This window comes from Trachurus trachurus, assembly GCF_905171665.1.
Source record: "Trachurus trachurus genome assembly, chromosome: 23".
NCBI classification, from domain to species: domain Eukaryota; kingdom Metazoa; phylum Chordata; class Actinopteri; order Carangiformes; family Carangidae; genus Trachurus; species Trachurus trachurus.
This window is the reverse complement of record NC_139912.1, coordinates 6,849,695-6,972,917: the sequence shown is the minus strand read 5'-3', so window position 1 is coordinate 6,972,917 and position 123,223 is coordinate 6,849,695. Positions and strand designations below refer to the sequence as shown.

The following is a 123,223-nucleotide window of genomic DNA, read 5'->3' as shown; positions in this document are numbered from 1 at the left end:
GGTGATGGGTGGGGGTGGGGGGGGAATTCCCAGGGCGTCACACAGCACCGGGCTCTGAGGCCCCCGAGGTGCCGCCGGCTGCCAGGGAGCCTGCAGGCCCACCTTAGCAACCGGAGAGGCCTTGTTTTTGTTTCTGATCAACAGCACTGGCAAGACAACACCCCCCCTTCACACGCACACACACAGAGGAAAACAACAAACAAACAAAACGCCTCATGCCGCAGCTATAGGCTACGTCCTGTAACGTAGAGGTGACGACCTGACTGTGTGCTTTAGGAGGAAAACACTTATTTCTGTGTAACTGCACTAGTACAACTTTAAAATAGTTGTACTTTACTTAGTATTTTCATAGGCTACTTTTATACTCATGTTGTGTTTTTGAGGCTTTATTTTAGTGACACTTTATATTGGAGATAATATTTGGGCACTTTTTGGTTAAGATGTTTGAATGTGGTTCCCTCACTTCACTACCTCACTAAATATATTATATATGTAGCTATAATATATATACGTATATTTTATTTATTTTTTATTTGAATGTTTATTTAACAGGGACGATACATACAACATTGCCACAAAAAAATGGGAAAAGCGATGCATACAAGACGTCTAGCTTCAGCTAATTTGCAGTCGACCCTGTCCCTGGTCAGGCTTTAGAATAGGATAAAATATACTGAATACAATAAATGCAAAATATAGTGGATAATACAGTGAATAGGTACCATGAATAAATAAACACAGCTGCAAATTTCAGATTAAAACACAAACTAAATTTAGCATTAAACATTAGTAAGTGCTGTATTGACAATGACTTGAGAGAAGTTAATGTTCACATTTCTGCTGCTGCTTAACACTAAACCTCTTTAGTTCTGTTTGGGATTACATTTTTGATGGTAACTATATACTGTATACATACAGTATATATATATGTATGTTGTTTACTTAAACAATCTGTATGCTTCAGTTATCCCACCGTGCTGAGTCATTATGTTGAGCTACAGAAGTGTACTTAACGATAACATGTTGGTCCTATCACCAGGATACGATCGTAATCAGAGGTAATGAAATGATAATAAACCTGTCAATCATAATTTGCACAACCTGAACATCAGCCAAAGGAAACCAAATCAAAGACAGACCGCAGCAGCATTCAGAGTAAATATAGAACAAATCATAAATCGTGAGTATGAAAGTGATATTTCATGTGACACGGTGTCTCTCTTATAGACTCATCTGTTGATTATTTTATCCTGAAAAACGACACTGTATCGGGGTCTCCAGGTCCCACTGGAACAGACGGTCTGAACCAGACTGAATAACAAAATTAATGAGACAGCCTCTTGATGTGCTGAGTCAGCACGTGGCCATGCGAACCAACGGCAACCAACCGAACGGCCTGAATAGACAAAACTACTGCGTTATTGACAAGAGTGAAACTTCAATCAATGGAGAGCGAGGGATCGTTAATGAGACGCCACATTAATTCAGCTAACTCCCTCTCAGTGGCCTGACGCTGAGGCTGCTCTTTACTAACGACACATTCCTGCAGAGCACAAATCACACACACACACACACACACACACACAACACACTTCTGACTGAAGACGACACACAACACAGTCCATGTTGTCTACGTATCGACTATACAATCGATCAATATGCAGACGATTCAACTGAGCTTGTATCTTCTTTTAGTTTATTCCATTAAAGATTATAACAGTAATTATTGTAATTATACTACTACTACTACTGATTCTAATACTGCTACTGCTACTACTTTTATAATAATATATAATAATAATACATTTTGACATGGTTGACAAACTGCTTTGACATAATGACATAATTTTGGACTGTAAGCTGAAATAAAACAGTGATTGCTGTCTGACCAACAATCAGACGAAAACAAAAGATATTCAATTACTATAATTTAATATCTAGAAAAGCAGCAAAATTCTCACGTTTCAGAATCTAAAACTATCATGTGTGTGGCAATTTGGCTTAAAAACGAATTAAAGTACTTCAGCATTGTATTCCCATAAAGAAAGGGAGCTCATTTTAAATAGATAAAACAAGAATGAACCAGCAGAAATGTAAGAACACTCAATTCTTTCCAGAGAATACTAGATCTTACTTTCAATCTCTCTCATTCTCCTTTATATATAAAATCAGTACTTTATTTGCCAAGAAAGTTACAGATTACTTTTATTTTGAAATTGATCACATCAATTGTTTCCAGTGAACTGTTGCAAATAACCTGAATCACCCCTAAGACAGAGGGAGGCGGATGGAAAGTTGCCCACACAACACGGCGAATTGATTTCGGCTATAGACTCACCTCAGCTGAATAAATTAGAGCTGGAGTGGACGACACCGAAACTAGAGACTGAAGCAAGAGAAAAAATGTCTGCAGTGTGCTCCTGTCAGGTCAGCTGTCTTTGTTGCAATTATAGGATCTATTTAGTGTACACACACACACACCCACACACACACATCAATCAGAAGATGCACCAGAGGGAATAGACACACAAACAAGCTTTTGTGCATATTATAAAAGTGTAAGTAACTGGATACAGGAGGATGCAAAGCTCTTTCAATTACCGTTTTATTAACGTAGGGTTTAAAAGACGATATTGAAACAACAGCTGGGAGGACCCGGAGATGAGGAGGAGGGGGGGATTTCTCTGGCATGACATCAGCATCGCTGGCATACAGACGGGCAACAATAATAATACTTGACGGTCCAACAACTGTGAATGTACAGACAATACAGCTCCCACTTAAAGAGACGGGATTATAGTTTCAAGCAGTTATTATTGGTAGTTAATTATGATTATTTATAAATATGTTTACACTGACAAATGGTTTTATATGATGAAACAAGTCTAAAAGCAGTGGCCTCCAACTTTCTGAAGGTGCATTTGAAGAAAGATTGCATCACAGTGGTGCAACGGAGAAATTCGTCCTCCAACAGGTGGATCCCTCAAAACCCAACCTAAGATTCATTGAACTGTTTATATCAACACGTAACAACAGTGCTTTGGGCTAAATGTTAGCATCAGTATGCTAACATGTCAGTAATTACAATACTAACATCCTGATGTTTAAGGTTATGATTTAGTTTCTCATTTTAGCATGCTAATATTCAATAAAGGGATACTTCACCCAAAGTCGACAGTTCACCAATTTTCTACTCACCGTCATACCAAGGAAGGGTTTGGAGAACTTTCGGAGTCATCAAAATGCTTTTGGAGTTCTAGGGGGGGTCCGGGTGGCAACGGATTTTCATAATGGCGGCGGATAGAGTTCACTTTTGAATTGTCCAAAACACACAATATGAAACATCCAGATACCTCCATACTGCTCGTCTGTACTGACCCAAGTGTCCTGAAGCCGCCACATGAAAAGGTTGTTCGGAAAAAATTCATTTGATCGTCTGTCCGTCCTGGGTGAGGGATCCCTCCTCTGTTGCTCACCCTGAGGTTTCTCAGATTTTTCCCTGTTAAAAGGGTTTTCCATGGAGTTTTTCCTCAGTCGATGTGAGGGTCTAAGGACAGAGGATGTTGTTACGATGCCATGTAAAGCCCTTTGAGACAAACTGTTTGTAAAAACAGGCTATACAAATAAAATTGCCTTGCCTTGCCTGTTTTTAGCCTTGTTGTAGTAGTAGCTCCCAGTGGCTCTCGCAGCATGCGCGAGATTTGCTGAGAGATGTTCTTCCGTGTTTACATCAAACATCCAATGGTTTACAACAACGAACAAACATCTCGCAGCAAATCTGGCGCATGCGCACAAACATCATCAGAGCCACTGGGAGCTACTACTACAACAAGGCTAAAAACAGAGATCACATTATTTTTTTCTAAACAACTTTTTCATGTCGCGGCTTCAGGACACTTGGGTCAGTACGGACGAGCAGTATGGAGGTATTTGGATGTTTCATAGTGTGTGTTTTGGACGATTCAAAAGTGAACTCTATCCGCCGCCATTATATGAAAATCCGTTGCCAGCCGGACCCCCCTGGAACTCTAAAAGTGTTTTGATAACTCCGAAAGTTCTCCAAACCCTTCCTTGGCATGACGGTGCATAGAAAATTGGTGAATTATCGATTTTGGGTGAAGTATCCCTTTAAATTTATGATTTAGTTTAGCATTTTAGCATGCTAATATTCATTAATCAGCACTAAACACAAAGCACAGCAGAGACTGATGGTAATGTCAATAGTTTTGCAGGAATCATAAAACTGAAGACAGGGTCAAACTATTTATCAAACTGATTGAAAGAATAATTGATAATTCATTGAAAAAAATGAAGCAGCAGATTAATTGATGATGGTGCTATATGAAAAGTCAGAAGTTCACCTGCATCGGTTTGATTCATCCTGGGCGGAGCCTGAACACCTGCAGACATCATTGCAATCAATCCAACAGTTTCAGACAGAAAACCTCATGTTGGTGGCAAAAGTTGTGGGATCAATAAAGTTGTTTAGCTTTATCCTCTGGAAAGAAAAACTTTATGCCAATCCTTGTGTTAGATATCGTGGTATTTCACACAAAGAGTGAAACATCAAACTTGTTGGTGCAGCTACAAAGAAGGTCAGAGGTTCACCAAGGTCTGGAGAGTTCACCCTCTAGGGACCATGAATCTTTGGAACCAAATTCCACGGCAAAACATCGGATAGTTGAGATATTTCAAGTGCAAATACTGGAGCCACTTGTCAACAAACTGACCCTGACATTCACAGAGTCATGCATCCATCCAACACTTGCATGGCCGGAGATATCACTTCATGTTACATGTGGCTGTGCAAATCAATAACATTTCACAAACAAGCCTCGAAACACATTCATGTCCAGCTCTGAGCCAATCAACAGAGTTGAGATCATTTTCTAAGGTGAGGAACGGGGCAAAAAACTGTGATTGACTGAGAACAATTGGATTTCAATCGAAGGGGGCAGGGGCTTGTAAACTGGTAGCGGTACCACCCTGAAAAGCAGCCTGGGGTGCAGATTTTTGCTGAGGTAGCTGATGTATAATTCAACAGCCAAAAACTGCACTGGGTTATGCCTTTTTCTTCCTCTGCTGCTCTGTAAATGCGTGACACAGGGAAAAAAAAGCAGCAAATCCACTGGGAATCTGACACGAACTGACTCACGCTGATAGTAAAAACACACGCGATGCCCGAACTATCTGAGGAATCGGCTTCATTTTTATTTTGTCAAGCTTCGAGGTGCGCTGGGAGGACAAAGCACAGTCTGTCAGAAGGGAGTGTTCCCAGTAAAAATATCTTTTCAAGGGTACAGCTTGTGCACCTTGCAGAGAAAGATGTGTCTGCTGCTAAATTGGGCGTAGAGTGACTAAGGGGAAAAGAAGCAAGGCAGAGGTGACTTTTACGCTGGTTACAAATCACAACCAGTGACACAGCAATTTTTATGTACATGTCAGGAAGATGTATATCCAAACACATAAAAACCCACCTGTCATCATATTGTTTGAATGACAATAGGTGAACACCAACAGTGAGACAAAAGGTGTAGCTACTCTCAATTATACACAATAAGACACAAAAAACGTATAACCCAGTGACCCAGTAGGCTCTGGGTTATAATAAACACAATATTCACACATTTACATTCATTGTATTGCATCATTACAGACACAGATGTCACATAATACAAGGTTTTTAGGACTTGTTGGCCTCAAAGTTGATGTTTTGAAACTTAATTCTTTGCTTAAAACACTCTGAAAACCAGAAACTCGAACATCTGCAGTCCCGTGACATCTTGGCAAATGTCATCTGCTGATGGAAATCATGCAATATGATTAAAAAGGTCCATAAAAGCAACTAATAGAGCATGTGGTGAAATTGTTCAGCCAATAATAACTATTCAATCTTGATAAAGCACAAAGGCAACCTTTCTAATATCCTGTTCTTGTGCTAAACCAGACTTTATCACTAAATACTATGCAAATAAGAAGGCCAAAGTCATATCTGATGTCATGCGAGACTGCCAATGTCAAACCAGTGTTATTTGACTACATAAATCGCTTCAAACGAGAGCCGTGCACCTACTTTTCATTATTCAAATCACACAATGATTGCAGAACGACACGGGATGGACTCTCGCAGTGGAACGAGTGGTAAAAGCCACAGATGACTTTGCACTCTGAAGTATTTTGCCTCCCATCACGGCCATCGATCTCCCTTTAAGCTCAGGGATCACACTCTCATCCCGTGAGAGCTGAAAGATGCGTAGACGTCGGTTTAACAAGATGTGATCAAACAGTTTTCTGAACATTAGTCTACAGAGTGTGAGCTCAGCAGGACTGTCGATTCACAAAAACCCTGAGCGCAAGGCGCTACAAACTGACCGTGTGTGCTTTTCTAAGATTTACTGCACAGTTAATTGCATTTCTCTTTATCTATCATCCCAACACAGGGACTGGATTTCAGGCCTTCAATGTAATAACACCTGCCAACAAGCCTGATCAAACAGATCTGTGTGCAAATAGAACAAAAACCAATGAGATGTTATCACTTTAAGGGAACTGTCCTCCTGCAGACCCCCAGGGAATCATTTATCTTCCATATGTTCCAAATAAATGAGCGGATTGGTCTTGTTTTTCCTTCTGCTACAAGACACAAGACTGTGGCTGAGGTTTGGTCAGTGCCACGTCTTCACCATAACCATCTGCTCCTTCGAGGCAAGATCTGGCAGACTGACTTGAGGCCACGAGGAAAGCTCTGTTTACGCGGCTGCTATGCTGAAAAGTCAGACAGTTTGGTTTATGGCTGTAGGAAGAGATAGAGATCAGAGGAGGTGTCAGCTGCTGAGTCGGCAGCCGACTCCCCCCTGGCTCCTCTTCCCTCTCTCCCAGGAACCCAACACCGAGCCAGGCCACCAGGACCGAGCAGGAGAATGCGAGGAATTCTCTCAACACATTTGCTCGCTGCTTTGCACGTTCCCACTCCTGCGGGATGTAAAGAGCGCCGCCGGCCCCCCGAGGATGCGACCACCTTGCTCCGCGAGCGAGGGAGCGCGAGGGGCGGGCGAGAGGCGGCAATGAGAGGAGGATCAAGGCAATTTGGCTGATGGGTAGAGGAGAGCGTCAGGAATGGCTCACCGCTGAGAGAGTGAGTCATCCTGGACAGAGCTGCTGTCCTGCTGCCAGCACAACAAAGATCAGATCATTTATTTTTGTCACGGCCCCCGCTGGATGAAATCTAAACCCTCAAGGAGTTGATCAAAGGTTTTGGCCCGTTGCCTGTCCTGGAGAGCAACTAATAATGATATTCAAGAATGATCTAGAAGAATCAGCGTCCAGTCTGGTGTACCCAGGCGTCAACAAACAAACTCTAGGGAAGTGACTCAAAAGGTGCAGATAGCATCGTCTATGATTACGTTAGACCCAACTGTAGTATATCTATAGTACTATTAGTATCATTGAGGGAAACAGGAGAGCACCTCCTGCAGTGAACTTCAGAAGGGTGCTGTGTGTTTGTTTCAGTTTTATTTTCACCTAATGGACTGATGAAGGCTTCATGGAGGCCACCCAAATGCATCAGCAGTTTTGTCAGCACATTATTCTGGCTACACCCTTAGATGATTTCAGGCCTGATTTTTGGGGTGTGGTGCGATTCAAGGCTTTTCGCAAATGAACATTGTCCAACTAATCCTCTTGTTGTCAAGTTAGGGCTTTCGCGATCTCGATCGGGACTTCAGATCGAGCTGCCTTTCACGGAAACACTCCCAACGGCCTGGGAAGCCTCACCAAAATTGGAAAAGAGGACTAGCTAGTGGAATAAAAGCGACAACCAATACCTTTATAATGTCTCATGCAACACAGACCTAATATAGCCAACAAGAAAAAAGGCGTGCGGATTAGATCATTACTTTAAATTTACCCTCGAACAACCACCTTGTATTGGGGAAACCAATCTATATCAATGTCCATACAGATCTAGTGTTGCAGAGCTGGTTGCAAGTGGCAGAACAAGTGTCTTTACTAGGTCAAAAGTCGAGCAGGCCGCGGTCTTCACAGGTAAGAGCTGTCAAACGGTAAAGGTTGAAACACCACGGATGACCTGGCAGAGAGCGGCGGCTACCTGATTGAGAAAAAGCAGCAGCTGTGTGATGAGCTGAGCTGGGAAACTCAGTACTGGTGGCTGGTGGGCATGTGAGGAATGACAGGGGAGGCCAGTGTACCGAGAGCCATGAGAACATAAATAATTACGTTAGCATATATTGGCAGATTAGAGGATTTTAGGAATTCATTGCATCTCAAAGGCCTATTATTAGGATTTGGGGCACGGGGGAGGAGGGGTTACCGGATCTGATGGGGCATTGATTTATTTATATACTTAGTTTCACAGGTTGTATTTCACATATTATTATACCGACCATTTACTTTAATTAGAAATATTTGGCAGTGGCTGGGCAAAAACTTCTATCACACAACGGCATCACAACAAAACTAAACTATGATCGTACCCGGAGAACAATGCAAGGTACGGTAGCTCTGTATCTGTATTGTCCTTACACAACAGGAGACGGACAGTTCTGGAGACTTCAAATTCATGGATTAGACAATCGAATTAGATTGATGATTAGTTTAAAGCCTGTCTGATCATGCTCTCCGACGTCAGTGCCATGATGAATGCGTAGCAGCAGCAGCAGCAGCAGCTTCACTGTAATCAGGGGGGTTGAGCTCAGCATTGTACCATGAAATGATGACGACTCAACCGGTAAAGGTCCGGCTGGAACTGGGAATTTAATTTTTAAAGCCGCACTTTTAACAGCACCCCATCCCTCTTGCTCTGACATGTGGACGTCGCCCTCTGCTGTCAAAAAGCTGGAAAGACACCCAGCGCCTCTCTGAAGGGGGATGATAACTCACACTGCATTGCAGCATTGGGACAACGGCATGGGACGTGGTTTGACTGGGATCAATGTCACTTTACTTTGAATGCAACTTATGAGAAGTAGATTTTTTAGGAGGGGGACTCTCGGCATAGCGTGGGGGGCTTACATATTTAGTGACTAAGCATTTTTTGCAAAGGCACATGCAGGGCTTCATCAGATGCGTAACGTTCTGTCCACGTGCTCGGCTAAACATAGTAAAGAAAACTGTGTCATCCCCTGCATTGCAGATGGTGTCTCTCAGTGGAATATCATAATAAAATACAATAACCTCCAACCATTATTTGATGACTAATGGCGCGCTGAGCCACTACAATAGATTACAGTGAGTTCCCTCAGTAGTTCAGCTTGGCTCATACACAAATCTCTTCCTGGTGGTTTTAATGTGGAAGTATTTTCTTTAACTTATTTAGACCAACATGACTCTGCTCCAGTGAGTGTGTGAGACACTTATCGGTTGTTATAGATGGCTGTGTGTGTTTTGTGCAGCTCGGGGGAGCAGTGTACTTAATGGAAAATGCACAACAGAGAATCTGATCCAGCCGATCTATCAACAAAAGAGGCAGCAGTGAGTGCAGCGTATCCCAGGCATGAGGAGACCTAAGTCAGCGTGGGTCTCATGTGCTTGTGTCCGTTTTGCCTGTGACCTCTCTGGTAAAAGGTCACCCTAATGAGACTGCTCCCCGGGTGCCCTTCAAGTGCCACGCTGGAGTGCAGGAAACAATGCTGCCTTACAGATGCTATTTTGAATGGTGTCACAGTGTAAAAGTGGCAGCACTGAATTATTGCCCGTCCTTTGATGCTGTTTATATCCCTGCTGTCTTGTCAACACATATAATCATACTGCAGATTCCTAATCCGGGACCTGATATTGCCAATTACACCGCAAGCAACGTCTAGTCATGATGATTCAGCACATAGTTATTTGTAAAAAAAAAAGAAGCCTTAATGTTTTTTTCTTATTTGGCTTTTGTGCAACTCTTTGTGCAGGAAATGTGAGTTCTGCTGCAGCACAGTGCCTCCTAAACTGGGACCAAGAGTACTCCACTGATTCAGAACAGACAGATAGACCCCAGATTTAATGGGTAACTCCTATCTTGATGCCATAAGATGTGAATGCAGCACAAACTGTGATCAAAGAGGTCATATTTTGCCTCATTTTGAGGGGTCACAAGCCAAAACCTCCTGCTCTCACCTGCAAGATGCCAAACAAGAAAAAACAAAAGTCATATTCACAAGTTAAATCATTTTTCCGTGTCTTCCTGAAAAGCATATGTGCAGTCGCAAGCCCACACTTCCCTAAAACCTCTTTGTGATTGCTCCTCTCCGGCCTTACAATTAGCTTCGTGGCCGCCGCGTTTTGTACTCCCAACAAAAAAAACGTCCACGAAAGCATGCACTTAAGAAGACGAGGTCTCAGAAAACAAACTCCGGAAGCCACTGATTGACAGATCTGTCTGCCCACTCTGGTTCGCCGGCTGAAGCCGCGGCTGCTGTGGCTGTGCTGTGGTTGCCACTGGTCCATGTCTGAAGGCTTCTGACGCAAGGCCATTTCTAGGTTACAATAACAACGCCACACTGACACAACTGCAACGCCGGATATCCGAAAAACTTAGGAGCTCATCAAGCTGTATTTAGTTTGAGGCTTGTAAATAACTGCTGCCACCTACCAGTGATTTTTTTTTTGACACTGACAGAGCATTTTGTCTCTACAAGGAGCTAAAAATACCTCCAGTCTGCAGCTTAAAAACACAGTTTATGAACAGCAAGATGGGACAAATAAACTTTTATTACATCACCAGGAGTCTTGCATGCTCATTCGTACAAAACATGAAAATTATTTTGTATCTTTCCTAAAATATCTCAAAGAAGGAAATCTATTTTTCCCTCCTCCTATGTGGAATGTAAATAACAACACAGCAGTCTCCGCCTGCGGAACAACCATACAAGGCGACCGGCGCTGGACCGAGCGAGCCCCACACAAACTACCACTCTGAGATGCTGTACACGACATAATGATGGCATTCACATCAGTGGTTGAGGGTGAAAGCTGCCTCCTGACCACTTCCAACTAACAAGCTCAAATTAAGACCAATGATGACCTCTCCACTGCCAACTAGCACATCCAGCTGCATGTCTAATTCCAAAATAGTCTGGTAATACTGAAGTCACAGTTATGGGTTTTTCAGCCTGTTATCCAGTACACTTATATAATTTGTTCAAATAACATGTGTTAACAAAAGTTGTACATTTTGTTTATGTCATTTTAAAAACAAGCATTTTCAGTTATGTTTCCTTGCATAATATTATATAGATATATGTGTTTCATGCAAGGCAGCAAAAAAGGGCACAAAAGACACACTGCAAAAACTCAAAATCTAGAATATTTGACTTATTTTTAGTCACAATGAAATTTGTAGTCAAAACAAATCTCATTACTCATCACTCATAGACTCATCACATAAAAAGTAGCTTGTTTTTAGACACCTTTTTACTTTTTTCAAGCATATTTTCACTTGAATTAAGTAGAAAAATCTGATAGTGGAGCAAGTTTTTCTTTCTTATTACAAGCACAAAAAACCTGCTCTCACTGGCAGATTCTTCTACTTATTTCAAGTGAAAATTAGTTTGAAACAAGTAAAAACTGTCTAAAAACAAGTTAATTTTTAGACGATGAGTCTTATTTTAAATAGAAAGAGATTAGTTTTGACTAGAAATGAGACAAATATTCTTGGATAGATTTTGAGTTTTTGCAGTGCAAGTGTGTGATTTGTGTGACGTTCAGTTGCATTCCCATCAGCTATAGAAACAGATAGATAAAATGAGAAAGTTTTTTTGTTTCTGTATATTATGAGATGCTTTTTTTTTTTCAGTAAAATGTCCTTGATTTCTACAGAGTTACATGATTTAGTGTTATGTTTTAAGGAGGGATCCTTTGTTTGAGAGGAGACAGTTCTTTGTTTGCAGTGTTAAATGGTACCTGTTGCTAATTTTTTCTTGATGCATGCATATGCATTGTTCTGTGTATGTTAACTGCATTAATTGTGGATTTGGTGTGTCTGATGTCCATGTGGCCTGGGAATTTCTATGTGCATTACACAGTAATTAATATAACTATGTCACAAACTCAAACTAGTTATTAAATTACAGATAAAGGTATGTTTAAATGGCATTCATTTTCTTATTATATTCTTATGATGATAAATTCAGGATTGCTTATTTAAAGCAGAAGTAAGAAGCACAATATTTTTGTGTTAATATAAGTCTTTAATAGTTATATCTTCCGACAGCAATCACTTACATAGAGTGTTTGGACCGAAACACGGGTCTCTCAGTCACTCTACTCTGCTCTGAGCCGAGGAGAAAACTTTTCTCGTATCCTACAAGTTTTATCCAATGAGGAGAGAGAACGGCATGAAGGGGCGGTCCTCTCTGTGTGTGCAGCGAAGGGATGCGCGTGAATGTGGTGACGTAGGGACGAGGACCAATAGATCCATGACGAGGGAGGGGCTGCTAACTCCATCGGCTGACAAGACGTTATGGTGCGTTCAAGGCAACCCGTAACTCGTGTTTTTCCGACCTGTGAAGTCGTACCAGTTCGATCTGGTACGAGTTCACGGGTCGGACGTTACGAGTGGCCGTTATAGTGACTTTCACAGGTAAAACAGGTCGGAAAAACATGAGTGGGTTGCCTGGAACGCTACAAAGTCGTAAGTCGTGACTTGAAGCTGTAATTTACAGTTTCAAAAGCCTGCCTGGAACGCAGCATTACCCAAAACGACCGGATCGCTTACTTCTGCTTTAATTTTGACCATTTATTTAGAAATGCAGGCACATTTAACATCTTATATATCTAAATGTCCTGAGCACAGAACTTTCTGTACAGGACATCGACAAGAGTCATAATCTATGAGGGTATTTCTACTTTTAGTCCTTTGCACTACATTCTGTTCTCCACCAGTGGTCACGAGACTTTGTTTGGGAACATATAGCATAGGAGCGGAGGTGGTGCAATTTTCACTCCAGCAACAAAAGTCTAAGTCACTTCCTGCAGTTAAAATGAAATGTATATATGGAAAGAGCCGGATAAATGAGCCTGCTACCTCATGATTACCGTAAACATAGTGTAGGTAGGTTTGTGATTGATCAGGTGGTTTAAAAGTCACCTGCTATTACCACAGCTCCTGCAATATCGTCAGGGGACATGATATAAACATCTGTATGTGTGAATGAAAAGCGTGATGTTGTGACCGCAGTGTTTGCATGACTGGATCTGATATTTTGGTCATGGCTGTAGGCAGCGCTGGAGGAGTTTAGGAATGTGTGACCACAGAGCCGTTTGGCCCCACAGCTGCATGTCTTCCTCCCTTGTCTGGGTACAAGGACACCGACCATCTCACATCCATGAACGTCTCCTCCAGGTCCAATGTGTGACAAACCGCAGCCGACTGCCACCCACTCACAAACTGGAAAATGACAACCCTCGAGATGGCTGTTGCTCTCTTAGAAGTGCAGTAAAAACGGAGCGATTTCCCCTTTCACTGCACTTCAGAGGGAGCTGTGATTGCCTCCGCCCTGAGTGTGGGCGTCTGGGCGGCTGAGGACATGTCAGGTTCATGTCAATCAGCAGGTCAGACTCTCGTACCTCTCTAATCTGAGGCCCCGGAGCTTCAGACTCCTGCTGCCATCTGCTGGACTGCCGGGCTGCAAGACTGAGCTCACATAGTGACACCACAGTGGCCTGCAAATTGAAGAACAGAAATGTTTTAAAAACTTTTCCATCATCTTAAATGTTAATAAGATAATGTTTATATGGTATATGGTACCCAGAGTAGAACTCATACGTGATCAAATGTTTTTTTGCTGGAGGATACATTTTGAAAATGAGGTGCATCATGTAGAGTGAGTTTACTGCATCCTTGCAAACATAAATGTGTCAGAGATGCAAGAAATATGTTTATTTCCACATGCAGAGGCAGAAAATTGGAAATACAGAAATAACTGAACAAATAAGTAATAAAGAGAAAAATCTACATATTTTACATAGGCATATTGGACATAGGCTAAATATCTTCATATATTCAGAGATGTATTTGATTATAATATATCTCCTTACAGAATTGTGGATGGATAATAGATAGATAGATAGATAGATAGATAGATAGATAGATAGATAGATAGATAGATAGATAGATAGATAGATAGAAGTTCCCTAACTCAAAGTTAAAGTTACTCAAAACTAAAATGTACTTACTTTACAATAAAATTCAAAATTGCCCCTTTGTTAGCACTAATATTTATATTAAAATTCACAGTATCTGTATTATCAGATCATTGAGGCTACTCACCTCTGGGTCCTGATTCCCGTTAGGTTTGCTTTGGGCCTCAAAACATGTTGAGCCGGCCCTGGTTGACCTATTCACAGCCACAATACAGCAACATTAATGTTGATAAGGATAACATTATGAACAAAAAATAAATATACAGACCCAATATACACATAAATACGGCTTTCTGGACATTTTAGCTAACGACATTTAAGCCGTTTATTCATTAAGCTAAACCTCAGTCTCATATGGTCTAACTTACAGTCTGTCTTTAGCTAACGCCCCGCAGATTCGACACAAATGTTCAGGCCAGTTTTAAAGTTTCGCACTTCAAATGTTTATTGTGATATTCATTAACATTTTTAAAGGACTAAAAAACATATATAATTTAATTTAATTTAATTATTACGGATTATTACATACCGTATGTAACGACTTCATCTTTTGAAGCGAATGTGCTGCCCGTGTTCGTCAAACTCGTCAACAAAGCGTCACTTCCGCTCGGTTCAGGCGGGCTGATTGAAAGCACCGGGGGTGGGAAGTGTCTCTGTTGACTGTTGTGTAACCAAAGGAACGATAAGTTTATTAACAGTTTAACGTATTAGTTCGTTAAACTATATATTTAACTCGCCGAAAAGTCGGGCACGTATACGTTTTTATAACTATGGACAACTGCAGCTAGGTTAGCATCTGCGGCTATCAACCAAAACACAGCAGCCGTAAGTTACAGTAGCTACGTGTTGATGTGGCAGCTGAGGTAACGTTAACGTGTGAGTGTGTTTTTACCTGGATAAAACAAGTGATATCGCCTCTTCAATTCAGAAAACTATGGACCGACCCCCGAGGTTTGTAAACCTTTTGTTTCTGCCTTAATTCATGGTACCAGATAGTGTACTCGCTGTTGTCCGTGTGTGGTGAATGCTAACACGTTGTTTTCGTTGTGGACACACAGGAAGACGAAAACTGTGAATTACCGTGAGCCCAAGGACTTTGATGATGATGATGGTGAGTTAAGCCTCTTTATATTTGTCCTATGGTCTTGTTTTGATCTGTAAAGTCTTTTTAACTTTCTTTTTTCTTTCTGACAAGGTTATGTAAACTCATCCTAGCCATGGTTACACACATAAACAGACCCTGTCTTCTCTCATCACTAATATACATGTTCTGTCTGCATGTTGTGGCAGATGATGACTTTGCCTCTGTGAAGGCTCCGCCAAGCAAAAAGCCCAGGGAGGATGTGAAACGACAGGAGCCCAAGAAACCATCAAGCAAGTCCTCCAGTCAAGACACCAACTCACAGTCCACAGTGAGCCAGAAGAACAGGTGAATGAATGAGCAGACTGTGTTGTATATGATAAAGTGACTTAAAGGCAAAGGCAAGTTTATTTGTATAGCACATTTCCGCAACAAGACAACTCAAGGTGCTTTACATATTAGCAAAAATGAGAACATAAAAAGCAAACATTATTTAAAAACAGACAAGAGAAAGAATTAAAACAGGTATAAAAAGAAGTGAAACAGTAAGGGAGATAGAACAACTAAAACATAGTAAAAAAAGATATAAAATAACAGAATAATGTTACAGTGCAGTTAATGAAAGGCGTCAGCAAACATGACTTAAGATGATAATGATCTGTATCAGGTCAGAATAACAGGGGGAAACAAAAGTTTACACAGTAAACATGCTGAAGGCCAGGAGTAATGTTACAACAACTCCCTTAACTCTTCAAAGGAAGTGTGACACTTTTATTTTCAGCAAATAAATACAACCAGTTAATATTTCACATCACACAGGCACTTGAATGTGTAAACAGTATAATAATGTAGCCAGTCCGTAATATGAGATTCGAGTCTTTTGACTGTTGTGTACTTGGTATATAATTACTGTTTAACATTTCATTTCGATTCTTTATTGAACATGTCATAGGCTAATAAAAACAAAAACAAACCAAATAACAAAAATAAAAAAAAATCAGATAAGTGCATATTGGCAATCATCATCTCTAAAAGAAAATTGCCTGCCATGTCCAAAAGGACTATTATTTACTACTATTTATATACTGTTAATCAAAATAATAATGACAATAATAAGTTGTACATATACATATACATACATATACACACTCACATGCACACATACACATACACACATATATATACACATACACATACGCACACATACATAAACACATATATATGCATAAAACAATCATAGTAATATATGTATTCAGGATAATTAGTCCCGTCCCTAAAATAGAAAAACATTTAACATCCTGGTCTCATGAAGAATCATATGACAAGGTGGGAGTTTGCTGGTACTGGTAAAGGATGCAAATGGAAATTGAAGAGGACCTAACATGCTCACAACACAGTTTAACATCAATCTAATCTTCATTGATTTATTTTCTTCTTCTTCCTCTTCTTCTCCTTTCCTGTAGACGACCATTGGATGAGAAGCTGTTAGAACGAGATCTAGAGGCAGCCATTACGCTTTCCTTACTCAATAAAGCAGACGGGATAAACAACCAGTCGCCCACCAGTAGGGGTACGCTGCTGAGTGTGTGTGTGTGTGTGTTTTTTTTAAAATGCCAAAGTAATTGTGTACGTTTTTGTTTTCAACATTTCTTTTAAATTATTTTTTCTAGGAGATGTGGTGATTCTTCTTCCCACAGATGAAAACACAGATCCGTCTTCGCTGCACATCTCGAACTGCAGTGTGGACGGAGCAGTTCTCGGTACATTTCTTTTTTCTTTTCTTTTTTTTTGTCATGCTACACAGTTTGGGTTGCACACTATGAGAAGTTTCTGAAGCTGTTACAATTTGTCTTGTTTTGTTTTGGGTCAGGTCTGGAGGATATCACCTCAGAGAAACCGTCACCTGCTCCATCCAGACAGAAAAAAGCTGCAGCTAACACCTCCGAGGAGCAGAGGAATAAGCTGAAGGAAGAAGATGATGACTATCGACCCAAACTAACACCAGGTTATCACCTTCTTTTTAATCCCTTCTTAAAAATAGTTTCTGTTTCTTTACTATTTTGTTATTTATGCACCGTTAAAATAACAACAATGTCATCCCAGATTCTGAGAGCGACGAAGATTTTAGTGAACCGGACGAGAGTGAAGACGAGGAATTCACCGTGAAGAACGTCAGCAAAACCAAAGTTTTGTTTAAGAAAGTCGCCAAGACTGAGAAAACCAAATCACCTCCGGCCCCAAAGAAACAAAAGCCACCGGCAAAGACGTCACAGTCCAAATCGCAGGCAGCAGGTGTGTCCTCGTGAATCGTCTAAGACAAACTGGGCTGTGCTCACAGACAGATCGGATGAGTTATCGTGACATCTGTTTTGTTTCGCAGCAGTTTCCACACCGGTGCGAAGTCCACCGCCGGCTAAAGCTGCAGCCAAGAGACCAGTGTCCTCCTGCACACCTCCTGCATCTAAACCTGCAGTATCCATCAGTCCAGCAGGGGGCAGAATACCCAAGTGGAACCCACCAGGTGCAGTAGAGGAGCGAACACACACACACACACACACAACTGTACTGCAGTATCAACCTGTATGTGTCAGTAAACTCTTTTTTATAATTCAAAGTTTTTATTATATTTTCATTATTGCAACAGACAAACGAACATCAAACAAAACAGACAGAATGGAGGTCAAAAATAGTAATAGTAGTAAAAAAAAAAGTTAGCAGTCCCCGCCCTCTTCCCTACGTCACCACATTCACGCGCATCCCTTGGCTGCACACACAGAGAGGGCCGCCCCTTTATGCCGTTCTCTCTCCTCATTGGATAAAGGTTGTAGGATACAAGGAAAGTTTTCTCCTCGGCTTACAGCAGAGCAGAGTGACTGACAGACCCGTGTTTCAGACCAAACACTCTATATAAGTGATTGCTGTCTGAAGATATAACTATTTAAGACTTATATTAACACAAATATTCCGCTTACTTCTGCTTTAACTAAAAATAAGACAGGCAGGTAAGTAAGTAGTAGGCAAGGCAGGCAAATTAACACATCTGTCTACCAAAACTATCCCATTTTCTTTTATCATATCATTTTCACAATTTAATCTCCCCAACATCTTCTCGCATGCCACAGTCCCCATCATCTGTGTTTTCCACATACTCAGTGTGGGAGCTTGTGGTTCCTTCCAACACCTCAGAATAGTCCGTGCACATGTTATTAGGCAAGTTTTTAATATTCTGAAACTGTATAGTAAACTTATACCTTTTTTCTCTCCCAGGTCTCATCGGTAAAAGTCCGACCTCCAGTTCAGCCGTGAAGTCTCCAGGTCAGGGTCTGAGACTCGGACTGTCTCGACGTGTCCGAGTCAAACCTCTTCACCCCAGTGTGGCGAGTCATTAACTTCCTGTTCTCAACCTTTTAGCTTCCTCATCTTTTTAAAACGTTTCTTCTTCTTATTCTAATTTCCTTGATTTCTAGTCCGCAAATACCAAGTGATCCCCAGCACGGTGTTGTGTCATGTGACCCTGTCAGCTTTGGTCACAAATCTATCATTTCATATCAGTACAGGTCAGAGAACAGTGATAGACAACCAGTGTTTTCTTTAGACACTAACGACATAAACCATCAGTTAATATATTCATTTTTGCAGCACAGGAATTGTGTGAAGATTTTCAAATTGTGCCATTTTTCATATCATATGTCTTATTTAACTCGTCTTCTTTGTCATCCTGAACTTTTCCACCATTTTTCCAATAGTCTGCAAATTGTATATTGTGTACATATATATGAATGTAAAATAAAATTTGAAGACAGTTTTAATTTTCTATGCTGTGTCTCCTCAACAGGAGGTTTTATATACATTTGATATGGGTATGAACTTAGATGTCATTATCATAGACTGGTGAATAGAATTGGCCACTAAAGTTGTTTAACTTTTAAGTTTTCAAAATAAAAGCCCCCTGTAAATTTGAAAAATGATGATTTCAAAATTGTGCTTTTAATTTTTTTTTTTTTATCATTAAACAAATTGGATATTATGTGCTTATTACCTGAGAATGAGACAGATCTTCTCATCAAACTCTTGTCAAGAAAGTCAACAGTTGTCAAACAGTTCATTTAATGGACCCTTTGTCTCTCTGCTGAATGTGAGAGCAGTAAAAAGTGAAAGATTTTAATATCCCGTGTGATAACTACAGCTGCTGAAACCATGATTGATTCATCTCCTGAAGTTTTATGGGCTGCTTTCGAAATCTAAATATATGAAATATTCCCATCACTAAATCTTATCTGGAAAGACAAACTTTGTGCTCTGCTGCGCCAGATAAGATCTGATTGATCTGTAGTGGTGAAGTTATCATAGGACAGACATGTGGTGTATGATGCGCCAGATAGGATGCAGGATCCTGTTTGTCGTATGGGTGTAAAGTGGAGGATGTCAAAATATTAATTCACTTATGACCAGTCCCAACTTTTTGTATTATACTTCTTATTGATTGATGAAGTAATGGAAAACATGGAAAGAAGGGAAACCCAAAATAATGTCTGGTCATACAAGAAATACAGACATAATTAAAAATCAACAACATTAATTAAACTGGAGCTTGACATAGGATAAAAATTCAAAGTTAATATAACTAATTTCCATAGGGGCATCACAGAGTAAAGGAAGATGCAGATTTAGCTTTAGTTAATAATAATTCTTGCACAAAAAGCACTTTTTTTTAAAACTAAAATGCTAAAAACATAGCCATATCGTCTTTGAATTCAAGTTTAAAAAAGAAATGGATCTGCTGGTTTTCATATCTACACGTATTAAAGTTCAGTTCCAACTGACAGTCATTTTTATTAATGATTAAATCAGTTATTTTCCTGATTTGTTTAGTTCATTTTCCATCATGTCAACACATAATTAATAATGTCAGTCTCAATTCTGCAGATCCCAATGACAGATAATTAGATTTTGTCTTTTCTGGAAACTGAAAGTCCAAAAACATATTCAACAATGACGTGACGTTTGGTTTTTGCAGCTTTTGTAATAAACTTTAAACAAATGTCAAGAGACAAAAGCCGAAGGACAGCAGTAAAAAACGTGGGTTATTCATAATCTATAAAAGGACAAAAGGATTATGTAAACTCCCCACACGGTCACACAAGGACGAGGCGTCGTCTTCTTCAATCTTCCTCCTCCTCATCGTCTGGTGGTTTCCAGAACATTCACCAAACCATCTGCCAAACTCAACTCATGACCAATTAATTGTTCTGTTTGAAGAAATCTGAAAAAAAAGCAGCACATGACCACACTGATGGACGACCAAAAATAGCTGCTGTTTATCAATATTATTATAGTTTAACTCATTGTTAATTTTAGACGCAAAAAAATGGCACCAACGTTTGACTACGGTTTTGGGACACTGGACGGGAACGTGTGAGGTTCAATGGACTATGGGAAAAACACCTTTGCTCTTTGTTTCACAGGTATGAGTCTGATGAGCAGTTTGTGTAATGATGATAAACTGTGTGTTTGGTTCACAAATAGTTGATGTTATAGATCATTTATCTACGAAACAAAGATCTTAATGAGATGCAACGTATGCAAATGAAAACCTGATGCACCTATGCTTCTATGTACTCTATTAAATCATAAAGAATTAGAAAATTAATTAATTGCATTGGCACACATTATAACTATGGCTCACTCACTTCACAGCTGTTTAATTATTCTGTAAACTTTATTTAAACTTAACGAAACAACCAATAAAATGTAATTTTATTATACATTTATTGGACATTTGTTTAAAACTTCTGTCAAATCCTGTTTATCAAAGTGTAAAGCCAATATTTGACTGAAATTCCCTGAAAAAAAGAAAAAAGATCAGATTAATGAAATCAAATTAATTGACATCTAATGATATCATTAATCGGCTTTTGAAGAGGATCATTTGAATGTAATTTACATTGAAGTTCACCAAAGATTACTGCAATTACTGCTTTAAAACAATTCAATAAGACACTTTTGAAGTTATATCTGAATTATTATGTAGATGTTTACTTTTTTTTTTTTTAACTTCCTAGAGATGGTTAATGGTTTGAATTTATATTTGCATATATCCAGGAATCATAAGCAAATATGATTAATCACATCCACGTCCACTTGATCAAAATTGCACTCCAGGTGTTCATTAATCAAACATGCACAGGTGAGCTCCTGTGAACCAGATGTGATAGTTCACATATTAAGTAATTAACAACCAAATATAACACTTATTCCCTGTCAAGTTTACTGACCGTTTTGTATAACTTTTGATAAGTTTGCTCCCAGTGGTGATCCACGCCAGGACGTTTGGCGACAGTTGAATCTACAGTTTAGAGGGAGAGTCGTCTTTTTTATTCAGCTGGATTTGTGAGCCAAATTTCCAGGTCAGGTTGACTTCAGTGGGGTGTGGCCTTCCAGCCACTGGGCCATTTTTATGTTTCCAGCTCCTTCACTAAATCCCTGTATAAATAGGCATGCATACGTGTCATGCTGCGTGTTGGCAGGGTGGCTCAATATCTCCTATCCCTCCTGTTCCTGTTCCTGTTACCTGCAGCACTTCTGTGTTCTTTTCATTTTTTTGGGACCAAATGTTTTCTATTTGAACAGGAACACAAGGTTACAACCAAAAAACAATATAGAGACAGTACAAAAATTTACAGTAACAACTAAATAATCATACTCATAACCCGGCACTAAACAAAACACACCTTTCCCAGAATGAGGGAATAAATTAGCTCCATAAAATGCTTCTTTATAAAAGACATATTTAATTGTACATCTTATCTATAGGACACAAACAAAAGCAAAAGCAAAAGGAGAGAAGAGAAGAGAAGAGAAACGACACATCTCCCCCAGGTGTTGATGACAAACATGTGGGTCCCCAAGTGAAATGTGATGGGGAGAAATGAAAGTGAACTCAGCCGGTTCCTAACTGTGTGTAGCTACAGGTGTGTGTGTGTGTGAGTGTGTTTGTTTATGTAAGTGTGTGAGGGGGAGAGTGGATGGAAAGAGAGAGAGCGAGAGAGCACCTGAGCTAAAAGGTAGTGGGCACCTCCTCCTCCTCCTCCTCCTCTTTGCTCTGTCAAAGCGTGAGTTCAGACTCGGACCGCTGACATGAAGAGGTGCTCCAGGATGAGGTCCGGCTGGGTCAGAGGATCACTCCTGGTCGTGGTCGTGGCCTCGGCCCTCTTGTACCTGGGCTCCATTAAGAGGGAGGTCCACACCCACGCAGAGAGGCTCCAGAGGGCCCACCACAACGACTCCCTCAGGGGGCTGGGGATGATCAAGAGGATGGAGAAGATGGAGGCCGACATGAACCGTCTGCGTGAGTCCAAGAGTTTTTATTTATTTTTAAATACAGGGTTAACCCTATCTGATTAAAATGGGGAGTTCTTCAATTATATTATTAATGAATAATATAAATAATGTGTTGATTGATTTATGATGATTTACTGGTTAAAGAAAAGGCTGAAACTGTGATAAATATGTTTGAAAAGCAACATTTTTTTCTTTTTTAAAAGAGAATTAGTTTTTTTTTAAAGTTTCTTATACGTCAACAAATAATTGACATTTAGATTCATACACGTTTAAAGCTGCAGTTTAACTTTCAATCAGTCTTTCTGATTATTTTCCAATTATTTTTTTATGAAAACCATTTATCAATAGTTGCATTTTCTGCTGAAAAAACCCTCTTTTTTGTATCAAATTTCAACTCTTTTTAAAATATTTGGTAACACTTTATTTTAAGGGGTCCTTGTTCCTGTAATTAATTACAGTGTAATTACCTATGTAACTGTATGTAATAACATGTACTTACATTGTAAATACATAGTGTATTTTGGTGTACTTACAGGTCCTTGTTACACTTGTAATAAGAAATGCCAAAGTGGCCTCTCTCTTTGCACAAGCATTTCTTATTACAAGTGTAACAAGGACCTGTAAGTACACCAAAATACACTATGTATTTACAATGTAAGTACATGTTATTACATACGGTTACATAGGTAGTTACACTGTAATTAATTAGGTAGATACACAGGAACAAGGACCCCTTAAAATAAAGTGTTACCAATTTTTTTTTTTTTTTTTACAGGTTTTAAAAGCAAATCACAAACCTATTGTTAGCACAGCAAGTGAAGTCATTTTAAAGGCATCAGCTCTTTCACCGCTCTGTACTCTGGGCTGTTCAAACAAATGTTGATTTAGTCTTGTGCACGACTGACCACGACAAAACCTGGCAAATATTTGCTGTTATCAAATTACAGGAGCGAGACAGTTGGTTCACCTCTCGTTTCATTTGCATGAAGCATAAATCAAACTGTGTCTTGTGTCTTGTTAGTCAATCTGATGAATAGGATAGAGCAGAAGGAGCCGGTTGTGGTGGCAGCGGCGGTGGCTCAGCAGAACCCAGAGGTGAAGAAGGAGAGGAAAGTGGTGAGGAAACTGTTCCCCAACTCGTATTTGTTCAAGACGTGGGGGGGCGAGCTGTCAGAGGAGGAGCAGAAGGAGGCGGAGGAGTTGTTCCAGAGATACGGATACAACGCCTTCCTCAGCGACAGACTCCCCCTCAACAGGGAGATCCCCGACACCAGACCCCCCAGGTAATAACCTGACCTGACCTGGGCCAGAACCAAACACCAGTCGTAACAAAGGAACAAATTCAAAGTATGAATATATCTGCTGCTTTAACTGAGCCACATAAAAGGAAAGAATGTGACTCACAGACAGTGCTTTAATAGAAACACACACACTGATAAAAGAAAAAAAAAAGGGCGTCAATGAAAGTGAACAGGGAAGATAAAGATAAAAAAAAATAGGATAGGAGTGTGATGGAGAAGTTCAAATGGTGCAAAGAAACAATGAAAGTCATCTATCTATCTATCTATCTATCTATCTATCTATCTATCTATCTATCTATCTATCTATCTATCTATCTATCTATCTATCTATCTATCTATCTATCTATCTATCTATCTATCTATCTATCTATCTATCTATCTATCTATCTATCTATCTATCAAGTTCTGCTTTAAATCTTCAGCTACATTCAGCGTTTTTCATTACTGTAATTTTCTTCAGCTGTTAGTTTCTAATTTCTTGCAGCTTTTCAAACTCCTAAACATTTAAACATGCAGGTTTTTCAACTTTTACCTCTACCTTTTTAACATTTCTTCTATTTTTAGACCTTTTACAGTAAAGTCATTCATCGTTCAGCTTACATGTTCTACCTTTCAGCTTTTTCAGCACTGCTTCAGTGATTTCTTCAGCTAGCGTGGTTTTCTTATACTGTATATCGGACAGGGGACAGGTGGTTGAGGTATGAAAAAAACAACCTCTCCTTTGTCTGATTGACAAGCAAATGAATTAAATCAAGTTAATTTCTTCAACTGTTTCATAACTTACGATCTTTCTCTTGTTGCTTCATACGTATCACTTACGTAAATGGAAAGGACATGTTAGACTTTCATTAAACATTTTCCCATTGTAAAAACCAAAGTTTCCTCCTCACAGGTGTGCTGAGAAGAAGTACCCAGACGATCTGCCATCCATCAGCGTCGTGTTGATCTACCTGAACGAAGCTCTCTCCATCATCAAACGGGCCATTCGCAGCATCATAGACAAGACGCCGGCCCGACTGCTGAAGGAAATCATCCTGGTGGACGATCACAGCAGCAACGGTGGGTCGAAGTTCACCTGTCATATCTTTGTGCACCTGTGGCAGTATCTCACATATCAGGATTGGGTTTTCTGATATAATATAATGATTGAATGATCTCTTAAATACATAATCAATAATAGTCCCTGTAATTACAGTGTGGGAACTGATCCTGATGATACTGTTTGGTATTAAAGCCTCTTTACAGTCCACCCTGGATTTTTCCCCACATTTTATTAGTTTATTAAAATAATTAAAGTGGGAGGGCTTTGATGCACAAAAGAAAAAGTGAAATGGAAACACTACATTGTGTTTAATTGGAATTACGTTGCAAGAGTAAAAAAAACTAAACTTTATTTATGTAATATAATCAGATAATAATACCTCATCTATCTTATACAGCACCTTGATAAGTGCTATGATAAAAAACAAAAACACACGAAAATAAACTTCAAAACCAGGAGGAACACAGAAAGATGTACAATGATGTATACAATTAAAGGACATAGGAATAATATAAAGAGGCGTAAGCACAGACTGAGATAAAGAGAATAAAAACAAATAGAGGTAAAAGCTGTAAGAAACAGATAAGAACAGCTGAATAACCTAGTGCAATAAAATGAAGCCGGAAAAGCAATAAAACATAATAAAGTCATAGAAACAGATAATCGCAACAATAAAAGGAAATATAAGCAAATAGAGGAGTGCAAATCTGTAGTGATGATGACGGAGGTTTTAAAGCTGCACTTCATATGACGTCATCACTGACGTCTTGTCTCTTTGCAGAGGATCTGAAGGAGAAACTGGACGAGTACATCTCTCTGATCAACGAGGAGCGGCCCGGCCTGGTGAAGAAGGTGCAGCACTCTGAGCAGCTCGGCCTCACGCAGGCCCGACTGTCGGGGTGGAAGGTCGCCGTCGGGGACGTGGTGGCCATCTTGGACGCTCACATCGAGGTCCACGTGCAGTGGTGCGTTCAGGTGCTTCTGAGTTGTTGTTTTGTTTTTCCATGAGTTGAACCATCTCATCTGTGTGTGTGTATGTGCATGCAGGGCAGAGCCGCTCTTGGCTCGTATCAAAGAGGATCGCACCGTGATACTCACGCCGGTGTTCGATAAGGTCAACTTCGACGACCTGACGCTGACTCCCTACATCACGGCGGCCCACGCCTTCGACTGGGCGCTGTGGTGCATGTACGAGTCCTTCAGACCCGAGTGGTACGAGTTAAAGGACGAGTCTCAACCCGGCAAGTGAGTCCAAGTGTTAAGAGTCGGTCACTTCTGTCAAACCATCTCTAACAACCTCAGCAAACAAAACAAAAAGCGTATGTGCTCGGATTAGGGCCACTGTAGAGAAAAAAGTGAGTTCTGACTTCAATCTCAGAATTCTGAGTTTTTTTTATTTACTTTTTGAGAAAAAAATCTAAACTTTTTAATTTTTGTAAAAAAAAAAAAAAAGTCACATCCTGTGAGTTCAAGTGAGGTTCAGAGGTCAACATGGAGCTTATGTAAAAATGAGAGTTTTCAAAACTGTGTCACCAGGACTCCGTCCATCATGGGGATCCTTGTGGCTGACCGCAAGTTCTTCGGAGAGATCGGCAGCCTCGACGGCGGGATGAAAATATATGGCGGTGAAAATGTGGAGCTCGGCATCCGGGTAAAAAATCTTTTTACTTACTTAACAGTCAGGGCTTTATCTAGTCTAGATAACAGAGAGCTGCTCTCTGGCCTTTGGTTTCCAGGCCTAGGTGTATTTGTTTGTTCTTCTTGTGTTTGCACAAGGTTTATTTTTCAACCAACTAAAATATGAATGACAGGTACCGGTATTTAAAATCACCTCATCTAGGATGTTAACATTCCCTGTATCTCATGTTTCCTGGGGAAGCCTCAGGACAAAGAATGGAAAATATAATATGTTAGTTACTGGCCAGTCTCTACAGTACACTAACCGGTCGACGTCTGTGCTGCAGGTCTGGCTCTGTGGAGGCAGCATCGAGGTCATACCTTGCGCTAAAATTGCCCATATCGAGCGAGCAATGAAGCCCTACCTGCCGGACTACAGTGTGATGGTGCAGCGTAATGCACTGAGGGTGGCGGAGGTGTGGATGGACGAATACAAATACAACGTCAACATCAACTGGAACCTTCCACTGGAGGTGAGGGCGAGATTGGGGGCGAATCCTTATGACGCAGAAGAAACTCCAACTTGGTCAATGACAGACGTGTGTAAACGAACGCATGTGCACTTCCTCTCCCACAGAATCATGGGATAGACATCGGGGATGTGTCGGAGAGGAAGAAGCTGAGGGAGAAGTTAAAGTGTAAGCCCTTCCAATGGTACCTGGACAACGTGTACCCAATGTTGGACCCACTGCACGACCTGCTCGGCTACGGAGCTGTGAGTCGCCGTCACACATTATTAAACACCAAAACCAGTTTACTTTAAAACCATATCCATGATATGCTTTGTGCATCGTTTTACCGTGAAACGTATCTAAACCACATCCTTATAGTGTAGCCTCAGTTGTTTTTAGCCCAGGTGAGTATAGTCCACACTGGCTGGTAAACAAGGTTTGGCACGTACACACATGGTTGAGTTGTGAGCCAAGACATGACACATATTCAGTGGCTTGTTCAGGGAGTGGCCTTGGGTAGGTCTAGTTTTTCTTGCAGTGTTAGTAATTTAAGTAGGCCTAGATATGGGTTTTGCAGACAAAATTGGGTTATGGCCAAAACCTGTGTGGGTGCGTGTTTGCATGTGCACATAAACGTATTCAATCACTGTTGTCTCTCAAAATGATCAAAAATGTGTGTGAAAAAGGAATAATTTAGAGACGTGTGGATAAAATATAATGTTTCTTTCAGTTGTTTTCCAGCTCCTGACTGTATGGATGACTGTAAATAACAGGGTTGTTGTTGGTGAACAGGAGCCTCCAGTGTTATGCTGTAACGAGCAGGAGGGCCGTTGTGGTGAGCTGGGAAGAGCTAGGGTGTTAGTGGCGGATGCTAACCGCTACCACTAGCAGTAGTTAGCATCGAGCTAGCTCACCACAACGGCCCTCTTACTTGTTACTAATCAAGGCTTTAGTTGTTGGTGCCGTCCGGGTGTCCGTCCGTGGCTCCAGCGCTTCACTCTTCAAACTGTATTTACACGATTGTTCTTCTGTTCGGCCATTTTCTTCCGCCTTTTTACGGTCTTCTTCTAGTCCTTCATACTTTGTACTATTTCAACAATTCATATATCATAACGTGCAGCTTTTTTTGAACTTTATCGGCATTACTTTTCTCTTTTTAACTATTTATACTTTTTAAAATATTTAACTTTTTCTGCAAATTAAACTCTAGACAAATTATTTTCTCCAGTTTTGTAGCCACACTTGTCTTCTGGCTAAAATTCTGGTCAAAAATGCAAAGAGACTTAGGGCGTTTTCACACCTGCAGTTGTTCCGATTCAGCAACTAAACCGATACAACTGTTGCGTTCTTTTTTCTGGGCCGTTTGTGTTCACATTGCATGATTCTAAAGCAGTACAGCGCTTTGCGCTGTGGAACAGCGCCGTAGCAACGGCCCTAACAACACCCCATCAGCTGATCAGCAACAATGGCAACAATGAACCGCGGGCTGACTTGCAGTAGTGAGGAGGTTCAATTTCGTATTAATATTTGGGCAGACGAGTAGCCTATTTAGTTGAAGTTCAATTAAAAAAATGCCCAAGCTGACTGGTTTATGGCTGGGGCGAGACCTTGAAGTATGAGTAGCCTATGCCTATAATGTGCTATAGCTACAAATGTAGTCTAATAGGCTACATTATTATTTATTATTATTATTATTATTATTATTAGCTAGTGACCAAGCGTGCTGTCCGCTGTCTCAGTGCTGACACGTGAATGAATGACAGAGCGTGTCACTGCCCGTGAGAGAGAGAGAGACAGAGAGAGAGAGAGAGAGACAGGGAGAGGGGTGGTCAGGTTGTGTTGGTCAAGCTGTGTTTTCAGTTTCAGGTGTCATAGTTATGTCAGATGAATTGTCCTCTAACACAGCCATTCTCAACCTTGGGGTCCCTCCCGACCCCAGTTGATGTGGCTGGAGGGGACGAATGAACGACATGTTTCTTGGCATGCATTGCTGACCTGGGCATTGTTTCTTAATAAATTAGAAAAACTTGTCTTGTCATTCCCCTTTTCCGTGCATGGTTGAAGGAGATTGGCTTGCATCCACGCTCCACTCGCTCCTGCGCCGACAGGTCCCCGCATGTCACATAAACCAGCCCGGGTGTGTGGACACCGCATCAACTCGCCACCCGCATCTATTTAAACTCCGTCACTTTGTTTTGTTCTTTTGCCCTGATGAAAACCTCCAGGTCGGAATATTGGCCATGGAGACAAAACTACAGCAGCCAATTATTTTTTTCAGTGCAGGGATCAAGAACTAAAAAGGCAAAAAAAAAAACCCACCGCGGACAGCGCTGCGCTTTATCCATCATGCGTTCACACCGGCGTGTGTATGTTTGTGTGTTGGGGCGGGGGGTCGCGGACAGCAGTGCATGTGAAATTGGGGGTCGCGACTCAAAAAGGTTGAGAACCACTGCTCTAACACACCCTACAGTTTGACTCTTTTTTTCTTCTAGTAAACGGGCACCGTAGCATGACTAGTTATAGGGGTTGTTTGCGGAGCTCTGCCCGGTGCTGATCGCCGCGGGTCAGCTTGGAAAGGCTGGTGGACTCATGGCTTGAGTTTGCGTCTTTCTTTTCTTTTGGCCACCGGCTTTCCTGTTTTGTGTACATTATGAAAAGGCCAAGACGACACGCTGCTGATGCTCCATTATGTTTTTGGGGCAGTTGCCCGTGGTCCTCCTCCTCCGGTTGCCAGGTAACCAGTCAATTTGTTCCGATACATGTGTCGGTTGCGTTCTCACTACAAACGAACCGCTCCAGGGCTCGGATGGAAACGAGCCGAGACCGCCTCTCCCAAGCGATCTCGGCCCGCTTGTTTTGTTCCGCATCGAGCGCGATTGCTGTGTTCACATCTGACCAAACGAACCGATATATGACGTAAACGCTCCCTGTTTCGGAACAAATGGTCAGGTGTGAAAGCGCCCTTAGATAATAATTTAAAATATTTTTTAAATGCAGCCAGGGAGCTCTCTGCTCTCATTCAGCCCAATGCATTTTTTTCACAGCAGCAGGAGAAGGAGCTCAACTTTGTATCTTCTCCACAACTCTGTCTGTAGTCCAGTTGGTAAGGTGGCCGCTTGCCAACACCCCAAGGTCACTAGTTCGAATCCAGGCTGAGCAATCTTGTTATGTGATGTTGAATTCTGCTCCCCTCCCCCACCCTCAATTGGTTATAGGTGTTCGTTAAGAGACGCATTAATTGCTTCTGCCACCGTTTGCAGCACATCATCACATTACAATGGCAACATGCTTATGTCTGTGCTCTCTGTGGCGAAGTGGCAGAGTAAAGGTTTATTGATCATGAGGTCATGGGTTCGATTCCTGCCTCATTCATGTTGTACTTTCTGCTAGAGACTTCATTCAAATTCTGATTTGTAGACAAACTTCTAATGGCTCATTTATAATGCTTTTTTAAGCATCATTGAAAAATCTCACATTCATCAAAGTCTCAACCTCTACTTCATTGGAAGTGTTGGAATGGCCTAGTGGATAAGGTTCCTGCCATTCAACCACAAGGTCACAGCTTCAAATTCCACCTGAGCAGTCTTGTAAGTGTGTCAGCCACTTTGAACTTTAACCAATACCACTTGGTCTGGTCACATGATCAAACTTGATAATGCATATGCGCCCCCACCACCTATTCTCTTTACCTCTTTCAATCTTGGTTTGTGTTAACATGTTTCTTGTTTATACCACTGCACTAAGATTGATTTGCACTGGAACTACAGCTTTGGGCTCGTTAACTTCAGAGTGAGACAGAGTGCAGTTCATCAACAGACAACAGTCTCTGCGACTGTGTGTACACTGTGGCCTAGAGGCAGAGTGAAAGTCTGCTGACCATGAGGTTGTGGGTTCGATACCTATCTTGGTCAACCATTTGAATGGTGATCACTGCTTGCACTATTTGCTAATTCTGCAACAGCGTTCAGCTGCTTTCAGCATTCACACGCATTTCCATCAGGAAATGCTACTTTATCTAGTTTTTCTATGTGGTTCTGACTGCTGCTGCTGAGAGAGAGAGACGTGCTAGCTAGTCAGCTAGTGCTGCTAGCAGCCCTGAGCCCCTCCTACTCTGCTGCACGTAGCTTCACCTGAGCTCCATCACTGGCTGGAGAGAAAACACAGACTCTCTTGCTCTCCACCCAGAAACGTCCTCATGCACAACAAAACAAAGCAAAAGACCAAAATACAGGCCAAGGGGAGGGGGCGCTGCAGACATAGTCACCACCACACAGGACTAGAAGCCCATAGTGGTGATTAAGACGGATTTCATTTGTACAAGTCTAGTGTTTATTTTTGGGCAGAAAACTCAACCTTTAAAGAACCAAAATGTGTTTATTTATGCAAAAAAAAAAAAAAAAAAAAAAACTGGATAAATTCAAATGCGACATAAAACAAATAAAATGTCTTTTCTTAAAGTGCGGCCTTGGCTGCTGCAGCGTCAGGAGTCGTCACTCTCTTTCTTCTAGATCTAATCTCTTTTCTGTCTGTGCCTGTGTTTGCAGCTGAGGAACACACTGAAGCCAGATCTCTGCATCGACCAGGGCCCGGTGCCCGGGAACACTCCCATTACCTACGGATGTCACTTCTACGCACCTCAGGTACGTTCACTGCTGCGCTGCAGTCACATGTTTTTCAAAAAGTGGATTTAATGAAGGGATTAGCAGGATTATTGTGCAAGTGTATGTGTATCTATGGTGGCCTTGAAGGCTCAACACGCTGCAAAAGTAAACAAACATGCTGCTGCAAATGTTTCAGGTATCATACTGTATTATGTATAATAAAACTGTTAGAATGTTACAGAAGCATTTTGCATCATACATTACTATAATGCCGAAAGTTTATTATTCTAATATGTTTTTCATATTATAAGGATATATTTTCAAGTTATTACAACATATATTTATTGATTATGTTGTAAAAACATGCAACGTTTCACTTTATAATGTGATAATGATACAAACTGAAATTGTTTTACATTATAAATCATTATATTGTAAAAACCTGGTAGGTTTGTGTGTCGTAATAGTGTCAAAACATTATTACAATTAACGTCTCAGGTCATAATATGTTTTTTTTTCTGTTATGGTACAATACAGTAATATACTTCCATATTCAAATAACAAGGAAGAGAGAGAAGATGCTGCTGCACCTGTACAAATCTGCTGCACATTTGTGTCTTCAGTTGAGCTGTCTGGGCCACCGTAGATTGTAGAATTTCAACACTTCAAATATTTCTCCCACACATTTGAACACATTTCAGACTTTAGATACAATATGGCAACACTAACGCAGACAAATTGTGAATAGTATTATTATAATTAGTGAGGTTAACTGGTGTTTCTCCGCTACAGCGATGTTTTTATCGCACTAATGGACACATCTACATCGGGGGAATCAAATCCCACAAGTACAACAGTAACCGCTGCCTGGTGGACACCGGCTCTGGAGTTTATCCAGGACTGTACGAATGTAAAGTCGCCCAGCAGAAGAAGTTCCACATGTTGTGGGACTTTAAACAGGTGAATATTTAAAAGTTTTAAAGGTAGAAATCTGGTCGAATGATTGATGACCATCGATGTCTTCAAAAATGCTTTTTTGTTTGTTTGTTTTTTGTGCCCATGCAGGACGGGCCGATCCAGAACAGAGAGACCAAGAGGTGTCTGGAGGTGGCAATGGACGAAAACAAACAGTACAAACTTGTCGTTCAGCAATGCAGTGGTCAGAGCTGGAATATACAATATCTGGTCAAAGAGCGACTGCCGGGCAGGTCAGAGCAGAAGAGTTTATAATAACTGAGCCATGACTGTACAAAACCCCCCCAAAAAACTGCAGTGCAGCAGAGATCAGAAAAAGTGAACAAAATGATCATCTCTGGGTGAGTTTACATTTTGCACCGGACAATAAGAGTGACAGGATCACAATGAAGTGATTGTTTTTTTTTTTTTATTATTATTTAAGTCCTGTTTTTGCATCATATGTTTGGGACAAATGTAAGAAAATATGAACTTCTGTCAAAGTGGTGAGTTTGTTTTTTGAACAGTTTTTGCTTTGACAGTCCTGAAGGAAAAGGAAAAAGGAAAAAAAGAAAAGAAAAAAGCATTGAACGACTTTAAAATACTGTACTGTACTAAAGTCTAAAGTAAAAACAGTCAAAGCTCCTATGAGAGATTTCATATTATGTACAGTATCTGTCTCCTCCGACTACAGCCTCGCTCAGGGAGTGTTACAGTCTTTTATCAGCTTCTCTTTGACAAAACGAACAATAGTGTCACTTTGCATTGAATTCAAATCCTACAGTAAATACAGGCTGGCTATGGCCGATGCATATTTTATTAGTGCTAAAGCAAACATTCAAGTCAAACAGGATCCATTGTTGGTTTGGCCATCATGAGTTATCGGCGATGAAAGCGTCCCATTTGTTCTGCCACATGACGAGACCCGAGTCCTTCAGGTGAGCGGGGAGCGAGCTGAACCTGCACGAAGAGGAAACTTTATCAGATTGTGACTGGAGGGGAACGCTCTCACACACACCTTCACCAAATACATCCGTGTGTGTTTTTACGCAACTTCTCAACATTAAATCATATGATAATTTTTCATTTACAGAACATGAAGTCATTTTGATTAATTTATCATATAGAGAGAGAGTCATATTGAGGTAAATTTGTGTCTTAATTATTCAATCAAGTTGATTTAAACAAAAAATATATTTTCAATCAAAACAAACTTCACTTCAATAAAAAAAAAGTGTTTGAATGCAAACATTTTTTATTGAGGTGAGTTATTTTTTGATTGAAAATATTTTTTGGGATTAAAGTAATCTTTTTTCTATTTGGGCCATATTATGGGAAGGATATTTGTGTCTTTATTATTCAATCCAAAAAAAAAGTTCATTGAAACAATCAAATAAAAAATAATTTAAATCAAAAAAAAAAAAAACCCTCTCAATCAAAAAAAAAAAAAAGTTTTTCAATGCAAAAAATATTTGAGACCCAAAAAATTGTGTTCAAACCCTTTTTTTCTTTGGTTGAAAAGGTTTTTTATTTTTTGACTGAAGTGAGTTTTTATTTGATTGAAAATGTCTTTTTTGTTTAAATCAACTTTTTTTTTATTGAATAATAAAGACACAAATTTACCTCCATACAGTCAGATGTTTATACACTTTGTGGCTTTGACTTTTTCCTGTTGTCTTTGCCAATTTCTTTGGATGATATCAGGATGCACTGAGTTTGAATTTAGTCTCTTCAAAGCCTCTGAAAGCCGTGACATAATGTCTTCTGAATTTTTCCAAGCCGAGTTACTGTAACTCAGGGTTTGTAAACTTCTGACATGCTGTGATTCAGTGGATTAAAGGAAAAAACATCCGACTGTTTTGTGTTGTGCACAAAAAACGTCAGCTGAATTAAATGTGAATTTAACTTCACTTGAATGATACATCTACTGCTGTTTGCAAAGCACATTAATGTGCAGGGGGCTCAGAGGTGACATGACAACATATAAAAACAGAAAAGCACACAAACGTCCCGACACTTCACTGCACCTCTTGAACTACTAATCACATTTTCCTCCCTCATTTATCACAGTCTACTGTTTTCTACTCTCCCTGCCATCGGTCTCCACTCGTCTCTAATGTGAAAATCAACTTGCAGAGACTTAAAAAACCTGCATGTGGTGTAAACAATGCGTCGCCCCTAGTTACATTGTTCTCCTTCTTGTGCATTCAAGGCCGCTCCGACATCTGAAGCTAGACGACGACGACAAAACAGTAAGTAAACATGGACACTAGGTAATGAGATAATGAGATTTTCATCATGTCGCAGTTAAAGGGCCCCTCTTGTGATAAATCATTTGTGAGCTGTGATTATTCTCAGATCGACAGAGTTCCCGCACGACACGACACAACACGCCTCCCTCCGAGTAGGCTACAATGCCTGATTGGATTAGTGAAATGTGTCAAAATTGAGTCAGTGATATTTCAGTTGTCAGAGGATCACTGAACATACCACCAGATAGACAGATTTAAATAAGACCCTGACCTTCACTGCATTATATTACATTACGTTTTTTTTCTTTTTTTCTTTTCAAAGCCACGTACATTTTATTTGATCCACACTGGGAGCAATTTCGTGATTGAATGTCTTCAGATCACTGCAACAGGGAGGCAGGAATCAAACCGCCGACCTGCTTTGTCACCATGACTACAACTAAACCACACAACACAATGACACTGACAAAAGCAATAATGGTGACCTCCTTCTCTGTGATTCCTGAGTTTCATAAAGTTCAGTAAAATTTAGTAAAGTCTGGTGATTTCTTTATTTCTATATTAGCTATTGTTATCATCAAAAAGTCAGTAAAAACCTTTATTTATACAAAAGGAGGTCAATAATTTCCTAAAACAGCTGAAGACTTAAGTTTTTAGCAAATGTTACATTCATTGTCGAAATGTTGGCGACTTTTTTTTGCAGCAGATTAATACATATGCATGGTGAAGAGGGAACAAGTCAATTACTGTATGTCAATAAAGTTGGGTTTCAATTGTAGTTTTGCTAATAAAATATAAACAGAAGCATTTTCTATTCTTTTTTTTCTTTTCTTTTGGAAAAACAGTGACGGCTATGTGTTTCTATTACATGGTGTTACACAAATTAAACCCTGGTTTTCTCTTCACAATAAAATGTGACTGTTGACTTCCAGCACTTTGCCTCTCAGATGCAACTTGGATCGGGGAAAAAAACTGTTTCCATTTTTTGTTTTGATTTTCACATGCCTCCATTATTTGTTTTAAATTTCTTTCTTTTTTTAATATTATGGCTAAATTACATGAATGTGATAGTTCAATATGTGTCAGAGCAGCTGGTTCTGACCTGATGGAGTTGGCAGCCAGCTCCTTCAGGGTGCCCAGGTTCGCCTTCAGGCCTCCGATGCCCACGAAGGCCTGGTAGAAGTCGTAGGAGAGGCCGGTGGTGCCGAACAGAGACGGGTCGTCGGAGCTGATCACCATGGGGTGGCCCTCGGACATCAGCACGGTGGCCGGGTGGTTCCTGAGGTCCAACACCAGCTTCAGCACCTGAAGGCAACACACACACACAAAGGGACTAAAAAAGGAGAATTCCGGCCATTTTTGACCCCTTTGAAATAAACGGTCGGAGATATTTTGGACATTACCACTGCACTGCTCGACCGTTTATTTTTGTAAAGAAATGATCACAACAAGGAAAAGTGCTTGTTTCTGTGGCGGGGAGAGCAGGCGCTCTGCGATCGGATAGTAATGTCTTTCCAGGATGTTTCAGAGTTAGGCTGTCTGAGGTGAGTGATTACATGCAAAAACACAAAGTTTATACTGTTTATACTGTACACTATATGAGTTCAGTGGTGTGTCATAAGAATTCGAGTCATGTACCATAGATATTTGATTGTTTTTTGAGTGTTTGCTGTGGTTGATAGAATTGCCCCCATAGGTTAGCGTTGTAGCTATCGCTAGCGCCGGGTAGCCATGGTGTAACTCTGCCTGCATCAATTTTAGTCACGTTTTTTGCTCCCCCCCAAACACTGGGTGACCATCAGGAAAACTATTTAGGGGTCAAAAATGGCCGGAATTCTCCTTTAATACATCAGACACCGCCACAGCTACACACTCTGTTCACTGTTGTTAAATGAGAGTTAGGCCCAATCCCATTTCTCTTTTTTACCCCTACCCCTTCCCCTACCCCTTGCCCCTCGCCCCTTGAAACGGAGCTACAAGGGGTAGGGGTAGAAAGTCAACCCCTCCGAATTGGGACACCCCTTCAACAATCACATACGTCATCACGTAGTCTCACTGGCTTTTACGTAAGCTTATGCGGCGAGCTTTTGCCAGAAATCAAATAGCGTGTTCCATATAACTTAATAAAATAAGATAAAACTTAATGCAGACTGATCGGTTCATTGTAAAACATTTATTTACTGATGTAAATGTGGTGATTTCTGTACACAGAGCCCAGAGGCAGCGCTGCCTGCTCCTCTGACTGGTAGCCTGAAGCATAACTTTTCATCCAAATAAACTAATGCTACTGCCACAATTGTCAGATTTCATCAATGAAACCAACATTTAAATGCTGAAAAGAATTTAACATGCTGGTGGTAAACCTCTAAAAACCCGCGGATAAGTTAATTAACGACCGCCTTCTCTCCCGGCGGGACCGGGACGAGGACGTAATTTGGCCGGCGGAGAAGCGCTGCAGACCGGCTGCTGTCTCTGTGAGGAGCCGCTCCTCCTGGAGCTTCACTTCTCCGAAAAATCGTCGGAGCAAACTTCTAACCCGCCGTCATTTGGATAAACTAACCGCACATTTGGGACCTAAATAGTTACTTTCTCGCAAGAAAAAATATTAAAACTTAAGAAAGTGACGTAATAACCGCGCTACAGCAAGAAATAAAACAGCTTTTCGTTTTACAGCCACCGCTGCCGGCTGCCGCAAGATGCATTCTGGGAAATTTTCATACCCCTCCGTTTGGAGTGTGCCTCTGAAAAATCTCCGTTTGGAGGGCTATGTAGCCCTACCACTTCCCCCTACCCCTCTGTCCTAACGGGGATTGGGACACCCCTACCCCTACACGTGAACGCGCAAAACGGAGGGGTAGGGGTAAGTGGTAGGGCCAAGGGGTGAAATGGGATTGGGCCTTAATCTGACCTGGTTGGAGATGGGACACAGCTCCACCGCCACGTTTCTTTTCCTGGAGAGCTCTTTGGCGACTGGATGGTGAGCCAGAGCGTAGCCGTGGCCAATACGTCTGGTGTTGAACAGAAGGGCATCGAGCATGTTTTGATCTGTGTCGGTGCCTTCGTCATCTACACACATGCAAACACACAAACACACACAGAGGGATTAAAGTGTTTGTTTTTTTGTTTTTTTTAAATAAAAGAGTTTGAGGTGTTCTCTTGTTGGTGACCTTCCCACCTGTTTCTCCGGCGTGGAAGAAGTAAGGCAGCGTGACGCCGAGCTCGGCCGGCAGAGACAGAGCCTCCCTAAAGTACCACAGAGTCTTACTGCCGTCCTCCCTGCCAACCTGAAAACCACAACAACACCTCAACAAACAAGAGAAATGATCCACACTCAGCGAACAGGTCCGACATGACAGCTCACACGATCTTACCATGTCAAACCCTGCCACAACATCTGGGAAGTCCCTCTGCAGCTGGATGGCCTCTTTAATAGCCGCTTTGACCTGAGAGACACTCAGAGCCCTGAAGAGAGCAGCAAAGATGTCAGACACACCTACACACCAGAACACCACGCTCACTCAGATTTAAGGTGACAAAGTCAAACACAATCAAACATAGAGGTTTCTGAATGTTTCATGTCCAAGGCCCCTGAATACCCCCTGGAAACTTAAAATAATAAAATATAAAATGCAATAATAATCACATTTGCAACAGTACAAGCTACTTCAGAAGACCACAAGGTAAACACACTAGTTTATGACACTGACAAAAAGACAGTTACAGTATAAAGGTAGATGTTTGTATTAAAGCGCCATAGAGTATATAAAGTTTGTATTAAGTTCCATACAGTATAAAGGTAGATGTTTGTATTAAAGCTCCATACAGTATAAAGGTAGATGTTTGTATTAAAGCTCCATACAATATAAAGGTAGATGTTTGTATTAAAGCTCCATACAGTATAAAGGTAGATGTTTGTATTAAAGCTCCATACAGTATAAAGGTAGATGTTTGTATTAAAGCTCCATACAGTATAAAGGTAGATGTTTGTATTAAAGCTCCATACAGTATAAAGGTAGATGTTTGTGTTAAAGCTCCATACAGTATAAAGGTAGATGTCTATGAGCAGTGTGATTATAAAGCAGCTCTAGGTTCTATATTAATACTGTGAAAGTATCAAAGCCTCAGTCCACAGAGAAATGCGCACAGCCTGTATTCAGAAACTGAGTCTTAAAACCAGCCGTCAGGACTTCCTGTCACTTTGTGATGTCACAACAAAGCAGTCACCCAAAGCCCCGCCTCTCACCACCTGCACCCAAACATCCATCCAACAACTTGCAGGATTCAATCCTGTTTCTCTGTGTATATTAACCTGAAATCACCTCTATTTTTAATTGTATCACTCAGAAAACAGTCGGCCAATCAGAGGAGAGGTTCAGAGCCTCCTCGCTTCTGATTGGCTGACACCAACCTGTTGTTTCTCGGTTGGTAAAACCACATAGATGGAATAACAAAACTCAAATAAAGCACCTTTGAAACACCTTAAATTATTTTCTCACTTTATGAATAATATATTACACTTATACTACCACGACTACTACTATACCACTGCTCCTTCAGGTTGTGGCAGTGGCACAGACTTCCCGTTCTTTGTTTGTGGTCTCCAGATCTGATAAACCTTCTCCGCAGCCTCAGCAGACATTATACAACACATGCCAACTTGTCCTAAATTGGTGGAATGCCCCTTTAACAACTCTTAATAGCTCAATATCTGTTTTCATTTCCAGGAGTTAGGAAATGAAATTAGACCAAATAGATTAAATTATGATTAAAGATTTTTTTTCTCCTAAAACCGCTTACAGTGACCTTTACGTTCAAATCACTGCAGCCCATGATCATGCCACATCATCATCATCGTCTGCCCGCCATGTAATCCACATAATACCACATCAGACGTTGTATTTACACCAATTAGCATCAAAGAAGTTAATTTTAATCTAATAAAGTCATATATCTAAGCACAGTTTTGACTGACGGGTTGTAATTGTTGTGCATCATCAGCACTTTTATTTTTCACACTTATTATTACTATTTTGAGGAAAACACCAGAACATTTTTAATATGAATTTAGATGTTGATGTAGATATAGATAGATAGATAGATAGATAGATAGATAGATAGATAGATAGATAGATAGATAGATAGATAGATAGATAGATAGATAGATAGATAGATAGATAGATAGATAGATAGATAGATAGATAGATAGATAGATAGATAGATAGATAGATAGAGGTAGATATCGATATATAGATGCAGATATAGGTACAGATATAGATAGATAAAGAAGATACAGATAGATACAGATACAGATACAGATAGATAGATATAGATATAAGATAGAGGTAGATATCGTTATATAGATACAGATATAGGTACAGATAGATACAGATATAGATAGATAAAGAAGATACAGATAGATATACATAGATATAGATATAGATACAGATAGATAGAATATATATAAATATAGATATAGATATAGATACAGATACAGGTAGATACCGATCATTTACCTGTTGACAGAGATGATGATGCGAGCACTGAGGAAGTCTGGATGATTTGCTATAAACTTCTTTGTAACTTCCTGGAACGTTTTCAGAGTCCAGACTCGGTCGTGAATCGTTCCATCGAGCTCGTACGTCTGCAAACACAATACGATTCAAGATTCAAGGTGTTTATTGTCATATATACACAGATGTTAAAAACCATGCAATGAAATTCTTACTTGCATTGCCTCCCTTCATATTACAAAAAGATAGTAAAAATAGGGTAAGAAAAAAATCGAAGAGACAAAAAGTAATGATGTGGATGTGGTGAACACGAACCCTGGAGAGGCCGCTCCGCAGCTCCAGGTACATGATGTTGTCCTGGTGCAGCTCCTCCAGGCCTTTGTAGAGGTAGTCCCTCAGCACGGGGGCGTGGGTGATGAGGCCTGCAGCCGCGATGAAGGCCTTCTCAAACTTCTCCCACACCACGTCCTGGTTCGGATACTCTCCGTCCGGATCCTCGGTGAACAGAGTGAGGTGCTGCATCAAACTGAAAGAAAGACACCAGGGTTTTTTAAAGTTTTTTCTTTTGATAATAGATTGGATCAAATCTTGAAAATGGGTTGTTCCAAACAAAAAAATGGATTCTAAGATCCGTTTAAATCATGCAGTCCAATCTTGGTTCTGGATCAAAACCTCAGTTCGCGTTGTTGTTCATACATTTTTTAAAAAGTATAATCAGGAAAACTTTGATCCCAAAAAATCTGGATTATTCTAATCCCAGCAGTTTGGTGGATTCAGGGTGGATCTCAGGAACAAAATGTTTAAATTTCCAAACCATTACAGAGAGTACATTAAAAAGCAAATAAGTTAACTTTTAAATATTCCACAAATTAAGAATTTTTCCCAAACGTCTGGATATTTACGCTGAATGACATTTGAAGTTTAAATTTGAAAAATTTGGAAAAATATTCACAATGTATTTCACTAATGTACTGTATAATTGCTTTTTTTATTTATCTAAACAGCCGGACCAGATAAGGTCTGGCGGTTTAAAAGACACTGAAGAAACAAAAAAACATCACAGAAAACAATTGAAGCATCACATTTTCAAATCAATAAACTTTGAGTGACCCAATGCTGCTATTCTGCCTGTTTTTTTACAGACCTAGTAGCCTTCAGTTTGATACACAGTCCCATTTAGAGCACTTATTATCCGGAAATAATGAAAAGTTTGTATCTGGATGAGACTGATCCAATTTCAACGGTGCTTTAGACAAATGAGATAAAAGTAAGATGGATTACAATACGTGATCCCTGGATGGCAAAACAAGGGATTTCAAAATAACAAATAAAGAACAACTGGGCCCAGATGTGTCAGTCCACCTGTTGTCGAAGCCGGCCGGGTCTCCCACTTTGTCCCTGAGCGTCTGCAGCAGCTGCCAGTAGAAACAGTCCCAGCGGGGGAAGGGCTGCCGGTCGGAGAACAGGAAGCGGACCGAGTTGTCCCAGGTGAAGCAGATGTAGCAGTGAGGCCTGTAGGTGACGTTCTTCACCAGCCACTCCACACCGACCAGGGACGAGCTGTGGATGTGCAGCGCCGCACCTGACGACAACGACACACACACACACACACACACACACTGATGGATTATGGGATGGTCAAAGACAATACAGCCGCCTTGTTTACCATCTTTAAAGTAGTTGTGTGTTGCTTTGTAGTTGTTTTGCATCTTTTAAAAGTCAATTTCTTGAGATTTACCTAAAGTTGTGTCTCTTTGTGGTCGGTTTGTCCTTGAAGTTGTTTTGTATCCCTCATTTTTCTTCTGTTCTTGTGATTGTTGTGTGTTTCGCTGCAGAAATTTTGAGTCATTTTTATAACTTTATGTCTCTTTACAGTCATTTCAGTTATCTGGTTGTCTTTGTAGTAGTTTTTTAAATAAAATTTTGTCTCTGTCTTTCATCTCTTTGCTGAACTTGTGTTTCCTTTTATAGATTTGCGTTTCCTTGTTTGAGTTTTATTTCTATTTAACCTTTATTTTAACAGGCAAAACATTAAGAACACAATTCTTATTTACAGTGTTGGTCTGGCAAGTGCCATAAAACATAAAAACCCATTATGCAGCAAACTGTGACAGATTTACATAGTTGTTTTATGTCTCTGTGAAGTCGTTTTGCATCATCGTTTTACATCTCTGTAGACATTTTGTGTCTCCCTTTAGTCCTTTTGCACATTTTACAAACTTTTTGCACATAGTCCAAATCAATATTATACATATTATCATCAAATGACCTTTTTCTTTTTCCTCCTCTTTAGTAAACAATTCAAAAACTGTCCCCAAGAAGACAAATTAACTCATGAGCATCATTCACACTCAAATCAAGTAAATTGTTGTTGTCTGTGTATTTCAGTTTTATTTTTGGATCAATGTTTTATGAGCTCCACTCATGTGTTGTGGAAATACCCGGGATACAGGTTCTGCTGTATTTTCTTAAATCAAAGCTTTTCTTTCATGAAGCTGAGGTCAAGTCAGATTTTATTCATCGTTACCTTTCGGCATCTTCTGCAGCAGTTTGAAGATGGAGCTCTTCTGAATGAGCGGCTTTGCCTTGAAGAAGTGCAGAGCAGGTGGGAACAGAGGCGCAGACATCTCCTGCTCCTTCAGCCGGTGGAGGTAACCGTCCAGCTTCTGCTCGGCCGCCGTCAGCGCCACCTGGCCTCCGGTCTGCCTGGACGCCTCCTGACGCATCAGCAGCTCCCTCTGAGCGGGGTCCGGCCGCGGCATCCCATCGGCCAGCCTCACTAGTATCCACAGAAGGGGCACACAGGTGATGACCACAGCCCTGTAGATTGAGATCAGCATGTCCTTGTGTGTGCCACCAGAGGGCGCCGTCCTCCTCCTAGAACATGCTCACACACCCTGAGGAAAAACAAAAAACAAAAAAAACATAAAAAAAAAACCCTGAAATAGTGACTTTAAAGTCTCTCTGAGAGGTTGTGTGGCTTTGTGAATAAATGTGACAGAGTTGTTAGAAGGTAATCAACATGATAACACACTGCTCAGCTCGGATTACGGCTCCATTCACAAGATTGACCACAAGACTTATTTCCTTCCCTTTTCTTAAATTAGAACTAACCACAAAGAGAAGCTGATTAATAAAAAACCTAAAAGACAAACATATAGTGACTTTAAATCATTTAAAAGAAAAAAACACACACTCACAAATCAGAAGGAGCTGTCTCTGCGTCTCGGGGCTGAGCCGTCTCTGCTTGTTTTCCTGACAGACCCTCTGCTATCTGTCTAGCTGCATGTCAGCAAAATACTCGGAGCAACTGGATAATTGGGGCATTTTTGTCTGACAAATACCATGTGATAAACTAATGAAGGAAGCATGAATGGCCACTGTTGCAAAAAGAGAAATGTAAAAAAAAGAAAAAAAAAGAAAGAAAGAAACCTGCAGTGAGGACACAGAGGAGCAGAGAAGTGGAACTAATGATTTAGATTTTATTATGTTATTATTATTTTTTACATTTCCACAATATAACATTTTCAGTTTGAGACACAATCAAAACAAAAATAGAGAAAAAAAAATAAAAGAAACAAAAAAACAACCACACATACATATAATTTAATCTGGAGCCTCATATACATACAGTACAGTGCACCCTGTGGAACGATATCACCCACTCATATAGTTCATGATAGAAGATCAACACAGTCGATGTAACATCAATAAATTAACTCTGTCGTTAAGTTAAGGTCCAGGTTTCAGTTTGTGTTTTGTTACTAGGATACAGTTTGGATGATTGGTGGGAGCAGACACCCATTTAGCGACACAATGCCCCCGTGCATCTGATACTGTAGGGTGGAGGTTAATGAAACTGTGACACAGATGCTGTGTGTTTGTCATGAAGACTGATCCAATTAAAGGACGACCTGTTCCGACATCCAGCCAATCAGCCGACCCCGTCCTCCTCCCACACTAATCATTGTAAACCCTACATAAAAAACAAAACAAAAAAAAGAAAAGGTGGGGAAGGGGGGGGGGGGGCAGGAGAGTAAACCAGTTGTTACAGCCTGTGCAGTACCCACGATGCACTTCTCCAGTGTTGAGCTGCAGCGTCTATCATGTCCCTTAATGCACAGAAAAAATACAACAATACATCATCACACGACAACGATGCGTTTCTGTTTGCATCGGAATTTTTTTTTTTTGCTCTTCACAGACAAAAAGGAGGAATGATGCCGTTTATCTTTCACAACATAAAAATAAAAGGAGTTTTTTGTGTTTTTGTGTGTTTTTTTCTCTCTTCTAACACGCCACAGACTCTCAGTCCAGGAACTTGCGGTTTGGGTTGGCACCGAAGAGAGCCACTCGGATCTCAGGCATCATCTGCAACCACACAAACAAACAAGCAAATCAATGTTACACTCATTATTAGTTCATCTGACAACTATTCTCTCTCCATTAAACATCTAATTAAATCCCAGATGGATTTTTCTCTTTCAATTAATCTCATGGTGGCATGTTTTCCAGCCAGGGGATAGTTTATAGTAACATTTTCAGCTTTCAGATTCTCACTGATGTTTTTGCTTAGAAAAATGACATAAATTGTGAATCGGTGAATCAATGATGGTATTTTTTCTGATTAATTAGCGATATATCTATTGATAAATCCATTAATCAATCTGTCAGTTACTTATTTAAGTATAAACTGAAGTTGTAAATACAAACACTCTACAGATGAGTTCACCTGGTAATCATTTTATCAATTATTTTATAAAACCATCTCATTGTTGGTAAAAATAAATAAGTAAAAATAAAACTAACTTTTAAATGAAAAAAAAGGATTAAAGTCATACAAACTGATAATACAAACAATAATTTTAAATCAATAAATTGCTTCTATATCCTTCTTAAATCCCACGCTTTAAAAGCATTAACTTCAATAATTATTATTGATTATGATGTATTGCTGTGTTTGATTACACCATGTTCTATCATTTTGTTAGTTCTTCACTGGTTTTGTTGTTTTGTTTGTTGACGTTGTGTTGGGAGTGTGACTAAAGGTTAATTACACTGTAAATATATAAAACCAATTTAACACAGAAACTTAAAAACATCCGTCATTCAATCATGTGACACGTGGAGCCTCTTGTCTGAGGCCTCAGGTATCGTGAGAGTGGCGCTAATCTCATTTTGTTAATTACATGTTCGTTAAGAAACTGCAACTCCGTCTTTAAAAAGCTGATTTAATTACAGAGCTGTAATAGTTTCTAAACTAAAAGTCATTCATGTGTTTATTTAACCCTTATTGAACCAGGAAGGACTCGTCATTATTACAAGAAGTGGAGGAACAAACTAATAATAACATGTCACAACATCTGCATTAAACTAATTATGACCGTGATGTGATGTTTGATGACAGTTTTATTAATCACATTATTTATGATCCACAGGAGTGACAGGAAAAAGCCTGAGAAACGTGAAACCAAACAAATAAATGAAGAAAAACTAAAAATGAATGAGACATAGTGAAGATTTATGTGTGGTTTTATATAGTATACACTCATCTCTATGTGTAAATCACATTAACTGTTTAAAGTTTAATTAGCTCACATGTTTCTGGATCAAGTGTTTCACAGTAAAAGACGGAAAAATATCAAAATAAAATGTTTTAAAATATCTAATTATAAGATACTGATTTCACCGGCAGCTCATGTGTGACGAAAGATATAAAAATTAAGAAAGTTACGCTGATTTTATTGATTTGAAAAGCTGCATCATTCTCTTTCGTTTCATTAAATGTTTATTAAACCCATTTACCTGCTGAGCCATCAGGTCCAGTCTGCTCTCCAGGGTGTTGGCCACCTTGATCTTTCCGTCGCCGTTATAGATCTCAACTCCTCCAGAACTGCAAACACACAGAATAAATGTTTATATAAAATGTTAAATAAATAAAAAAAACCCTGCTGTAGAGTCAGTGAGTGAGTTTTGATTTTTCTGGCGCTCACTCACATGTCCGGGGAGAGGAAGTTGTCCTGGTCGATGCGAACCTCCAGGGTGTTCTTCACCGAGTCTTTATATTTGGGGATGTTCCTCTGGATGGACGCCTGCCACACAGAGAGAAAAACAGCGTTGACCTTTAGTGACCTCTGTCGGGTGACACGAGCTCACCTTGATGATCCACACAGTGACTCCGCTGGATGAACTCACCTGCACCAACTGAACGTCCTGTTTACGGCAGCGAATCGTCACCTTGGTCTCCAGGAGCTGATAGAAGCCCTGATATAAAAACATTATGACATTATGATTATTATTATTGGATGCTGTTTTACTTTTATTTATGATTAACTCATTGAGTGCCGCGCTCCTTTCCAAAGTTTTAGTCAAGTGTACCGGCAATTTAGACCATTTTTGACTTTTTATGTAGAGCCATAGTGTATTCTATATTATTGCCACCAACACATACTGTAGCTCAATTGAAAGGTTTATCTTAATGCTTCAAGTGGCCACAATCCGTTTGTTTCTACGTGCCTCCGTTCCTGAGAAAACTCAAGCTAAACATGGCTGGGTTTCACCAAAATCCCTCCTTTTTTTCTAGAAAAGGAGATAGAGCGTCTTTTATGAAAGGTGCTCTGTTTGTGTCTGTCGCTCTTCTGACACTCGCATTTCTGGATCAAAGGGCTCGTATAAGATAAATATATACAACAGTTGTTGTTCTATTCACAAAACCACCATCGGGGGCGGGGGGGGGCGCCACTAAACAACAATAACACAGACGCACCGTGCCGTGTCACAGCTTCTCGCCGCGGAGCGTGAGGGTCAGTCGGCCACCGCGGCTCGGGAATACCGGTCCCGCCGGTGGTCGCGGTCCTTCTGTGGTTCGGGTCGGTGATGCCGGTCTGCTTTGGCCCAGAGACCATCAGATTTTACCGCGGGAGGACTTTGGGGAGGACACGGTGTTGCTTGAGGTGAAGACCGGGCGGGACTGTCGGCTGAGAGCTTCCTGGTTCAGCTCCGAGCTGCTGCAGCAGCGCGGGTGAGAGCAGAGCAGCTGCGGAGCAGCTGCGCTGCATCTGCATGCAGAACTCCGTTTGCAGAAGCCGAGTTATGATAAAAACTTCCAGATCATGAGCTGTCATGTGACTTTGATCGTCATCTATTTCAGTTCTCCTCGTCGTAGAGTCCCCAAATTTACATATAATGTGTATTAAAGTGTCTATTTTCATAATTTAAAAAAAAAGCAAAAAACGAAAAATCTCCTTTTTGGCACTCAACGCATGGGAACGAAAAACGAGAAATTACGTGGTTGGCACTCAATGAGTTAATTTTGACTTTTATCAATAGTTATTGTCAATAAAAACTGTTTCTTTTGGTTGTTTTCCCTCTTAAATTTCCATTATTGTGTTAAACTATGATGTAACATTTAAAGGGATAGTTCAACATTTTGGCAAATTGGCCCATTGCCATAATCGCTATAGTCATAACAGTAGGTTTGTTACCTTTATTTGTTGGTGCAAGCTGTTTTTAGAATGGCGGAGCAGAGCCGTGAGCTGCTCAGAGCTACGCTACGGAGGCTAATGGGATTTCTTGGTTTCCCTCATCAAACTCATCAAATACACAATCCAACAACTCCAAAACGCTCTGGTGCACAAGTTGTGACCTGCACATTCACCACGCTATAGATAATAACAGAACGTTACCAGACAGAGTTGTTTTAGAGGTAAATACAGAGACTGCTTGATGAAATACTGCCCCCGATGGGAACGTGCATCAGGGGTTTTGCATGAATTTACCTTGAAAACAACTCAGTCTCTTAACGTTGTGTTATTATCTCATAGCGTGGTGAATGTGCAGGTCACAACTTGTCCACCAGAGCGTTTTGGAGTTGTTGGATTGTGTATTTGATGAGTTTGATGAGGGAAACCAAGAAATCCCATTAGCCTCCATAGCGTAGCTCTGAACAGCTCACGGCTCTGCTCCGCTGTTCTAAAAACAGCTTGCACCGACAATTACAGGTAACGAACCTACTGCTAAAACTATAGGGATTATGGCAATGGGCAAAAATGTTGAACTATCCCTTTAACTGGATGAACCACAGGATGATATGTTACTATCTTGGAAGTGGCTAATGCACATCTTAATAAATAAATAAATAAATAAATAAATAATGACAGACAGTAAACACACCTGTAGGATCAACCCGTCCAAAAGAGCTGGATACCTGGACGGGTCTTTTGCAACGTTACCGAGCCGTTGGCGAGCCTCGTTCAGCATTTCCTGAGGGTACACACACACACAAACACACACACACACACACACACACACAAACACACACACATATATATTATATTTACATATTCCATTTCCTTGTTTACATAAAACATAAAGCCCGTTGACAGGACGACGATGTGCAGCGACTCACCGAGATCATATCATCACGGGCCTTCAGCACCTTCAGCCGGGCCTGGTTCATCAGGTTAGACATTTGACTGTTGGGAAGACAACAACACACACACACACACACACACACACACACACACACACACACACGCACACACGCATACGGGGGCCGTTTAGATTTTTTAAGTGGGTTGTGTTTGTGCAGGAGGAAACCTTGGAGACGGTTATCAGCAGGTCACAGAAGAGACATTGTCGGACAAAGTGACTAAATAAAATTAGAGAAGTCGGTGTCGCACATGAAGCCGTGTCTTTGTTCTTTAAAAAAAAAAAAAGGAAGGGAAGGGAAGGGAGGGAGGAGTGGACGTGTGTCCTGTGATGTCTCGCCATGACTCACATTTTCTTCTGCTGCTCGATCTGCTTCTCTTTCTTCTCGTAGTACTCCATTATCTTCAGCCTCTGGGTCTGGACCAGGCGACCCTTCTCGATGTTGAACTCCTCCTCGGCCTGCAGGAGGAGACACAGTCACTCACAGGGAAACAGGAAGTCTCCGTAATAAACCTTTAATTACTCTCAGAGCGGGGGCTGTAATTAAAAATGTTTAATTAACGAGACTCAATTCCCACTATATCTGATTATTATTAAATCATCAATTCATTTGTAGAATATTTACACAACTAATTTATCTGTAACGTGACAGAAAACTGTGAATAAGAAGGCAAATTCATTCATTTAATTGTTTTATAACACTCAGTATTATGTATATTACACTCCTGTATTATTAAACTCCTCGGTCGGAGAATCAATCTGTTCATTGATTGATCCCTGGGTGCAAATGCTATTAATTCTGCACTTAACTGAATCTGTAAATGAAATGTTAATATAAATTATGTGCATACTGTTGATTATTGACAGAGAAACTCTCACATTTAAGAAGCTGGAACCAAAAAGCCTTAATTTTTCTTAAGTGATAAGCGACTTTAAGAGTTAATCAATAATCAAAGATATAGTAATTTCTCTTGGTGAGAAAAATCAATCAGCTGCAGATGGATACCATTGATTAATGCTGATCTGATGTGTTCAATGAACTATGTATAGACAGAGCGCTTTTCAAAGTAGAGTCAAAAGGCTGGGAATTCAAAGCAGCAAATCTAAACAAAATCTAATCAAACTTATTAGATTTCAAAATAAAAGTGAGAAATCTAACTTTAGTTCTATAATATAACAGAAGAATGTGACTCGTTATCTCATGTACAGAAACTAAACCTCCACTAGAACCTGTAACTGCAACTGTATCAGTATCTGTTCAGTCATTTATCTGTTATCATAGCTGTTAATCGCCTCAAACATCAACAACTTCACACAAACGTCACTTTTCACCTCTGCGTTTTATTTGTTCAGTCTTAAACTCTTTTGTTAAATCACTCAGCCACTTTTAAATTAAGATTAATTCTAAATATTAAGTCAAAATTTTCTTTATCAGAGAAAAAAAAATCACCCGATATCTGAAAGAGCTCAGATTTTAGTCTCCTTCTGTTTGAACTGTTGTGCTCACAGCGCCACCCAGTGGTCGGACTCAGACATTAAAGATCTCCTGTACTGTACCCGCTGTAACGTTTAACCACTGAAACATGAAACTGTTTAAGGTGGAATTGGTGTGTTTGTTAAAGTGTGAGCTGCAAAATGTTGTTGTTCAATGATTAAAATGATAGATCAATATATAATCTAATTAAAATATCACAATATAAAACACAAATACACTTTAACCCTGTGCACCGACACTTAACTGCACCGTCTGGCCAGATGGGGGCGCTACAGTAACGACTGACGACTGATTACTTTCTCCACTGTTTAACCAGTGATTGATCATTGATCTGCTGTGATGTATCATGTAACGTGTGTTTGTACCTTTGCATCGATCTCCTCTGCCTTTTCATTGGCCTCCTGCTCGATGAAGGCCATCATGTGTTTGATCTGTGGATAAAACATAATAAAACAGGATCAAAACCACCTCAGAATCACCTTAAAACTTTATTTCCACTCCTCCACAATGATTATTATTTTCAGGTGATGCATTCAAAGACATATCGGACAAGAAAAGCATATGAATGTGTAAAGCAATCACTAGGTCCCTGCACAACATCTAGAGTTGATTTAAACATGTTTCCAGGATCGTTAAAGACTTTTCTAACAACCTGGATGTAAAAAATCTTCTGGATGTTGCACAATAATAAAGATTTCAGACTAAATTCCCAGGTTGCATCTTCAGTTCCTGATCCAGGACGATGTACGTTATATGTTCTTATTCTTTTTAGCTGTCCTTTTACACTTATACTGTATAAATACAAAATATTAATCAATAAACTGTATCAGTGAGGTATTGGTTCAGTTATCATCTTTGTCAAAATGGGGGAAAAAGGTTAAATAAAGTTTTTATCGTGAAAAATAAAGAAAGGTTTTCATCCAGAACACAGATCTTTAAGGAAACTTTGTGGTTTGAGGTTTTTTCAGAGACTCCTGGAGATGTATTCATCTTTCAGACATTTAGATGTTTATTTCTGTGACTGACTGAGATGAAAATGCATGAATACACATGAATATTATGGGCTGTTGAGTGCGAGGACTCATTGTCTTCATGTCAGCGTCCTCATAATGAAAGCAGAGGTTTGTCGTCCTGCTGTGAAGTGACTGTCACTGCGCTGAGAAATGTCTGAGCATGAGAAGAAAAGATCTCACTGCATTGCCACTGTTTATTCATTATAAATTATTATTAGTATTATTATAACTGGTGAGCTGAGGGGATGACTGTATCAATCAATCAATCCATCCATCCAAATAGCATCTATAACATCAGGACTGACTCCTGTAGTTTTATTTCTGAAGCTCATTTTCAGTCTTTAGGGAGATTTCCCATAGAAACTCAGAGACTCCCAGTTCCTCTTCCAGGCCCTGGCATGTGTTCATCATGTGATCATCTGGAAATATGACGCTGATGTGCACATCAGCTATACTGCACCGGCGACAAAATGGCTGCTTATATAGATAAATAACATCATAATATAGTTAATAAAACACCAGATGATTAAACAGCTGGCGTGAATGTGTGTGTGTTTCTATTACAATCGATGCTAATACACTGCAGCTCCCTCAATGTCATTCACCTGGACGGACGCTTTTCAAAATAAAAGGCCGCCATGCCTCGGTGTTGTAATCAAACCAACCAACAGCAGCGCGTTGGATCATCACATAGATTATAGATTTATTATTAATAAATCAATGGAGTCGATGTGAAGGTTAAAAAGGGTTCATTACCTGCTTCTGCACATCGGCATCGCTGAGCGCCATGGCTGCAGTAGGAGTCTAGATATCCGCTCGGGCCTGTCGTGACAGAATAAAAACGGAGAAAAGGGTGAAATCAAACGCACCCTCGGACGGAGGAGGTCGAGGTGAATAAAAACAACATTTAAAGCTGCACAACAGCAGCTTCACATCCAGTTTTATTTACCTGAGAATGACGGAGGAGCAGGTTTGAATCAATCGCCGCAGTCGTGACTCGTAAAGATGTCTACGGAGGATCAGCTGATTTGCGAGGTCACATGATGTTTACTTCCGGGTAGCAGCCAATCACGTGCGAGGACAAGAGACTCCGTTCGCCTCAATGTAAAAGAAGAAAAATTATGTTTTATTCATTTATTTAATGTGTTAGTTCGTTATTTTACTGAATTATTTCTAATTCCCATTATTTATTTAACTATATATATAAAAAACTTTAAACATATAATATTATTGCTTATTTTAATTAATGTACAGTTGTATTTGATTTTATTATCGACACACAATTTCTTATAGATCCTGACACATGAAATAAAAACGTTTCATGTCAGCTTTTATTATTTTTTTTTTATATTATCTTATAATTATACATTAAAACATCATATTTACTCTTTTCCAAGGCAAAGTATTTTATAATAACTGTAATTTTACCATAGTATGATAAATAACTTGAATTGGGAGCTTAATAATAATTTACAGAGAAGAAACTATTTTTATGCTCACAAACTGAGAAGCTACATGTTCCCATGGTAAAGCAGTGACCATGATAGTACTTAATGGTTTTTGATAATGAGTCAATAATGGTCATTAAAAAGAAGAGCAGAGTAAATAGTTTTTCACCTAATGAGGAATAATGATGTTTGCATATGAAATATCTGTGTATGTTAACATTTAAGTAAAAAAAAAAAAAAATTTAAAAGATAAATAGACTTAAATTGGAAGCTTGAACTTTTTTAACAGATTATAGTTAAGTATAGGCTAGTTTATGTTTACAAACCATTCCTGGTGCAGTGTAATGACCTTGATACGTCAAGGTTTTGATAGTGTGTCAGTATTGATCATTAGGAAAACAGGAGTAGGTAAACTGAGTTAAGTGTCAATCAATAATTTTTCAGCTAATGTGGAAATGAAATGAAATGTAGGATATATCTAAACAATATAATAATACTAGTAATAATAAGATGTATTAATATAGCACTGTTAGGATAAAACATGACATACATGTTGCTGCTGTGCCACAGTTTCCAGTCGTGCGCTGCCAGCAGAGGGAAGTAGAAGGTGGAAAGTTCAGTTTTAGAAACAGCTCTTCTCTCGGCTCTGACCTGCATTTTCCACTCGGAGTCACGGGCTCACGCTGGGCACGGTGCACGACTCACTGATACTCTGCTGTTTGGACAGTGAAAAAAACAGTGAGTGAGTGAGACACTTGACCTTTGCCCCCGTTGTCCCCCCCCCCAAACAGACAAACTGTGAAGACACAGGTTAAAGTTAAAAAGTTAGAGATTATACCTTCTGTTTTTTTCAGTGTTTACTCACATTATCGCTGTTTTTTTTCTGACTCTGGGACACAGACAGCAAAGTCACCACTGACTCCTCTCCAGCCAACTGTTATGTCATGGATTTGAGGGGAGGTGGAGAGAGGGAGAGGGAGCGAGGGAGAGAGAGGGAGAGAGAGAGAGGGAGTGAGAGAGAGAGAGAGACTTTTGCACAGCTTGTCCATCTTGTTATTCCTGTGCCAGCTCCAGTATGCATGTCTGCCTCTCTGTTATTTTGTAGCTTCGTGCCTGAACACACGGCCTCACTCTGATTTCCAGCATCTGCCTCTGGTCTGACAGCTCAGGCAGCAGCTCACCTGGAGGACACAGGTACGCCCGGACCGCTGTTTTGTTGTCATTCTTTCTTCACACTGCAGAAAGTTTTTTTTTAAAGTTTTTTATTAGCAAAGCTTGAAATCCACAAAGAAAAAAAAAAAGAAAGAGAGGAACTCTGAGATCGAGGATGTGATATGAATTAGTGTCTTGTGTGTCATGTGTAAACAGGTCAGGGTTTAGAGAGGGGTCATTATGGGTCACTCTGATGCAGTGAAGGGCAAAAATCTCACCTCGCTCAAGTCGGGACGGAGCGGATTCGCCTCATCAGCCAAATTCTCTCACTTTGACATTGTAATCTGAGCTTTTGTAAACGGCGGCCTCTGATATGAGTCTGTCCTGATCACACAGAGACACACACACACACACACACACAACACACAACACAGAGGCCTGATCATTTTATTTCCCCACCAGTCTCTTATCTCTGGGATAGGATCAATGGGAATCCAATTACTCAAGTAGGCCGGTTAGTAAAGGAGGATCACAGAATAGAAAAGGTTGATTGGGACACAAACACAGAGGAGTGTTATGTGTATGTGTGTGTGTATGTGTGTCTATGTGTGTTAAGGGTTTAAAATCTGTGTGTGCTTTAATGTTTACGGTCGACCTGAGTCTGTCTGCAGGCCTCCACTGAGACAACATGGCAGCTATTAAATAAGTGACGTCTGAAAAGAGGCGGAGCCACACGTCGTCATCAAAGTCAGCAAATACAAATTAAAAATTTTAAAAAGGCAAAAAACTATAAAATAAATTATAAACAGGAGAAAAAATAGTGATAAACAAACCCGATCATCAATAACCTTATCAGACTTTTTTTTTGTATTGATTTTGTCCAGTTGTGTTGCACAAACAGTTACCAGCTGTTGCGCAACTGACAGGAAGAAGGTTTGTTTTCCTTTCGTGAGGCAACACAAGAGACGCAGCGTCTGTTCGCACGTCTGTTCAGTGTGAAAGTGAAATTAAAATCTGCACTTTTACTCTTTATGTTGAAAACTCAGAGATATTTGGATATTATATTTATATTTAGTGACTGAACTGATTTATTAGATTACAGAAAGAAAAATTTGAATCCAAAAAAGTCTGATCCATGTTTGGGGTTGTGTTCAGATATAAGTTTTGTCTTTGTGGCATCTGTAAAATGACCTTTTTTATTTTCTCTTGTTGTTTAATTGTCATTATTTCCACCTTAACAGGTAAAACTATGTATTTTTGACAAACATCTGGACCCCTTAAGGTTCATTTCGTTCATGGCAGGCAGCACTGATCCAGATGTTCAGCTCAGATGCTCAGTCTCTACTGATGCCTGTAAATGTAAATAATACTATTTAACTCTATGAGACCATGTTACATGTGACCCAGCAGCAGCTTGATGCTCATATGTAAACACAAAACCTTCAGTAAAATCAGTTTTCCTCATTATTTATTAATGAAAAATGACAATAAACAAAGTTTTTTTTAAATCCCACCCCCCCCTAACCCGCTGAGTCCAACCTCCTGCAACAAGTTCAGTCTATCACCAATTACAACCATTTAGTTTTTCTGTCCCAGTGATCAGGTTTTGGATTCACGGCTTTGAGTGTAAATGTAACAGACATTTAAGCCGCGCAGAAGCTGCGAAGGGATTTGTAGTCGTTAGGAGTCGTGATGTGAAACCAGAGAAAACACAGACGGAGCCACATGTCGTGAGCGTGATACAACATTCAGAGTGTTGAGTATATCTATTCTGGGGTTGGCAGGGGGAGGGAGGGGAGGGAGGGGTGAGGACGGAGACTTTCTGCAGTCAAAGCTGAGACGTGGGTGCAGGGGGTCACCTTGACACAGGTTTAATTCATGCAAACGTTCATTCACACACACACACACACACACACATGGAGGCATTATGGGATTATTAACTGTTGAAACGATGTGAGTTAAACAATAACAGCTGGAATCTCAAAGTTTCAGACTTTACAAATAATCTGTCACTTCCATCTCATGCCCCCCACCCACACACTCACCCACACACACACACACATACACACACACATACCCACGTCATGTGAAATAGTGGAGATAGCTTCCACTCCTGGGCGACAGATGGAGATGCATATAGTGACTAAACATAGCAAACTATGCAGGTCGAGGCTATTGATAGTCACAGCCGCTGTAACGCAGAGAAGCCAGTGAACAACTTTTTCCAATCACAGCGTCACTGATGTCAGAGCGAGCAGAAAATAGCACGAGAGCAAGTCGCTGTGTCATTTCACCAAAAACCGCTGTGTGGAGGATATTTTTAAAAAATTACATTCCCCTAATTACACAGGTTTGTTTGTAAAAAATTAATTTAGTGCAGAAAAATTATTGTTGTTGTGTTTTCTCCTGGCTGCATGTTGATCTGAGTGAGCTCTGTTGTCCGCCATGACACCTGCTTTTTAATACTAACATCATCTTTTTCTGTAAATTTATATTATAAATAACTCAATTTAACCCCTTTTATAGGAGAGTTGAGTCCAAACACAATGAATCTGGGGTTTTGAGTTGAAATTTGGCAAAAATGACAGCAGTCTTAGCAACTGACCGATATTTCTGGGCAGTTTCTACGCAATCAATCGTTATTTCTTGGCTGTATTTCTCGACATTACTATGACATTGACAGTTATTTCTAGAGATTATGACGCAATTACTTGTTATTTCTTGGCTATTTCTTGACATTATCACGTAATTAGCGCTTCATTGTAAACAAATGCACATGGCTGGGAAGAAGGTTAGCAAAACAGTGGAAAAGTGGTCAGACTTACATAGCTCCTCTTTAAATTCAACCTGAAATGAAATCTTTTGGAAAGAAAGAAAGCTTTATGGAGTATAAAGTGTCAGATAAATGCAGTGAGTAAAAATATTCTCCTCTTAAAGGGACATTGTGTGACTTCTCCTGTTATCTATTCACGAAAATCGATTATTTCATTCAAAAGTCTGTTTTTCATTAATGAGTAATCACCCTCATCAACAAACTTAAGTGTTCCGGTAACTTCTGAATTTGCCGTTCATATCATTCATAATTACATGGAGCGGGAAAGCTCGGTGCTGGCTGCCATGTTGTGCCGCCATGTTTTTACGTTGAGTGGCAGCGTGACGGTAGGAAACCACGGAAACTCAGCGGAGACACCGGAGCTGTCGGCTCAGGTCGAGGTGGCGTCTGTGAAAAACAACATATTGTCACGTGTATTGTTTTGCCTCGTGCTGACAAACCACTTGTTCACATAGAGGCTTGTTTATGCCATTACATGCAGCGGCTGTCGTCCGTCTGCCGTCTGCCCAATTTCACGTGAATGCAGCATGAAAAATAGATTGAGTTGCTTGAGATATACAACCACAACGCTAGATGGGAGTAATTCCTACACAATTTACCTTTAAAGCAGTACTAAAGAACTTTCAGTTTTGGTTGAGTTTGGCGGCGCCAATGGCCCAAAGCGGCAGTGTTTTGCCTGAAGGGAGACTCCATCTCCCATGAGCACCAGAGCGTAGCGCCATAAACATCCTGATCTCCCGGTGCATGGAAATTAACAGAAGACGTCCAAACTAAGTTTCTGTTACCAGTGGATCATTTCTCAGTAAACACACATGCACAATCCGAAGGAAAGGTGCCGCATTGCTGCTCCCTCCTCGTCGTGACTTGCGACAGTGAAAGTGAAACTGAAGTGAGAGCCAGGTTCACCATGCTCCTCAAAGTTGCTTAGTGCCAGTGAAGGCGATACAGACCCCCCCTCAGGCCATGACAGAGGTGTCATTCAACCTGTTGTAAGTCGATGTACCATCACAAAAGTTATGAAAATATTATATGAAGGTTGAAAAGTTCCTTAGTGTTGGTTTAAATGCGGCAAACATAAAAACTACTGACATGACCTAAACCTCCTGTTTATGTGGCCGACTTGTAAACGTATTAAGTCGTGTTTCACCACTTTGTCTCTGCAGCAGCCGCCGTCATTCTGGAGGGAAAGGCCCCAGTCGAGTCCAGCCGGGGGGATGAAGGAGGAGGCGAGGAGGCCGCCGGCTCCTCCTCCGTCCCCTCCAGCTCCAGCCCCGCTGCTCTGCCCCTGACCCACAGCGAGCCCTGGCAGAGCGAGAGCCTGCTGGCAGAGTCCTGGTCCACCATGGGAGACGTGGACCAGGACCACGAGGACGCCAAGAGCCTGGACAGCAGCGACGGCGCCGTTCTCCCCGGGGAGGAGAACCACTCCTCCAACTCCGACATGGTGCACCTGGACCGGGAGGAGGTGGAGATGCTGGAGGAGGCGGAGAAGGAGGAGGCGGCGGCGGCGGCGGCGAGGAGAGCGGAGGAGGAGGAGGACGAAGACGAGGAGCTGCAGACGAGCGTGCTGAGCGTGCTGGGTGGGGAGAGGGAGCTGGTGGAGCTCAGGGAGGAGGAGGAGCAGGAGCAGGAGGAGCTCCAGGCCCCAGAAACTGAGGAGCTCCTTGTGTCGGTGGAGGAGCCGAGGCCCGCGGAGTTCAGGCAGGTGGTCCCTCCGATGGCGCTGCCGCCTCTGCCCATCGTCAGGCTGGACCCCCCCTCCACCACGTCCACGCCGGTCCCCTCCACCACGGCCTCTGAAGCCGAGGAGCCGCCGCTGTTCTCCCTCCAGGGGCTCCACCCTCCGTCCATCCTGGCGCCGCTGGCCACCGAGCCGCCGGCGGAGAGCGGCCTGTCTCAGATCCCCCTCTCGGATGTGGAGGAACATTCAGAGAAAGAGTTCGAGTCTCAAGCAGCAGCAGCAGCAGCAGCCGAGGAGCCACAGACGCAGCCGGCCGCCACCAAGACTGGCAAAGCCCTGAGCTCCACAGAGCTGCTGTGTGGAGGCGCTGCTCTGGTGGCGGTGGTTGGAGTGGTGGCCTACGGAGCTGTGGCCTACTGCAGGAAGTAAAACACCTCCCATCTCCCATCTCCCATCTCCATCTCCCATCTCTCATCTCCTCCTCCTCCTCCACCCTTTAAAACACATCTTCTCTGTTTTTAAATCTATTCCAAACGATTTATTCCACTTCTGGATGTTACTCTCTCTGACACTCTTTGTACTGTTAGCCACTGTTAGACGCATTAAAGGGATAGTTCACCCAAAATTCAAATTTCACTCCATTATCTACTCACCCTCATGTCGACTAAGAGCTGTGAGAATTTTCAGAGTCCTCCGTGGCTTCTCTGAGTTACGGGGGGGGAGGTCCGTGCAGCAGTATTTGTCCATATAATGGTTGTCAATGGATACCAACTTTCTTCGTCCAAAAAGACACACCAAAAGACATCCAAATACCTCCATACTGCTCGTCTGTAATGTCCCTCTTGTATTGAAGCCCCGACATGACACAGGAAGAGCAGTGAACCGAGACACTGGGAGCTTCCGCTACAAACAAGCTTAAAATATAGACTTATTTAATTTTTTTCGGAACAATTTCTCATGTCGGGGCTTCAATACAAGAGGGACATTACAGACGAGCAGTATGGAGGTATTTGGATGTCTTTTGGTGTGTCTTTTTGGACGAAGAAAGTTGGTATCCATTGACAACCATTATATGGACAAATACTGCTGCGCGGACCCCTCCGTAACTCAGAGAAGGCACGGAGGACTCTGAAAATTCTCACAGCTCTTACTCGACATGAGGGTGAGTAGATAATGAGTGAAATTTGAATTTTGGGTGAACTATCCCTTTAATCTGATGGTTGGGATTCGTCTTGTGCTACCTCAGCTCACAGCAGAGCTCATGGCCTTTGTTTTTTTTTTTTTTTTTTTCTTTTGTTTTGTTTTGTTTTGTTTTCTCTCTAGTCATAACAGATCTCTGAGGAAAATGTAAAAAATTAAAACCGAGAATGTAAAATCAACGTACGGTACAATTTTAAAAAGAATCCTGAAACTTGAACTGTTGGTTTGACGTCTCTTTGTCTCTCATTTATTTACTTCAACAGAAAAATCAGCACCGGAGATGAAATTAGACACCAATTCCTCTTTTGCCTGAGTCATGTTTACAAAACCGCTGCCGGGATACGCAGCCAAAATCTACCTCTACTTCCTGTACGTGTGGGATCCAACACGCACTAGCAAAGATATTGGCACTAGACTGAATTCACACAAGGCCTATTATTGTACGGTGGCCCTGAGAGGTCAACACGCTGTACCTAAAGAAAACACACGCAAAGTCACAACTAAAGGAAACAACTTCATGTTTCAAGTGTTTCTGGGGACACAAAAAGTGACGGACCGCCTTTGTTCAGTGCTTCTTCACTTAACAAGTTCTGAAGATGGTCACCTGTTTGTTTTGGGTTATTATAAGCGTCAATATCACCTGATTCAGCATATTTCTGCAAATATGTAGCCTACCGTTAGCTTAGCATCAGTCGACTCCGCCATTTTTCTGTGTCCATGGAAACACTTCTGTCGAGTTTTTGCAGCACATGTGTCAGTTTGATGAAGTTGTCTCCAGAATTTGTAGCGTTTCTGCATCCTTAAGTTGTAGTGTGTTGAGCCCTCAGGGCCACCGTAGATATATGCATGTAGCCTATAGGTACTAAATGCGGAAATAAGGGGTGGCCCAGTGGAGTTTGCGTGTTCTCCCAGTGCCTATGGGGGATCTCTCCAGGTTTTTTCAGCTTCCTCCCAAGTTTTCTCTGTATTTATTGGTAACCCTTTAATTTACAGACAGTTAATTACGTGATAATGTCAAGAAATAGCCAAGAAATAACAATTAATTGCATCATAATGTCTAGAAATAGCCTAGAAATAACGATCAATTTCATAGTAATGTTGAGAAATATAGCCAAATAACGATTGATAGCCTAGATATATCAAGGACTTAGTGGAGAAAAGCATGAAGAGCATGTGTAATATTTTGCCTTTATGAAAAACATGACATTACTATGAAATTGACCGTTATTTCTAGGCTATTTCTTGACATTAATATGCAATTAGTTGTTATTTCTTGATATTATCACATAATTAACGGCCTGTAAATTAAAGGGTTACCTGTTTATTTTCATACTGTAGCAGGATCTAAAAATATGGAGCCACTTTCCCACAATCCATCCATTTTGCTCTACAATTGGGTCACAGATGACTTCATACACCCTGGACATATAGAGCCAAACAACCTCACACACTCACATTTACATTAATCAGCCTAAATCAACCCAGTGAGCGTGTGTTTGGACTGTGGGAGGAAGCCGGAGAACCCAGAGAGAACCCATAGAAAGACCTGGTAAATATATTTCCAGCCTGTCAGAGTATGTTATCAATATAAACAGCACCCACCAAAAGTCTCGGGGCAATTTTCCCTAGATTGTGAAGATACATATTTAAATTTAAAAACAAAAACACATCAGTCATAAGTCACATGACCTGATCTTTGACCTCCATGTGTCAGGAGAGCGAGAGTCGGACACAGAGACAGTGACAGATTAAAATCTAAGTTTATCTTCTCAGTGGTTCACAGTGAGCCGAGCCGAGCCGAGCCGAGCAGCAGATAAACTCTGAGCTCACTCGTCTCCTCAGGGCAGGAATTTTGGGAAAGAGGCCGACGTGTGTTTGGGTTTTAATGCTCTGTTCTGCCTCCTGCTGGTCACTCAGCACCGTTACAGCACCACAACAGGACGTCCTGCTGCACATTGCAGCTGTTTAACCAAACGACAAAGTTATTTCCTTGATGTCAACAACAGATAAATCATGATAGATTCTACACAGTGAACAACTTGTAGTAGAGTATAGGTTGAATTTTACTGATAAATGATTGATAGTGTTAAATTTTAGAGGTGGGGCCTTCTGGATTAACAAGGGAACAATTTTAATTTCAGTGCAAAAGAATAAAAAAAGCTTGAAGGCTGGTATCATTAAATGAGTTTTGTGAAAACCTGAAGTACCTACAGGCAAATAATTGTGTGTAAACTGCAGCAGAGTCGGTCTCAGCCAACTATGCCCAGTTTTTTTCCACTGTAATCACCCAGGACACGAACATGATCTCACAGATAATGATTATTAGTCTGCGGTTGCACCAGTGCTGAGCCAGATACACTAATTATACACCGTGGCTCTCTGACACTTCTTGATTTTCATCAAGTGCCAGTAAATAAAGAAGAACAATGGGCCGGACTGTGCAGCCGTTCCCACATGGGTGCCAGCATGCACGCAGCCATTCAGCCGAGAAGGGGAAGGAAAGTGCTTCTTTGTTTGGAAAGATAAAGCTGCAGCGGCTCGGCTGCGCCAGAAAAAAAACCAACACATAATCTGTGTGTCTCTTTTCCCCCACGCTCCCCACACACACACCTACACACACACCTGACCACACAATAAACACTGGCACCCAACATTATAATATCCCAGATAACAGCAGCACACACATCAAATGGCCATAAATCTTGGCTAATTAGTGTCAGAGTTTGTTTAAAAGGAAGAAAAACGACTTTTTTAGTCCGATCTGATGTTCACTAGACACAGCAGAAGTGTGTGAAACATTATTATCAGTGAGTATAATGTCACAGGTGGTGACATTTGTTATTCAATTCAAATCAGACAGTCTAACTCTTCTTTTATGCCAGTTAAGGTGATTGTGTTATCAAAACACACACACAATGAAAAGGAGAAGAGAGAGTGTGTGTGAACCATAGATGTAAAAACAATCCACAACTTTTTTTTTAACACAAATTCCTTGTGAAGTGGAAAAAACAACACAACACAAACAAAACAAAACAAAACAAAACAAAACAAAACAACACAACACAACACAACACAACAGCAACAGGTTTGAAGAGACAAGCAGCAGATCAATGATTCACATGTTTTCTCACCGTCCTTCTCATGATGTAAAACATGTAGAACTCAATAGAATATAATAGACAGCATAATTGAGAGAAATAGAATATAAATACAGAAAAATATAATAGAATAATATAGAATATAGCTGAGCAAAACAGAATAGAACAGAATACAATAGAATAGACAACATGACTAGAAGAGTAGAATAGAAATGAACTGAACAGAACCACATAGAATAAACAACATAGTTGAAGAAGAACAGAATAGAAGATGAGCTGAAGAGTAGAATAGAAACAAACAAAACAAAGTCATAGATTGAAATAAAATAGAATTGGCGATCGAACAAAAGAATACAGTAAGATAAAATCTAGAAAATAGAAGACAAAAAACAGAAATTATATAGAATAGACAACATAATTTAAGAGGAATAGAATAGAAGAGTAGAATAGAAATGAACTGAACAGAACCACATATAATAGATAAATAGATAAGATAGATAAGATACAATCTAGAAACTAGAAGACAAAGAACAGAATAGAATAGACAACATAATTCAAGAGGAATAGAAGAGTAGAATAGAAATGAATAGAACAGTGATCAGCACATAGAATAGAAATGAGTAAAACAGAACAAAATACAGCACAATAGACAACATAATTTAAGAAGAATAGAACAGAAAAGCAACAGAAACAAAAAGAACAGATTCATATAGAATAGAATAGGCAACATAGTTGAATAAGAACAGAATAGAAGATGAATTGAGGAGTAAAACAGAAACAATACAACATAACCATAGAATAAAATTAGCAATCATACACTAGAATACAGCAGAATAAGATCAAATAGAAGAGAAAATAGAGACAAGAAGAACAGAACACAGTAGAATAGAATTAGAATAGAGCTCTGCTGCTGTAGATGAGTTCATTGATCAGTGATCGGTGGAGATGAGACGGTGACGACAGACTGTGATGAATCAAACCACAACACTGATGTGATGTGATGACACAACACAACACAAGTTAAACCAACACAGAGTCGATGTGATCTGATCTGATCCCAGAGCAGCTCAGAGCAGCTGCTCACATCTGTCAGGCCTCGCGCTGTAATTTATGAACTTTCACTCTGAAGGGAAAGAAACAGGAGACGAGGAGGACGAGGTTTGTGGTTCTTTGTTTTTTTATCAGCACACAGCACAGGCAGGAAACACACACACACACTCAAACACACACACACACTCAAACACACACAGTGGTGGACAGTAACAGAGTAAATTTACTTGAGTACTGTACTTAAGTACATATCCAGAGGATTTGTACTTTACTTGAGTATTATATTTCTTTGGTACTTATTACTCTTACTTGAATACATTTCCAAGACAAATATTTTTTACTTTTACTCGAGTTAATTTCTAGGAAGGCTGAAAAGTACTCGTTACTTTCAGGTCTGCTCTTTTTTTTTCTAAAATACTATTGAACACAAGAAGGAAACCCTAACCCCTAAAAGCAGCACATCAGTGCAGGTGGATTCAAAGAGTTCATTCTCAGAAACAAGAGTTAAAAGCTCCTTAAATTCATTTAGTAAAAATTATAGTAATTCATTGATGTGAACAATAAGAAATTTAAAAGCATGTACCTTTAAATGCAAGTTCCTTTTTTACTCTTACTCGAGTAACATGTTGACTGAGCTACTTTTACTTGTAACGGAGTCAATTTTGACCAGTAGTATTTGTACTCTTACTCAAGTACCGGGGTAGAGTACTCTGTCCATCTCTGCACACACACACACACACAGAGAGAAAGGGGAAAAGAGAGGGAGAGTCTACATTTCTGTTCTGTCTGGTCCTAATGAGTGAAAATCAAACAAGTTACTGATCTGAATCAAATCACGTCCTCGTCTAATGGAGTCGTCAGCGTGAACCTGTCACCTGATAATCACTCCTCTCTGATATCATCTCTCATCTCTTCGCCTCCATGTCTTTGTCTCGGCCTCCCGCCCCGCACTTTAACAGGGCTGAAAGGGGAACTTCAGCGGCAAGTCAGTTGATATTTAAAACTGCACGCCGGAGATAAATGAACTTCTCAAAAAGCCTGTTTTTTATTTGAACAGGGAGGGTTTGGCGCCGTGAGTCAGAGTTTAACAGAGATCACCACAATATTAACCATTAACCTTTACAATCACATTTGTCTGAAGCTCTGTTTATGGCATTCTGCTCAATTGACAACACAAATAGTCACGACTCTTATCTGAAGTGGCCTCTGTAGCTCTGCACTGAGGTGAGAGGTCACATAATGAGCGATGCACATAAATGATGAAACATGTTTAATTCTAGCTGCAAAAAAAACTATTAAATTGTATTAAATCAAATAAAATCAAAAGTGAAACTCTGATTCAAAGGAATAGATCCAAAAATAGATCTGGAACTGCTCAATGACAGAAAAGTGACATAAAGAAAAAAAGGAGAGACAAAGAAGAGGAAGTTTATGTTGCACATGAAGAATGCACATTTTTTCCATTTCACTTTTAACTTTTAATTCAATATTTTACAGTTTTTATTCGAAGTTTTGTCAAAATGTATGGCAGACTTTCAAAATAAAACATGCAAAAGGAAAATGTGCCTGTATATTTTTGATATTTATAATGCAATTATACTTTTAAATACATTTTTTGAGTCAAACTCAACTTTTCTTCATCAGCCGTGGCAGATGATTAATGTCCCATTGACTTATTGTAAGTTAGTGGTTACCTATTGCTAGTGTTTCCCGCACGAGCTCGGCCACCGGGTCACATCTTTTCATACCAGTATTTACTTTTCTATTTTGTTTTACTGTCAGAAAACAAATACCCACAGCCATTCTTTAGGCAAAACCTTTAACTTTTTACAATAAAAGAGATTTACTGAACAGCAGCGATTATAGATGTTTGTCAGATCACATCTCGCCCAGTATGCAAATTCCCAGGTCTGGAGTTATTCCTGGGTTGAGAGTGCAATAAAGGAAGTTTTTGTTGTTTGTAGATTGTGATCTCCGCTACGAGAGAGAGTGCGATGTTCAGGTGCATCTGATCTGTGCTTCTCAAAAAAGAAGAAGTGTATACGGCCTGCAGAGCGTCGTGACGTTAACACATTTAAATTGACCGTCCGGCCTCTTTACGAATGGCAAACAGGCACTGGAGGTCTGAAACTACATATATACCTGTTCACGTAGTGTACACCTGCACTGCTGTGGCAGCTTTCACCTATTAGTGCAGAAACGGCCTCGACCGAGGGGGAAGACTCAGGAAGACGAGATGGTGAGTTGTCGGGAAGCTGAAGAGCTGAAGAGCTGCTTTACTTCCCTACAGATTCATCTTTATATCACAGCTGATATTAATGTTTCTTTGCTTCTAGGCGTCTTTGGACACCGACATCAACCAACACTTCCAGGATGCGATCGATGTGATTCAGCAGCATTCAAATAATTCATACTACGAGTCAGGTAAAAGGAGAGAAACACTTCACATTTTCTGTGCACAGTTTACGATCGACAAATCCTAACAAACTGTGCTTCTTCCCCTCAGAGTACGCACATTACGCCTGCCTCGTCACCCACCAGACCGACGCTCCAGCTGCCGTCTACGACTGGAACGACACAGCGGTAAGTGGAGCACACGGAGTGAGAGATTCAACAATTAACCTTGGAGCTTTTCTGATTGAAAGTGTGTGTGTTTGTGTGTGTCCTGTTGCAGCAGCAGCCCTGGCACCAGGTCATCCCCGATGTCTCTCTGGGTCACCCCGTCCAAACCGAGTCCCCTCATTTCTACTCCATCCTGCCGCCACAGAGGAACAGCAAAGGTGAGCTCACACATGAGACTTTTCATGAGGTTTTCAAGAATTTTCTCTCGTTCCATGAAGAGTAAAAAGACAAATTCACCGCCCTCAGGTCGTAAGAAGCTCAGACTTTATGAATACCTCCACGAAGCTCTGAATGACCCCAACATGGGCGACTCCATCCAGTGGACGGACAGCGGCAGCGGCACCTTCCACTTCATCTCCAAGAACAAGGAGAAGCTGGCCGAGTGCTGGGGCCAACGCAAAGGGAACCGCAAGACCATGACGTATCAGAAGATGGCCAGAGCCCTGAGAAACTACAGCCGCACCGGCGAGATCATCAAAGTGCGCCGCAAGCTCACGTACCAGTTCAACCCAGACATCCTGCACCGGCTCGGCTCCACGCAGGTGTCGCTGCACCACCTGCCCTGCCACCCGGGCCGGGAGGAGGCGCACGGCCAGCAGCAGCAGCAGCAACAGCAGCAGCAGCAACAGCAGCCCAGTCCAGCCGAGCAGAGCTACTACAGCTCGGCGGCGGTGGACTGGCACAGCTGGTACGGACACTACCAGCTGCAGGAGGACTACGACCTGGCCTCCAGCTTCACCTCACACAACTCGGTCAAACTCTAAGGCCGCAGCTGCATGGCATGGGTTTTGGTTGATTTCACATCGCAGCGGGACTATTATTAACATCCAGAAGTGTTTGAATACCCTTTATTGGGGAGTTTTGCTCTTCATATAGAGGAGTATTGTTGTAAATTAATTTATAAATACTTGAAGTCTGTAAGTGGATCTTTATTTTTGTCACTTTTCTAACTTGTTCTCTTTTGTTTTATAGAAAACCTTTAAATAAAAACTGCTTCACTCTGACTCTTTAAGTTGATTTTGATCACTGTAATTAGACACCATCATAGCAAATAACACACTGTGCTATTTCAACAAGGTTTCAAGGACTTGACTCTCAAACTCTGTGTGTTTATTTCTAATCAAAGTTTGATTCTTATTCTAAAAACTAGTATTTGCCTCTGTAAACATGGCCATTATCAGTGTGTATATACATGAATTCACAACTTTGTTAAGGGATTTTGAGAACTAATTGTGAATTCTTCAATACAACACAAAATAAAACTCTCCAGATAAAAGACACTGGACTGGATCCATTTAAAAAAAAACAAGATGAGATTTCACTAATAAACTCCAGTTATATGTGACATGCAGCCGTCACTGTTTGTATCTTTAAACATATTCAAGACTTAACAGGTTTGACCTTTCCTGTCAGACTCTATAAAACATTAGGAACCAGAACGAGAGGCCTGACAGTGGCTCTTTGTCACAGCACAAATTAAAGTCATTTGGGACGACAATGCACTATGTTTGTTTTCTGCCGTGTGAACTGGAAATTAAAACAGTACAATTGTTAATCATAAATTTTTTTTTTAAGTTCTCACTGAATATATATTTTCTCATCTAGGACATTTTGACATTTTCTATAAAGTTGCAAACATTTTTACAGACAATTAGCAGTATAATAATAATAATAATAGTCAAAAAATAATTGACTATAATTTTTTGTTCAACTTTATACGGCAGTAGGTAATAATAATAATCTTATTTTATAATACTAAAGTGTTATATGTTATGTCACAGCATTACATTATATAATGATTAATGGTTAAGTCATCCTTTCTTCGTTATATTTTAGAATGTTTTATGACAATCAATAAATCAATCCACGTTTCCTTCTACAGATAAACCGATAAAAACACATTTGTGCTGCTGCTCTCATGGTGTTGGTCCAACAACAACAACATCAACAACTAGCCTACAGTACAACAACCTGCCGCCATCATAACACAAAAATAAAAAAGAGTGTGTTGAAGGCTTTTGGCATTTTAGTGAAATATTACAACAGGCGCACTAGAAAATATGAAATTAAGACACATCCTGAGAGGAAAAATATGGCAGCAAGTGTGTTTTTCCTGAAAAGAGCCGCTTTGTGCAGCGGCTGCCTCCAGGCCAGGTCTTATCTGGTTCAGCGGGGAGGATGTGGTCAGCGCTGGGAGGCTTTGTTGATGGGTTGTGACTGGTGCTGGTGTTGGGGCTTTGTGGGGATGGTGGTCATTGTTCCTGTGAGCCCGAGTTAGAAAACGTCTGGTGTTATGCAGAAAGCCCGCTCCCATGGGGGGTATAATAAGACTCGGGGCACTTGAGTGTCTCAGCATCACTTTTGTGAAATCCTCCCAAACTGCAAGGACTCTGCTGCATCAGGATCAGCCTCTTCGCTCATGGTAAAGATCAGACTTATAGAAAGGACAACGGCAGAATCTGCTAGAAATTCATAGGTTAAAAAAACATATATACTATATAGAAATAACATCTAATTTTTCATCATTTATCTTCAACAGAATTCCTTCCAGGAGACTCAATCTGACTTGGAGGTGATCTTAGAGTTCCTGGAGGAATACTACAGACAAAACAGTGGAGAAAACGGTAAGAGGAAAGATTTAAAGGTTCAAATCTCACATTTAAAGAGCTTAACCTTTAAGAAACTTTTCTTTTTTTTTTTCCAGTGGACAAGCTGTATTGGACTGCAGGTGTGGATTCAAAAGGCACACCTGTGGGGGAGGCATCATGTGAACAGCGCTGGATGTGGTACGAGCCACCAGTAAGGACTGAAATGTTTGATTTTTTCCGCTCTTGTGTGGAAAACGACTTCTCTGCGGTTAAAGATGTTCAGTTTCCTGCAGCCTGACACTCTCTTGTTCACGTTGTCCATCATTTCCTTCATCAAAGAGCATCAAGCCTGCGCCTCTGCCCTTCCTGGCACACGATGCCGGGCCAGCCCTCATCCAAAACACAACAGAGACATTATCTGATTATGGTCCAGTGCCAAAGTTTGTATCAACAAGACAGTCAACCAAACACCAGGCCACAGCGACGGGGAGCGGTGAGTTCTCCTTTTTCTGGTCACTAGATACTGTTATTGCCTCGGTTGCTAGTAGCCTGAGGGAAACAATACCAAGAGAGCAAATAAGAGACCTTCCCTTTACCGTAAAAAACAATGGAGCTGTGCATGGCTTAGCTCAATAACAGTTTTTACATATCTATCAGATAACCGCACTGTTTACAGCTTCTAAATGCTATCCCATCAGAGAAGAGGTTTTCAGGGAATAGCTCATGCATTTGAGGAAATGATTAACTGGAACCACCACTAACTGCTCTTGACGTGAAACAGCCTCTGGGATCTTCCCAAAATCATCTTTCAAGTCTTCATTATGTAGCTACAGTACATTTCTCTTACTGCTCTCTCTCTCTCCATGGCTGCAGGTAGAAAGGTGCGACTCTTTCACTTCCTCTTTGAGGTGCTGGAGGATCCCAACATGGCCCACTGCGTGTCCTGGGTGCCGGCCTCCAACGGGGTTTTCCGGTTCTCCTCCAGGAACAAGGACCAGGTGGCGGTGCTGTGGGGCCTGAGGAAGGGCAACAAGAGGCCCATGACGTACCAGAAGATGTCCCGGGCCCTCAGGAACTACGCCCGGTCCGGGGAGATCTTCAAGGTCAAGAAGAAGCTCACCTACCAGTTCAGCCGCGACACCCTGATGTTCCTGCAGAGGTGTCGTCAAGCTGAATTGTAGATCCGCTCGTCTCATATAAAACTCTAAACGATCTCTTTTTACCTGTTTTTAATGTCTAAGAACTGAAACTTTAATCTTTCTGTTGTTGGTGTGACAAACTGCAATGTATTCCTGACACTTTCTGGTGTAAATAAAGCCAAGATATTTTTACTCTTACTTGTTTAAAGTACTGTCACTAGACCTGGTGAAAATATGAATAAAGCCACGAAATAGCACAACATTTAAGCTCTTAAATCCATTAAAATACAATAAAAAGGGAGCAGGAGTGTAGAATTACAAAATGAAAAAGCCATGTCCATAAGGAAGGATGATACATTCTCTCTTTACAAACTTAAATCCAGTTTAAATCAGGTGATTTTGGTTAATGGAAGCTGCTCCACTTCCGAACATTCACTAAATGAATGAAGAGGCACAGTCCTCCTCGCTCATTTGTAATGTGATAATAGTTCACTTCATGTGATGTACTGCTGTGTGTAATATTGCCTTTTGTGTCCTGTTCTGTCATTAAACATATTTTTTTAATTTTCAAAGAGTCTGCACATATATTTAGTTTGTATGCTCCACTTAGGAATAAACAAACCCTTAAATCAATAATGAATACTTGTCCTTATGGCCACTGTATCATTTCAGAGCTAATCAATGACCTGTATGATGATTGATAAATGCTTACAGACTGCATGCACAGTGGTGGCTTTTTGAAGCAGGTGCAAGGAATTCATTTGAATCTTCATTGAGCATCATGTGGTAAAATAACAAACTGGACAAAATCATGCATCTAAACTGCAGCGAGGTTGTGAAATATCTACAGGACACAGACAGACTAAATACATTTTACTGAAAGCTCTAAAAAAAAAATCGAAGTTGCTCTACCTTGATGAGGTCATTAAAACATTGAAATTGCTGATTACACCATATAAAAAGGGGAAATAGTCATCTACTAAAGTGGAAAAGTAACTTCCCAATCCTGTAATGCATTGCAGTGTTAACAATAGCCTCAGCTGTGTGCAGTGTTTATTTTGAGGTCATGTGATACAGAAAATATGCAGCCATTGAATGTAAACATATACTATATTTTCTGTTGATCTGGTTCACAAGTCTCTATAGGCCTCGATTTCTTGTGCAATAATACATCTTCCAAAGGATATTTTAACAATAACTGTAATTGAATAAGTGGTGCAGCCTCAGTTGACAGGTGTGTGTAGGTGTGTATGTGTGTCTCTGTTTATATAACAACTTTAATGGCTGTTAGAGACCAGAGGGTGTCAGTGTCGTCCGTCTCACTGCCTCCAGGGTCTGTTTTTCTTTCCCCTGCTTGGCCTGACCTCATGGCTAAATCGCCTCTGTGATGTGAACTCTCGGCCGGCCCAGGCAATACCAAATGGTTTTGTGCTCTTTGTAGCGGACCCACATGATACTTCCCTAAGCCTAGTATTTACTGCTGGAGCCCACGCTAAGTTATAAATGGGCTAACTGAGCTACGGGTGTCTGTTACCAAGAAAGGCCACGTCGTACTTTCATCTGAATTGTGAAAACAGTCTCTTATGGAGAGAGTATGTTCTTAATTGAAGACTTCCATGTTACATGAGATGTGTCAGTTTGCATTATGGATCTTATTTTATAGTTAAGACTAAGAGTGACTCATGTAAAGGATCTTCTCGTGTGTGATGGATGGTGATGGTTAATTTCTGACGAGCAGGAATAAGCTGCATTCCTGCCAACAGACGGGATTCGGCCGGGGGCCCCAGAAATAGAGCTGTGCCTTTTCTTGACTGTGCCGTTTGGTCGTCTGAGGAATTAATTCAAGCATTTTTCACGTGCTCTTCAACACTGAGATCAACAACGTGCTCATGGGGGTGTGATATTCCCTGTAGACGCATTAGAAATGTAATATATGACATATCTGCCTATATCAAGGGCTATGTTGAAATAAATGTCACTTATATTACTATCATATATGTTATATATTTTAAAAATGCCTATATGATTTGATATAAGATATTGCAACTATGTTGATCGTATTTGTTCAATTTATCTGTGCAAGTTTATTTTAACAGCACATATAGATATAAACCATTCTATTTGTTTATGCTTTTGCTGTATATGTTTTTGTTATTAAATCTAAACATATTTATTTCAGATTTTGGGAACTTTGATGTGGAAATGATTCCAATTTCTAATAGGTTTCATATATGTATTGGACATTTTACATTACATTTGTGAATGGGTGTGACAATGCTTCAATGATTTGATTAAAAACATTGGACTTGTCAGTGCTTGTAAATCCAGCAGGTTTTAGCCTAATGGTTTAATAAACGTCATGATCTTATCAGAGACTACACTTGATAAAACAGCTGCATTGTTTGTGCTAAAGAGATCATGAGGACCAAAGTTGCCGCTTCGATGACAATTCACAATGAAACCTTCTTTTCATGTCAGATACACATGTCAAATGTCAAGGTTTACGACAGCCCTCTAAGAATAGGCCATATAACCACCGCCCAGGCATCTCCCCACTATTTATTTGCCAAGTCGGAAAGCCTGCTGTTCTTGGACAACATTACGCCCGGATTAAACTGATACCTGGCATCTGGCATTGCTGCATGTCATCTCAGATTTTCTTTCATAATATATCCAAAGATTCTCTGAATATGTTGTATATCATCTGAGCACAACACGGGATTGTCAGGAAAATATTACATCAGCCTCAGACCTGTGACAATGACGACACCTCCTTCTTTTATATCCCACCACCTGATTTCCCAGTCTCCTTCACCTACTTCTGTCGTCCAATAAGAAGTCTGATGCCCCACCCGAAGACCTGGAAGCTATCTGGAAGCTCTGATAATAAATCTATTCTTAGCTAAAACAGGCTACCATACAGGCCAGACAATACTTTAAACTCTTTTTTTTCAGTTTGGGAAATTTGTGCAAAATCTAAAATTGTGCTACATATAATTTAACAAAATTATTATTTCACCAAATATATGATTAATATCTTTCCTGGGTGACACATTCCTTTGATTACAATGGGCATGGGCACTGTAGTTTATTTTGAGTTGATCCCACACACACCGTCCTGCAGCTTTAAATACTTGCTAGCACACTAAATCTGCAGCCACAAATAGTCCCTCAATACATTATTTACTCATGTTTGAACAACAATGGCCAGTTGTTTCCAACTGTACTGTATGCAGCCTACATGCTCGATTATTTCATGTTTACATCTTGAGTAGATTATAATGAACTTGGCGGACGTCCTGACTGGAAACGACTCTCTTAAATTTAGTAAGTCCAAGTAATACATGTAGATGTGTTTAATTGAGGGTCGGAAGCCAGAAATACAGTGCTGCAGTTTATAATAATCTGAGAAGTTAAAAGCTATCTAGAGTTAGGGTTGGGGTTAGTTAGGGTTTGGTTGGGATTAGGGTTTAAATTTGGGAAATCATTTGAATATATTGATGCAGCAAGAAAGGTTAGAGGTTAGGGTTAGGGTTAGGGTTAAGATTAAGACTTCTTTGGTAACCAACAGAAATGTGTGGTATAGTCATTAAAAAATCCAGCTGTAATATGTGCTCATTTACATAAAAGCCAACAACAACCACTGTGCCTTCCCAGATGATGTTGAGTTGCAGCAACAGGTTCCCTAAGCTCCGTCTTCACTTTGGCACTGCCACCTCAAAGACAGACTGCTTGAGAGGCCGTGGAAGTCGCAACGAAATCTTGACATCACAATCATTGATGCTTGATCTTAGTATTGTCTTAACCTTTAGGTAAAATCTAAGAAGCAGTTTCACAGCCAAGATCTAAGAAAATGGGTGATGTCATTCGGTGGGTAGTGGGGCAGGCGACAGTGATGCTATAAGACAGAGCTGTTCTGTGTATTACAGAGAGGAGGAGCATGTCACCTCTCTATATAAGGCCTGAAAGCCTGTCCCTCCTGGATCTGTCACTGGTCCTCTCTCCTCCCCCACTGAGATTTCCAAACCGTATCCCTGTGCCCTCCTCATCTCCCATCACTCTGGTCTGAAGGAGTCCCAGAGGTTTTTTTCTGCCACTGTCCTACCATCATATCTCTCCCTCCCTGGACTGAGAGGGCTCCCACGCCTTACCTGGCCTCCTATAGACTCACACTCACCCGAAGGTATCTACCTACCCGCACTTTTTTGACTCCTTGACGCTTTTCTTGGGACGCGGCTCAAGATGCCAGAGCCCACAAAGAAAGGTAGGAGTGTTGGGAGTGAGGATGAGGTTGGCATGTTGTCTGTAGAAGTAACATCAAAGCATGTAACGGCCTCCAAAACAAACCTATTCTGCTGCAGTCATGTTTTCTTGGTTGTTATCTGTGATTAAGAGGAGCGGTCAGTTGATATCGGCTGCAGGCAGCTCCATCACTTTATGTCTGGCCTGCCAGCTTATTCACAGGAATCCTCAAAGTGACTTTGACAGTGGTATTGTATTACTGATGCATGCGTGTTTCCACCATCCTGGGGGCAAGAGAAGATTTGAGGTTTATGAAGAGATACTATTGTTGCCGCGGGGGGTGTTGGCACACAGGGTGATGCAGAGAAAGATGTTATGAGGAGGAGCGGTGGAGCAGGAATGTTGATGAGTCCCGAGCCGGGCGTAAGCCCATCGTGAAGGATGATGCAACTGAACGAGGGTTGGGCCGTAAGAGGATAGATATTAACCCGATCGTAGAGACGGAACGGCCAGATTGGACACCTCAGCCCTCAAGTCTATAATCGACCTATCCCCCGCGGTGCCGCCCTCAAGTCCTCTGCACCATAACGCCACTCATCTGCACCGCCGTGTCCATCAACATTCCCTTTTAATCCGCTCTTGTCTGTCATTACGATATGCGATTACACCCACCCTCTCTATTAGCTCTGCTCTTTGCGGGGTCTGCCGGTGACCCAGACATGCCCATGTAGAGGAAATGGAGCTTTTTTTTGGTGCTGGAAGCCTTCCTGAGGAGAGCTGATGCAAGGTTTTAATAAAGTTGTCATCCTCTAGAGAGCCATTGATCTGCCTGTACAGTAGCACATAACTTTTATCTGGCCTGCTTTGTTGAGATCTCTTCTTTAGTATTTCCTCTTGCAAAGATTTTTTTGGGGGGTTTCTTTGCTCTACCAAGGTTCAAAGTCATTGGGGCATTTTTGGGGGTGTATAAAAAGAAACTTGAGCAGACTCATTGTCCTTTTGGAGATTTCATTTTTCAAAGTTGATTATTGATGCTATTTCATTGGTCTTGATGCTTTGAGGTTTTGAGGAAGGTGTAACCTCCAAAATCCCAGTCTTTAGTCTGATCATTATCTACCTTGGACCTGTCGAATACAGTGCAGTTGACCCTGTAGTGTTCATCCATGACCATGAACATCTCTGATCCCCTCGGAGACAAAGCTGTAGAGAAAGAGAGGCAGCAGATTCCAGTCTGCTGCAAAACCCCTACCCATAAATAGCAGCGTAGCCCAGAGCAGCAGATAAATGAGGGTAGAAAAGTATTGTTCTTTAAATGAGTCTGAACAGCTGAAGAGGAGGAGGCTTGAGCTGTTGTTTCAGACACCCCACTCTCAAGCCTTTAAAAAGTCCGAACCAGAGATGACGGACTGGCTGAGTCGCCCACGGATCTCTTGGGACTGGGATTCTTGTCCCTGGAATAGTTCAGAATGAGCGCACTTTTAATCCCCATCCCTTGTTCCCTGCCATCTCCCTCTACAGCCACCTAACCCCCCCACCCCTCCTCCATCTCCCTGCCACCATCCATTAAGGATGGCTCACTCAGAGGTCGGCCACCTCCCCATCAAGCCTCTGACCCCGCGCCAGCAGGCCTTACAATACTGTCCTCGCTACAACTAAGTTTTGGGTTTCAGCTGTGGTGATGCCCATGTCTTCACCTGATGAGATTTACTGTCGCCGAGGCCCATCCATACTCTCCCTGGGCTTTGTCCTGTGACACTGTTGCTTTTGTGTTACAGGATACCGCCTCATAAATCAAACTTGTTGTAAAACACAGGGGGAATGGCTGTCAGCAGCTAATTGCCACCCAACTACAACTCTCACCTGTCTGCAGACCCTTGTAGTCTCATAGGAGCAACACGATATAATCCTCCAAAGTAAAATACAGAACCGCAAACCAGGGCAAAGACACTATCATTAATGTAAGCTCATCTTTATTAAAGTAATAAAGGTCTATATTAGGAAAAAATAAAGCTGCCGGCACTTTGGCTCATGTCAGAGCCTGTATGAGCCCTTCTGTCTGCACGCCAGCAGAAGCAACAGCTGAAAATACCTGCAGCCCTGTCAGCTGCACTGGGAGTCCTCAGAGGTAAAACAAAACCTTTCTCCACTCTCATTATCTCAATGGTGATGAGACAGAGAGCGAGTGTGGTTCATTCTCGGGTGCATGATGTGACCCTGTAGGATTGTGGCCCGATGGCCAGTGACACATTGTTTTGAAGTGAGGTTGGAGCGCTGCTAATTTTGACAAGGAATGCTCAGAGGGAATTGTCAGAAATGGAGAGATATCAGAGCCCAAGAAGCAAGAGGGAGAAAACGGATGGTAAAAATGGTGCATAGTTAGTGCACATAAGAGGAGGTAGGGTTGCAGTATTCATAGACTGCCTGCAATCTTTTTATGAAGGGAAGAAAAGGAAGGGAGAAGAAGGTCCCTTAAGTCTCAGAATATTGGTTGTGTATTGGTTATGTAAAGGGATTTCAAAGTAAAAGCAAGCCAGGAACTGGAGGGCGAAAGTGGGACACTGTTTGAATTTGAGCTTTTGTTCCTCTCAGAGATGAGCTTTTGGAGATAAACCAACAATACCCACCCACTGACGCCTCCTCCCCAAGCCTCTAACAGACCTTTTCATAGACATGCCCCATGGAAAAGATGCCTTATAATTTAATCTACAAGAAGAAGAGGTTGAGGAAGCATACAGAGACATCCAAAGGAGCCACTTACTGTAAAGAGACACAAGCGCAAAGGTTTCCTTGAAGAATTCAGCCTGACATGCTCAAACATGTGATGGCAACAGAGCTGTCAACTGCTGTCACTGCCAATATGAATTGCTAATCCCCCCTGACCTGTATCTTTTCCCCCATTCCTTCCCCATTTCTTTTGACACATGCTTAACCTAAATAGATGATTGACACCGGAGAACTTATGTGGTTTATGTGACATCATGCTGCCACAATGTACACACAATATACACGATCGGGTCCTCCCAAAGCATCCACGGTTTCTGCCAAGTTTCCCAAAGAGGCGTACTCAGCCCATGTTGAATGATCTGACCACTACTCCGATCTCTGTGTGGCAACTACACATTGTTTGATTGACATCTCTTGACTCTACTATTAGCTTTGTTGCACCTGTTGGAGTGGGTTGAGTTACATCTTCATCAATCACTCTAATGAGTTAATTGATTCTGTTGACCTCCTGTCCAAGAGGAAAGTCCGTTTTGCCAAGTCCTTAACCTGAGCAGAGGTCTAATCATCCAAAATAACTGAAAAGACATGTGCAAGGGGGGTGTGCAAGTATTTTTTGTTTCAACCCCAATCGATAATCTCTTCCAAACTCTACCCAGAAAATGTAAAAGTATTGATCAGTTGGAGAACTGGTCAATCAAAGCCATTGTTGTCAACAACCTCTTAAAGCTTTGGAAATCCAGAACTAAAGCTGAGCAAGGACGATAAACACTCTTTGCCCCAGATGTTGCCTGACTTGTCTGACGCTTCCATGCATACTAGACAACCTCTCACTGCACTGTGCTCCATTAACCCACTAATAACAAAAGGGGGTTAATTTTTTTAACCCTGTCATTGCATGCCAAGGGGCCATACAGATGCTTTGATCTGCTGAGGCCCTGCTGTTGCCTCAGTTAAATGTTCTGAATGTCGAATCCAAACGTGTTTCTGTTGCAGCCAACCCCAACCTCCCCCCCATGATTAGTTTTGTAAGTCTAGACGAGGCAGAGGGCAAACAAATGTGTCATGGGGGTCTCAATTATAATCAGTTAAGACTACATGGAGTCTACGCATGAGGAGACAGTCATCCAGAGAAAAGATGGTATGGCTTAGTGGTGAAAGGATATCAATAAAAAGGGTCAACGTGCACAAGTGAAAGGACGTTTTTTTTAGTGATTACGCTGATTGCATTAGAGCCGTACTGCATTGGGATCTTGATGTCCTGTTTGACACTGCTGTCTTTTGTTTTTCTTTCATAGATGAGACACCAAACGGGCAGCCAGGTGAGTGGATGGCGAGACATCTAATCTTCTCCAGTCACCTCACAGTCTAGCAGATTACAACCACAAATATGCACTCAAGCAAATGTACAACCATCAATATTTTTTACTTCGAAGTAGTTTTAGAAGTTACGGAAACATATCATGCAGAACACCAGCGACAAGACTGATCAAGTCATCATACGTAAGGGGACGATCGCCGCCCCAAATGTAGCGTGAATGTGCCAACACAGCCGCATAGGAGTGTAAATGTGGAGCCAATAGTTGGCAGTATGGATGTGCTGCTGTGCTCCGGAGCGATCTGTGGCGACAACCAAGCTGTCAGCATCTCTGACATTCCTCTCGTCAGCCAGCTGATCCCTCTCTGTTGATCCAGCTGACGCCCCCCCGCCTTCCCATGTGAGCAAGGTGCTGGCATGCAACTGGCTTTCTGCCGGCGCTAGTCTTTGACCTTGGAGCTGCAGCATCTTGAGGCTCAAACATGGTCGTTAGGGAGTTGGGGCTTTTTTAGGGTCTTGGCAAAAATGTCCCTTGGAAAAGTTGTCATAGTAATAATGAGTAGTTATTAATGAATGTCATTCAGGTCTAAGCGGTTGTGTAGAGCATCTTTTCCAGCGTTATAATCTGTGTTGGGTTAACTAGGAAAATACCATCAATCATCTGTCACAAATTACTTACTTAAAACAAATTAGTGATTACTTGTTTGACTAAGCCACCAGAAGGTGCATTATTAAACATCTACAAAGTGCCTATACCTAGATATCATAGACTGTAACACATGTACGGACAAAGAGACTTTACGATTTTGACCATCAACTGCAAGTTCAACACAATCCTGCCCTCACAGTGAAGCTCCAACCACTCCCACTGTGAACTGAACCAGGTGAACCCTGAATTGAAGCTCACCAGTGGCTAATGTTAGAAAGCCAAAAGGACACAACATGCCAATACTGAGCTGAATGTGACAGCTTGGACTAGCAACAGGCCGAACCTATACTATTGGTCTGAGGGCTGGTTTAAAATGATGGCGGACGGAGGTTTTGTGGACGTATGAATGGAGACGCGTTCACTAAATGTTGTTCAAAGGAAGAAAAACTCTCAAACAAACACTTATCCAATATTAGTAATAACGCAAAAGTGAACAGAGTTTTCAATGCGATCCCTCTCGTTGCCAATGCAAGCACGTCGTACGTACAAGTGTGAGACAGTAATATAATAATACATAACAAGTGCACAATACTGCCTGAAGAAGCATGACACTTCCAGCTGCTGTGTTGTGCTGGTACGACCACAACACCTTGACGGAAGGATAAAGTATGATCCAAGCTTTTAGTCTTAAGAGAGTTTTAACTCAGTGTGTTAATTAATGTACATACCAACGATGAATATTGATGACAAACCTCTAATCTTGACATATTAACAAGATTTTTAGACAGGAGAGTAATTAAAGACACAATTGAGTCCATAATAGTTGTTTTCCTGTGTGTGAATCAGCTGTGAGGATGGTCTGAGATAAGTATGATGATGATGTGTGAATGCCTTCATGCAGGCAGGTGGGTGGATTTAGATTTGTTGTACACTTCTATGTCTGTTTGTATGTGTGAGTGTATGTGTGTGTTTGAGTGTGAGGCAGGTGCTGAAGCTTTGTGCTTATTAAAAGCAGCTGTTCCATCCACCACTATATTTGTCACATGTTCAGAAAGTGTTGCCCCAGACAGTAATGGTGCCCCGCCTTTACCTGAGATTTCCCTGGAGGTTTCTCCACCCCCAGGTGGGTAATCCTGACATCCCACCCCCCTCCCTACTTCACCTGTCCCAGAATGTTTCACTCTTTTTGCACATCACACTCACATCACGTGTTCGTTTGGTGTGTGCCATCACTATTTTTTTTTTCCTTCTAATTCACTCTGAGAGACACGAATCTGCACTTTTCTTGTGGAGGTATGATTATCGCTCAGGAAGTTAATCAGATCAGCACTGCAGAAGAAGACACCCCACTTACTGTGCAGATATCCACATGCTTGCACTGCTCCACATGTGCCTGCCTTGGTTCTTGGTGCTGTCACTAACTGATGCTGTGGCTGTTGTTGTATTTGTGTGACTGACATATGAAGTCATCACACAGGAGGTGTGAAGTGGAGAGATTGGGGAAGTTGGGTTTTACTGACTCCAATGGGCTCATATGGAGAACCAGAACTGACAAACATATGTAAAAGGTTCAGTGTAGAAAAAAATGGTTAACTACTTCATTACTGAGTTGAAAGGAAATTAATCAGAGGAAAAATGTGAATCATTAATCGTTAAAGTCTCCTATTTTTAGGAAATGCTAAATCTCATTCAAACCATCTAATCTGAATATTAGAGATTCATTATTTGGTTATATCATCATCATCATCATCATCAAGAAAGGAAACCGGATTGTTAAATTAAATTAACAAGTGAACTAACTTTCTCTTTTGTTATTAACTTGAGAAGTTAAAATAAATTTATAAACCTTTGTTTATCTATTAAAATGCTCATTTTCACAATTTAAGTTTTTAATGTATTGCAATATAATTTTGTCAGGTTTGGGCTTCCATATGCAAAATTTGCTGGTGTATCCAGTGCAGGATATTTGAAATATTCTGTACAAGTCAGTAAACTCATCCCTCCTCAATCACTTTCCAGTATAGATACGCTATGACCAGATACATTACAACACATGAAACTGTCACACCACATTTTTCTTCAATAATCAATCAATTCAGTATTTTAGAAATGTTATACTGTACATTGATTTTGGTGAAAGTGATTTTCCAATTTCATCTTTTGAGGATTTAGGCTATCTGGTCATCAGCTATTTATACGTATACCTCATTTGAGCAAGCATCGTCTTGCAAGGCTGTTTGTGCTCGATGCTTGCTGCTCCAGCCTGGCGCTTTGTCTGCTGTACAGAGGCGGTAGCAGAGATGAAAGAGCCAGTAGAGACTGATGGGAAGAACCCAGAGCCCCCAGAGCCTGAGCCGGAGCCGGTACAGGCTGTGGTGGCTCAGGAGCCGAGCCCCACTGAGAACAATGGCTCAAACCAGCCACAGCCTGGTGGGGTTGGGGAGCAAGCAGAGTCCGATACCTCTACTGTAAATGAAGACGAGCCTTGCTCTCCCCCACCACCTGGTAAGTATTCCTCTTAAATTTGATTCATTCCCATGTCTCTCCTAGTCCAAGTGCACGTTTCTACCCCTCTAGCAGATCAAATGCTACTGAAACAAGCCATGAAAGCCTCATTCAGTTTCACACAATATGGCTCAGCAGCTTGGTTGCAGCTTAGCCGCCTTCCATTTATCTTACATGATCTAAAACCACAATTTAGCTGCAGTAGGAAGCTAATAGATGACCTTTAGCTGCTATGAATGCTATGGTCTTCTCTCTGAATGACTGAAGCCATGCACTGATTTACAAATTGCTTTTAAAACAATGCTCTCATTCCAAGTTGCCTTTAAAGCATGCAGACTTAAGGAATAAATAAATTGCTCCTGCAACTGAGGACTCTGGCACTGAGATAGCAGACTTCAGAAATAGACTAATATAGACTAACTGAAATGGCAAACTGAAGGTGATTGTTTATCCACAAGGTGAGTAATCAAACTCACTAAATTCATTATTCTATGCTGAGCAAACATGCACACACTACACTACATACAGTGTTGACAAGGGAGATTACCTCCTATCAGTTTTGTTTGCGTAGGGTCAGATAAACGACAGAGGATTACAAGCTTTCAATTTTTTTCTTTTTTCTTTTTATGATCCACCAGTGTGTGTACATGCATCGCACTGCTGGAGAGTTTGTGCTTTTGTTACGGCAGCTTGAGCTTTTCACGCCGCTGTGATCACCGCGTTTTATCTCTCAGATGCACAGAAGTGTTTTTGTTGGACACAAATTGAGCCAAACTTTTCAGCTCAAATTTTTGGTCTCTCTCCTCTCGTCCATCCAAGAGCTGCATGTCACGATCCATTTCAAAGTCTTGACTCGCATGTGATCAATGGCCTTGTTGGCCTGCCAGCCTTGTGTCTTGTTGGCCTGCCAATGATGGACTTGGAGCTTTTTGATAGGTGGGTCTATTTGTCAATGACACCTTTATTGCAGATGATGATGATGCAGCAACTGTCCCATCCCCAACACCTCAAGCAGGTTGGTACCAATACAACCCCTAATACCTCCTCATTTATTCCTCCTCCACCTTTACTCTTTGAGGAATGCTGCACACAGTCTTGGGCAATTATTTTGAGCATAATTAATGCTGCTTTGAATTTTTTTGGAGGTACAATAAATTACCTTGAAGGTTAACCAATCAATTGTTGGGTTATATTCTAGTGTCAGGGAGTTAATAAACCTGAGGTTCGTGGCTTGTGTTTTAGCTGAAATGGTTCACATATTTTTTTCGTATGGTTGTTCCATGCCAAATCTATGCGCACTGACATACATGTAGGAAATGTGTGATTTCTAAATGCAAACTGCTACAGAACAATACATGCACATTCACCTTTATTTACTCATCTCAAATAAAGGTAAGGATGTGACAATGATATTTCACATGTATATATTACACATACATGGTTGCATTTTATATGTATATGCATGTTAATACAAGAGCTCTTTGTTGGGTAATATCTTAACATTTGTAAAGTCTTGTGTATCTGTTAAAAGGAAATACCACTGAATATAGTATCAATGGAATCTATTTTGATTCAGTGTATGAGAGCAGGTAATGCCAATGTTGCATTTAAATTGAGTGGTATTGCTTTTTATGTTGATACACTTTATCTATGTATTTGCTTTATAAAGCACTGTGGCATTTAGGTCATTTGCTCACTTGCTTTCTTAATGTCAATATTAGTTTCATCTCTGGGTCCACTTTAGCTCAGTGTTAGCCTAGCTTAAACGCTGGACACAAAAGCAGGGTATACAGCTAGCCTCTGTCAAAATTAAAATAGCTTTAAAATATCCTTCATGAACATTTGCATGTTATATGATGAATTTATACATGACGTAGAGATGTTAACAGGCACCTTTGACGGAGCTAAGCTAGCATACTTTCCCTCTGTCCGTCACTAAGCTAGGCTAAATACTGAGCCACCGCTCAACTGAACAGAGATGAAACTGAGTATTGTAAATTATATTGCTTATGTTTGACTATCTATGTCGCTATATGGGACTGTCTGTCAAAGACAATCCCTGATGCTTCCATTTAAAAGCTTAAAGCAATTTGCTTACAATGGGGAAGTAAACCAGACCACATAGACTTACCGTATCGATCAGTTCCTGTAAGTCTGAAATTAAAATATGCTTAATCACTTAAGGCAAAGGATATTTTTCTCGTTTGTGTCGCTCGTCCGAAAATCCAGCACCAGGACTGCACAATATGCAAAAATATTATATTGCGATTATGGACAGATATTTTAATGTGCGATTTTAATTGGGATGGTTATTTTCTGTCTTTTCCCAAACTTTTCTCTTTACATTTTGAGAATGTGATATGGACGTTAGATTCTGATGATGTTATGAAGATTAAACTCATGTTTCTAGACTCTGTATAAGTTTTACCAATAAAACCTGTCTGTATTTAACAAGACTAGAGTCAGCTACTTTGAGGCGATTATTTGTTTGGTTCCATCTATGTTTTTTCAATCTCCTAGTACAGGTTAAGCAAACTGCAACATGTTGTTCAAGCGTAACGGACTGAACTTAGACTGAACTGAAAACTCAGACAGAAACTGTTGAGGCCAACTCATGTTTTAACTGAACAAAGGTGGAATTACGATCAGTCAGTCAGTCAGTAACATTCAAGGTTACAAGGCTGCCCTTGCTGAATACAAAAACTGTAATTGAAAATAAAAGAACTGACCTTGTTTGCAGTTTGAGAGTGACTCTCTGTCTGCTTCCATGTCGTAATTGGTCAAGTTGCTTGTCGACTCGCCTCCTTTGTCAACCTGCGATATTTAGCCAATGAAGCTCTAGGTCTTATGAGATATGGTGTTGTCCAAGACATGCCATAAAACTGAAACATAAAAAAAGAAAAGTAAGAATTGAATGAAATCAAAATGAACGAGACAGGCGCGCATCCACTTCCCTAAGCTTTTGAATGGAAAGCATCCAGCTGCTAATTAAACACACACTTGATGTACACAACAACATTCATCAAACCACCGTCAGTAGTTGAGTTTATCCTGATTAATTTCAATGACAACTGTGCTTTCTTCACAGAAGACGCCAATACGCTCAAGAAACTCTCAGTTGAGCTGCCTAGTAAGATCCCTCTGTTAACTACTACCACGGTTTCAGCACCAACCAAATCAGTAGCTTACTCTCAATCAGAATGACCCACTGTCTTGAACAGATATAGGAAACATGCTGGAGACATGTTTATCTTAAGATGTTTTGGTGTGTTTGGAAGTTACTTTTTACAAAAGAAGAATGAAAATTTTCCAAAACTCCTCGCTAACATATTAATATACATCCATTAATGGATTGATTAAGTTTTTCCCCCCGTTTTAATTTATTTTAATATCAGTTACATTATTCGTTGTTTTTGTTCGTAATTGGAATTCTGATCAGTCATATCTACTTTTTGCACTTCCAATCAACAATCAGTATTAATTCAATATTGAGAATATAGTCCAAAAAAATTCCTTTGACTTTTGATTCAGAATTCCTCTGGCCACTGCTCACGAGTCTTTAATTGCTTGTTTGGATTAACTTTTTTTAAGTGTGTGCTTGCTTCAGTGGACTTTACAGTACTATTCCTTACAATATGCTGTAAATTTCTCTCTGTCTTTGTTCAGATGATAGCGTCCCTGTGCCAGCCATGGGGAGAAAAGACTCAGGTAATTTAAGTAGCAGTCATAAAAAAGACTCTCGTTTTTTCCAACGGCACATAACTAGTCAGGAGCTTTCCAGGTTCATTTGTGTAAAGACCTTATTGATTAGCAGGTAGGACTTGATAGGCCTATAAACTTTTATAAGTGGTGAAGATATGGGTTACAACTACAGTATAACGACGCGGTTCATCCACATTCAGACCTCCAGGATCGCACAGAAGAGCGGAAAATCTGCAAAAAGAAGATGTTTTTTCAAAATAAATCATTTTTTAAATTACTTTTCTGCGTTTCATACTGTCTGTTTCACGCTTTCCATGTTGCTAAGAGCTTAAATTCTGCTGCTGTATGTGGTGCGACTGTTGAAAGAGAGACATTGTGTGTCTTTTAGTCTTTCTGTTTGTCTTGTAAATTACTGAGGGTAAGACAAAAAACTTTCAGATGAAACGCGACAGGTGGGTGTATGAACTCCTCACTGTATCATTCTTAGCGCAATGTTAGTGGAGATCTGTGTGTCATATACATGTCTCTCTTAACTGATCAGTGTGGTCTCTGGGAGAGGGCCAAAACCCAGATGACCTGGAAAAGCCCATTGACACCCCACCACTGTCCACCCTGCTGATAGAGAGACCCCAAAGTGGCACCGTGACTGTGGGTGAGCAAACAGCAAAGTACATACATGTTTACAAGGAAATGCGATGGGTGACTGCAGAGGACATTTGACATACTGTAATCATTACTGAAGGGTTGTGGACAGCCAATATACTGTATTATACCGAGCAAAGGTGCTTTGGAAATATCTGTTTTACTTTTACAGTTTCCCTTTCAGACAGTCTGGCTTTAAGAGGATTTCCAACATGCATAATAGTCACGGTGTGTTTATCAATGTGACTTTAATGATTAATTGGTCCTATTGTACTTGTCCAAAGGTGGAGACATCACCTTTGTTGCCAAGGTGGAGGCCAAAGATCTCCTCCGCAAACCCACTATCAAGTGGTTCAAAGGAAAATGGATGGATCTGGCCAGCAAAACAGGGAAGCACTTACAACTGAAAGAGACCTTTGAGCGACTCACCAAGGTACTGGACAGCAAGGCATCCAACCCCCCTTACTTCCATTCACCTAGGTACCTACATGCAAATGGTGCTAATTCATATGTACCACTCCCTGGCAGATCCACACTTTTGAGATGCACATCATCAAGGCCAAAGACAACTATGCAGGGAATTACAGGTGCGAGGTCACCTACAAGGACAAGTTTGACAGCTGCTGCTTTGACTTGGAAGTTAAAGGTTTGTCAAAGCAACAAAGTGCACTGTTTTCATCTTCACATAAATGGGAAACATAGGACGAAATGCAGCCTAGCATACGTGTTGTTGTTGTCTTGCAGAAGCTGAGCAAGCACAGAGTATTGATATTCGATCGGCTTTCAAAAGAAGGTAATAAAAAAGAATGTGATGCAAGCACGAGAAATGATGATATTCTAAAGGAATCAACAGCAGCCATCTTGAATTCAGTATTCAAAATATTTCTTTTTCTTTTCTTTACCTGAACAAACTATGTAGACTATCTGATCACTGATAAATGATTTATTCTCATACTTTTCCACAAGGCACAACTTCGTACGTGTAACCTTCCAGTAATATGTAACTGTAGTACATAGAAGTGTGAGAAGATGGTTGTGATAATGTCATTAACCTTTCTTCAAGGTAATTACAAATCAACCAGTTGACTCAATGTGTAGTTAAAGGCCAACACTTGCATTTGAAATCTCCCTACAAACAATGTGTCTGGAAAGCCATGCAAAGCATCCCAGAGTCGTTGCATTATCACAATGCTGCTGCTCAGTAATGTTGCCTCAACATTGCCTCAACATTGTGGTAATATTGGCTGGGACAGCTCTCGATCTGTCTTACACAAACCACTTTGTTTCAAGCTTTTGTCTAGAAAAAAGGATGAAAAAAGGGAATTTTGTGTAAGTGCCAATCGTGTTAGCTTAGAGCTAACACATCGATTGACATCAGAGTATTTGCTTTGCGTTGCTCTTTTAGCATTGTTTTCTAGTACCTGTAGGTGTTTCATCACTGATTAAATCTTTATTAATCTCTCCTTGTTAACAACAGCAGTGAAGGACAAGAAGATGCAGGGGAGCTTGACTTTAGTGGTCTCCTTAAACATAGGTGAGAGTCACGTCCCAACCCCCCCGAGTGGATTTTGTCATTTTCAGTATTTTTAATCCCTTTTTTTTTTTTTTTTTTTTTTTGATGTGCTTCCCTTTACTTTCTGTCAAATCTTTTGTAAATTTGGTTTGTATAAGGCTACAGTACAAGTGGCAAGTCTACATAATACATTACACTATAACAGGGGTTTTCAAAGTCTGACTCTGTGGGAAAGAAAATTTGAGATTAATGCACTCCCTCACTCCCAACACCACTATTTACTGTAATAATAAAAAACTATTAAATAAAAGAGGGTAGAATTAGAAAATAGCTATAATTATTATTTTAGGGTTTAGGGTTACACTTACAAGCTATGAGCTGAAGCTACTGTAAAGCCACATTTTTGTTCAGTTTTAGTGTTCTTTCATCATTACTATTATTGGCTGATAATTGGCATTATCAGCTCCTGTTTGCAGCTATCACTGCAAACGTGATGATGGACATAGGAGATAATAATATCCTCAGAGAGGTTAGTCCAATAAGTACAAAGAAACAGCATGCTGTCCTACTGTCCACACTAAGAGGAGTGCCTCACAGTTTGAAAACCTCTGTGCTATGCCAAAGTTATTGTGGTGGCTCAAAACACCATAAGGCATATTTGAGATAATATAATACAAATAGACCTATAGGCAGTGACACTGTTCACCAGTGAAATTATACATTTATTTTGGGCTTGTCTCTTCTTCTCCCCTACATATTCAGAAATCAAAGGTTAGTAGAGAGAAAACCATAGGTTTTTAAATGATTAGACCTTACTGCGGGTGAGTACTGTAATCCTGTAGAGTCGCCAGCATGACATGTAGCTATAGGAATTGGACGAGCAAGAGTGTTGGCCTACTGTAGTACGGTAACACTTCATTTGAAGGCAGCATTCCTAACTGCTCTGTCAGCAATCAGTAATGATGGAAATGGGCCTTGCATCATAAACACTGGGAGGAGGATGTCGCCGTCGACGCCACCCTTATGACGCAAAGAGCGCCATTTCGGATCATTAATGATGTGCTAATGGGCCATGGTGAAATGATGCTGTAAAATAGTGTTATCGCTACATTGTCATTTTATTTCAATTTAGAAATATAAGACAAACACCACCTTGTTTATTTTGGCCTTCTTTATAATTGCCTGAAAATAAACAGATGAGAAATACAAGCAAAGAATGGAATAATACTCGATGCTATTCACCTCCAACCTTTCTGACATTTGAGAAAATGTCTATGAAAGAAACTGACTGAATGTATTTACTGTAATACAAGCTAACGGATACACTCCGAACTACATCTCCTTCTCTAACATCTCCACTAACATCTCTCCTATCACCTAACAGAGTCAGAGCATCTCTGAAGTGATCTCTCAAACCAACAAAAACAACAACAAAGGGATGGGCCAGTTCGTAGGAGTGAAAGGAAACATACGAGTCCTTATTAAAATCTTTGTTGCAGGTCTCCCCCAAATCCCTGCATGCTGCATATCCCCATGTTATTACCCCCCAAAAAAGTACCATAACAGTGTGTTGAATGACACATTTACAAGAGACAACTCTCCTATCTGTCCGCTCCTGTGTGCTGTTTTAATCCTACGATGTTGATAAACCTCTTCCTGTATATCCCAGACTTATCCCTGACTCTTGTAGCAGTACACAAACAAAAGGAATCAAAACTCTTCCGTATCTCCCATTTAATATTTCCCTTTTATTTCTAGGGATGGGAAAGAAGATCTCAAGAAATCTCAAATATCTGTTCCTGTTTCATAAACTGACACAACAGGATTTTCACAAAAGGACCTTAACTTCATATACTAATACTTAGAAATGGATGAATGCAAAGAGCACATTGATACTTGATTAAGTTAATTTAACTTTGACAAATAAGGCAGTAATAGCCCCAAAAAGATAATGACAGGTGACTCATTATGTTGTTTTACAATTAATATTGTAAATCATCATCAGTCAAATGAGTTATAATTATAGATAGTTGATTAAATCAGTTTTATATATTAGTCATCTATCATTTTAACCTAGTTGTGAAGTAGTTCTGTACTTACTTATGAAGCCCTTCAATGATCATCATCCATCCCGAGTTTTCTTCAATAGGTCCATATCTAGGAGACAATTAAAAAACACGTGGACACAATTAACCAACAGCAAGTTATAAATACATCAGAGCACCGATAATACTGTAGTGCTGCTACCCTGTCATCGTTAACATATGACTCCAGAGCCAATGTTAACACACAGGTAGACAGCTCACCATGCCCATCCCTTTGTGTGACATGTCCTGAGGAACGCTCAGCACATTCATTGAGAACGACATTATTCAAGTGGAAAAAAACAAAGACGAAGTAAAGCGTTGTCTCTGAGATCCAGTTGGAAATTTCTCAATCGTACAAGATAATGAGTGGTTCCTCAGGACACGTTGCAAGCACCAGCCCATGACTTGTTCCCTCACATTGTTCCTTCGTTTACGGCACCATTAGGGAGCCGAAACAGCAGGACGACGCTCCTGAGGTGGATGTGTGGGAGATCCTGAAGAACGCCCGTCCAGATGAGTATGAGAAGATCGCCTTCATGTATGGCATCACAGATCTGAGGGGTCTGCTGAAGAGACTGAAGAAGACCCACAAAGAGGAGAAGAAAACTGAAGGTAAATAAATATCAGCTTAATATCAGCCTTCATTTAGGCATGACAACTTTTTTGTGACATTATCTTATTTTTGTCTTGTCAAAGCTTTTGCGAAGAAGCTGGACCCAGCTTACCAAGTGGATAAAGGTGGAAAGATCCGCTTGGTGGTCGATCTGGCTGACCCCACTGTTGAGCTGAAGTGGTACAAGAACGGACAGGAAATCAGGCCAAGTCCTAAGTATGCAATGACCTTGTCTTCTGTTGCACCCTCCGTGTCTTCTCGCTTTCAACTCTGCACAAATGAAAGGCATTCTTTATTAAAAAAAAGAGAGAGAAAAGGGGCGTATTTTTTATAAAAATGTCTCTCATTTGTGGCGATGTAAATCTTTATGCATTTTCTGGTAGTACGTGTTTTCATTTTGTTACCGTTCAAAAGCACAATGGTTCACATGTTTTACTCCACGCACAGATTTATTCAGTCTTAGGTCTGCATTCTTACAAATACCCCAACTGCAATATGTTAAAATTTCCAGTGGTAAGATTTGGTAAGATTTTTAGTGTAACCTTAACCACCACTGTCTTTAATCCCCTGCACTGTGAACCATTGCCAGTCAACAAATAACATTCTCTCGACTCTAATGTGGCTCTTAATAGACACACTTAATGGGATTATTATAACATGCCCATAATACATGGCCCCAGAGCTACATTTGGGTGTAAATGTACTGTATGATGTCAATTGTTGCCATTAACTGTTGTATATGTCCTTCTTTGTACAGGAAAAAGGTAGTACCTCCTTCACAGGTCTTTAACCAAGTCTGGCTTTGGAACAGATTTAATAGATGTTAGTCATAGCCAATAACAGTAGATTTTAACGTACTTAACTACCTATTGATTGAATGTGAAGATCCAGGAGTCATAACTCAAAATAAAATGGACAACAACAATCAAATCAAAACAAATATGCAAAAATATGTTATAAATTTGTGTAAGATATGTAAGGAAAGCCAGTTTTAAAAGTGGTTAGACTTTAAGCTACTACTAACCAATGGTCATAAATCAGATGACCATGAATAACATGGAAATGATCACTGATAAACTCACAGTACATTTCCCATCAAACACTCAAAAACACAACAATAGACAGACACAGTTCAACTAGCTGGTGAACAGAGTGGAAGATCCATTAGCTACACAGCAGAATCCCACTGGTGGAGACTAAAATTGAGCTAAAAGGAGAGAATACATATTGTGACCAAACATGACTGTAAATGGATTTAAAGGCTGGTCATCTGCGATTGTTAATGTTTTCCCAGTCATTCCCCAGTCCAGGAATCAATAGACAGATTAGATGGTGTCTGAAAGCTCATAAACAGATAGAAAGTTGTATTTCCTGACAGGCATGATTTCACTGGTCTGTTCAAAGCCATGCAAAGTTAAAGCCATCTGGGAGGTTATTGCTGTTTTCTGGTTTTGGTCTCCTGTGGAACTTTTCCAGGGCTCCCTGTTCTGAAGACCTCATTGTTTCTCTCTCGGCACTCTTTTTTGTTGTAACACTGTTGCTGAATGCATACTGTACCCCATCCAGGCATGATGTCTCTCTGTCTTTGTCTGTCTATTTGTCTGTAATATCATGGTGCTCGTTCCTGTCTGTGGCTCCATTCTGCCTCCACTGCTGGTCTTTAGTCAAAGGAAGTAAGTCCATCAATACAGTCAGTTTTCACAACTCCATGTCTCAGTTTTGGTGTACACTGTCTCCTTTGTCTAGTTGGATTTGTGCAGTGTATTTGATGCATGTCGACTGCAGTTTTTTCCCCACACTTTTACATTGTGAATCCAAGAGTAATTTGGTTGGTTGGTTTCTGTAAGTTTACGGTAAAGATAACTTCACTTTCTTCGCTTAACATCTTGTAATAATATCCATTCCAAACGCAACCCTACTGTGCTTTGGTTGGTATAATCCTATATTACCACAATTTCTTTCTGTAACTAATGGACTTCCTGTTCAGGTATATTTTTGAGCATAAAGGCACACAAAGGATTATGGTGATCAACAACTGCAGCATGGCTGATGATGCAGCCTACTCTGTAGCTGCAGGAGATGAAAAGTGCTCCACAGAGCTGTTTGTCAAAGGTATCTTGATTAAGTGTCAATAATCAAAGATGTTTGAAAATTGAGGTTTCATTAGCCAGATAACCTGATGTTTGTGCCCCCCCCCCCCTCCCATCTTACAGAGTTGCCAGTTAAGATAGTTAAAGGTATTGAGCCTGTGAAGACCACAGTGAATGAGAGGATTGAGCTGGAGTGCGAGGTGTCAGAGGAAGGTGCTCAAGTCAAATGGTAAGGGAATGGTGCAATGAGCAAACTCCCTCTCTCAATGGGAGCTAATGTCATACACTTTTTGTAAAACTATTAATGCTGCACAGAAGCAATCATCTGTAGTAAGGATTCATATTTAAAATGCGTCTTCCTCCTCCAGGATGAAGAACGGCGTGGAGGTTCCTACAGGAGTACGCTCCAGATACCGAGTGAAGTGTGAGGGAACCAAACACTTCTTGGTCATTGATGACGCCTCCAAAGAAGACACCGGGACATACTCCATCATGGCCACTGGTGGCACATCTGAGGCTCATATACAGGTTGACTGTATGTAGCTTCTTGAATTTATTCATTCATTTTCATTGTTTGATTGCTTATTAGAGAAATGAGTATTAATATGTTCTGTGCTCTTGTTTAGTGAAACCACTTAAGATCTTCCAGGACCTGCAGGATGTGACCGTTAAGCTTGGTCAACCACTCAAACTGCACTGTGAGATCTACCCAGGCAACGTCCCAGGTCGTTGGTACAGGAATGGACAGCTGATCCAGCCAAACGATCGCATCAACATCATACACAGAAACAAGTCAGTCCTATTTGTCGATCTCAATCAATCAAAACAGGTCCAAATGATTTAGTAACATACATTTTCATTTTTCAGAGTCCATCGTCTTGAAATTGCAGCCACATCTCTTCACGATGCAGGAGATTATACTTTTGTACCCGAGGGATATTCACAGAGCCTCTGTTCAAAAGTTCACATCATCGGTACAAAGACAATGCTTCACCGGCTTGGGGTTGGCTCAAATCTTTCCATAGGTTTTCTGTGTATTCATGATCTGGTTTCATTTTTGCAGACCCTCCAAAGGTGCACTTGGAGGACTTGAACTTCCCAGACAACACTGTCACAATCGTAGCAGGGAACAAACTTCGCTTGGAGATCCCCATCAGTGGAGAGCCAGCACCCAGAGTTGTGTGGATGAAAGGAGAACGGGTGAGCTGAAACCCAAGTGGTCTTAAACTCTTTCTCTCTTCATCTCTTTCTTTACAGTCAAAAGCTCCCTGTTGTCTCTGTCTCTGATTTTTCATGGGATTTATACATTTTCTGTTTTACTGAATGGTTAAAGCTTGGGGTGTATGTAATTGGTCCCATGTCTTTTGTCCCAGGTCATTCTGGAGTCAGGCCACCGTGTCCGAGCTGAAACGTACGGTGACCAGACCAGCATGACAATTGAAGTCACAGAGAGGGAAGACACAGGGAACTACAAGATTGTTCTGCAGAATGAGGCTGGTGAGGACACAGCCAGCATCAAAGTCAAGGTTGTAGGTAAGGGATCACAAAACACTTAAATCAAAACACAATAGAATTAGTTATAAATGTGCTTCCTGAATTTCTAATGAAATCTTGTGTTTCTCTGCAGACATTCCTGACCCTCCAGAGGCTCCTTTGGTCCCACAGGTGGGTGGTGATTGGTGCGCTATGACTTGGGACCCACCGAAATACGATGGCGGTTCACCAATATTAGGTAAAAATCACATCTTACTAATTGCCAGTTTAACTGATCAGCATCAGTCGGTTTTGAATGTCAATTGTCTTTTAAAGGTTACTTCATTGAGAGGAAAAAGAAGCAGAGCTCCAGGTGGATGAGATTGAACTTTGATCTGATCAAAGAAACATCATTCGAACCCAAGAAGATGATTGAAGGTGTGCCATACGAAGTGCGGATCTTTGCTGTCAATGCTATTGGTGTGTCCAAGCCCAGTGAACCGTCTAAAGCCTTCACTCCCCTCGGTGAGTAGCCCAAATGTCTCCACTTAACACAGTCTAATCTCCGGCCTCTGAGCTGTTACTGTCAACAGTCTGTCAAGGAAAGTATTACACCACCTAATAATGGAGAAAATTTTAAGTGTGCTCCTATGATAGTGCATGTGATCTTCCCTTGGTACCCCAGCAACACAGCTGTTGCTCCCCATAACCCGCCATCCCAAACATTCTGACTGTGACCTCCAATGGATATGCAGGAGCTTTAGAGGATATTAAATATGTCTTTATAATGGCTGCCAAATCATCTGCGGATTAGAGGTTTAGGAGATCAGGTCTGTCAGAGGGTTCAGTAGGAGTTAAGTATGATTCAGATCACAAGAATAGATGGCAAGAGCAGGGACTAATGAGAGCTGACACGGAGCGATAACATACCAGTCAGAAAGAGAGGCGCCGTCCGCGTGTGGTCACGACTTGCCAAAATGAATGTTTTCCGATCTTTTTCATGTAACATCACGTGGATGACCTTCTGATCTCTGCAACCCCTATCTATCTCCTCCCAGCTGTGACCAGTGAGCCCACTATGCTGGTTGTGGACGATGTCACTGACACCACAGTGACCGTAAAATGGCGCCCTCCTGAGACCATCGGAGCTGCTGGTCTAGACGGATACTTAGTGGAGTACTGCATAGAAGGAAGTAAGTCAGCCGCAAACTCACCAAATGCCCCAGACTGTGTGACTTAAGGCTGCTCAAGACAGTAACACCCACCTCAAACCTCACAATGCCACTCGCACAATCCCACGACACAATAAATCAATTCAAATTGACTTTTTTCTTTCCTACAGCTGATGATTGGGTGGTGTCCAACACAGAGGTGACAGAGAAAACCAAGTACACCATCACTGGGTTGAAACCTGGGTGTAAGATCTTAGTTCGAGTCAAAGCCTTGAACGCTGCTGGTGCCAGCACTCCACGAACACTTCAACACTCTATACTGGTCAAGGAGGTTATTGGTGAGTTCTGCCAGCTTGGCTTAGAACTTGGATATTTTGGATGACATGGTTGAATCAGTCTTTGATATTGGCACCTTCTGGTCCCTCTACCCCCCAGAACCTCCCAAGATCCGTGTGCCCCGGCACTTGAAGCAGACATACACTCGCAGAGTTGGAGAGGCGGTCAACCTTGTGGTGCCATTCATGGTAAATCTCCCTGCTCCATTCATGTTACACATTTCAGAGCGAAACACTAAATTAATTCCACTCGGTGTGATGTTCGTAGGGTAAACCCAGGCCTAAGGTCATCTGGACGAAGGACGGGCAGCCCATAGAGCCTTCCCATGTCAGCATCCGTAACACAGACTGCGACAGCATCATTTTCATACGCAAAGCAGAGCGTAGCCATTCTGGGAAGTATGAGATGACAGTGCAGGTAGAAAATCATGTGGACACAGCTGTTCTTGACATTCAAATCGTAGGTGAGTAAGACATCACCATTATTTTTGCAACTGATACTACATCACGATCCAATTATAATAATCTTTGTTCATAACTTTGGCTTTAATATCATCATCCGTTCCTGCTTTATAGACCTACCTGGACCTCCCCACACTGTGACCATTGAAGATGTATGGGGCACAAATGTGGCCCTGGTCTGGACTCCTCCAAAGGATTGCGGCAATGCCCCAATAACAGGCTACACCATCCAAAAAGCAGACAAGAAGACGATGGTAGAAGTTGCATTCATACTTTGACTGAAGTTGAACAAGAAACTTCCTAAATAATATAGAATGCATCTCTACAGGATTTACATCACTGGCTTTACTCTGCTTTCCAGGAGTGGTTCACGTGCCTTGAGCACTACCATCGCACCTGCATCACCATCACCGAGTTGGTTGTTGGGAACGAGTACTTCTTCAGGATCTTCTCAGAGAACATGTGTGGCCTGAGCGAAGCCGCCACCCAAACCAAAAAGAGCGCCCTCATCGTCAAAGAAGGTACAACTGACTGCGGCATTAGCAAGTGACAGTCTGTGAGTTTGAGTGAATGAATGCCCCCTAGGAGGTCCTTCACCTCCTACAAAGCCATTGCCTAAACAAGAATCCTTTCTTAGCAATTTTTCCTGGTTAAATAAAGGTTAATGAATGAATGAATGAGATGAGATGAGAGTTTTGTTAGAATGGTTACTGTGTTTTGCATGTTACGGTAAGTTTTGTATTTGCCAAATCTCTGATATCCCCTGACTTTAAAAACTAATAATTTGACGTGGGTGGGAAATGCTTCCAAAGTGACAACTCTGGAAGGGATTACACTGATATCACATCTAATAAAGTTGTTGTTTTATCATTTGCTCACGTTTGGTTTCACAGCTGTTATCTGAAAGGTACTGTCAGTGATGTTTTCCACCCTAAAGTGAGCTTGCCTCACTTTCACATCTAACAGGGGTCGGGCTATGACTGACAGGCCTTTACACATTGGTGTCAGCCATGGATGATGATAAATAAAGAAACATTGTCTTTCCCTCATCACATAGGGAATTCCCCACATGATACCGCTCAGCACCAGTATCATGCAAAACCCCATTCCTCCTCCTTTACCCTTACCCCAACAGGCATGCAGATGAAAACACCCGAGTACACTGACCGAGACTTCAAGGAGCCGCCAAAGTTCACGCAGCCACTGATCAACACTTTTGCCATTGCTGGCTACAATACTACTCTGAACTGTAGTCTCCGTGCCAACCCAAAGGTAGGTGGGATAACAACAGGTAAAACCGGTGTGTGTATAGACCACACGTTATACTCAGGTAAATATACATTGGTCATGGTGTAGTACAGAACTGATACTCTTAGAAGTGTGACAAGACAAACCCATTTGAAGACAGTATATCAAATTTAAAGGTTGGTTCCAGTTAATCACAAAATGGATCTAATTCTTTAATTCTAGCTATTATTGCCAATAGTTTCAATTTGAATTTGTAGCATTTTTTGTAGTGTTCTCTGGTCTTATTGTGGAAAAAACTGCAAAAAGACGATCTAGGAAACATAATTTAAGAGCGTTAAAACTGTTAGGTTGTACAGTATCGAGCCGCTTTGTCCAATCTGTCTGCTGGTTCGATCATCATTGCCCCTCTGATATGTGTGCGTCTGCCTGCAGGCCAAAGTGTTCTGGATGAAGAATAAGATGATCATCATTGACGACCCACGCTACCGCATGTTTAGCAACCAGGGAGTATGTACTCTAGAGATCAGGAAGCCCAGCCCCTATGATGGTGGCGTATACACCTGCAAGGCCATCAATGACCTGGGAGAGGCCCAAGTGGAATGCAAGCTGGAGGTCAAAGGTCAGTGCAAAGCAGAAGGCCAGCCAAACCTGTCTGAGTCAAAGTCTTAGATCTTGTTTTCTTTCATTATTTCTTTTTTGATGTTGTTCATTAGTAGAATATTTGCAGACATTTTTAAGCATCTCTTCCACTTTGAGGATTCTTGCAAAAAATAATTAATAATTTACAATAAATATCAATCAACAAGAGTCTGAAGAAGCAAAAGCGACTTTTGGAAACCAGCTCTGCCAGGGTACTGTAGTGTTTGAACTGTGGGTTACAGTCTTCCAAATGGCTGGCCAAATAGGTGGTGGACATGTAAGTATCTGGATTGGGTTGCATCAGCTGTTCGTAAATTCATTGCTGAGATTTTCTTTTATTTCATTTTTTAAACTTCTGACTTGCTCTTGGCTAAGGGTTAACCCTGATTTACTAAATCGGTTTGCACCATTAAAGCTTCCCTATCTAAACCAATTAGCTATATACAGTAAACAAACATGAAGTTAAAGTTGGTATCAGGACCTTCAAACATATAAAAAACTTGATGTGACCTAATAATATGATAAATTATGCGTTCTTTATTATGTAAAGAATAGTATAAAATATGTTGGAAAATATCCAGGGACGTAAGCTAACATTGTTTGGTCATGTATTTGTTATTAGAAAGCACACTGGCTGTATACAAGAGCACATGTGTGGTGCAACCTGTTTTAATGTAATGATGGGCAATATCTACTTATTGAAAACTGGGCAAGATTTGAACTTATGAACATCTGGTGCAACAAGCTCCTTGGACACCATTTTCAACATAGTTACATGACACAATAATAATAATAATATCTGTTCATGTGTGTGTCATGCACATAATATCTGGTGACACTCCTCCATCACCACCACATGCAGAGGTTTATCCCCCTTCTGTTTCTATCCAGCCCAGTCCATCCAGCCATCTTGTTCATCATCACAACACACCACCTCAACACAGTCTGTCACACCTCAGTAGACATAACATATAGAGCTGTGGTGTTTTTGTGTTGTATTATTTAATGTCTCCATCTTAAACTATTCTCCACAGATTCCTGTGTGTCCTTTGTGCCACACAGTTAACTCCTCATATAAAAGAGTTCAGTAATAACTCAACAGTATTCCCTGGTGCACACATATAACTCCATGTAAACATTTTGTTAACCCCTCTTCTCTTCTCTCTCCCCCAGTCCAAACTCAAGAATTGTGAATGTATGTTCTCATATAAGGTAAGCTTTCATATGGTTTGGGCATATGAAGCTTATGTCATTCATTATGCATCTTTCAGCCAGCCTATGTAACCTCGCTTTTCTCAGTCGGTGGGACTGTAGCAGCTGTTCTTCCTCAAGAAAACAGGACCCCGAAAAAAACAAAACAAAACATGAAACTAAGTTTTTAAGAGAACAGGATTTGCATGATGCGGCTTTTTGCTAAGTGATTCTTCGAGATCCCCTTATGGGTTGACTTTAACTACCCTGTTTTGATTATTTTAATCAAAAGTGTGTGCATTTAAAGACTCATGTAACTTGAACCAGAGAAAAGGTGAGTAAAAAGAGTTTCTAACCTTTATCAATAAATCCACAGCAGCATCTGTTCAAACTGAAACTGACTGTTATGTTGTAGATCTAAATACTGCTGTTGGAAACCTCATGGGATCAAAGGGAGAAAACTAACACCGGGTATTTTCTAAGTTGTGTTTGAAACTGCCTGATTAGTAAAGACAACACTCTTCTGTTGTAAGCTGCTGCTTGTTGCAGACAACTAAAAATGTTAAAATGTTAAATCTTTACATGCCTTGTACTTCAATGGAATCAGTTACATCTTTTCTCCTTTTAAAGTCTGAGTAGATGTAAACTCTGTCCTACTTCCCTACTACACACCAACTGTAAGCAAAAATATGTGGTAATATCTACAATGTAAAAAAATAAATAAATAAATAAGTCAGTATATGATTAAAAAAGGGAAATGCTTGATTTGTAAGTGTGCTGTTGATGGCCACTATTCTCCCTCAGTGAATAGTACTGGAAAATATTGGGAAGAAATATTCCTTCCTAATATTTGCTTTGTTTGAAAGTTAGCAAACAAACTCAGAAAAAAAAAACATTTTTGCTGTTGATTTGGAAGAAACCTGGTTAAAACATTCGTGGTCCCAGTAGGATGAACCCCACTTTGGTTTATGCACTGCAATCTAAAGTGAAACGTTGTTAAAAGTGTCAACAACTAATTGTTTTTGGTCCATTACCATAGATCTGGTGCGGACATTACTAAAAACAAAACAGTTCGAATGATGAAAAATTAAGAAATTAAGTATGCTAAGACAATTAGTGTATAGTATGGAATGGGGACACATTGATTTAGAAACAGTGTGCACTGTACACATGGACTCTTCTGACCACCTGTCTTCTCTCTCTTCACTCCAGTGTATGAACATCTGGCCTCTCTTCTTTGCATTGCTTGTTTTTTTGCTTGATCGGCCTGTTCTGCTCTTCAGCTCTCTTTCTCTTTCTATTCTATTCTTTCGTCTTCACATCTGCCTCTGTGCCTCCCGACAGTGTTGTAAGAGCTTTTCCTCTCCCCTCCCCTCCCCATCCAGGAGGGTTCACCTTCTACGAGCTCATGCAACGCGGAGTGCCCCTAAACCTGATTGACAAGTACATGAACGAGGCGAACGAGGCGAAGCAGGAGAAGTAAAAAAAAAAAAAAAAAAAAAATCGGACAAGAGTGTTGTGATGAGACACTTTAGCTTTGCAGACATTTGCTGCCACTTGTGATCCTTCAAGCGGACGGAGGGACGGTTGGAGGGATGGATGGCGAGATGGATGGAAGGGTGTGAGCGAGGGTGTAGGCTTACTGATCTGTGGCGTGGCATGCTGTGTGCTATCATAGGAAACCAAGCAAAAAAAAGCCACTTTCACTTCTTTGTCACGCTCTCAACTGTGTCAAGCTCAGATGCATGTTGGCAACGTTTTGGCTCTAGCTTTGATAAGTTCATGTAGTGTGTAAAAAAAAAACATATTCAAACCACATATAGCACAAACAGTGAGACATACCTGCAGTATTTACATGTTGATTTTTGACAGGAGTGCTCGTTGAAGGCCGTATGTTATTTCTGGGGTCTGAAATCTAGGAGGGAAAAAAGAATGTATAAACAAGAGTTTGGTGTTTGTATGGTGAAAAGTGAAAATACACTCGAGTAATGTTGGATAAATGAATGTGCTGACCCTTCATCTGTAGATGATTTACATTGGTATTTGTTATTTTCATTCTTCTTGTGTCTAATAGAACATGTAGAGGTTTACATACACACTCCATATCTGCATGATACATTATGATTTTTGACTTCATATTGGACTTGAGGCTTGACTGAGGCTGAGTCATGTGTGCATGACTTTGTAATTATGACAAACCGATTACAATAAATAGTCAGTTTAAAAAATGTACCCTGTCGTGAGCTCTGTGTTTCATAAACATTTGTTTTTGTCGAAGGCTTGTTCTGAAGAAAACCTGCTTGCCAAATATCTGTTTATAATGTCAACATTTTGTCTCTCTATCAGTCTTCATTGGACTTTTGGATATTATAATAGTGGAATAACAAGGTCTCATGATCTCATAATAATGAGATAATGAAGAGAAGCGGGATTGCTTTTACGATTTCTACGGCACCAATTATAGTTGATAAAATTAAATTAAATAGTTATAGTTGTCAGGATATCTAATAATACATGATATAATTTATTTTACAAAATGTTAACAAATAGACTACAAAAACAGTGTAGTCTACTCACTGAATCCAACATACTCTTGTTTCTTGAAAACTTTACTTCTGTGAACATAAGTGATGTGTTTTTAACTTTAATGTCACTTTTTTAACATGTGCTACCAAAAAGACTCAAACTTATGATGATTATATAATTATAATTGAGAAATCGATTGGCAATCAATCAGGTAGCAGCATAGTGCCTCTGTTTTCATAAATTACACTTGATATACAAACTGCTAAATCATAGACTTCTAAACTTTTCTCCACACAATCCCCTAATCACCAGATCTTGTCTCCTACTAATAAACCATAATTACTATAAATTACTATAAGTTGGAAATATTAGGCTAAATACTCATACACTGATATCAAACTATTATATAATTTGTTCATCAAATATGATTAAATGATCCATATCTACCTTTTTTTTCTATTTCAGTTAGACAATTAAACACTTTCTAGGAGACTGTTGTATATTCAAATTAAATGATTATTTTCCCACCAGAATTCGTTAGCTAGCATTTAAATTCTCATGTCAGCAAGTTAAATGTAGAAAATAAGAAGAAAAATTAGCTACATTTTTTCTGCCTTACTTTTCTCTAAGAGTTGTCCTCACTGTTGGTCTCGGTGTTGAAATTTGATGTTCATGGATAAACTCGGTTTATGAACTCCTGTAGCTTTTGGGGTTTATTTCGGTTTATTTGGGTTTAAACCTCCCGGTGCTCTTCTTATTCCCTTCCGGGGCTTCACTTCCTGTCGAGACGTTACTACTCGACGAGAAACGCACAAACTTATCGACATCTCATGGTTCCGCTGTGGAAATGGCCTCGGCCGGTCACCGAGCTATAAATGCCCAATGAGCTGCTGTTTTTCCGGGGAGCACGCCGACAGAAGATAGCGCAGGTGGTGTTTCGGGGAAGTTTGTTACGGTAAATTAGACTAGTGAAGTGACACATTATTATGCCACATTTCCTGTGGCCGGAGCCGCTGTCACCGGCTCAGCTGAAGCGGCTGGAGGAGCACAAATACAGCGCCTCCGGTCGGTCCCTGTTCGAGCCCCCGTGCCAGATCTACTGGAACTGGCTGGTCCAGCAGATCCCGACGTGGGTCGCCCCCAACACGCTGACCATAGTGGGGCTGGTGGTCAACATCCTCACCACGGTGGTGCTTGTTTATTATTGTCCCACGGCAACAGAGGAGGTGAGTACAACGCAGCGACCTTGGAGACTCGTCTTTGCGCGTAAGGCACCTCCATTGAGAAACAGCGCACATGTACTTTTTCTCGCCACATGCAAACTTTACATTAATTAAAAGCTATGATGGCATATATTTTCTGAATCAGCAGAAACTACTTGTTAATTCGGCATTGGTTTAATCCACTTAAATTCTACTATTGTTCAAAACTTCTACTTTATTGATGAGGTAATGCTGCTCACTAACGCCCTCGGTGGTGTATTTTTGGCGCACACGCAACCTACACAGAAAGTGGACGCTTTGACCTAAATATGTTTTGCTTTATGTAAATCAATAAAAGCCGAATTGTAGACTAAACCTTCAGGATGTTGGAAAGATCTTAAATGTTTAGGTGTTTTGCGTGAAAATGACACATACAAGCCGATACGCTTTAATTTGTCAGACTTGTAATCGGATTAGGTGTGACACTGCGGACCGTGTTGGAGATGGACGCGTCTCGTCATGTGGTCCTTTTACTTGGAAAGTTGTCAGCTTTTTTACGTGTTGTGGTTCGGCCGGTGCTCATCATGTGACGCGGCTTCTGTTGGTGTCAAAACAAAACAATAGTCTGAAGGGAAATATTGTTTGTTTTCACTTCGCGGAATTTAACAAACAGCGTGGTGGAATGGAAAATGGAAAGAGAAAGAGTTCAGTGTTGGATCAGATATATGGAGGGGGGGGGGGGGATCCTATTAAAAGTGTAAAACTGCTGTTTCGATGAGTAAGTCGTTGTGAAACTGCTCCAGCTGCAACGTCAGGCCTCAGATGTCCAAGCAACTTTCACCTAAAATACAGAAATAGACAGAGCAGCGTGGCTGAGCTGACAGTTGACCTCTGATCCACTTAGCTTGTGTCTCCAGGTTCATGTGGAGCAGTGGACTTAAGCAGGAAATGCAAAGGTGTGTGTCTGTGTGTGCATGTGTGTGTGGCTTTTTTTTATTTTATCAGATGTAGCCTACACACCTTTGTCCGGTCCACAGTCCATGCACCATGCTGTTACTGTCAAATTCCTCAAGTGCAAAAGCATTTCAAGTCCCACTGCACTGTTCAGCAGCAGAACAAAACAGGGCCTTGTGTATAAATGTGTGTGGACTCTTATTCGTGCACTGTAAAGGTATGAAAGTCCTATACATGTGCAAACAAACACATATCTGAGAAATTCATATGAACAGCAGAGTTTCCCCCTGAGTGACCTCTGTGATAACCCCCCAGACAAGTGGACTCTGTCCCCGCCAGCCAGCAGAAAGCGGCCGGGTCCTCTGGATATTTGGGACAACAGCATGGGATCTCAGTTGGAGACACACAGACTTTTCTTTGTCTGTCTCACTCACACAAACCTACACACATGCATTGCTCACTCACTAACTACTCACACACACACTATAGTTTGCAGCACAGTGATGAACACACTGCATCGGTTGGCAGTCGGCTCCAGTGTCCAGATGGTCGGTAACCTTCACCCTAGTTAGAGGAACCAGCCCACTGCTGTCAGCTGGAAGCCCTCCTCCTCCTCCATGCTTACTGTACAGTACACACACACACTATATGCTCACACACTCAAATACAATGTGATAATAACACACAGAGTGCTGATAATTGACACATCCGTGGATTCATATCCGGTGGAAAACAACTCGGAAGATGCAAGTAATGAGTTTGTGGTTAAAGATAATGACCTCTGCAGCCTGTACACTGTCACAGTGTCACATTTCATAGTCTATTTTTGAGGGTTACTGTATATTTTACAGTTTTAGCTTGTAAACACCCATTACTTCTCCAGACAGCATCCACCAAGCTCCACATCTCAATAGAGACAAAAATAAATGAATAATAATACAATAATGTAAGGGGGTAAAATGCAAATTAACATGTTAATTATGGTATGATTGTGATTTTAAACATTTTAAACAGTATTGCTATAACTTTTTGCAGCTGTTGATACTGTCCTGGAGGGAAAGCTTTGTCAACATCTGTTCTTATCTAGCAACTGTGAAGTTAGAACAAGAGATTACTGCCATAAAAATGACTTAAAGGGATACTTCACCTAAAATTGATAATTCACCAATTTTCTACTCACCGTCATGCCAAGGAAGGGTTTGGAGAACTTTCTGAGTCATCAAAACGCTTTTGCAGTTCCAGGGGGGGTCCGGCTGGCAACAGGTTTTCATATAACGGCGGCAGATAGAGTTCACTTTTGTATCGTCCAAAACACACACTATGAAACATCCAAATACCTCCATACTGCTCGTCTGTACGGACCCAAGTGTCCTGAAGCCGCCACATGAAAAAGTTGTTGGGAACAAATTAATGTGATCTCTGTTTTTAGCCTTGTTGTAGTAGTAGCTCCAAGTGGCTCTGTTGATGTTTGTGCACGAGATTTGCTGCAAGATGTTCGTTTGTCGTTGTAAACCACTGGATGTATGATGTAAACACAGAATAACATCTCACAGCAAATCTTACACAGCCACTGGGGGCTACTGCTACAACAAGGATAAAAACAGAGATCACATACATTTTTTGTGTGTGTGTTTTGAACGATACAAAAGTGAGCTCTATCCGCTGCCATTATATGAAAACCCGTTGCCAGCCGGACCCCCCCTGGAACTCCAAAAGCGTTATGATGACTCAGAAAGTTCTCCAAACCCTTCCTTGGCATGACGGTGAGTAGAATCTTGGTGAATTATCGATTTTGGGTGAAGTATACCTTTAAATGATCAGTTGATGATTCAACTTGGCAACTTTTTTTTCCCTTAATAACAAAGTCTCTCCCCCCTCCCCTCCCTCGTCCTTCAGGCTCCGGGTTGGGCCTTCATCCTGAGCGCCCTCGGCCTCTTCATCTACCAGAGTCTGGACGCCATCGACGGGAAACAGGCCCGGAGGACCAACAGCAGCTCGGCGCTCGGGGAACTCTTTGACCATGGCTGCGACGCCGTCTCCACAGGTGCGTTACTGCTCACTAAAGATCAAAACTGAAGCTGTATTCTACTATATTTTCAATGTTTCTAATTTTGTTTTTGTTTCCCTGCAGTGTTCGTTGCCATTGGGACGTGCGTTTCATGTGGCATCGGCCGATACCCGGACTGGATCTTCTTCTGCGGGTTCATCGGGATGTTCATGTTCTTCTGCGCCCACTGGCAGACCTACGTGTCGGGGACTCTGCGCTTCGGCCTGTAAGTCTCGTAGTCTCGTTACATAACAAGCTCTTCTCTTCTCTCCTCCTCGCGTCAAAAAGCTAAAAGCTCATCCTGCTCTCGCTCTGATTCTCCCTGCGCAGCGTGGACGTCACAGAGGTGCAGTTCGCCATCATGCTCATGTACTTGATGTCGGCCTTCGGAGGCGTGGGCCTTTGGCAGATCACGGTAACTCCGAGTGGATAATACTATGTGCAGTCATGTGTACACATCTGCACACCACACACACACATACACACACACAGGAACATGTTCATTTCACCTTGTAGTAAGAGACTCTTCTCCATTAGTTTCTACGCCACACTAATCCTCTCTGAATCAATTCCTAGTTTCTAGTCATCCTTTCTAGTCCTTAAATAGAATTTGTGTTTTACTTTTACTCTGTGCTGCCTTTGGAGGCTTGACTTAACATCACATGAGAGAAGTCAGAAGGTAAATATGGGTAGCTAACGCCATGGCAACAGGTCATCTATTAGACATGATCTGGCTCAAAAAGCTGATGATGTCACCCGCATTGTTTATTTGTTTTTGTTTTATTTCTTTTATTTTCTTTTTTTTGCTTTGCCCTCCCATCACGCTCGGCATGCCTGCAGCTTTCATATAAGCAGCCTTCCTCTATCTATTGAAGCACAGTGCTTATGTGTCTTCGCCTTAATTTGACCCTCGTGTGTTTCCGTAGCTGCCCGTCATCGGACTGAAGTTCTACGTCTTCCCCATCCTGGGCATCATCGGCGGGGCGCTCTACTCCTGCTACAACTACTTCTACGTCATCCTGAACGGAGGCGTCGGCAAAAACGGCTCCACAGTGGCTGTAAGTCGACTCTTCACACACAAGTCTGGACAAACATGTAAATGTAACATGTAAGGGAAGGCAAGGCAGCTTTATTTATATAGCGCATTTCTTTCTTTCTCCAAATATTCCTATTGGAAAAATACAATACGATACTTCCAATTACAGAAATACAATTTACCTTTTCTTTTTTATGTACACAGTCATATACAGTATACACATATACGAACAAAAATGACCAAACAAAACAAAAACACAGTCACTGTTATTATCTCATAGCGTGGTGAATGTGCAGGTCACAACTTGTCCACCAGAGCGTTTTGGAGTTGTTGGATTGTAAATTTGATGAGTTTGATGAGGGAAACCAAGAAATCCCATTAGCCTCTGTAGTGTAGCTCTGAGCAGCTTGCCGCTCTGCTCTGCCGTTCTAAAAATAGCTTGCACCGACAATTAAAGGTAATGAACCTACTGCTAAAACTATAGGGATTATGGCAATGGGCCAATTTGCCAAAATGTTGAACTATCTCTTTAATAGTAAGAGGGGAAAAAAACATAAAAATTAAAATAAAAACTCAAAAAAGTCAAAATTGGACAATTAAAAGCAAGAAAAAAGAATAAAAGAAAGTACAGGAAAAAGTGAGAGAGAAAAAAAATACACTAAAATAAAAACTAGACTAAAATAGAGCATAAAATATGAGTTTGCAGCGTGTGACATGCATGACTAACAGACAGTCCTGTTGTGTAGGACACCAGCGTGCTGAGTCCCGGTCTGCACATCGGACTTATCCTCACCCTGGCCTTCATCATCTTCAAGAAGTCGTCCAGCCACCTGTTTGAGCACCACCCCTGTCTCTACCTGCTCACCTTCGGCATGGTCATCGCCAAGATCTCCAACAAACTGGTGGTACGTAACGTCTGATACGTTTCCATCATCCATTCCTCTTACTCTCTGTTTGTTTGTTTCTGGCCTGTGTTGCATCATGTGATGAAGAGCATGTAATTGGTGTCTCCTCTGCAGATAGCGCACATGACCAAGAGCGAGCTGCACCTCCCGGACACAGCCTTCATCGGCCCCGGCCTCCTCTTCCTCAACCAGTACTTCAACAGCTTCATAGACGAGCACATAGTCCTCTGGATCGCCATGGTCAGTATCACACAACCTCACAGTAGAAAACTAATTTACTTACTACTTTAAAGAGCATTCAAGAATACAAGAGGTAGAGGCTCATAGTCCCAAATGTGGTGCCATGCTTAGAAAACATGGGGGCCTACATTTCCCACAATGCAACCTGCATAAAAGCTCCCCCACAGACACAGAAAACATAAATAAAGGGCCACAGCATCAACTTGCTCAGTTTGCTGGTGAAGTTGCATAACGCCATGTGCACAGACCAGCCTCTACATTAAAGCACACATCACCCGTTTTAATGTTTTAACTCAGATATTATTGACTTGAACTAAACGCGGCTCAGGATGTTCAAAGTTCAACCACCTTATGGAGAGACTCTTGAACTGTGTATCACTCAGCAGTACAGTATATAATCAGCCACTTCTCTTGGATTATTATCAGTTTGGATCTTGAGTTACTGCCCTGTTCAGTTTCGTTTTAAAGTGACAACCACACAATATACAGTACTGTAATGGAAACTAAAACACACCCTGCGACTTGGTAAACCTTTAAATATACACAGGATTACTCTAAATACACTGAATTTGCATAGAAGCCATAAACTGTAACGGCAGATGCTGCTCTTTTACTATGAATTTGAAGTCTGATGTACAGTATGTTGTTTGACAATTCATGACACATGCACCAAATGGAGGTAAATGTATTTTGAAAAGCTGTTGTGAAATGTTGCAACTGTTGCAGAGAGAGTTGTTCCACCAGAAAAACTGGCACTTATTTAATTATGTCCTCTATTCTTTTTCCAAACACACGACACAACACGTGGTTCAGTTCAGACCTGTGTATTATTATTATAAAAGCTTAATTTGAATCAAGCGTGGAGTTTGGAGCAGCTGCAGCAGGAAAAACCTGCAGGACAGGTGAGCGAGGTGGCAACTAACAGGAAAATCAACCTGCCCATAAGACAGTGGAGTTCAGTCCTTATTAATAATCTAATCAGAGGCACAGTACATCTGTGGTTCAAAGTTCAGAGCACCAGATAGACTTTCGTCACCGTGACGATCATGTGGTAGCCTAACGACTGTGTCTTCGCAGCCAACTGATCATAAAAGAATCATATCAAGAAAAGAAAGTAAAAGTCGTGCAACTTTGTCCAAGCCTGTGCTTTCATTTGTTTTCTCTGAGGTCGTTACAGCACATATCGTTTTTTCATGACTTTCTATTTTGTAATTTCAAACTGAAGACATCAAAACGATGAAGTAACACATATGGAATTACAAAGTTAACAAAAAAGTGTTAAACAAAGCAGAATATGTTTCATATATTAGATTTTTCAAAGTGGCCACCTTTAGCTTTGATGGCAACTTTTTTGGACACTTTTGACCTTTTGAACTCCGCCTCGTAACGCTCCGTTATTATCTCATAGCGTGGTGAATGTGCAGGTCACAACTTGTCCACCAGAGCGTTTTGGAGTTGTTGGATTGTGCATTTGATGAGTTTGATGAGGGAAACCAAGAAATCCCATGAGCCTCCGTAGCGTAGCTCTGAGCAGCTCACGGCTCTGCTCTGCCGTTCTAAAAATAGCTTGCACCGACAATTAAAGGTAACGAACCTACTGCTATGACTATAGGGATTACAGTTTGACAAAATGTTGAACTATCCCTTTAACAATTCTCGAGTCTTGTTCTATAGACGTGCTGACATCAGTGTAGTGTCTTGTACAAACATAATGATTTTGGAGAAACACTCCAATAAGTCAAATAATGGGATTAAAAAGTTATCCTTAACACATCATTAATTAACTAGCACATTAATTGATATATTGCATATAGTTTATAATTATTTTTTTTTTTCTAATCTTATCCCTCAGATCCTCTCTCTTCTGGATCTAACACGCTACTGCACAGGTGTGTGCCTCCAGATCGCCTCCCACCTGCGCATACAGGTGTTCAGCATCACGCCGCCGCCGGGCCCCGCCCACCGTGACTGACAGCTTGCCCGGCGGGAGGAGGCGGGGGGAGACGAAGACCTCTCCCCGCTCCTGAAAGCAGACGAGGGCCACCGCGACGAGGAGAGACCCTCGACCCTGAGCCACTGCAGCCTTGACAAAGTGACCACTTCTGATTAAAAAAACTGCCTCTGATACCAGATGGAAACAAAAACACAAAACAAAACAACTGGACACTACAAACTAAACCAAAAAAAAAAAAAATACACGAAAAAGAAAAGAAAAGAAAAGCACGGATACATATGTATAAAATTGAAAATTAGGTGGAACCAGAGTTTTCCTTGAATTCATTTTTTAATTTAAATATTAGTGCATGATGTCAGAAAACAAAGTAAAGGATGCTCTTATTCATTCAAGTTAAAAACCAAATTGTTTTCTTTTTTCAGTGGGTACTTTTACTTTTCCAGCTCGGGCAAATATCAAAATCTGTTTTACGTTGAAAGATATGTTTGAATCATGTTTATGTAACACATAGACATGTAACAATCGGGGGTAAATCTCTTTTGATATGTGCCCAGAGTGATGAAAGTATCATTCGAAACATTTCTTAATCTCTGTTTTTATTTATTAAATGAATGTGAGTCAATCTGAACTGAGTTTGAAAACACAGATTAAGATTTAAAATGATGATGATAACTCTAAAAAAAAAAAAAAAGATAAAACCTTCAAAACCTCAGATAATTTCCAATGAACTTTGCAATGTGGACTGGTATGTTTGTCAACGGGCTGCGTGAAAAGGGTTAACGGTGTGGGTCTGTGTTAATGCTGAGAAACGACGACTGGTTTGTCTATCGGGGCTTCCCTCACAAACACCTCCACAGTCTCTTTAATATGTTTTATTATTCGTTGTTAACTCATCTCATCCTACAGAACTCGAAAATAAACACACACACATACACGCGACGCCTCACCTCGGGCCTTTAGTGCTGCCAGCTAAATGAAGCATTAACACTCGACTCGTTCTGCTTTCTCTGTTCTTCTCCCTGAAGGGCTAATGATTATTTGTGATTGTACAGAATTCAAGTCGCCTTAAATATTTTTGTTGTAATTACTGTTAAACTTGTGAATATTTAAAGCAGCTTTGTACGTTTCTTTTTTTTTTCTTTCTTTCTCTTTTTCCACTGAAATATACCATGAAAACACTAGTAATAATAATAATAATGATGATGATACAGTGCTACTGGAAGTTTATCTTTTTATTTTTAAACTCTTTTTGCTTATACAAATGTAAATGATGTATAGGTGAGTGATTCATTTGGAGGTTTGTTGGGTTATCGGTAATTTTTGTATTGATTGAATATTAACTAACTCATTATTCAGGTTTATTTTGGGATCAAAGGGATATTTCTGTAGTGCCAGTTAAAAACCATGTTAACGTTAAGAAAAAAAACACAAATTATTGTATTTTTGATTTTATCTGGAAAACTAGAATCATCTTCCTCTCATACTCTGCTCCTTCAGGACTCTGGACGTTATTGAGAGGCATCTCCTTAACACGACGAATTAGCGAAAGTTAAGACAGTTTGAAACTATGCATTGACATGATTTCAACACCATGTTGCACTGTTCAATAATAATAATAATAATAATATAGTTAAAAACACCTTTGTACTAACACGACATGAGTGGAAAAGATTGTAATAAAGAAAATATTTTTCATGTGTTTTGTTGCGTGGTGGGAAATTTACTCAATGTGTGAAATGTGTGAATGTTCTCTGTTGCTTTGACACAGTAAAAACAAAAACAGCAGCTTGAAGACTGAACCAAATCACATTTATTTCAGCCAGAGGAACCGTTGAACCGACGCCCAATGAGGAAACCCCATTTCCTGATACATTACTCATTGCCATGGCCTGCTGACATCAGCTTAAACATCATGTGACCGACTGGAAGCCACAGCAACGTTAGTTTGACTTTATAGTAATAAAGTAGTTTGTAAAAGTGACATTCAGAGGAAAAGATTGTGAACGGGTGACAAGCTTTTTTTTTTATTTTTATGTTTGTTGGTTTTTATGTCGACATTCTGCAGCATTCAAATCAGGCGCATCGCATCGCATCGCATCGCTCACTTGGTTCACCGATACAATAATACAATCAAAATAAGTTACAGAACATGCTGAGGAGGGGTCTGAATTTCAGACAGTAGCGATTCCTGTCGAGTCCCACGGGGACACACATACAGGCGGATATGAAAGCTGTGGCATCACTGACATGACTGTACCATGGTAATAACAATAATCATAATCATAATTATCCTACATCCCATTCACACTTATTGTAAATCGCTCGGTTAGACTTTGACAATGTGCACGGGCCGAAGACATTTTTTTAAAAAAAGGAAAAAAAGAAGTTCAAACAAAGCAGGAATGAACAACGAAGGCACTTCAAGTTTTCATGTTTTTTTTGTTTTTTTTTAAAGAAAAAGGACGAAGACGACCGACAAACACTGAGACGGATTAATCCTGTTCATCCTGTGGACGCACATCTGGCTCTGTGTCTTTAAAAGGAAACCACAGGGGTAAAAGCCAAACAACCGCAAAAAGTTTATTTCATCTGCTGACTACTTTTTTTCCCCCCCCTGATTAATCAGTTTGTCTATAAAATTGTGGAGAAAAAAAGCTCATTGCAGTTTCCAGAGCTGAAGGCGACGACGTCTTTTAACCTGAACATGTTGCAAGAACTAAGAAAGAGAAGATTTTTTTTCCTTATTGTCGATCAATTATTTTGATTTTAGTTTAAATCAGAAGCTCTGAACACCATATTGTATGGTAAAACTTACCAAACACACACGCACACATGCACACACATGCACACACACATGCACACACACACACATACACACACATGCACACACACACACATACAATGAGTCCTGAACCGCTGCTATCAAGTGATTCACACGTCACCACCACATCAATCAATGACACAGAGAGGACAGGGGGGCAGGAGGAGGAGGGGGAGGGGGGTGCAGGTTGGAGGGAGTGTTGTTGATTTTGTTTGTGTGTGTGTGTGTGTGTGTGTGTTGTATGAAAAGTCTCCGATGCCCCCGGTGGAGGAAAAGAAGACGTGCAGCCAGGCTTCTTCTTATTTCTTTCCTGGCTGTTATTCCTTCAGCAGCCAGCCCACCATCCATCATCTTCGGAAAAAATGTTTCATCACCCTCTCTCATGTGTCTCTATCGTCTGTCCGTCCATCTGTCCGTCCGGCGCTGATGCAACAACCAGCGCCAGCGCCGAGCAGAGCACTTAAGATTCCCGTTTCCACCCAAGTCCTGGTCTCTGTGTGTCGAGCAGGAGAGGAGGAGGAGGAGGAGGGAGGAGGAGGAGGAGGTTGAAGCGTAGTCATCGTCCTCCCTCCTGTCACACCCGCTCGGGGTTGGTGTCCCGGTTCGCTCTGCGCCGCGGGAAGAGCTTACGCTTCAGCAGGATCAGCTGCAGGAGGAGAAGAGGAGGAAACATGAGCTCAGAGGAAGACAACAAAACCTTGTGCCGCCTGTCAACAGGAGGACGACTGTGATGGAGGAGGAGAGGAGGAGGAGGAGGAGGAGGGGAGGGAGGGGGGGTTAAGATGCTAGTTGGCTTATCTTAAAATTAGCCTTGCTCCTGTGTTTCCCCTCTTTTCACCACAGGTTAAATAACTTCACATCTAGTTTGGCTCTTGAGAAACTGACCTGTATAGTTAGGTCAACTCCTTGGAGACTCCTTGACCTCAGAAAACCTGTGTAGTGATAATTATTGTATTGTCTTCAATATCCACTCTTCCTCTTATTTATTTTTCATATATATTATTATTGTTTTATTATTACTTTCATTTGGCATATTTTCATGCTTGTAACCTTTTTAGTGTAACGTTTGGGGTGTGCTTTTCACTCATTGAGATTATTTTTATTATATAATTTATGTTTTGCATTGGCAGCATGGCAGGGTTGGGGGGCAGGGGGTAGGAAAAATTATGTTTGTTAAATATCTGTGATTAATGCTCATTTTCTCAAATAAAAACATGTTAAAAAAAGAAGAAGAATGGGGATATGGAGGAGGCAGTGGGAGGATGGGATAATGGGAAAATATTTAATTCACTGTTGGGAATGTGTACACTGTAACCTTTATTTGTTTTTATTTAATATTCTTTGCACAGTAATTTATTGACTTACTAGTGGGGTTTAATTTATCTTTTTTTATTTATTTATCTTTTGTTATCTTCATTTATTTATTTAGGTAACTTCCCGTATGATTACAGTGGGGAAAAGTATTTGATCCCCTGCAGATTTATTCCCTTATTTCACTTGATCAAATGTAAATTAATGTATACATTTTTTATGATTTATTTGTTGATATCCTTTCTCTCTCTGTTTAAATAAACTTACCATAAAAACTATAGACCGTTCATTTCTCTGTGTGGGACCAAACTTACAAAATCAGCAGTGGACCAAACTTACTTTCCCCACTGTATAATTATAATTTTCAATACTGCCATATGTGCAAGATGTTCAGAGTGTTTGATGTCAATGTATACATACAAAAAACAATAAATATATGTCAAAAAAAAAAAAAAAGCCTTGCTCTGCCCAGCAGTCACAACACATTACCCCTTGTTTGTTTCTTCTGCACATAAACCACGAGGTTAAAGTGGAGAATAACTGTTTTACGTGCAGGATTATTGATTGTTAACAACCCCCATTCTTTTCAATCGTCAAGACCCCGAAGTAGGAGATAATCTCAGGACAGCAGCCGTCTCGCGCTCGGAGGTGAGAGGACACGTTGATGTCTCCGGTTTAATGAGGACTCAGATGTCTCCATCTCAATACGTCGGTCGGTCGGTCGGTGGGACGACGGGCCAAAGAACACAACATCCAGCCTCTGTTTTGTGTGTGTGTCGATGGAGACAGTGGACGACACATTCCTCACTGGGAACACTGGTCTGTCGCTGCTGCTGTGTGTGTGTGTGTGTGTGTGTTTAGAGGGGGAGGAAATTCTCCCCAGGTCACTGCTACTATTAACCTTTCTGTAGGTTCGCTGAGGAGAAACTGGAAACCTTCGGATTACGGCATCGCCTCGTAAGAGCTCAATGTCAGAGCTGGGTCGAGCGGCATTTGTTTTAACACTTGCTGATATTTGTTTATGTCTTTAATGGAGAGGAATCTGACGGGAAAGATAAACCCAGGAACACTATCCTGACTTTTAGATTCTGTGCTATAAGGTTTTCGTCGGAGCGCGCCGGGGCTGGCAACAAAGACGGGTAAAAGTTATGCGATCCGAGTCAACAAAGAGGCGAGGCTCGGCTTTCACAGAGGGCTGCTGGGGGTCTTTCATTTCTGTGAAGTCAGGTCCTGGCTCAGACGCTGCTCATGCTGGCGGGACACATGAGCCGGACGGACGCTCCTCGCACAGGAATTTCGGTAGCGGAGGTCTGAATCATAGCTCCGGTGTGAATCATGGAAAATGAGAGAGGTGTGTGTTAAGTGTGAGTGTGTGTCATGTAAATAAACCGTGAACGCTCCCAGGTTACGCACGCACACACACACATGCACTGACCTGCTCGGCAAAGAAGGACATGACGGTGAAGATGACGAGCGTCACCAGGACGCAGTGGGTCCAGAACTTCAGCTTGTCCCGATACACCCGCCTGCAGAGAAACACAAACACATTTCAGTTACTTAGTTTTAAAGGGATAGTTCATTTTTGGCAAATTGGCCCATTGCCATAATCCCTATAGTCATAGCAGTAGGTTCGTACCTTTTAATTGTCGGTGCAAGATATTTTTAGATCGGCGGAGCAGAGCCGTGAGCTGCTCCTAGCTATGCTACAGAGGAGGCTAATGGGATTTCTTGGTTTCCCTCATCAAACTCATCAAATACACAATCCAACAACTCCTAAACACTCTGGTGGACAAGTTGTGACCTGCACATTCACCACGCTATGAGATAATAACAGAACGTTACCAGACAGAGTTGTTTAAGAGGTAAATTCATGCAAAACCGCTGATGCACGTTCCCGTCGGGGGCAGTTTTTCAGCAAGCAGTCTCTGAATTTACCTCAAAAACAACTCCGAAACCAAGAAATCCCATTAGCCTCTGTAGCGTAGCTCTGAGCAGCTCACGGCTCTGCTCCGCCGTTCTAAAAATAGCTTGCACCGACAATTAAAGGTAACGAACCTACTGCTATGACTATAGGGATTATGGCAATGGACCAATTTGCCAAAATGTTGAACTATCCCTTTAAATAAAAGACACACAATTCGTCCTTTGTTGCACCATCCAACACTTTAAATGCTCGTGAGGCGGCGGCTCGTCTCGTCTCATCTCGTCTCGCTGTGATCTGATGTAACGAGAAGGAAGCGGGCAGTATGCAGGGGGCAGCGGGGCAACAGGGTGACAAGGTGACATCACCCAGCGCCATCCGCCTGTCATCTTCACAGACGCAGAGACGGGAGGAGACGGCGGAGAGGAGGCGACAGGCTCAGCTGCGCGATGATCTTACGAGTATCTTAGAGCCAGCGACTGATCTGAGGCGGCTCGGGCTAATTTTAAAGTCCCGGTGCGAGAGGCCGGCATTCTGCAGCCGAGGCCGAAGCCCCCCGAGCACAGGAGCAGGATCCCTGATAAAAAGCCTCTAAAGCCCCCGAGGGATTCCCACCGCTCCGACCTGGCAGCGCTCACACCCATGTGGTGACAGCCTCAAATTCTTAACTTAGGACGACTGAAGAGAGAGAGAGGAGGGGGAGGAGGGGGGGTCTGATAAATTACCAGCACACGTGCATCAAGGAGCCGAGGACATGTGTGGTATGTGAGCAGCTCAAACATCACATCACCTGTGGCCTGAGACTGAAACAGCTCTGTTTGTTGATGCTTATTGTTTTGTTTTGTTGATGTTTTCTATCTGTACATTTCTTTTAGTTCTGGACCGAAGACGTTTAAAGGGATAGTTCAACATTTTGGCAAATTCGTCTATTGCCATAATCCCTATAGTCATAGCAGTAGGTTCATTACGTGAGCTGCTCAGCGAACGCAACGGAGGCGCACGGTACTTTCGCCTTTCCCTCATCAAACTCATCAAATACACAATCCAACAACTCCAAAACGCTCTGGTGGACAAGTTGTGACCTGCACTTTCACCACACTATGAGATAATGATGTATAATTTACAACACATGAAGCAAACACTCTGAACTACTTGCCCTTTTTAAAACAACTCTTGTCAACGTCTTGTAATGTTACATGATTATCTCATAGCGTGGTGAATGTGCAGGTCACCACTTGTCCACCAGAGCGTTTTGGAGTTGTTGGATTGTGTATTTGATGAGTTTGATGAGGGACAGGGGACCTGTACCGTTCACCTCCATTGTGTTCACTGAGCAGCTCACGTCTCTGCCCCGCGGATCTCAAAACAACATGCACCGACAATGAACCTACTGCTATGATTATAGGGATTATGCTGATAGATGTAATTTGCCAAAACTATCCCTTTAACATATTATATCTTAGTTTATCATGTTGTCATTGCAACTTTTATAAGGAAGAAGTTTTGATCTGTTCTTTATTTTACAATTTCAATGCCTATTAGATAGATAGATAGATAGATAGATAGATAGATAGATAGATAGATAGATAGATAGATAGATAGATAGATAGATAGATAGATAGATAGATAGATAGATAGATAGATAGATAGATAGATAGATAGATAGATAGATAGATAGATAGATAGATAGATAGATAGATAATAGATAGTAACTAACCATTCCTGGAGCTCCTCCATGTGCAGGAACCTGTTGCGATATTCTCTGGGCAGCTCAAACTGGGACGGCAGCGGGAACATGGACTCGTAGAAGTCTCTGAGCACGGCTTTGACGGTGGCGGCGTCTTTGTGGGCGTGGTCGATGTTGTCGTTCAGACAGATGAACTTCCTGTTGGTGGGAAAAAGACGCAGACAGTCACGTTAGCTCTCTGTGTTCAGCGACAAACACGGTGTGAAGTGACCGTCGAGTCGTCCCTCCCTCACCTCGGATTCTTCCTGATGTCGTCCAGCTGCCCGACCACGTGCGACACGTTGGTGCGAACCATCTTGAAAGCTATTTCCTCCTCTCCCATGATCTCGAACCTGTCCAACAGGAGACACGTCAGCAACAACAGAACTAAACAGGAAGAGTTTGTGTGTGTATTTCAAAATGCTACACGACGCACTTGTACTTGTTCTGGTCTCTGAAGGCCTTGTGGATGCGCTCCGTGATGGGCTTACAGTGGAGGACCAGGCCTTTTGTAACAGGAGGCTGCGGACGGACAAACACAGAATCTCAGCTGAATAATTCAACACAAGAGGTTACGTACCTTGGTTTGAGAGTCACGGTTTGGTACAACAGACACTAATTGAATGTAAAACTAAAAACCATCTTCTGTTATAAAAGTAAAAACAAACAAAAAATAGAATAAAAAATAAAACAAGTGAATTAGGAGTGTTATAATACATTAATTCTAGAGGAAAAAAACTTGCAAAAAACAAGAAACTAACATCAATGTTGGTTTACACAGTGAATTTACACTAGATGCCAGTTGCTTTGGTGATGTTTCTGGTCCCGTCTATACTATTCATGTCAAGATACTTAAAGGGATATTCCGGCGTAAATTTCATCTCTCCAGGGGGGGTTTAACTCTGTGTCACGATGCGTTGGACCATGGGTTAAATTTACGCCGGAATATCCCTTTAAAAGCAGCGGGATAAGTTGTTGCACACAACTTGTCTTTTTCCTCATATCAGAGTGATGCCGTCTTATATGCGTTAACATGTTTGATGCATTTCTAGCAGTGCACCGCGCATCTGTGAAATATTGCCAACGGTTTTAACAGTTGCTGGCAGCTTTTATGCTCATTTTTTTTAATATTCACTCAGATGTATTCGTCGTATGTCTGTGTGCACCGAACCGTGACCTCTGTAATGTGACGGCACGGGATGAATACATATACCGTTACACCCCTATTCAACACAAGTGAAGTTTGGGGGTTTTGTTTCCCTCCTCCTCTGCTCAGCTCACCATGCTGGGGTCGTAGTACGTCTCCTGAGTGGGGTTCACCAGGTGCAGCTGGGTCAGGTTGGTCGGGAGAGTCTTGGAGCAGTTGATCAACATCTGCTCCAGACCGGTCAGATCCTGCAAAGGAACAGAAACAAACACATCTGTAAACATCTGAAATCCTCCTGTCGGTGTGAGAGAGGAGGTTTTTTTCCGGAGCGTGGACCGACCTGGAGGCTCAGCGGGAGCTCGTGGATCCTGGTGGCGAGGGTTCGGATCTCTCTGTCGGAGAGGACGCCCGAGTGATCGGTGTCGATCTCGTCGAACACCTCGGAGACGTTGAGCTGCTGCTGGGCGCTCATCAGGAAGTAGAAGTAGGAGAAGGCGAACTGCATGTCCTCCGAGTGACGCACGCGGTGTCCGGACGTCTTGTCGAACTCCTCTGGGAACCTGGAAGACAGAGCTCAGATCAGTTTGAGCTGCTGCTGCTGCTGCTGCTGCTGCTGCTGCTGCTGCTGTCTCCTCTGTGGAAACATCTACGGTACATGTACAGGGACATGATGCAAAAGTTTGGGCAACATTTCTGTTCTGTGTGGACAGTTAAAGGGATACTTCACCCAAAATCGACAATTCACCTTCACTACTACCATTACTACTACAAGGCTAAAAACAGAGATCAAATACATTTTTTCTGAACAACTTTTTCATGTGGCGGCTTCAGGACACTTGGGTCAGTACAGACGAGCAGTATGGAGGTACAGTATTTGGATGTTTCATAGTGTGTGTTTTGGATGATTCAAAAGTGAGCTCTATCCTCCGCCATATTGTTTAAAATGTAAAGTGAATGTGTCATCTGTAACTTTATGCCCTTTGGAGATCATTCCATCTTCCCCTTGTTGAACTGTTCACATTAACAGAAATGTTGACCAAACTTTTGCATTTGTGTGTTCAAAGACGTTAACGCTGAGCCTCACGTGTCCTGCAGCTCCTGCATGATGAGCCGGTCGATCATGTGAGGCATGTGCGCCGGGACTTTGCGGGACGTGAAGCCGAACTGGCTGTTGAGCAGCTTGTTGACGTAGCGCAGGGAGTCGGCGAACGTGTCCTGCAGCCGCCGGCCGGTGGCGCCGCCGTCGGCCTCGTACGTCAGCAGTTTCTGCAGACGCTCCTCCTCCTGCAGAGGAAAACAAAAGAAAATAATAATAATGCATGACCACAGGTGATCAAGTCGACACAATGTGAGCTGCACCGACCTCGAGAAGCTGCTGGAAGAACTTCCTCCTCTCCCAGGGCAGGAAGCCTCGATCTGCGGAGACGTAGTGCTGCAGCCTCCTCCCGATCGGTGCTCCTGCTCCTCCTCCTCCTCCTCCTCCTCCTGCTGCAGCGTCGGCCGGCTCCTTCTCGCCCTCGGGGCTGCGGATTTTGGAGATGCTGCTCAGCAGTTTGGACGCTTTAGGCCTCTCGATGGCGGCCATCAGAGGCGGAGGCGTCTGTCTTTCAAACTCTACATCATCGATGTGGACGGGGACGAGCGGCGTGGTCGCCGGAGCTTTCACACTCACGCTCTTCTTGGACATTTCTTCCCTTGAGTTTGGATTTTTCTGAATATTCCCAGGTTTCTCTTCCACCACCGGTGGTTTGCGCTCTCCCTCCAGGTCTTTATAGGGCTTCGCTGCCTGTGATTGGACGACCCGCTGCTGCTCCGCCAGCGCCTTGTACGGGTTTAGAAGTTCGGCCTTTGTGAGGTTATAACCCTTCACGGTTATCTCTCCGGCCTCAAGCTTCTCCTCCAGTTTACGCAGCTCCGTGCGAACAACCGCCGGTAAAAGCGACTCGTCCAGCGAAGGAACTTCAACGACCCCCTGAGCTTCTCCGGGACGCCTCCTCTGGATCTTCGGACCCCGTTTGTCCTCGGGAACGTCAGAGAAGGGGAACACGGGCTCGGGCGTGGGCGTGGGCTTCATCTCTTTGCCGGAGTCTTTGCTGGCGGCCTTGGACGCGTTGGCCTGAGGAACCTCGCGGGTGTCGACGGCGACGCCGAAGCTCATGGTGAACTCGCTCTGGTCGTCTCTCTGGAGCGTGAGGTTGTACTGGATCTGCGTGGCGTTGTGGCCCGGGTAGAGCAGCAGGTGAACCGTCTTCCACTTGTTGGCGACGGAGGTGTGGCGGACCACCGGGTTGTCGCTGACGTGGGCCTCCGAGATCCGGTGAGCGAGTCCGTCGAAGCTGAAGAACGGCCTGACCTCCCCCAGCGGGAGGGAGTAGAGGCTCTGGTTCCTCCGCAGGACGACGCGGTGCAGCTCGCCAAAGTGCTCTACAGACACCACAAACACATGATAATGTAATATGAGACAATATTATACATTTTTATTCCTGGTAACAAACTCACACAGTATTATTCTGTGATTCTCTGAAGTTGGTGCACTTTGGGTTTCCTGATTTATTTTAAAAATAGATTCAACCCCGTAACAATGACTCAATCCATGACTTTAGGAAATCATGAAATTATAATATTTTTTCAACTGTATTGTTTGTTTTCTCCTGAACAGTTGTTAACTATCATTTATTTCTATAATGGAGTTGAAAGGTTGAGCTATATGTGTAAATATAGGTAAGAAAATATGCTTATATTTTCTTCTCTTTACAGTTATGTTCTTCAAAAGACTTCAGTGATGTCACTTCCTCAATGCTGACGATGTTGACGCAAACCATTGTTTTGTCAACTTTTTGTACTAGTATTGGGTTGAACAAAACTGGGGGCCATGATAAAATATTGCTATTTCATTAACAATTCATGTATTTTTTCTGATTTTTGTATTGTTTTGGTTGAAGTGGTCAGGAAAATTATTATATTAAAGCAGATATCAGTGGAATGTTTTTGTTAATATAAGTCCTAAATAGTCCTATTTTCCGTCAGCAATCACTTACATGAAGTATTTCAGCCTAAACACGAGTCTCTCCGTCACTCTGCTCTGCTGTAACCCGAGGAGAAAATTTTCCTTGTGGGATACAAGTGTTATCCAATGAGGAGAGAGAACGGCATGAAGGGCTGTGTGTGCAGCCAAGGGATGCGCGTGAATGTGGTGACGTAGCACGAGGACCAATTGATGCCTGACAAGGGCGGGGGCTGCTAACTCATGGTGCGTTCAAAGAAACTCGTACTTTGTGTTTTTCCTTCCTGTGAAGTCATACCAGTTCGATCTGGTACGAGTTCACGGGTCGGAAGTTACGAGTGGCCGTTATAGGGAACTTTCACAGACAACAGGATGGTAAAAACACGAGCTACGGGTTACCTGGAACGCTACCAAGTCGTAGTTGTGACTTGAAGCTGTAACTTACGGTTTCAAAAGCCTGCCTTGAACGCAGCATTAGCCGAAACGGCCGTGAAGCTGATATCTGCTTTAACAAAAAGAAATCAGGTTAGTTGCAATTTTTATTTGTTTTAAATTCAATGAAAAAGTGACTTTGGTCAAATTTGGCTGTCATCTACTCCTTAGCAACCCTTTAAAAAAAAAAAAAAAAAAAAAAAAAATGTTATAGTTTCTTTGTGTTTTATAATCCAAAGTCACTTAGATCCATCAATTTATGGCTTTAAAATGCAAAAATAAATGTTATTTTATTTGAAAATCTTTGAGGTAAACCTGAGAGACAGAATTCAGAGAACCACCCGTTAACAAACTGTTAATTAATAAAGGAAAATGTCTTTCTAAGGCACAGAGGAATAAGATAAACCAGGTTTTTCTCATTAACAGAATCAATTTGTTTTGTTTACAATAAATCAAACTCATCTTTTCACTTTCAACTCACCTTGGCCGCAGTCGCCCACATCGTAGCCACAGGAGAGCACATTGCAGGCTTGGTCACAGAACTTGTCGGCCAGCCAGGAGTTGGCACAGCCCTGGTTACAGTAGGACACCCCCCCCAGGCCCCCGATGCCACCTGCAAACTGCCACACCTGTCCACCGACTCCTCCGGGCCCGCCGACGCCGACCCCCGCACCGAGGCGACTGTTCCCAGCTGCACCTGTCAGACAGAGAGAGAGAAAGAGAGAGAGTAGCACATTAAAGGGATAGTAGCATTTGATAGTGCAGGAAAAATGCAGTTTTTATTTGGAGCTAACCAACTGCTGATCGGTGGGCGCTAACCCTGGGCGGAGGGATACGTGAGTTGGTTAGGTCCAAATAAAAACTGAGTTTTTCCTGCACTTTGAAGGGCTGGAAAAAATTATATTATAGCGAACAATGGAACTGTGTATTTTTTTTTCAGGTAAAACCTCTTTTAGGCCGTAAAAATAGGCCGTTTCTTTGGGTCTGTTCACAACACTGTATGTTGTAAATCTCTGGGCAGGGCTATAATGGGCTGGCGTTGCTAACGGGAGGAGTGCAGAGAGTCTTCTACTGCAATTAAAGTACTTAGGGGCTATTTGTAGATCATACAACCCCACTTTAAAAAAATGCTACTATCCCTTTAAACACACACACACACACACACACACACACAAACACACACACACACACACACACACACACACACACACACACACACACACACACACACACACACACACACACACACACACACACACACACACACACACACACACACACACACGAGAAAAC

The 123,223-nt window shown here is 41.3% G+C and overlaps 10 protein-coding genes across 12 annotated transcripts in view; 7 read left to right on the top strand and 3 right to left on the bottom strand.

Moving 5' to 3' along the window:
- Window positions 1-14,941: 14,941 nt before the first annotated feature.
- rad51ap1 (RAD51 associated protein 1) lies at window positions 14,942-18,612 on the top strand (the record flags this gene model as incomplete). The annotated part of the gene is made up of 9 exons (XM_083999464.1): window positions 14,942-15,093; window positions 15,201-15,253; window positions 15,433-15,571; window positions 16,687-16,793; window positions 16,894-16,983; window positions 17,094-17,228; window positions 17,327-17,515; window positions 17,604-17,744; window positions 18,491-18,612. The coding sequence occupies exons 1-9, from the start codon at window positions 15,077-15,079 to the stop codon at window positions 18,610-18,612; spliced, it is 993 nt and encodes a 330-aa protein (XP_083855590.1). The 5' UTR covers window positions 14,942-15,076.
- Window positions 18,613-22,360: 3,748 nt separating this feature from the next.
- Window positions 22,361-32,867, top strand: LOC311006522 (putative polypeptide N-acetylgalactosaminyltransferase 8; the record flags this gene model as incomplete). The annotated part of the gene is made up of 11 exons (XM_083999369.1): window positions 22,361-22,571; window positions 23,586-23,847; window positions 24,758-24,924; window positions 25,689-25,872; window positions 25,955-26,152; window positions 26,444-26,558; window positions 26,872-27,057; window positions 27,162-27,299; window positions 31,581-31,676; window positions 32,430-32,597; window positions 32,703-32,867. 11 exons carry the CDS (start codon window positions 22,361-22,363, stop codon window positions 32,865-32,867), a joined length of 1,890 nt encoding a protein of 629 aa, XP_083855495.1.
- A 596-nt stretch (window positions 32,868-33,463) lies between these two features.
- ada2b (adenosine deaminase 2b) lies at window positions 33,464-43,193 on the bottom strand (the record flags this gene model as incomplete). The annotated part of the gene is made up of 9 exons (XM_083999218.1): window positions 33,464-33,551; window positions 35,946-36,148; window positions 37,752-37,909; window positions 38,019-38,127; window positions 38,215-38,305; window positions 40,357-40,484; window positions 40,669-40,879; window positions 41,716-41,935; window positions 42,881-43,193. The coding sequence occupies 9 exons, from the start codon at window positions 43,191-43,193 to the stop codon at window positions 33,464-33,466; spliced, it is 1,521 nt and encodes a 506-aa protein (XP_083855344.1).
- A 622-nt stretch (window positions 43,194-43,815) lies between these two features.
- Window positions 43,816-53,454, bottom strand: atp6v1e1b (ATPase H+ transporting V1 subunit E1b). 2 transcript variants are annotated; one of them, XM_083999822.1, is made up of 11 exons: window positions 53,290-53,454; window positions 52,241-52,389; window positions 52,048-52,113; window positions 50,644-50,709; window positions 49,133-49,242; window positions 48,761-48,827; window positions 48,526-48,615; window positions 46,549-46,617; window positions 46,351-46,445; window positions 46,159-46,246; window positions 43,816-44,724 (listed from the first exon to the last, which is right to left on the bottom strand). In XM_083999822.1, exons 3-11 carry the CDS (start codon window positions 52,078-52,080, stop codon window positions 44,662-44,664), a joined length of 681 nt encoding a protein of 226 aa, XP_083855948.1. In that variant the 5' UTR covers window positions 52,081-52,113; window positions 52,241-52,389; window positions 53,290-53,454; the 3' UTR covers window positions 43,816-44,661. The 2 variants fall into 2 exon arrangements, with proteins under 2 accessions (XP_083855948.1, XP_083855949.1); XM_083999823.1 differs by having other exon boundaries at window positions 53,286-53,422.
- Window positions 53,455-53,708: 254 nt separating this feature from the next.
- Window positions 53,709-59,038, top strand: LOC311006838 (uncharacterized protein). Its single transcript, XM_083999821.1, has 2 exons — window positions 53,709-53,933; window positions 57,888-59,038. Exon 2 carries the CDS (start codon window positions 58,067-58,069, stop codon window positions 58,832-58,834), a length of 768 nt encoding a protein of 255 aa, XP_083855947.1. The 5' UTR covers window positions 53,709-53,933; window positions 57,888-58,066; the 3' UTR covers window positions 58,835-59,038.
- A 6,709-nt stretch (window positions 59,039-65,747) lies between these two features.
- spic (Spi-C transcription factor (Spi-1/PU.1 related)) lies at window positions 65,748-67,139 on the top strand (the record flags this gene model as incomplete). The annotated part of the gene is made up of 6 exons (XM_083999368.1): window positions 65,748-65,755; window positions 65,908-65,992; window positions 66,090-66,177; window positions 66,260-66,336; window positions 66,428-66,533; window positions 66,622-67,139. 6 exons carry the CDS (start codon window positions 65,748-65,750, stop codon window positions 67,137-67,139), a joined length of 882 nt encoding a protein of 293 aa, XP_083855494.1.
- Window positions 67,140-68,620: 1,481 nt separating this feature from the next.
- spi2 (Spi-2 proto-oncogene) lies at window positions 68,621-70,144 on the top strand (the record flags this gene model as incomplete). The annotated part of the gene is made up of 3 exons (XM_083999367.1): window positions 68,621-68,638; window positions 68,915-68,999; window positions 69,837-70,144. The coding sequence occupies 3 exons, from the start codon at window positions 68,621-68,623 to the stop codon at window positions 70,142-70,144; spliced, it is 411 nt and encodes a 136-aa protein (XP_083855493.1).
- Window positions 70,145-74,118: 3,974 nt separating this feature from the next.
- On the top strand, window positions 74,119-100,263 carry mybpc1 (myosin binding protein C1). The gene is made up of 32 exons (XM_083999202.1): window positions 74,119-74,366; window positions 78,364-78,387; window positions 80,084-80,155; window positions 81,319-81,537; window positions 82,508-82,552; window positions 84,626-84,667; window positions 85,204-85,245; window positions 85,781-85,891; window positions 86,166-86,314; window positions 86,410-86,545; window positions 86,626-86,674; window positions 87,359-87,415; window positions 89,927-90,093; window positions 90,178-90,310; window positions 92,082-92,206; window positions 92,308-92,413; window positions 92,553-92,719; window positions 92,811-92,976; window positions 93,052-93,158; window positions 93,248-93,384; window positions 93,558-93,717; window positions 93,812-93,916; window positions 93,994-94,182; window positions 94,716-94,850; window positions 95,000-95,167; window positions 95,265-95,353; window positions 95,433-95,628; window positions 95,741-95,880; window positions 95,988-96,147; window positions 96,762-96,898; window positions 97,307-97,493; window positions 100,090-100,263. Exons 1-32 carry the CDS (start codon window positions 74,345-74,347, stop codon window positions 100,185-100,187), a joined length of 3,840 nt encoding a protein of 1,279 aa, XP_083855328.1. The 5' UTR covers window positions 74,119-74,344; the 3' UTR covers window positions 100,188-100,263.
- A 1,782-nt stretch (window positions 100,264-102,045) lies between these two features.
- On the top strand, window positions 102,046-111,261 carry chpt1 (choline phosphotransferase 1). The gene is made up of 8 exons (XM_083999634.1): window positions 102,046-102,456; window positions 105,283-105,430; window positions 105,518-105,659; window positions 105,764-105,848; window positions 106,360-106,491; window positions 107,216-107,374; window positions 107,489-107,614; window positions 109,467-111,261. Exons 1-8 carry the CDS (start codon window positions 102,217-102,219, stop codon window positions 109,584-109,586), a joined length of 1,152 nt encoding a protein of 383 aa, XP_083855760.1. The 5' UTR covers window positions 102,046-102,216; the 3' UTR covers window positions 109,587-111,261.
- A 1,377-nt stretch (window positions 111,262-112,638) lies between these two features.
- Window positions 112,639-123,223, bottom strand: part of gnptab (N-acetylglucosamine-1-phosphate transferase subunits alpha and beta) — a 26,466-nt gene continuing 15,881 nt past the window's right edge. Inside the window, exons 12-21 of one of the 2 annotated variants that reach the window (XM_083999809.1) lie at window positions 122,412-122,627; window positions 119,858-120,918; window positions 119,579-119,778; window positions 118,835-119,054; window positions 118,629-118,742; window positions 117,784-117,869; window positions 117,602-117,700; window positions 117,339-117,506; window positions 115,136-115,226; window positions 112,639-113,035 (exon numbers count right to left, since the gene is read on the bottom strand). In XM_083999809.1, the coding sequence (XP_083855935.1) occupies window positions 112,964-113,035; window positions 115,136-115,226; window positions 117,339-117,506; window positions 117,602-117,700; window positions 117,784-117,869; window positions 118,629-118,742; window positions 118,835-119,054; window positions 119,579-119,778; window positions 119,858-120,918; window positions 122,412-122,627 (2,327 nt within the window). In that variant the 3' untranslated portion in view covers window positions 112,639-112,963. The remainder of the gene's footprint in view (window positions 113,036-115,135; window positions 115,227-117,338; window positions 117,507-117,601; window positions 117,701-117,783; window positions 117,870-118,628; window positions 118,743-118,834; window positions 119,055-119,578; window positions 119,779-119,857; window positions 120,919-122,411; window positions 122,628-123,223) is intronic. The other variant, XM_083999810.1, reaches the window with a different exon arrangement.

What these genes read in the sequence shown, in the direction of transcription:
- atp6v1e1b (XM_083999822.1), bottom strand. Translation starts at nt 52,080, where the DNA reads ATGGCGCTCAGCGATGCCGATGTGCAGAAGCAG. An exon ending in ATGCCGATGTGCAGAAGCAG is followed by an intron (nt 50,710 to 52,047) that starts GTAATGAACCCT and finishes TTTTATCCACAG; the next exon opens with ATCAAACACATGATGGCCTT. An exon ending in AACTTCCTCTCCCCGGACAT is followed by an intron (nt 46,247 to 46,350) that starts GTGAGTGAGCGC and finishes GTGTGTTTGCAG; the next exon opens with TTCTGGAGGAGTTGAGATCT.
- LOC311006838 (XM_083999821.1), top strand. Translation starts at nt 58,067, where the DNA reads ATGGGAGACGTGGACCAGGACCACGAGGACGCCAAGAGCCTGGACAGC.
- mybpc1 (XM_083999202.1), top strand. Translation starts at nt 74,345, where the DNA reads ATGCCAGAGCCCACAAAGAAAG. An exon ending in CGATCGGCTTTCAAAAGAAG is followed by an intron (nt 86,675 to 87,358) that starts GTAATAAAAAAG and finishes TGTTAACAACAG; the next exon opens with CAGTGAAGGACAAGAAGATG. An exon ending in GAAATCAGGCCAAGTCCTAA is followed by an intron (nt 90,311 to 92,081) that starts GTATGCAATGAC and finishes CTTCCTGTTCAG; the next exon opens with GTATATTTTTGAGCATAAAG.
- chpt1 (XM_083999634.1), top strand. Translation starts at nt 102,217, where the DNA reads ATGCCACATTTCCTGTGGCCGGAGCCGCTGTCACCGGCTCAGCTGAAG. An exon ending in CTGCGACGCCGTCTCCACAG is followed by an intron (nt 105,431 to 105,517) that starts GTGCGTTACTGC and finishes GTTTCCCTGCAG; the next exon opens with TGTTCGTTGCCATTGGGACG. An exon ending in GGGACTCTGCGCTTCGGCCT is followed by an intron (nt 105,660 to 105,763) that starts GTAAGTCTCGTA and finishes CTCCCTGCGCAG; the next exon opens with CGTGGACGTCACAGAGGTGC.